Below are 144179 nucleotides of genomic sequence, written 5' to 3'. Positions count from 1 at the left end.
AGCAACAGCACCACCAGATATTTTCTGTCTTTCCCTTGTTTCAAAGGTTCGCTCGTCCTCTGCGATGGACAAGGCGAATATGGCTCGTTGGCACCCATCTGATTCCTTCTCCACCTGTAGAGATACAAGCAAACCCTCTCCCAAAGCAGTTAGCCTATCTGGTCCTTTCCATTCACCACTTTCTGGGTTCTCCACATCACCTGGCGATTATCTAAAGATAGTGGAGCTGCACTGGATCACTGACCTTCCGGTGGGTTATAAAACCCAGCCGGAGCCAGTGGATCTTTGTCAAAATCAAGAAGTTAATAGTATAAAGAGCTAGATTTAGAAGTTCTCTAGGGTTACCTGTGGCTCCCCTTTCTTTTGTTTTGGAGTAATGTCTTAATATTCTGTTTCTCCTTCCATATTGCCTGTCCTGAGGATTAAAAGGTATGCCTGTGTGTAAAATTATACTGTGCACAAAAGTGTGCAAAATGTTTGAAGTATAAGAGGACCATTGTCTGTTTTATTGTTGTGGACACCCATAATGGCAAATGCTTGTATGAGGAATTAGTGACCACTGGCTGTCTCTTTTGCTGCTGGCATTGCAAAAGTGAATCCTAAAAAGGTGTCTACCACAACATGGATGAAAGACAGACGACCAAAAGATTTATAATGGGTCACATCCATTTGCCAGATTTCATTGAGTCTCAAACCACGAGGGTTCTTCCCTTGGAGGCAGTGTAGGAGCGTGGAAAGGAAGGCAAGCTGTACAGGCTTTTTACTATGCTCCTAGCTTCCTCTTTGTTATTCCAAATTGTAAATGTAAAGCTCGAGCAGCCTGATGATATTTAGAATGAGATGCCTGAGCTTCTTGGAACAAGGGTATTGACCAACATAGTTAGAAGGTATCTGCCTTGAATTAATCAAATATGGGATGGAAGTCCACTATGAGAATGGACATGTAATTATAGATCTTACCTGGAGCTCACTCTGTCTGAAGTTTTAAAGAGCTTATATATTAGAGGTTGCAATTTTATTTGGGCTGTGGCAATTTTTGTACCACACCTACTGAATAGGCCGAATCAGATATTATATTTATGTCTCCTGGATAATGTAAGAGCCAGAATGATCGCGAAATTCATTCTTGCTGAGTGGATCTGAAAAGGAGTTCTGAAACCTCTTTATAGTTAGATCATGAGAGACACAGACAAATATTATGTTTGGATGCATCCGTGAAGATTGTTGGTCCTTGAAGAGGAACTTTAGAAACTTTCTTCAAGAGTCCATCGCCAATTATGTAATAGTTAGTTATCTTTAATGGAGACCCATGTAAAATTTGGAGCCATGGCTAATAAAATTTGCCACTTGGGATGGTCTCACAACACATTAATTTGTGTATTGGTATAAAAGGTTATATCTTATCAGGTCTTGTCCCAGATAATTGTACTGCCTGCTTAGTGGCCTTTAATAAAATTCTAGCCGCAAGCACTGGTAGGGTGTGTGTTTGATCTGGTTGTGCCAGGAGGTTCACCACTTATCACACTGTGTCCTTGATGAAGGACTGCTGTGGTGCCTTTGTGGCAAAACTGATATTCCAAGGGTTTTTGAGTGACCTTTTCAACCACATTGATAAAGCCAGTTCAACTTCTCTCAAAGCCTCTTGAGCTTCTTTTGTAAGCTGGCGTGGTGAATTTAAAGCACTGTCTCCCTTAAAATGTCATATAACGGTTGTAACTGATAGGTAGTCAAGCTAACACTGGTCGCATCCATTGGATATCTCCTTTCAATTTCTGAAAATCATTCAATGTGTTTAGCTTTTCTGTTCTTAAGGAGAGTTTTTGAACTGTAAGCACCTTAGGGTATACTTCATATCCTAAATATTTGGAAGCAGCACATTTCTGTAGCCAAAAAAAACAAAAAAACAAAAAAAAAAAAACACGAAGTCATGGGAGCATATGAGGAAAAGTATGAAAGGTACATTGGAGTAACCCCCAGATTTTTTTTCTTACTGTGAAACCTTTCGATTTGGAAACCTGCTGAAGCCTCAAGCCTTCAGAAGCAGGGGGTGACACGATGGTGAAAACTGAGAGGAGAGAATAGAGTCAATGGGATAGGGAAACTGAAACAGACGAAATCCAAAAGACTCCAGGATTAGCCCTGTGCTTCTAATGCACACCTTCCAGAAAGGACAGCTTCAAGTAACTGTGCTTTTATTCTCTTGCCATACTTGCATTACCCAATACTGTACGATAGAGGTGAAGAGACCCACAGGAACAAGTCAGTCCAAATGTGTTCAGCATAGTTACCAAAAGCAGGCAAAGGATATGCAAAGCAAAGAAAATTCCTAGTCAGCATTCCCCCCACTAATTTCCTATTGGCGTCTTCATCTAATCCACAAAATTTTCCTGTTTTCCCATTGGGGTGAAGTGTATTCAAAGAAAGAACATTTCAAGCTTTAACAGTAAATTTTATTATCTTTGTGGAAAGAGTACTAAACATCAAAAATACTTGCCACTGCAAAACACCTGTATCAGTTCATAGCTTTTCTTAAAGTGTTTTCATTTCCTTAGCAGATGCACTAGTAATGAGTGCAAGTTTTATCACATGGCTGCATAAAGGTTTCTGACTGCTTTTCAAAAAATTTACCCAAAAAAGTGAGATATTATATAACTTATATAAATAAGTGAAAAGGCAGGCAAAGCTTCCTTTAAATCCTTAACAGCCAGCTCCCAAGAGCTTGTTTGTTTGTTTTTTGGCAACAGCAGTATGATCCACCGCAAAATTGCATACCCCAAACCCTTTCAGTCTTTTTTTTTTTTTTTAAATCAAGGACCCCATAGCACCGGCAATTCATTTATGAGTTTATGGGTTCATGTGGCAGCACAGGTTCCCTCACCAACCTTTTACTTCTTTAGTCTCCACTATTCTATTCCTTTTGAGACTATCTAAATTATTTTCCTCTCAGCAATCATATTTTTTCCAACCTCTCTTTGTCTAAGTGAAGAGGCAATCCCAAAGCTTTCTGGGTAGGGGTGTAGGGTCCAACACTTTCCTGCCAGTGTCATGAGAATTCAGCCAACCCAAGACTCCAAGCACACCATCAGGAACATTCCCTAAGTGAAATACCCTGGCAAGAGATTAACCAAGGAATAACAGTGGGATCCATTTTTTTTTCTTTTTTCTTTTAAGAGAGTTGAATGTGCAAACCTTTGTCCATGGGTGGTGGTGTGGGTGTCTTTATGCTCACTGAGTTCTTCATTTTGCTAAGAGATCTGGTAGTTGCTGGTGAGCAGTTCTGTGGGGGACTCTGTGGAGGATGTGGATTTAGACCTCTTCAGGCTATTGCCTTTGTTGCTGCTCCCACCCCGCTGCTAGTTAGGGAATATGAGCGTCCATGCATCATCACTGCATTCATCCCATTGGCCATGGAGAAAGATTTCAGGTGACTTTTGATGGTAACAGGCAGCGGAAGCTTGTCAATAAGATGGACTGGGGTACAGGAGACAATTGCACGACAACAGAGGTTTTGAACTCAGTTCCTCCTGACTTCAGGGCTAGTGCCATCTAGCTGCCCCAATCATGTGCAATTCTTGTTCATGTTCTCCTTAAGTCCCATAAGAGGTCCACCCAATGTGCCAAAAGTTCTTGATTTCTAAAGACATTCACAGGATATCAGTGAAGCACTTTGGCAACCTACCTGTCAACCTTTGCCTTCACCCAATTTTATAGAGTCTACATCCCAAAGCATGCTATAATCTGCATAGTAGATATTCATCATCCACTTGGTCTTTCCTCTGTAGATGGTTAGGTCAAATTTCTTTAAACAATTACAGATGTTTTCTAGAAGGTTTCATAATATTCTGTTGTTTGATATAATCAGCATAATGCCATCAATATACAGGAGCATCCAGAGAAATTTACCAGCTACAGGTAATTCTTGAACTTTATCTTTCCCTGCATTATCTCTATCATTGCAGTGTATACTTTCCCCCCTTTTCTTTTATGCCTCAACTGATATTTGTTAGCAGAAAGTCATTAAACAGGGTTATTTCTGTTTTATTTTCTAAGAAATCTTGAACAATTTTGGCATGTGGATGAGAGATGCGAGATGCCTTATTGTAAAAGAATCTATATGGTATTTTTGTTCTAAATCTTTTTTTTTTTTTTTTTACAATTAGTATATAATAAGCATAGCAGAATCTTGTATTCGCTACATCTTTCAGTTCATTGTGAAGTGTTAAAAATGTAGCTCCTTTGTGAATATTGATCTTATTAGAGATGCTCTCAATTCATGTGTAGATGCATCTCATAAAGATTTTTTTTTATTTTTTAGGTGATTTTTAAAATTTATTTTTAGTAACTTTTTATTCACAAAACATGTACATTGGTAATTTTCAACATTGTCCCTTGCACTCACTTCTGTTCCAACTTTTCCCTTTCCTCCCTCCACCCCCTTCCCTAGATGGCAAACATGTTTAAGTATATCGTAGATACAATATATGTGTGCAGAACCGAACAGTTTTCTTGTTACACAAGAAGAATCGGATTCAGAAGGTAAAAATAACCTGGGAAGAAAAACAAAAATGCAAGTAGTCCACATTCATTTCCCAGTGTTCCTTCTCTGGGTGTAGCTGATTCTGTCCATCATTGATCAATTAGAACTGAACTGGATTTTCTCTTTGTCAAAGTTAACCACTTCCGTCAGAATACATCCTCATACAATATCATTGTTGAAGTGTATAATGATCTCCTGGTTCTGCTCATTTCACTCAGCATCAGTTAATGTAAGTCTCTCCAAATCTCTCCAAGCCTCTCAGTATTCATCCTGCTGTTCATTTCTTACAGAACAATAATATTCCATAACATTCATATACCACAATTTACCCAACCATTCTCCAATTGATGGGCATCCATTCATTTTCCATTTTCTAGCCACTACAAACAGGGCTGCCACAAACATTTTGGCACATACAGGTCCCTTTCCCTTCTTTAGTATCTTTTTGGGATATAAGCCCAGTAGCAGCACTGCTGGATCATCTCACAAAGATTTTGAACTGATAGGAGAGTAACCTGCAGCTACTGATGTTCTTTTGGAGCATCTTTTCTTGGGAGGTGATACAGTGGATAGAGCACCAAGTTTAGAGTCAAGAAGATCTGGGTTCAAATTTGACCTTACACACGTCCTAGCTTCAACTCTGGATAAATCATTTAACCTCTGTCTGCTTCAATTTCCTCAATGGGGATAATAATGACAACATCTATTTCACAGGATTGTTGTGAGGATCAAATGAGTTAATAGTTGGAAAGTTACTTAGCATAGTACCTGGCACACAATAGCCACTTAATAAATACTTATTTCTTTTATTAATCCTTAAAGTATTAAATTTAGTCCTTATTTCTAAAGGGCAAAAAATTCTTTACAGATACATAGGGCAACACGACCTATAAGACATATATTCCTTCATGGAGCTGTCGGGATTCCTTTCCCTCCTCAGCTCCTCTATAAGGGACTCATGTCTTTTTAAAAGAAGCTGTGAATAGCTAACTATGTAACATAGGCAATAAATTAAGAATTATGAAGATGGAAGTTAAGACTCCTGTGGTAATCAAATAATACTTACAACAAAGATAATGAGACCCATTTAATGATATCCACATTCATTGTTGTGCTACATGAAAATTAGGCATCTAAGTCTAATTAGATTAAGCAAGAAGTTCCCATCAATTATCACCATTATTATTACTTTTATGTATCTCAATTACAATTCCCGTTTGTTTTATTTTCTCATTATTAGTTCTACCATCAGCTTTGGAGTGTCTAATATTATGTAACATTTAATTATCACTGTCATCATCATTATATCTTGGTGCTTAGACACCCAAAAACAAGTGTCCTGGAGATGAGGGGTCAGAAGGGAAGACAGAAGACTCAGGTCAAGAATGGTGGCAAAGGGAGGGAAAGGGAGAGATCATTAAAAAACAAACAACTGGAAATCCTGGCATCTGCAGAAAATTCAATTGGGAAATGGGTGGAGGACAATTCATTTTAGGCTGGGAGCATTCTGGATAACACCCTACAGAAGAATAAAGGTAGGGAATGTGGTTGGCAGGGAACATTACAGGATCCCTGTGACAGAGAGCAGGACTCCATTAACTTCTCTAGATCTCAGTTTCCTCATCTGTAAAGTGGAAAAAGTTGGAGTAAATTATATTTGAAGTCTCTTTCAATCTAGATACATGTTCTTATCTGAAGGCAGGTTGGAACTGCCATGCTGTCAAACAGAGGAGTAGGATGTATGTGGACAACTAAGTAGGGGACGATGCAAACCTCTGGATGTTTGTTGTCCTGAGACAAAGTCCCACTCAAATTTTGGCTCGGTCTGAATCCCTTGCTGCTCAGTAGGCTTGGGGCAGAAGTACAGAATGAAGAAAGACTGGGTGGGAAAGATTTATCTTCTTGCCCTCCTGTCCTTTCTGACACACCTTTCTTTTTCTTAGACTTCCAAACTGAAGGAGGTTTATTTCCAGAGCCTGCCTTAGGCATAATATGATGTCAAGTACTACAAAAGAACTTCCCTGAACAAGTATTCTTCCTCTCCCTCTTTCAAAAATTTTCATCATCTGATCCATCAAAACCTAAGGAAGAGGTGGGGGAAGGAAACAGAAAGATGGAAAGTTAAAGACAGCGTTCCCTGACTACAATTTTGCTTTGGGCAAATTGGTCTTAGTTTAGTTTATCTCATCTGTAAGGGGACAAATGAAGACCGTGACCAAAAGAACTTCATGTTCTGTTTGCTCAGGCAGATGAATACCTAAGTGAGAACCTTTTACTCCTCCTACTCCCACCCCAGCCCTCCAGTCTGTTGTTATGGTTGAGTGTAGCAGAGGAGGAAGAGAGGGAGGAGAAAGTAGAAGAAAGAGGTCATCACTTCAAATTGTAGGTTTCACCAAAAACAGATAGATTCTAAAGAAATATCTCAGAATTAATCTTCACAAAGAATCAGTAACAATGATGATTATAAAAGAACTATGGCTAAATCAGCATGGTCTGGGGTATATTCCTGATTCTACCACATACTAACTATACAACCCTGGGAAATTCAGTTTGCTCTGCATGTATCAGGAGACTGTTGAACAAAGTCATTACCTATGTTGTTATCATTTTCAAGGAATTTTACATAATTTTGATGTATGCATAGGAGACAGCTTGTTAGAAGGGAGATATTTTATTCTAATCAAATGCTGTTTTATAATTAACAAACAATAACTAATGTAATCTTGTATTCTCTCTTTCAGTCATTTGTGTGATAGTTAAGATGTGGTCCACTATGAGATATTGCACACAAATGGCTGCCTACTTCTTCAATGGAGGTATATTATTCCCCTAAAATTTATATAGATGGGAAAGTACATGGTAGTAAGTCATAGTTATCCATATATTTTGCATCAATAAGATTAAAGATTTCATTTTACTCCTTGAGTATCTTCCTTACCTTCAGATACATTGCAAATCAATTTCCTATCACTCTCACAATTGTGTAACTTCCAGTACAGATCTTCTCTACATAATCTTCCCTAGTTCACATGGTCTAATCCATCTTTACTAGTTAGTGACATTTCTGGCTCCTCTATAAGTACATCTAGACTGTCAAATTGGTAGCTCTACTGAATTAAGAGTGAGTCTTAAAAGTTTTTATAAATATTTTCTCTTTAAAGTAATGTGACACAGGAGATATTGATATGCTGATACACCTTAGTGGATGTCATTTCCATAATGGAAATTTTCCACACTAGTTTGTAATCCCATAAATTAGGAACTAGCATTTTAAGAGCTGACAGAATGTGATAAAATCACAGATCTGGCTGTATGGATTTATGAATTAATGTAAGAATTTATTCACGGGGCACCTAGTTGGTATAGTGGGTAGAGTACCAGCCCTGAAGTCAGGAGGACCTGAGTTCAAATGTGACCTGAGACACTTAACACTTCCTAACTGTGTGACCCTGGGCAAGTTACTTAACCCCAATGCCTCAGCAGGAAAAAAAAAGAATGTGTTCATATATATATAAATACATTTTGTATGTATGGGTGCCTATAGACTGGCATACACACATATGCGTATGTATATGTGTTATGCATTATATATTACCTGTGGACACACATATATGTATATATATCACATATACATGGTATTGCTTGCATCCATCTCTTCTCTTTTCTATTACCACTGATGCCATCAGAATTCCATTACCTCATTACCCCTTCCCTAAACACAATAATAGCTTTCAGCTTCTCTTCTGCCTTTAATATCCCATTCCTAGGGAGTCATTTCCAAATCAATTTTCCAAGTTAGACCATGAAGGTGAGGGAATAATGATCTAAACCAATGCCAAATCAGAAGAAAGAATAAAAATGTATGAAACAATGAGAAGGCCAAAAGCCACCTCAACCAGACAGTACTTGAACTCCTTATCAATTGGATAAATCAAAGAATTAAGAAAAAACAACCAGTGTAAACTCAGTATAAACTCACTTGTAAAATATGAAGAGGATTGTGAAAGATCATGAGGAGTATTGCTTACTAAATAAAAATACAAAAAGCAGTAGAAGCAATTTTGACCAAAAAAAAAAAAAAAACAAAACTTGGAGAGAGGCTTAAGTTAGGTCATCTCAAGGACATTTAAGGGTGAAATTGGGACCTGATAAATCCATGAAGAATGGAAAAGATTTGTCAAAGTTTTTACTAAAAGAAATCTTATTCCCATCAATGACAGTGCAGCTACCATGTTTGGATAATAGTATAGTTCTTGATGTGCTCCATGAAGAAATAGAAGTGACATCAAAGAAAAAAAAATATGAAAAGAGCCACAAGACTAAGTAATAGGAAGTCACTTCTGAAAGCAATATGATTTCGAGCATGTTGAAGGATTGGTTGTCAAGACACTTAAAAAGGTAAAGATTCTGAATAATGGAAAAATCCCAATTTCTATTGTAACTGCAAAAAAAGTGATCAAGAAAGTTTTGATAGTTATTGATCATTATGCTTATTTTCTTATCTCAATACAAATTAATTTAAAAATTCACATACATATTGAGAACATCTTTGATAAAGGAATAAAAAGGAGCATACAGGCTTTCACAAACAATACTGTATATAGGCTTTCACATGCAATACTGTATATAGCAGAGTAAATCTTGACAATCATAATTAAATTAAATGTCTACAAGAATCCACTAAATAAATTAGTTGATGACTCTTTTAAAAATATTTTAAATATTTTTTTTAAAAATACTTTAAAAAAGTATTTGAATTAAAATGTCCCTTTTAAGGCTCTCTTCTGACAAAACATTCACATGTATATGTTACATTCATATAAGATCCTTTGATAGATTTAATAACAGAGATAATTTATGGATGGATCTCTGTTTAGTAGCATCCATTTATGCAGGATATATGGAGAAGAAAATGGTAATCCACTAAAGTGTTTTTGCCAAGAAAAGCCCAGACATAAAGTCCCTAAAATCATATAGAGTCAGACATTAATGAATGACTAAACCTCAACAAAAATGTATAAAACAAGGACAGTGAGGTTTGTCATAGATGTTTGTGGCTACTGTGGAGGATGCCCAACAAGAATTGCAAATGAAAGAGGGATTCCATATATAAAGTGAGGTCTACTAAGTAATCTTACTTACTAATGCTATTTGGATACATCAAGCCTTGGAATGCTGAAGAACATTGCATCCTATACTTTGAAGAACATGAATCCTATACTTAAAAGATTTTAGCTTCACTGTCTGTATGAGAAAAAACAAGCAGTTTAAGAATGCTTATGGTACAAGCTGTGATTTGCAGTTAGGTAAGCAATCCATAGGGTTGTTTTTATCAGGTCTTGGGCAACCATTACAATGGAGAGTGTCTGAGCCCAATATTAAATCAGAATGAAAGAGGAGAATGGATTGTCTTTGGGAAGTTGCATGGTGCTTTTAATGACTCCAGGGTTCTTTCTGAAACAAAAGCCCATCCATTTCACATCAACTTTTTTCCATTTATGCTTTGAGTCTGTGAGGCATGAAATGGCAGTCTCAGAAGTATTAAACATATAGATCACACAAGTGGAAATGAAGGTACACAGTAGGAATGAAGAGACTATAATATGAATGTTTGTTGCAGAAAAATAACATCATATCATAAAGAGAGATTTAAAGATAGAAAAGGAAATGGGTAAATCATAGAACTAGAGCAGGGATAATTAATAGATAGTCTTCATACTCTCTTGGTATCCATGCAGTATGAAGAAGTCCCTAGCACATCAGCTGGCAAAGATCTAAGAGAAGAATTCCTTTCAGAAGACACTATTGGAAGACAAGGACAAGAATTCCACAGGATAAGAAGGCATGGATGGATTGACATCCCCTCCAATGGACAAAATGCCAAAATTGGTAAGGTCCCAGACTTATCACCACCCATTTAGACCATAACTTATTAAGCTTGACTTACTACATTTAGTTATTTATTTTTAAACCTAGAAACTAACAATAAGTATTTATTAAATGCCTATTACGCATTAGGTCAGAATTTCTCTGATATTTTAAATTATGGAATATTTTGGAGGCACATTTTAAGATGACTCATCAATTACATAAACACTGAAAATATTTTCTTGGAGACCAGTCTATGCCAGAAAATCAATTTCCTTTAAAAAAAAAAAAAGATAAATTACAATATTGAATTCAAAAGTAGTGTCAAATTTTGCTATTTACCTAAGCATTTTGCTCTTGTTGTTCAGTCATGCCCAACTCTTCATAACCTAATTTGGGATTTTCTTGGCAAAGAACTAGAGTTGTTTGCCATTTTCCTTTCCAGCTCATTTTCCTGATAAGGAAACTGAAGCAAACAAGATTACAAGACTTTCCAGAGTCACACAACTATTAAGCATCTGAGGCCAGATTTGAACTTATCAAGATAAGTTTTTCTGACTCCAGGTCTGGCATTCTATCCACTGTACCTCTTAATTTCCCTTTTCTAAACATATTTTGTCTTTTTATTGTCCTGGAGAAAACACTCAATACAGAGCAGGATTAGAATAAAATAGTTAGCAAAAGAAAGAAGTTCAGTAAATTTGAGGGGGGGAAACTTAGAATCAGTGTAGAGTGAGCATACAACGAATCAGGAGATGTAGAAAAGTATTTCAGCAGCTAAAAGAGACTCTCACAGAAGGATTTTACCTAGTTTTTGTATCTGCATTCTACTGTAAGCTCTAGCAAAAATGAATGAAAAATATGAAATAATAGTATGAAACAAAATGATAGTGAAGTAATAAAAATAATGAAATATAGTCTTTCAAGATAACTGGATGAAATAAAAATAAACAAATTTGGCATCTTAATCTGTCACCGATCAGTTTTAATGGGATTAGTACATAAAGAAGAAAAACATTTCACGGGTCAGAAGAATAGACCACATGCTGTAACTGTTACATCATGGTACTTTCTCTCCATTTCCCATTGTGCCAGGGTTATCGGTCCCCTGGTGCTTTGATGAAGAAGAAGACGATGTGCATTTTTAATATTATATCTAATCATTTTTCTTCCAGAACATTCTTACATATGAAAATGTCTGCTTTGAGCCTATTTCCATTCTTCCTAGAGTGGGTGGTAGCTTTTTAATTGTTTCTTCACAAATAAATTGGAAAAAAAAATAAAGCAACCATCTGACTTTTTTTCCCCATTGATATTAATATCTAAATCAATCTTGAGAATAAAATCCTAGGTTTAGGACTGGAATGTTCCCTGAGAGGAATCTAGTATACAATCTTTTCACTTTGTAGATAAGGAAATGGGCTCAGAAAGGTTATGATATGCCCAAAGTCACACAAGTAATAAGCATCAGGAGTTTTATTTGAACTCATATCAGCGCTCATATTTGAACTGCTATCAGTGGTCTTGCCATTATAACATATATAAATCTAGAATGCTAAAATATCTAGATTCTAAATGTAATTGAATGTATTTCTCTATATATGTAACAGGGATAAATTGGGTGATCTCATCCAATGGAGACTATTGTTTTTGCCACCAAGGACTCAGTTTCTCATTTAAGTCTGTAAGATACCCAACTCTCCTCGGATTTGGCCTTGTTCCTCTAACCTGTTCCTATACTAGAAGCTCTAAGTTCCCAGAAATTGGCCATCACCACATGGTTACATTTAAAATCTCATAGTCCAAAGTGGGTAATCCTGTTCAAGAGGAATGAACTTCTTATAATCACCACTTGAGTTCTTGAGTCCCTATCAAATATGTTTTCTCCTTACACAATCAGATATCTTAATAATCATGTTATTAGATCTTAAACACTACTAGTTTCATAGCAATAAGGCAAAATAAATATGTTTATAAATGTGTTCTGGCATAGTTGCTTCTGATTCTTTGTGATCCTATTTGGGGTTTTCTTGACAAAAATACTGGAGTGATATGCCATTTCCTTCTTCAGCTCATTTGACAGAAGAGAAAATAGAGGCAAACAGGGCTAAGTGACTTGCCTGGAGTCACACAGCTACTAAGTGTCTGAGGCTGAACTTAAACTCAAGAAGAGGAGACTTCCTGACTCCAAGTTTACAGAACCATTTAACTGTCCATAATATTATAAGCAAATACATTAAAAATCCATCTCTCTCTCTCTCTCTCTCTCTCTCTCTCTCTCTCTCTCTATATATATATATATATATATATATATATATATACTCAGATCATACTCTTCCATCTATACACTTAGTAGCTATGGTTCCCAATAATTCCTATAGTTATAGGCATTTATGAGGAAAACACATGAGAGAGAAGAATCTAAGTGCTTAGAGTAGCTCACAGCTCTGGATTGCTAGACTCAATGTTATTAATCCATTCCAAAATATCTGTACCAAATGAACCTGCTTCCCTGCTCACTGACTCTTGATTTGAGCCCTCTTTTTTACTCAAATATAGCCTTTATAAACTCTTTCAATTAACTATCACTCATTAAAGGGCTTTTAGAAAGTGTTAGCTCTTAGTATGAATAGCAATTCTCTTAAAGCAAGACAGCCAAATCAAATTGTCTATCTTTGGGCAACACAGACTAATCTAGCCAGTTATTAACTCACCAGGGTGCTGTTTGTTGTCCAATAAGAAAAGAGCTCACAGAGCCACAGTTCAAGTTTACTCAGCACACCTCAATAGGTGTATATCACCCTCTGCTGTTTTTTTGTTTTGTTTTGTTTTTAAGCCAGAGATGGCAGCAGAGAACAACAAACTCTGAAAAATTTTACTTTGTTTCAACTCAAGGTGGAGCTAAAAGGCAACAGCTCTTTTGGGATTGGCCGATGAAATTAATTCTTCCTCATTCAATTCATTAATCTTGATTAAATTCCATTCACAGCTTCTCATTCTTCATTCATATCCATCTTCTCCCATAAATTCTCATCAGGTGACCCAACCAATGTAACTGGATTTCTTTTAGTTCACCTGACACCAGTGGAGCATATGGGTTTTCTAAAGGCTATCTGTCACTCTGGATATTTGACTGACATCTTTTTTTCCCCACTCATCACATTTCTTTGATGACCTCTTTTACATTATTTTCTGAGTGCAATCAGTTCTTCATTGTTAATAAATACATTATGACTTATTACCATATTACCATAGCATCTCTTATTGTACTCTGATTTAAATTTTGTTTCTTTAAAGATTAATATATTTCATGTTATATTACATTTCACAGAGACATGGTATCACTGGAAGAATATTTATATCAATATAGCTGTTATTTCTATAGCAACTGAAAGTCTGCAAAGTACTTTCCTTACCTAGTTTTTGTACCTGTATTCTAGTGTCAGCCCTTATTACTTCATTCCTGGATTACTACAATAACCATCTGGTGAGTCTAGTGGGTGTGCCTCAAATTTCTCCTCACTCCAATCTATCCTCCATTCCTAAAGTGATTCAGTCACTAAATTGATTTTCATAAATCACAAATCTAATAGTGTCACATATGCTATTCCCTCTCTCCCCCAATAAACTGCAGTGGCATCTTATTGACTCCAGTATCAAATACAGGGTGCTCTGTTTGGCATTCTGAGACCTTCATAACAGAGACCTCTTCTAATTAATTAGCTTTCTTAAACTTTCCCATATACATGCTTTTGGATCCAGTGCTACTGGCTTCCTGATTGTTACTTGAACAAGGCACTCCATCTTTTATAAGTCCCAAATAAAATTTTATCTTTTACTGGAAGCCTTCTCCAAGTCTTCTTCCTTTTAGTACCTTCTCTCCTATTTATCTTGTATATATCTTGCTTTGTATGTTATTGTTTGCATGTTGTCTCCCCCGTTATACCATAAGCTCCTTAAGGGAAGGGACTATTTTTGCCTCTTTGTGTTCCCAGTGTTTTTACACTATTTGGCTCAAGTAGTAGGTGCAGAATACATGTTTATTGATTAATCAGTTTTATTCTTCTTCACAAAAACCTTGGGATGCTAGTATTCTTATTAACCTCATTTTACAGGTGTAAAGGCCAAGAGGTCAAAGGCCCGAAAAGCTTAAATGATTTTCCCAGGCTCAAGCTCACACTAATAAATTTTTCTTTCTTTCTTTCTTTCTTTCTTTCTTTCTTTCTTTCTTTCTTTCTTTCTTTCTTTCTTTCTTTCTTTCTTTCTTTCTTTCTTTCTTTCTTCCAATAAGTTTCTAAAGCAGAATTATATCTAGGTCCTTCTGATTCTAAATCAAGCACTCTATCCACTGTCATGGGACAGGATAATGATGATGATCAATGTGGTGAAATGGATGAAGAGCTGTCCTTGGATACAGAAAGACTTGGGTTCAGCACTAGTCATTGATGCATATTGGCTGTGTGACTCAAAGTTACTTAACTTCTCAATGCCCTAGGCAATTCTCTAATATAATATATTACAAAAAAAGTTGCTATCCTGAATTAGGAAAAGGATTTTCTCTATCTGAGAGTTCCTTAGTGAAATCATACATCTGATCCCTATTATTGTGATGATGATGATGGAAAATTAATATGTATAATGCCAGTTACCACCATATATATGTATATATGTGTATACATACATGCATTCACACACACATATATCTTGGCAAAGTTCCTGGCACACATTAGCCACTATGCATATTGATTAGTTGGCATCTGTCTTTGCAAATCACTTGACATGTGTTATCTTACTTAAACTTCACATATAACCTTTTGAGGTTGGTACTTCAGGTATAATCATCCCCATTTAAAATAAGGAATTTGAGGCTGAGATGGGCTAAATGAATTTAATTTCTCTTGATCTCCAATTTCACATGTCCAACTAGATATCTCGTAGATAGACATCTCAAACAAACATGTCCAAAGCTGAACTTGTCTTTTCTCCCAAATCTTCCCTTAAAAAAAAGTTTCTTCTCACTCTCAAAGATACTATCATCCTTCCAGTTATCCAGGCTTGCATCCTAGGTGTCACTCTCAATTTCTGACTCTTTCCCCAATATCCAAATAGTTATCAAATCCTGTCATTTCTACCATTGTAACCCTTCTTTTCTCTGACACTGTCACCACCCTGGCATAGGTCTTAATCATTTTACATCTGAATTATCACAACAGGTTGATATTTCTACTTCAAATCTCTTCCATTCCCATCCATCTTCCACATAGCTGCCAACTTGACCTTCATCTTTTAAAATCAACTTCATTTTTATTGATTCACTTTGTTTTTATATCACATACATTTAACGATTACTTCTACTTTGTGATAAAAGGATTTCATCTGAAAGTGCATGCAGTATTTTCCATCTCTAGTATTACCTCTATTTTTTATTCACAAAAATCTATTTCTTTTATTTCTTTCTCTCCTTCTCCCTGCTCCATTTAAAAAATAAATTTCTTGTTATAAATATGCATAGTCAAACAAAACAAGGTTTTCCAATGTCTGTACGGTCTATATATTTGTGTGTATAAAAATAATATGTCATCTTTTTGTAATATATACAATGTTTCATTATCAGTCCTCTGGAATCACAAATTGTCACTATAGTCATCTTAGTTCTTCTACCTTTCAAATTAATACATCAGATAATTTTTCAAATAATGCACTTTTTTGATTAAAAAAACTTTATAATTTGTTTTTATAGTATTATTGTATAAATTGATCTCTTGGTTATGCTCATTTTACCTTTTATTAGTGTACAAAGGCGCTCAAAATTGTACATCTTTATAATATTGATGTTATAATATAGATTGTTCTGGTACTGTGCACTGCACTTTATATTAATTCATAAAAGTCTTTCCAAAATCATTTATTTCCTCATTTCTTAATTATAACATTTTGCAGATGATATGATTGTATACTTAAAGAACAATAAAAATAATTGAAGCAATTAATAATTTTAACAAACTTGCCAGATATAAATACACAAAAAATCACTAGCATTCCAACAAAACTCAGCAAGAAGAGATAGAGAAATTTCATTTAGAATAAGCAAAGAAGCAAAGTCCTTGATAATCTACCTTCTAAGACATATATAAGAATATACAAGTTATAATTACAAATGATTGCTTATAGAAATAAAGAAAAAACTAAATAATTGGGAAAGAATGATTTTCATAGAGTTCCCCAAATCCTCCTTTTGGCTTTTAAAGTCTTCTATAACCTGCCCATCTTCTTACCTTTTCAACCTTTTTGTAACTTATTCTCCTCCAAGTACTTGACAATACAGTTGTTTCTTGACCAAGACTGTAACTTCCCACTTACAGCATTTTCTCATTCCTTCTTCATCTCTACCTCCTGGCCTCCCTGACTTCCATACAGTCTCAGCTAAAATTCTCTCTGGCATCTTCTAAAAAAAGCCTTTATCAATTCATCTCAATGCTAATGTGCTCCCTCTGAAATAATTTCCAATTTATCCTTTGATATTTGAAACTATTTGAAAATAGTTGCTTGTATGGTGAATTCCCATTTGGATTGTGAGCACCTTGAGGATAAAAAGTGGATTTTACTCTTTGTATCCTCAGTTCTAAGTATAGTACCTGGAATATATTAGCTTAATAAATAAATGTTTGTTGATTGACTATATTTGTTTGAATTCTGAAGAATGAAAAGAATGGAGTCAAAAGAAAAAAATGGCAAAAACTGCCTTTAATTTGGGTCACATGTTAATTTATCTCTCTTCTTCCACAGCCCCATCTCCTCCCATTATTTTTTCTTACAGTTTTATGGATTTTCTACCATGCCCTTCCATAATATTTTACAGAGATGCTTATATACTAACCTTGTCTTGCAGTTTGCTGCGGTTGCATATCTTCAGTTAGCAAAAACATTAAGTGTTTGATGACTCATGCATTTTCTAGGCCTTTTTGACATCTTTATTATGGTCATTGCTTGATAGCAGTTAAATTCCCCTGGCAAACAATGATACTATGTGTGATTTCTGTAGTTATATTCATTTCCTGAATCTTTCAGCATCAACAACTTGTTGAATCAGGGCAAGTTGGAGCTGTTTTAATTATAGGCTATATTTTCTCAATTTTAGCACTGATTTTTATCCTTTAGTTAATGGTCAGACAGCTGATTGGAAAATGACTGCCACATAGCAACTAGTCATTTCCTGTCAAGACAATTTAAATTTGGGATTGCATGGTATAGTGCACAGAGGGCTGATTTTGAAATCAGAAAGGATGGAGTTCAAGTACCATTTCTGAACAGTACTGTTTCTGTGACCCAAAAACAAGTTCTCTAACAAATGAGGGTTCTAGACACCTGTCTAAGGCTAGAAATTATTGTCTTTTATTATAGATGGACATTCCTCACCTGGGAATTTCCTATATCAATGCAATCACAGATTTAGGCCCTACCATTTTCCATGTTTGCTCTGTCCACTTCCACCCAGTATTTTCTTTAAGAAAATATTAATGATAAATATATTTAACATCTGTGTGTATCTATAAGATTTTCTCCTCTTTTTTTGATCTTGAGCCATATTTAAAAATAGTTCCTCTGCCCTCCTTTATTACCCCTTTTGCATTACAGTTGCCAAACTTGGAGGATCTTATTGAGTTCTTCTTGAATAAAATTTATCTACCTTCTAATCCTCTGCAATATTTATTGACATACATGCTCCAATTATCTTCATGATGGACTTCTTTTTCTTCTTTTTAAAAAAAAATAAAGGTGCACCTGTTAGTGAATTCTGCAGTTTTATTTGACCAGATGTCTCAAAACATGCTTATTATTGCCTTTGAATTCACAGTAAAAGCAATTCTTCCATCTCATCTCTTTTTCTTATAGAGGATAGAATTTTAGTTGAAACTCAAAAGAAAGTAGGGAAGGTAAAAGATGGAAGTGAGGAGGGAGAGAATTCTACTTTTTAGAGATAGTAAAAATGTCCATAGTTGAAAAACAAAGAATTATATGCAAGGAATAGCAAAAGGGACATTTGTACTAAGTAGATGTTAATATTTAGACATAGTTTTAAAACTGTGTGGTCCTTAGCACTTTCTGTCCACGTTTCTGTACCTTTACAACCATGGCCAAAGAAAGAAAAATGGATTGTAGAGGAATTAAAACAATTTTGAATTTTATTTTGGTTCAAGAGTTGCTATGGCCAAAGAGTTTGTCACTTAGTGGATAACCTATGGATGATATGACTTGTCATTCTTAACTGGAACTTATCATTCTTAATTGGAAATCAGTCTGTCACTAGGATTACTCTGGAAATGCTTTAAGAATCTTTAACATTGCCTTGACAAATATGCAGTAACCAGGATAAATCACTAAAGTAGAATTTTGTGGAAAATATTACTTTTGAAAGTTATAACCCCATATGGCTCAAAAAAAATAAGAATTTAGTTTTTCTAAAACTAAGTATTTCTAATAATTATATTTTGTTATTTTTTTTTAAATTAGATTCCTATTTCTTTCATTTACTTAAGCCATGTTACCAAAAAAAATCAGACTAGAAAATTTCAACTATTGCTACAAGTATAGTATAATTCTTTTTCAAATTATTATTTTGACCAACTACTGCTAGAATATGCTTTTCTTTTTAAAAGTCTTTATTTTTATACAATCATAGGGAAGTTTTCTCAGGAACAATTTGTCTTTCCCATGGTAATGTGCATCTCAGACTCCTTGAGAAGGAATCTTGAAACACATGGAGACACTACAATGCCATATTCAAGGTGCTTTAAGTGATAAGGAATTCACATGCTTTCTTGTAGAAATTGTCTATAAGATGATGGCTTATTCATCTCAATGTTTGAGGGATCCCAGCCAGCAATCAGACGAGCCCTAGCCCTGTCACAATATTAATTAAGCCATAATGAATCTATTAATTGAATCTGTAAGTTTGGCTAATTAGATGTAAGACATTTCTTCAGTTTTAAAGGGTAATAATAAAAAATTTAAGCTGCAACACCAGATCCAGCATTTAGAGATGATGAATGAGACTTGGAAAGTGCACAGTTCCAATATGAATTAGTTAATTGCCTCTGTTAATTTAGGTGGTATACATTAGCAGAAAGGTCAATCCATTTGAGAGTTGATGTGTTTTTCAAATAATAAATTAAAAAATAGCAAATTAAATAGAAATTCAAAGGGAGAAAACATGGCATCCCATTCTTCAATTCAAAGATTAGAATGTATAGATATAGATCTAATGAGTGTTTATACTATAGGTTGACTTGAGGTAAAAAAAATTATCTCCTCTTTCCCTACAGTGGGTAAGAAAGTAGCAGTTCTGAATATACTTTCTCTGACCAAGTTTGAGCCATGGGCACTCCTGGCTATTCTATACTGCCCCCTGTAGTCCTGAGGTTTTGGAGCAGAACACTTTCTAGAAAGCAGATGAATGAATATTCAAGTCCCTGCCTGCAGAAGAATGATTTACTCCTAGAGATGAGCAATAGCTTTAATTGAAAAGAAAACAAAATGGATGGGAACAAAAGGTTCCTTCTCTTCTCTTTGCATTTTGACAACACTAGCATATAAGGGAGAAATGGAGGATTCATTTTTTAAATGCATACTCTAGTTCTAAGTGTGTCACATATCAGGAAGAAGACAAAGTGTTGGATTTAATTCTCCTTTTAAGAAGAGGGAACAGGAAGGGAAGACTGACTGATACTCTTTGTCCTCCTCTCCATCTTTTTTCTTCAGGGTAGGTCTGGATCATGAGGTTCTTACTCTGGACCTATGTTGAGTTCCCCCTACACTACAACTTCACATACAGTGAGTATGCTTACAAAATCTGCTTTAAGAGCTGATTCTATAGAGTATACATCATTTTATTTGATGCTCATGAATCTTTGAACTTTGTGTGTAGGTATTATTACAATCCCTATTTTACAGAAGAGGAAATTGAGCCTTCACAAAAGTTAAATTATTTGGTGAAATTCACATAGTTACTACTGAATTTGGGTTTTTCGGGTTTTGCCTCAAATAAATAGCATATATTCAGTAAGTGCCCACTTTATCACAGGCAGTGTGCAAAACAGACAAAAATGAAGTTATCTTGACTCTCAAGGAACTCATTCTATCAAGAGTAACAAATTTACATGTGAAAGGATATACAAAATATATTTTAAAATATATTAAGCAGCCAGTGGAGATGGAGGGAATCAGGAAAGACTCTGTGTACTCGACCTAAGATTAGATGGAAACTAGATATTCTGAGTCAGGAGTGGATGAGGACTGTTTTCCAGATATGGAGGACATCTTGTGTGAAGGCAGAGAGAGTAGAATGTTGAGTTTGGGGAATGGCCAGTTTGATTAAATATAACAGTAAGAAAGTAAGTTTAGGGAGTTGTAGAGAGCTTTACAATTTTATGTGTGTAGATTGCAGTTTATCTTAGAAGCAAGAGTGAGCAATAAAGAACTCTAAATAAGGGAATGGCCTGGGCAGACTTTCCCATTAGGAATATTAATTAATATAGCAGCCTGTGCTATATATTAATATAGCACCCTGTGAAGAGTGAATTCCAGAGGGATACACCAGAAACAAGGAAACCAATCAGAGCAAACTATAGTAGTATGAGTTGAATGAGATGAGAATATTATTGAAATAAAATAATTTTATTTATTGATGAGAAGGTAATTGAATTAAATATGTATTTTAAAAAATATGTATGTGTTCATCTCTCCATTCCTACAGCCACTGCCCAAGTTCAGGCCTATGTTATCTCTAGGATCAAATGTTTGGCATTTAAGGTTTTTTACAATGATTCTCCTTCCTACTCTTCCAATCATCTCAGACTTTACTCCCTATCACATACTTGATAGTCATTGCTATCTTCTGTTATTCATATAATATACTTCATTTTCTGCCTTAGTCCTTGTCATGTCTATCTCCCAGGCCTGGACAGCTTTGTCTATCAATCTTTACCTTTTGACAACTCTGGCTTAGTTTCAAGACCTTCCTTTTATGCTGTGTACCTTATATGTACCTATTTACCACATCTTTCTCCCTCACTAGGTTTTAAACTCCATCAAGGCAGGGATTATTTTTATGTTTTTGCTTTCTTTGGATCATGAATACTTGACACACAACAAGTTTTTAACTAATTTTTCAAAAAAAATTTAAATTAATTAAAACATTAATAAGTGCTTTTTAAAACATTTAATTCTTCAAAGAGATTGATTGAAGTGTCAGGGACACCTATCTCTCTGAACTTAGCTGCATGAAGAAGTTAACTAAACATTGGAAGTAATTGTAAGCCACAGTTTTCCCTTAAAACTAATTTTAATTATAATTTTACCATTGCCCCAAAGGTTTTTCATTATTTTAAAATGCTAAATATTTAATAATAATACTTGAAGTCAGGAAAACCTGGTTTTTAATCTTATCACTAACATTTAATATCTGTGTGTCTTTGGATAAATCAATTAACTCCTCTGAAACTACTCCAGTTTCTTCATCTGTAAAATTGGGACGAGGATACTTATAAACTTTACCTCATTATAATTATGGTAAGATTCAGATGAGGCAAAATAAAATGCTTTGCAAACTTTCAAGTTTTATATTATACAATATGCCATTGATCATAAGTATTATTAATATAGTATTTTAAGCTATAAAAAGCATCATTTTCACAAAGCTGCAAGCTAATATAAATTATTATTCTCATTTTATAAATGGGGAAATTGGTGCTCAATAAAATTAAGTGACTTGATTGAAATCACACAGTTAAGCAATTGTTGGAGCCAGAATTCAAATCTGGGTCTTCTAATTCTAAGACTTTTTCCATTGTCTTTTTAATTGATGTCTTAAAAAAGTAACTTTTACAAAAGTATATATATTGAGAAGAACAGAAATATGCATATTTTCCCCAATACCCCAGGGAATACTTTCCTTTAAACCACTTATTTTCCTGAGGAGAATGGGCTCCACCTTAAAGCAGTTGACTTCTGAATGAGGCAGAGGCAACAGGATGACTCACTGTCACTCCTTCTTAGCTGTCTTTAAATCATTTCTTTGCTGTATCAAGTTGGTCACTCAGGACTTTGTTTCTTATTAGGATAAGTAGTTCAAAAAATCTGACATGGCATCTGGATCCCAGACCTCTAGCAACTTACTCTCCCAACCTTTTGATGATAACAGAATCTCAGCCTAGTCAGATATTCCTTCACCTAAGAAAAAGAAAGAACACATCCAAAAAGGCAAGAGCAAAGGCTCTATTCTCAGGTCACACATGGGCCCAAGTGGGGAGATCAAGTCCAGAAGCCTCTCACCCTACCCAGAGGCTTACAGCATATTTTTTCTTAATCACTACCAGAGGAAAGAACAAAAATTCTCCATTTCTCACTATCCTTTAATCCCTTCCTTGTTAAAAAGAAGAATAATTAAAATTATAACAAGAAGAAGAAGAAGGAAAAAGAAGAAGGAAGAGGAGGAAAAACTCATAAGACAACCACTTCTGAAAGTATGTACCTCACTCTGCAATTGGAGTCCCCTAGTCCTCTATTAAGAGTTGGGTTGTGTTTATCCTCCCTTTCTGAAATGAAGCTTGTTCATTGCAAGTCTTCTTAGTTCAGCTACATTAGTGTTATCTTAATATGTTATTATGTATTACACCATTATGTTATTGTGTATATTGTTTTTCTGATTCTGATTTTTTTCACCTTTACTTTATGTAGTTCTTTCCATGTTTCTCTGAATTCATCCTGTCCTTTATTACATTAAAGTAATATTTCATGTGATTCAGATACTTCATTTGCTATCAGAAATCAATCAATAAACATTTATTAAGCACCTAATGTGTACCAAGCACTGTGCTAAGTTCTAGGAATACAAAAAGAAGCGCAAAGCAGTCCTTACCCTCAAAGAACTTATAATCTCATGGAGGAAACAACATTCAGATAAGAAGACATTTTAGTTGGGCCTTAAAAGTAACCAGGAAGTCAGTGTTGTGAAAAAAAATTATGTTATATATGAAACGTTTTTGTTTAGCCACTGTCATTCTAGTGGTCTATGACCCATGATGAGCATTGGATCAAAGGGTATGAATAATTTAGTGGCTTTTCTCTCTAATTTTCCTTTCATGACACATACAAAATTTAATCAATAATATTTAAGTTTTTAAAAATTAAAAGTACAAACTTTTCCTATACACAGACAAGAAGGTGTGGTTGGGGGGAGGGATGGTAATATCCCTTTCTTCATATCACTCTCCAAGGCCTACAAAGTTGGAATTTCTATTAATATTTTACTTTTGATGGGACACTGAGCACTTCCTAACAGTCACTTGGAAGTCTCTAAAATATATATCCAGTAGAAATGGGCTTTATAACAAAAACATGTCAGGTTGACTTTTAAAACCATTTCTTAGGGATTCCAGCATATGGAAAATTGATTAAAAAAATATTGTGTTATGTTTTGATTCAAATCGTGATTTTTGAGTCACAACCAATTAGGACTTTCCTCTTTCCTCTCATTGCCATAGGAAATGGTGACCATAGACCATATCAGGATAGAAAGAATGAATTTGTGGGACATTTTTATAGTTAATAAATACCATGATTCCAGCCCTCTTCATTGGTCTCTTCTGGACTTTGGAAGGCTAAGGAATATTAACTGACCTTTTGGATTTCTTATAAAAAGTTTAATATTCACATAAAATTTTAAAAATGCATTTATTTTTATAGCATCTGTTATAATGGGTCTAAAATACTTCATTAAGCATTTATGAATATAAATATATAAAGTTCTTTATAAGCCTTTTATAATGAATTAAATGCCATTTCTCTATAAATATACCTTGCATTAAGCTTTCTTGTTAGATTTTTCAGGAAACATTTCAAATAAAGTGACCCAGCCTCTCCCTATTTGAGATGAATGAGATCATTAGGAAACATTCATATCTGAAATAAGGACTGAGATCATTCAGCACACAACCTAGGGGCTGTAATTTTTTTAAATATTCCAAATAATGAGTCTCTTTCAAATCATTAGGCTTAGAGACATTTAAGGAACTGATTCAATTAACCCAGAGAAGGAAAATGCTATAATGTGTGATTTATTTTTTGCAGATAAATTAAAATGCAAGTATCTATTGGAAAAGGTGGGCTGTCAGCATGGCTAGTAATGGGAACACAAAGGCAATTAGGCAGGGCCACCTGAGACTGAAATAACTTGTGTATACCAGAGCTCAAAGTTTGAGATGGACATTTTGTTATTGCTAAAAAAAAATAAATTAAATTAAAGTTTAAAAAAATATAAAAATGTCATCTAAAAGAAGAATCTTTGTGCTCCATATTTTGTTTGCCTCAGTGATTTCTAAAGCATTTTCCTGTTTTCCTCTGATAGCTGCTTTGGAAACATAGGCCTCTAAGTGTTCCAGGTTCATATCTCAAAGTCAAAAGTTGCACAAAGCTGATATTTTAAAATGATAGTCTTATCTGCTATAATTTAGTTGGGGAAACATAGGACAAGAATTTTCTTTCTCTTATGTCACTATAGAATATAGGATCCATGAGGAAAATAATTTTTCATAAAGAAATATAGTCTAGTTAAATTCACTTAGATAGGGACTTTCATATAAGATTTTTCTAAATAATAAACATTTGTAGTTGAAGAGGACAGAAGAGAGAAACACAGAAGAGAGGCCACATTATTCTTCTGAGGCGAGAACAAAACACTATAAAAGTTAATAGGGTAAGAAATGTAGAACTGAAAGGAATCTTAGAATTTGTGTAACTCAAGCTCCCCATTTTGCTGATAAGAAAACAGAGTCAAGAGAAGCAAAATAATACAAATAGTATGTGGCAGATCTGGAATTCAATCCCAACTGCTCTGACTAAATCCAGGGCTCTTTCCACTAGCATCATGCAATTTTAACATATTGAGAATGTAAAAGGTATGGATGTATGATGGAGTAAATAGAGGAGAAAGAAGAGGAAGAATGTAGGCAAGAGGAGGAAAACAAACAGAAGGTTTAAGATACAAAGCTCGAGGTAGAACAATGCAGTCGGAAAAAAATACTGAGGCAAGGGGCATAGGTTCAAATACTGGCCCCGCAGCTTTACAATTTGGATGATCTTTAGTAAATTTTTTTAGCTCCCCAGGCCCCTTTTTTTTCTCTGTGAAATCAAGGAGGTTGTATAAGATGACCTCTGAGGTCCTTTCAAATTCTAAATCTATGAACTGAGACATTAAATCCTTAAATGTACAGAGAATAAGGAGATGGTAGGAGAAGATGTGGTTATGATTCATTGGTGGCCAAGGAGTGGATTTATTAAGAAGTATTGCTCTGAGTCTGGGAATTAAAAGTCCATATGGAGCAGGGACATCTTAAAGAAGGTAGATGCCCTCATGGGTTGCTGATTAGGGAGTAGGGAGCATGGGGTTTTGAAGAGGAGCAGCTGAGAAAGACATGGTTAATACTTCGGGGTGGGCAGTAATTCTGGACAAGTTTGCAGAAGTGAGAAACTGGAAAATCCAAGATCAGAAAAAAAGGAAGAGGAGAGGAATGTTGGTTAATAAAGTGAAAATATGGACTCAAGATGTAGAATAAGACATATGTGTGTATATATATAAAATATGGATATATATCCATATTTGGAGATATATACACATATATACATATATATGTATGTGTGTATGTATATATATATATATATATATATATATATATATACACACACACACACAGAAAGAGAGAGAAAGAGATGACAAGTATTTATACAGTACCTTCTATGTACAGCTAGGTGTCACAGTGGATAGTCAGGAAGGCCTTTCAAATTTGTCCCATGACACTTACTAGCTGTGTGACCCTGAGCAAAACATTCAACCCTGTCTGTCTCAGTTTCCTCATCTGTCAAATGACTTAGAAAAGGAATTAGCAAACCACTGCAGTATCTTTACCAAGAATACCTCAAATGGGATTATGAAGAGTTTAATAGAATTGAAATCATAAACATGTGCCAGCCAGTATACTAAGCATTTTATAAATATTATCTTGGTGTTATTATAATTCTCATTTTACAAATGAAGAAACAGAGGCACAAAGGCTAAATCACCAGAAGACTTTTTTGAATGTAGTTCCTATAGGAATTTGTTTTGCTTAACTAACTATATATGTATGTATGTATATAATATAACTATATATAAACAGTTTTACTTTTTTCCCCAGTGGAAGTAGAATAAAGATAAAATTAACTGTTAATTAATTGAAATGAAATAAAATAGAATATTCTAGTAAGGAAAAATAGATTTTAGCATTATTTTCATATGTTTTTGAACATTTAAACATAAGTGGTTTGGCCAAAAGCTATTCTCTATTTGCTATTAAAACAAGAGAAAATCAATAAGATTTAATATACAAACCACAAACCAACTGTTGCCTACCTGATCTCTAGAATAAAGCATGTTTCATATTTTTAAGGGAAAACGTTTTTACTTAGTTAGTTGTATATTTTACCCAAATAGTTTTTGGCTTATATTTAAGCTAATAGGTCCTAACCACACCCTCTTCCCTGCTCCATCAGATGACCACTAGGTGTCACGCTAGCAGTCTTAAAATACAAAATCTTAGGGTTGGAAAACATTTCAGAGGCAATTTTTTCCAGCTCATATCTGAATAAAGATTTTTTTCTTTAGCATGTGAGATAAGTGTTCCTTCCCTTATCAATCAGCCCATCCATTTTTGCATAGTTCTAATTAATAGCTTTTCCTTATATCAGGACTAAATATGTACCTCTGCAATTTGCACCCATTATGGCTCTTAGTTGTGCCTCTGGGACAAAACAGAATAATTCTAACACCTCTTCTTCATTCCAGACTCTTAAAACAAATACCTAACATATGTGCTCTTTTACATTTTCTCTTTTCCAAACAAACCATTCCCAATTTCTCCAATTGATCCCCATGTATCCTGATATTGAAGTTCTTCACCATTCTAGTTGTCCTCTGTATATGCTTCAGTCTTTCAAGATCCTTTTCAAAATGTGGCAACAAGAACTTATAATAACACAGTCTACCCATGGTAGAGTACAGTGAAATGATTGCTATTAAAACCCCCAAAATTATGATCCTCTCTTGACATAGACCAAGGTTACACTTTGGTTTTTGTTTTTGTTTGTTTGGTAGAAGGTTAGAGAAAGTTGCTATAACAATGTTGTATAGTCATATAATTTGCTTACATTTGAGTAATGTTATTTAACTCCCTCAACATTTATTAAGTGCTTATAGAATACAAAGCTCTGAATGAAGCACTGGAGAAGATACACAGTTTAAAAAGACCCACTTGTTCTACTTTTTGGAACCTTATATGTTTGGGATAGGGGAAAGAGCCCTGGGAAAAAAGAAAGTCCACATAACCCACACACATAGGGATTTCCAACTACTGGCTCATAACTAAAAAAAGGAGAGAAAAGAAAAACAAAACTAGATTCCTCTAAATTAGAATAAACAAATCATAGATGCATAAGCACTATCATGGAGAAAGTTACAGATAAAATGATAGAATGTTGAAACTTTCACACACACTGAGAATATTGCTGAACATATTCAATTATTTTTCAATTGTTTCTGACCCTTTGTGATCTTATTTGGAGTTTTCTTGGCAAAGATAACGATGTAGTTTGCCATTTCCTTCTTCAGTTCATTTGACAGATGAGGAAACTGAGGCAAATAAGGTTAAGTGATTTGCTCAGGGTCACACAGCTAGTAAATTAGATTGGAATTCAAAAAGAAGAATCAGACTTCATGTCCTGCACTCTATCCACTGGATCACCTAGCTATTCCTTGTGGAATATAGTAAGCCTTAATAAAGATTTGTTGATTTAAGTTAAATGGGGGTATATTAAGTTTTTTGCTTGAATTGATTAGTAATAATAATTAAACATGATCAAAACAATATTAGGAAATACAGGATATAAAATAATATATTAAGATATATAGAATATAAAAGTCATACAGGACATTATCTTGTTTTACAGTTTTACAATCTAAAGGGAAATCTATGAATTCTGACTATAACACAGTACTAGCTATGGACAAATCAGTTAATTTCTCTAAGTTTGTTTCAGAGTATCAGGCCTGGAATCATGAAGAAGGGCCTTAGTGAATTCAAATCTGACCTCAAACACTTACTAGATATGTTACCTTGGGCAAATCATATAGCCTTACTTATCTCAGTTTCTTCATCTGGGAGAAGGAAATAGCAAACCATTCCAGTACCTTTTTCAAGAATGCCCCAAATGGAGTCACAAAGAGTTGACACAACTGAAAAATATGATTGGACAACAAAAATGGGGACAAAAATAACACAGGGGATCTCACAATGTTATGAGTCTCAAATGGGATAGGTTTGAAAAGTGCTTTGCAAATGCTAACACACTATGTGTCAGGTGTTATTACTATGAATTAATCAGAAAATGCAAGGATAGTATAGATATTTTACTTAATAAAATGATCTTTTAGAATGATCTTTCCAGAGTAGTACTTTTTGGAATGTATAGGAAAATGCATTCTTTTCTGAGCAATGAATCAAAAAACATTTATTAAACAATGTGTCAGGTATGATGCTAGGCCTTCAGGATACAGAATGGAAAGAAATTTCTCTTTTTTTTACACTAGACCTCTGATTTCATCATTCTGTGAAGCTCCCAGTGAAGGACATTAGTGAAGATCATAAATTCATAGATTTAGAGCTTACAGAAACTTTTGAGGTCAGATGAAGAAACTGAGGTATTGAGAGGTTTTACCCAAATCACATAGTTTAAGTAAGAAACTGAGGCTAGATTTGCATACAGGACTTTCTCACTCCAAGTCCAATGCCCAAACTACTAAGCTATGTGCTTCTCTCTTTTTTTAAATTTTAGGGAGATTTTTTTTAAATCAAAATTTTTCTTTCCCCTTTTCAAGTGTTAGTACTTTGTAAAGTACTTTAAAAGTATATTGACTAGTCCTTGGCAAGGCTTCATTTTATTATGTTAATATATAACATAACAATTCAATTAATTAATGATTTCATTTTCAATTTATACCAATATACCCTCTCCTTCTAGACTGTGAATTCCTTTGTATAGTCCTCCATTCCTAATGGAATATTCTGCACATAGTAAGTGCTTAATAAATTTTTTTGAATTATTCCATAGTCATTTTTTTCCCAGGAAGGTTTCTACCTTCTTATTATCTCCTTTCCCCCTAAACCAACCAGATTTTGCTTTTTCCACGTAAATAAATCCTCTCTTCACCTACATCTTTACTCATTCACTTAATGTAAAGTAGCTTTTGTGTGCCAGTGGAGTTTTGGCAAACCACTAAGGATTTTCCCATCTCCTTTCAAACTAGTAATATTTCCTTAAACAAGTAAAATAATCTAGACTTTATGACACTGGAATTTTGTATGGGTGAGCTACCAAAAAACTCAAGTTTTCTCTTTCATTTTTAACTCCTTTTCATTAAGGGCCTGGATGGTAATTAGACTTCCATAATTCAGGTTGACATTCAGATGAACAGGTTTGATATAGAAAGGACAAATAACAGGGGCTACCCAATTGTTTTCTAAAACCAATGGAATTGTAATTTCAATTGTTTCTTAAGTGGTATGGGGAATGTGCTTTACCTCCAAAGTGAGAAGCTGAGAGCATAATCCCATAATTCTTGTCAGGCTGAGGTTAGGGGACTTGGTTTAAGGGAGGAAGAAAAAGTGCCTCTCCCCCCTCCATACTTTCTGCTCCACATTTAAAGACTGAGCCCAGGAGAGGCTGTGGTATTCTCTAAATTTGGTGGGGAGAGGAAGGGGAAGATGGCTTTTTTTTTTTTTACAGGCAAACAAAAGGGTAAGGAATGTAAAAAGTAAATAAAAAGAAAGATTAATGGATAGAAAAGGGAATCACAAAGCAAAGAAGCCTGGATGTGGAGCGTGGAGTCATAAATTCATTGGATTTAGGGTCAGTGATACAAATAAAAAACACGAAGAAGGGCTTTTGCGAAGAAAAAAGAAAGAAAGGAAGGAAAGGAAGAAAGAAAGGAAAAGGAAAGAAAGAAAGAAAAGGAAAGGAAAGAAAAAAAGAAAAGCAGGAAATTAAGGAGAAAGATAAGAAAGCCAGAATAGTGGGACTAAGGAACCTTTTCCAGCCTGGTGTGCAAGCCTTGGTCCTCTCTTCAGTGAGTTCTGGGTCCGGCAGAGGGCAGCAGCTTAACAGGAGAAAATGCCCAGAACGCCTGGGTCCCGGGACAGAGCTGGGGGGGGGGGGGGGGGGGGGGGGGGGGGGGGGGGGGGGGGGGGGGGGGGGGGGGGGGGGGGGGGGTGGACAGAGGGCGTGTGCAACTTTTGACAAAGGGAGGAGAAAGTTTTCATCTGGCACTAAAGCTTGCGGGGCTCCGGCTACCTAAAGTAGAGGGCTTCAGCATGTTAGACATTTTGGCGAGGGAAGTTTCTCGAGGGGAAGTGTCCACCCCATCCCTTCCCAACTCAGCTCCAGTGTCGTTTTACTTCTAGTCTAAGATTGGGGTGGCGAGGATTTCTCCTTCTGCCTTCAGTGCCTCTTTGGGAAAGACTGCGGAGTTCCACCACTTAGGCTAGCGTGAATGCTAGTGTGTGTGTGTGTGTGTGTGTGTGTGTGTGTGTGTGTGTGAGTTTATGTGGAACTCCAGGATACTAAAGAAATGGATAATGCCTTTCCCACTTCTTTCCTGAGAGGGAGAAACCAGTTCCACGTCACGTCTAGGCTTCTCTCCGAAGCCGTTAACCCAAGCCCCAGCTGGAGAAGCGCACCCCGAACTGGGGACACGCAGGGAAGTGCTACTAGCCCTGGCAGTTACCTTGGGCATCACGCTCTGGTCTCCTTCCGCACCCTAAGGGAAAGTTGTACCCAGATCCTGGACCGCTGCGAGGAACAAGGGGAGCGCAACCTGCGCTCCCTCCTGCAGGCCCCCAGCGAGAGCCGGGGAAACAGCTTGCGGAGAGAGTTTTTACAAGCTTCATTGGCCAGGGCAAAAACAGTTGGGTCACTTCCCACAGCCCCCCTTGTTCTCTATCCTCCCCCTCCCCCTATTTAGCACTTGGTTGCTAATTCACTTCTCCAAAACTAGCCAACTCCGCTCTCTTAAGTGAAGACTCTCTGCTTATGCACCCCCTAAGGTTTCTTCCCAGGTGCGCCTAGTTCCGAGGTGCTAATTCTGCTTAAAGGATGAGGGGATAAATCTCTCCACTCGGCCCGCCCCCATCCCGCCTCCCTCTCTCCCAAGTACCTAAGATCCTAGGGCTCTTCTCCCCACCCTCCCCATCTTTCTGTCAGGATTGGGGGATGGGAGTCCACGGAGGGGATACTTTGGATCTGGGGAGCAGTAATTGGGAAAAGTGAGGGATGTGGGGGTAGGGGACACGGTGGGGGCAGTGGGGGTGGAGGAGGGGCGGGGTGGACTTGACCAAGCGCGCGTCCGTGACCTGTTGCGTGCTGATTGACTTAAGCCTTTCTCCCTGATCGGAGCTGAGTGGTTTATGTAAATAGAGGATTTTAATTCTATCGTCCTAGGTAGGATGGACCAGCCCCCCTTGCCTCTGCCCTCATGTCCAATAAGAAGAGACCCAGCTTGACACCTGCCTATATACAGAGCGAGAGCTAAATCTTCCACACCGATCCCCGGGACATATATATTATATATATACACATATACACACTTGCCTCTCTCTATATATGAGAGCTAGAGAAAATCCAAGGCAAGGGAAAAGGGGTGTGTGCTAGGAAACCCCAAGATCATGACTTCTAGTAAAATTGAGATGCCTGGAGAAGTGAAGGCAGACCCTACCGCACTGATGGCATCACTGCACCTTTTACCTTCGCCCACACTCAACCTTGAGATCAAATATACCAAGGTAAGTAGACACCACTGTCCTCTTCTGCCCGGGCTCCCTTCTGGAGGAGGGTTTTTTTTTTAATTGATTAATTTGGGGAGGAGGGGAAGCAATGAGCTGAAAGAGCCTAGAGGTTCATTCTTGTCTGACCTCCCCAGATCCTGCGACTGAATTACCAAAGAAACTGCTTTGTGCCACAAGGACTCTTAGCAGATTCGCAGAGATCCTGGGAAGCTCCAAGCTGGTGGATGCAGGATAGCCTCTTTTCTCCCTTTTGCTATTCTAGTGATCCTCATACATTTATTCCTTTTGCTTCTAACTGCTCAGAGAAAGTTTTATGAACAACCTCAACTTTTCAGAGTTAAAGGAAAGGGTCTTCTTTTCCAGCTAAACTTCTTTGCCCCAAGGGGCTTCTTGGTTTTTCACATCTTTAAGTACTCCAAGGGCGCTCCTTTCTGCCAGACTTTTTTACGTTGGACGAAGTCTCACAGCTAATTTTGCCCTTGAATTAACATTGTTGTGGGTGTCTCTTTTTTTCCGGTAGAAAATTTTGAAGACGGAAAATATTGTGCTTATTTAAAGAATTGCAAGAACACTAATAATATAACGTAGCTCTGATACTTGCCAGCATTTCATTTGAATTTTGCAGAAAGTGACTTTTCTCTAAGAACCTTAAAAACTAAGCATTTTAAGTGTATGCTAGCAGGTTCACTTTGGAGTTCAAGTTTTTATAACCAACTTTAACATCTTGGGAGCCAAAATCTAGAAGGTTTTTTCATTCCTAAGATAAAAAAGAATACACTTTCTTCTTTTAACTGTTGTTAATAGAATTTAGTCGTCCTTAGAATTTCTTTCTACCTTTTTTTCTCCATCGAAAATTATTAGCTAAAAATTAAACCATACTTCCTGGGAGGTTTGTAAGTGACACTTAAAAAATAAAATAAAGGGAAGAAATACTATGACAGATTTCTTGTACTTGGTTTAAAAAACAAAAACAAAACTCGTCATCCTGGATTTGTCTATTTTGTTTCATGATTTTCTTCCTCTAAAAAAAAAGTTTCATCCTTTAATTTTTTAAGAAGGCCAACACTGAAAGATGTTTTCTGGCAAACGTTTCATGGTGAAACTCTATTTAGTAGGTAGATCAGTTTTTTTTTTTTCCCTCACTTTACGGTTTATGGTAAATTAAAAAAACTGAATTAAAGTGTTAAATTATAAAAGCTTTCACTTGTATTGAGGTTTAGGAACCAAATGACGATAATTCACATTATAAATGACGAATAGATTTTGTCTACCTGTTAGGGTTTTTAGGGGGATGAGGTGGAGGAGGTGACAAATCAGGGAAGAAAGGTAGAATGAAAAGTTATTAATGGTTACAGCGATTTAACCGTCTTTGCATAACAATCCTGCCAATCTTTTCTCAAATTTTGCAAAGAGGGAACAAAGCAGGGGGCGGGGAGGGGATGGAGAAATTTCCAAACATAAAAGCTTTGGTCCCCAACTTCCTCAATATTGAAATATCATTCTAATTAAAAATAAAAATGAATACCCAACAATTTTCAGTGGTTGTGGACTAGAGAAAAATAATGATGACTTTATAGGTCCACGGGGAAAAAGATTCCTTATCGGCCTATTGGGATTTGGTTTTTCTGTTCTAATTTTGGCCCCGTTTTTTGTACAGCTTCCTCAAAGAGCTAAAGTTAGTGCTGGAGCAGGTATCTGTCTCAGGTTTTAATTTTGAGACTCCTCAGGTTCTCTTGTTCAGTTGGACTCTTACTCCTCCTTCTACCTCCTCCCCTTTCCTCTCTTGCCGGCTGCTGTAGGAAAGACAACTGATTTATAGCTAATTGGAGCCTTTAATGTGAAGTCTTGGCTGTAGACGACTTTTATCTGGTATCCACTTTCCCACTTATTACAAAGAAAAACAATTAGAAATGAAAGAATGGATTGCAACCTGATTCTTTAATTTGTGGGGAGGAGGCACTTCATTTCTTGCCTGAAAAACAACTCCCATAAACACTAATCCAAAGGAAAGCACTTTCCCCCAAACTTGTAAAATCAGATATCTGTGAACATTCCTAAAAGTTTTACTCTTTTGTTTTTTAGCCCGGAACCCTAAACTTGCATATATATTCCAGGCAGTGAGGCAAAGCAAATTTTAAAATCCTGAGCACAAATTACGATAATATTTGTTTTTTCTTCTTTCTTGATAATTTAGGATTGTAGTTCCTTACCCCAGGGTAAAACAAGAAAAAGGGGAAAAAGCCATTCCAGTGATGTCCTGAACTCTAAAATAAATACAATTTGCAAATATTAGTTTCAAAAAATGGTCCAATGTAAAATGGATAATTAGAAAAATGATAACCACCTTAGGAGCTTCTAAAATAAAGATATACATTTAAAGTCTCACAGTTTTAAGGTTCATTAAATAACAAATATAAAACAGGCCTTAGATTTCTATTATCTTTAGGTAGCATGTGATATGAAAGGAAAAAGTCCCTTAAAGAACCATTTTGCCATCTCAAGTGGAGAAATCTCTTGTGAGTGATATTACTTATAATTTTGTTTATCCTTAGGGAACATCATATTTCATTGCATGCAAATAAATGATTAGATAAGGATAGCTGGAAATTTTTTTATGTGTTTAGATTGGTTTTATTTATCAAAAGACATTCATTTTTCTTTCTAAAATAAGATTTTGACATCCTCCCTGTTAAGAGCCTTTTATTTAATTGCTTATCCAGGAGACTTAGCTAAGGCAATTCTGTCAGTTTAGCACTGAACTAAAATTCTCTCTCTCTCTCTCTCTCTCTCTCTCTCTCTCTCTCTCTCTCTCTCTCTGTCTCTCTCTGTCTCTCTTTCTCTATTTATGTTTGTCTGTCTATCTGTCTTTCTTTTTCTCTCATATCTGTCTGTTTACCTACCTGTCATCTAATCTCTATCTCAATAGATGTTTAAATTCCAACTTTGGGATACTTAAGAGAGCCAAGGTTCAATGATTTTGCCCCCAAATCAAACCCATCATTACTTAGGTTGCTGCAGAAAAAACCTCTGAAACTTTTCATTGACCTTAAGGTGAAAACCAAATCCTGAATCAGAGGATGTTGCTGAAAGCTCCATTATCTCCAGTAAGAATGATGTCCAATAGTACTACCTCTTTTTGAGGAGAGTATCTATTCTTACATAATATCTATTATTAGTTGTACAGTGTAGTTACTTAGGGTCTAAGGGTTTGGGTCAATTTCATTTGAGGTGTGTGTGTGTGTGTTGATGATGATGATGATGGTGGTGATTCTAAACAGAAGAGACTTCATTGAAGAGAGGAGCCATTAGAGAAGGAAGAAGGAACCCAGATAAAGTAGTAGTAAGGAACTAGTTTGAAGGGAAACGTCATCTGTTTTCCCACAGGGACATCTCAACAGTTAGGGGATTTTAGTAAACTTTAACTAAAACTTGCTAAATTCAGGATTTAGAATGGGATGGGACCTTAGAAAATTTGTAGTACAATACCTTCATTTTGCAGATGAAAAAATAAGTCAAGCAGAGTAGTTACTTATTTACCCAGCATCACACAGTTGGTATGTGGAAGAGTGGGATTTTGAATCAAGGCCTTCTGAATTCAAATCCATACTATTTTGTACTATATCATGCTTGCTGTCACTAATAATAAAATCCTATATTTAATTGGCTTGATTATAGACTATTGAATGTCTAAGGCAATGTACCCAACCTGAAGTACACATACCCGCTCCTTCAGGAATTACCTGAAGCCTTTCAAGAGTGTGTGAGAATTATTTGGTAAATAATTATATTATCCTGTTGAAGTATTTCAAAACTAGTAATGTTTGATGAAGAAAAGAGATACCCAATAAAAATTTCTTTATAAAATTAATTTCATTTTATTTCTATGTATGTGTATAACTGGTAAATTCTAGAATTTATTTCCTTTCATAATGAATAGGAGGTAATGGAAGGTTTATTGATAATTAAGGAATATGGGGACTAAAAAGAGAGGGAACACATTGCTAAAGCTGTGGGTTATTAATTTCTTTTTTTTGGATCATGGACCTCTGATATTCTGGTGAAGACTATTGATTGCTTTCTCATATAAATGTTGTTATTTTTAAAATTGATAACAGAAAGAAATGCTAAATTTCAGCAAAAGATTAATGAAAGTAACTATCTATATCGTTTTTTTTCCCATCCAAATTCACAGTCCTTCTATAAGCTTTCCATGGATTACATCTGGGGTCTGTGAACACCATATTAAAAGCTGTTATAGGTGAACAAATAGAAATCATTGATTGGTTTTTGCTTAATTTGTGCCACTAAAATAATTTCTTCCAGATTCTAGTAGGGTTTTTTTGGGAAACTTGTCCTTATCCTCCTTATACTTTCTTTTCATTATAGCCGCTGCTGGGCATTAATAGCTTTCCTCATTAGGCTAATGACCTATCTATATATCACTTTTCTCCTGAGAACATATGAATTCAGACACTATTTTTATTGATATGTCATTCAAATTGTTCCAATATGTGTTGGGTTTCTCAAAGTTTAATTTGTTCATGTATTATTTAGATTAATTAGGACTTCCTGAAAAGTCCTAAAAAGCCAAAATTAATGCTACATTTGTGGTTCTCTGGAAACATTATTTGACTTGCCATGAATCCTTCTTAGAGATATTGATGGAACAGTTTAAAGTCTCATAAAATAATTAGTCCTTTAAAAAAATAAGTGCAGGGAATTGAGGAAAGAGTCATTGTTGAATTGTGTGAAATACTTTTATTGTCATTAACCATCATGGGGACCATTGTTCACATGCAGTGGAAACTTTGTTGAATTGCACTGAATTCTAGAATCAGGTTCATGGTATGCCTGACCATGCCATTCCTTGATCAGAAACCCTTAAGTGGCTTCCTAGACCTTGAGAAAAAAAAAGGCAAACTCCTTTGTCTAGCATTTTAAGGCCCTTCACTATATCATATGGTATGTTTACTATGTAATATTATGCTGTTGTACTGACTTGTGTCATATTTCATATATCACATTATATCATATCATATCACATGACATTATATTATATTGCATTGTATTATATTAATCATTTGTTCTTTAGCTATACTTTCACTCTTTCATCTCCATGAATTTTCCATATACCATTCCCTCTGCTCAAATACACTTTCTCCACATCTTATCCCTTAAATTCTGTCTTTTCCTACTATCCCTGGCACAGGTTGTACTTTTCTTCTATGAAGTCTTCCCTCCGTCCCCCAGCTAAAAGTGATCTGCTCCTTTTCAAATGTTCTTATCTCAAAGTCATCATTTTGTCTGGATCTTTCTTTTACCCCTTTGTCACATTCTACCTTGACTCTTATTTTTTTGTATTTGGTGATCAGATCCTTCTTGAGGATTGCTTTTTATCTTGTGATAACACAATGAGCTTTATAAGTATTTTGTTGAACTGAATTGAAAGGGAAAGAGAAAAAAGATAAAAATGGAAGCTTTGGTGGAAGGAAGGAAGAAGGGAAAACTAAGAGCTTGATTTTGGGATTCAAAAGTAACTAAGCAGGACTCTTGTTTGGTCTTTGCTAATAGACATTTGAATTGATCTTTAGGATCTACCACACAGAGTAGCTTCAAGGATCAGATGAGATCCTATAGAAAAGTACTCTGTAAACCTTTAAAGCTTATATAAAATCAATGTACCATTATATGAGAATGTAGCCCCTGGATTTTAACCTGGGACTTTGAAAATGTTTAAGTTACAGGTGGAATTTTCCTGTAGACATTTTACTAGGAATGTTATGATAAAGCGTAATTTCTTTTGTTTCAATTCAACGAATTTCATATTGAGTTATAGTGCTCATTGAACTATGTTAACATGGGGGAGGAAAGGATGCTTTGTCCAGGTCTGGACAAATTTAAAACATTGTACCTGTCTTTAAGGAGTATAAAATCTGATTTAGAGGAATTATAGTTTGAATTGCACTATGGATGAAGAGTGAGGAGACTGATGCTGGGATCCCGAAAAGGCCCAATATACTGAGTAAACTTCCTCATCTGGGTCTTAGTTTCTGCATCAGTAAAATGGGGAGGTTGGGAGAAAATTTGGACCTCAAAATAAAATAAAAATTAATATTATTTTTTTCATATAAAAACTTTATTTTCAAAATGTTAATATATAAATAAATAATCATATATTAAAAACTCAAAAAATGAGGAAGTTGGTCAAATGACTGTAAGGCCTCCTCCATGCCTTGGATCTATGATGCTATCTATGGTCGGTCTCTACATAAAGAAAAACTTTACAAGTTTTGGAAGTCTTCATTTTCCAAGAAAACATCTACTTTGTCACATAATATGAAAAGATTTCCAAACCATTTCATCTGTCTTAGAGCTTAGGCATTGGCATTTATGACTTTCCTTTTAAAAAAATTCTTACTAATATTCCTGTTTTTGATACAACTATGCAGAGACTCCTCTGGCCAAATATGCAGGAATTGTCCATCAGGGTAATTATCTTGAATGATTAATAGAAACATATACTCCATGGGACCTTATATTCATAGAATGAGTATTTTAGTGATAAACGACTCACATAATTTTAGATTTATATGTAAGTTACATATATTTGTGCAATTTTAAGCACTTTTATTTCTGAGTTTTTGTCTGTTTTTGTTCTTGTTTTGTTATTATTACTATATATAATTTTACTCCAGTCTAATTCGGCAAATAGGGCAGAGTTAAGATTTTTTGTCTTATTTACAGGGAATGGGCTCAGGGAAGGGTAGCTGCATTGGTAATTTCATCCTACTGTGGAAACTCCCCTCACCAATCTATAACTCCTTCATCATTCATAACATTAGGAGATTTTCTGGGACAAGTCATGATTTCATGATCATATAGCCAGTATGTGTCAGAGGCACATCCTCCAATCACTAGGTCACTTACACTGTCTCTCTAGGCTGATATTATAATAGCCATGTGATAGATAAGGGAATTGAGATTAAATTACTAGTCCAAGATCCCACAATGAATTAAGGAATCCCATTTGGGGTTTTCTTGGGAAAAATTCAGAAATAGTTTGCCATTTCCTTTTCTAGCTCATTTTCCAAATGAAGAAAGTGAGAGAAACAAGATTAAATACGTTCTCCAGGATTACATAACTAGGAAGTGTTTGAGGTCACATTTGAGCTCAGGTCCTTCTGACTCCAGGAATGATGTTCTATCCAGTGTGCCACCTAGCTGCTTCAATTATCCGGACCAATTATCCAAAGACTAATGGTCACATAATCACAGCTTCAGAAATAGAAGACATTTTGGGAGTTCTTGTTTTAAAACTGAGAAAAAAATGGGGCCCCAAAAGAACAATCTCATTGAGATTTTGTCATATCCAACTCTTTGTGACCCCATTTCTTTTTTTCAAGAAATGAACTAATAAGTGTATTCCCATTAGGTCTTAAAGATGTCCCTTCCTGAGTAGCAACATACTTTACTAAACTTGATGTTTTGACTCAAGATAAATGAATTCTAATTCCCAAATTACATGATTTAGAAAGACTACCTAGCAGGAAGAAATTCTGCTTTGAAAGATAATTGGAAAGTTTCACTATTCCTTTCTTCTTACACCAGCTTGCTTTGCTCTCAATAGCTTTTCTCTGGAGCTGAACATGGAGATTTATTAGTTTTTCTAGGATGTGGTAAAAATGAACATTTGTAATTCAATATTTTCCCTTTTTAATTTTTCAGTTTTTTACAATTTAGGGAATCCTCCTTTTTCCTTGTTAGACATGACTGAAAATGACTCAACAAAATTGCTTCTTAAAATTATTAATCAAATATTGTGTAATCAATCATATTATTCCTTATCACCATGTCAGAAAATAGGTTTGCCTTCTCAATATATGCTAACATTCTAACTCATTACCATTCAATTCAATTCAATAAATATTTATTAATTGCCTACTGTTTTCAAGGCATCAAATGAAATAACAAAGGAACAAATTGTCCCTTTCCTTAAAAAGAGTTTGCAGTCTACTTTTGTTATTCTGACTTGGAAAAACTAGCCTAATTTTTTGTATAGGAATTTTGAAGGTATTAGATTCTGGGTGTGGAAAAACCTCATTTTTCTTCTCTTTTTCCCTGCTCCTTACCCTCCTTCCCACCCCACATCAATGAGGAACACTATGGGGAGATTTTGATCAATTCAGTTGTACAGTTCTTTTCTTCATACCTGAAAGTTACAAGAGAATTCTCTGAATTTTATGTATCCAGTTTCATATATTTAAAACTAAATGGATTCAGAGGTTATTTAATCCAACTTGCTCATTTCACAGATAAAGAAACCGAGGGAAGAAAAGAATGATTTGCTTACTGTCACATGACTTTTAACCCCAGTTTTTTGATTATAAACCTAGGACTCTCTTAACCTTTCACAGGGCAGCTGGGTGGTGTAGCAGATAGGTTGCCAGTCCTGGAGTCAGGAAGACTTATCTTCCTGAGTCCAAATATGGTCTTGCATACTTACTTGCATACTGCAAATATGGTTGCATACTGGTTAAATCATTTAGTCCTGTTTGCCTCAGTTTCCTTCTCTGTAAAATGAATTAGAAAATAAAATGGCAAACAATCCTAGTATAATTTTGATTAGTCTGTGAGCCCTTTCATGACAATAAAAGGCCCTTGTGACTATAATAATCTCTTTATGTGAATTTTCCACATTTTGAATCACTCTTTCTGAATCTGGTACTTCATCAGTGTGATTTTTTTTTTTTTTGTAAGGGAGCGAGAGTCACTGAATATTTTTGAGCAGAGGAATTATATAAACAAATGTATGTCAAAAAAAAGATGATTTTGATGTATGTGTATGCATATATATATTTGGTATAGTAGATAAAGTGCCATGCATAGAATCAGGAAGACTCATCTTCCTTGACTTAAAATCTGGTCTCAGACTGTTATTAGCAGTATGATCTGTACAAGTCATTTTAACCTTAACAGTTTCTTCATCTGTTAAGTGAGCTGGAGAAAAAAATGACAAACTACTCCAATATCTTTGCCAAGAAAACCGCAAGAAGAGTTGGACGTGACTAAAAAACAACTAAACAACAACATGAAGGAAGTACTGGAGAGGGAAGAGTATTACAAATATTTTGAATAGAAAAAGGACTCTGGTGAGAAAGGTCAAACTTCCTACAATTATAGAAAAGTTTCATTTTTAAAACATAATGGGGGGCAGCTGGGTGGTGCAGTGGATAGAGCACCAGCCCTGAAGTCAGGAGAGCCTGAGTTCAAATCTAATCTCAGATACTTAACACTTCCTAGCTGTGTGACCCAGGGCAAGTCACTTAAACCCAGTTGCCTCAGGGCAGGGAATATAATGAGGAACTTTGAAGTTTTGTTGTTATAATATGTATAGCTACTGACTATTGTTATAATCTACACTAGTAGGATATTTCACTAGCACAATAAATATTTACTTAGTTAACCAACATTTGTTAACTTAGTTTCCTCTTAATTTGCTTTAATCCGTTACAAGTACTTCTGGAGTAAAGTGTGTTGATTTGATGTAATAGATCTTGAGGACTTGATGTGGGAAGAATTTTAGAGATCATCTAATCCAAGGTACTCATTTTGCAGATGAGGAAATTGAGGCCCAGAGTATTGCAATGAATTCCCAGCAGATCACTGATGTAGAACAACCAGGATTCAAGCAGTATTTCATTACATATATATATATATATATATATATACACACACACACACACCACTTAGCATTGTGCTGTGAAAATAGTAAACCCTTAATAAATAACTGATTTGAATTGGCTTTGGTCCCCTGACTGTAAACCCAATGTTTCTTCTATAGAGATGCCTGGTACAGGCCATTTAATAGATCTACATGTGAATGTCCACCTGTCACTCCACCTGTAACCTCAGGCACCTTACTTTTTCTTTCCTAAGTTTCTTAGAGAGCTGAAAGGACTCAATCTCTCCATTTTATAGATGAAGAGACTGAAGTCTAGAGAAGTTTACTTTCTTATTTCAGGTTACACAGATAGTTAAGTATGAGAGTTGGGATTCAAACCTAATTCCTCTTATTTCCAAGGCAGAAATCTTCCCTCTGTGTTTTGCTCCCTCCCCTGTAAAATGAGAACAATAATATGTATCCTACATATCCTCAGGGATGTTATGAGGAAAGTTCCACTGAAAACCTTCAAGTAAGTTCCAAGTGAATTATTACAATATTGATCTTGGTTATAATTATTTTAAGGACCGATTTTGCATGTAAGATCATGGGATCAGAGATTTGGACCTGAAAGGGATCTTGGAAGTCATCCCTTTAGCCCCCCCTCATTTTAAAGATAGGAAAAGTCGGAGTGACTTGCCCAGAGTTGAATTAATTAGTTAATGCCTGAGATAGAATTTGAACTCAGGTCTTCTGAATCTAAGACCTAGATTCTAATCATTTGTGATACCACTTTGCTGCCATCTGTCTAATTTCACTTAGAGGCTGAGATCTCTGAAGCCATTGGAAGATGGCACATTTTTTGCACAAACTCTTTTCATTTTCTCCTAGATTTTCTTTTACCTATAGTTCTTTCCAGTATGTAATCAGATTTATATGAGATACGCAGTTTCTAAAAGTAAGAAATAGTCATTATTCTAGACTCACATAGAAAGGGTAAATGCATTCCATCTCCTCTTTTCTGAGCAGGCCACTTATTGAAGCTTAACTATGAAATCTACCATTTTCTTTGTTCCTCTTTGGAAACAGTTGTGTCAGAGAAATGACCAAAGGAAATAAGAATGACCTGAATTTCTTGTCTATATTAGAAATCTATTATCTTTTCAATTACTTCTGGAAGGTGGTGGTAGTATATAAAAATTAGCATTTTCCTGGGAAAAATTCACAATGAACTCTTTTTCTAATGAATCTGTCAGAAGCTGGTTTCCCTAAAAATCTAATCTACTATTTGCCAGATTTTTCACCCTTTGTACCTCCAAAAAGAACATTACTTCATCTCTTTGTCCTTTTATTTCTCAAATGCAAATATTTTCTCTCCTTTCCTCACTTTGTTCAGTCTTGCATCTTCCTCTGTCTTGATTCATCTTTCTTAAGACGAGCTTTCTCTTTGGGTTAGAGGAAAAACTTTACCTGTTTTCACAGAGCAGGCTAAGCCTGGGAATCTTTGTGACCATCAGCTCTTCCAGCTGTTTGCCTAAAATGCTCCTTAGGGAGGCTAAAAGCAATGAACCTGGAATAACCACATTTGACTTCAGGGAGCCCTCTTGAGAATTTAGTAATTACTTAATGGATTGAATTGGCGACATATACTATTCCAGATAACAGCTTGGGTTACATTAAATTAACCTTCACAAATGGGTATTTATTGGTGTACTCTTAAAAGACTACATGTGTTGGCCATAATTGCTCTTCCATGCTTCTCCATGCTGATGGGTATTTGCACTGTCTGAGTGAAAAATTTCTCAGATTAAAGCCTGGGTGGTAGTTTGAGCCATTTAGTGGTATGTGCCATTGTGTGAAGCACATTGAGCATAAATCCTGTCTTGTAAACAGCAGGGAGACCAAGGAGATTTGCCCACATTCTGGTGTCATTACTTGGAATTCCAGCAGAGAAAAAGAGGAGACCATTTGAGAAAGAAGCATAAAATACAAAGAGAGGATGAGTATGAGAATTCTAGAATCTGTCCTATTGATGAAGGATCACTGTTGGGGATAGGTCTTAATGTGTATCCCCACATATATATCCTTTGTGGGTTTATACTGTTTGACCAAAAAAAAAAAAAAAAGTGAGGGAGAAATAAGTATTAAGCTTTTAATAAACAGTTATGGACTTAACTGGTTTGCTTAAGAGATATATGGAGAGCTTATTTGTATACATGTCCTTAACAAGGGATAAATTTTTAAAAATTAGTGGAGGCAGTGGTGGCATTTTGCTTGGCCCTAAATTTTGTAGCTCCTTATTCTACTTTTATAGAAGTCTATTAATTGTATATCCAAATACTTAAAAGTCTTTTCCTTGATTTTGTTAAACATGGCTTTGTTTTCCAGAGGTTTTAAGTTATAATATAATTATAAGAGGGTTAATTGTATTTTTGACTATACTATTTGTAGAGTCTGAACCACCCTTAAAAATAAAAAAAGATTGTAATCTCAAGGATAAAGTATTTTGGAAACAAGTTGTTATTGCCTCCCTCCACCCTCAAGGGGCTGTAAAATGAAGGATCCACCCTATGTTCTATATTAATCTAAATCTTATGACTCCTCTGAGTCTAGGACACTGCTCTGCATACACTAGGTAGGTGCTTAATAGATACTTTTCAAATGAATTACTTTCCTTGACTCAGTTGCCTCTATTTGTCTGCCCCCTCTCCTCCTTATTTCCTCACAAGAATCCCTTCAGAGAAATAAGGACTGGAAGAGCTGGTTCTATCTCCAGCTCTACCAAACTAATTATATGCTCTTGGGACAAATCATTTCTTCTTTGGGTCCCCCCCCTTTTTTTTTTTATCTGTCAAATGAAAAGAGGAGGGATTAGACTAAATAATCTGTGTGATCCTTCTTGCTTTTAAATCCCATGTCTCTCTTATTCTGTTCCAAACAGAAAGCATGATGATTTGGAATCTGAAGGAAGCAGGTAGGGGGAGATCTAGCATATCTTGTTGAATTCTTTCTTTATATCAAATTTCTATATTCAAAAGAACCTTGTTAAAAATGTGTTCTCCAAGTTTCCATAATCAACAAGAAGCTTGCATAAGTACCACAGGCAAACATTCCTGTCTTGTCAGGAAAGTTATCAGTAACATGCAGATCCGATGAAGCCATTCTGTTACTTGAAGCCAATTGGGAACATATGATTTCCAGCTATCTCATAAATTGTAGACAAATACTAGGTATATTTGTTCTTTCCACTGATAACATGTAAGCTTCTTAAGGCAGGAACAGTTTCATTTCTGTCTTTGTGTACCAAGTAGATAGAACAATGCTAAGCACATAGTAGGGCAGTTAGATTTCACAGTGGATAGAGAGCTGAATTTGGGAGTCAAAAAGGCCTGAGTTCAAATCCTACCTCAGAAACTTACTAAGTATGTGTCCCTGGGAAGGAAATTTATCAGTGTCTGCCTCAGTTTTCTCATATGCAAGATGGACATAATAATTGCTGTATTGTTTCAATAGTGTCCTATCCTTTATGACCCCATTTGGAGTTTTCTTGGTAAAATTACTGGAATAGTTTATCATTTCCTTCTCCAGCTCATTTTACAGATGAGGAAACTGAGGCAAATAGGGTTAAGTTACTTGTCCAGGATCACACACAGCTAGCACATATTTGAAGCCAGATTTGAACTCTGAAAGATGAATCTTCCTTACTACAGACCTGGCACTTTCTCCATTCTGCCACCTTGGGATAGTAAATAGCATGTACCTATCAAGATTATTGTGAGGATAAAATAAATTAATATTTGTAAAGCTGTGTAAATGTTATATAATTTCTAGCTGTTGTTATTAATCAATAAATGTTTATTGATGTATTAACAGGGGTTCAATAAATAATTGATTAATAGCACTCAAATGTATAAAACATAATCTTCCATGTATAATGGATGATTAGTTTTTTTTACATTTGCAAAATTACCTGGGAATTTGAGTATAACAATGATCAGATTCCATAATAAAAATAACTCACATTTTTATTGCAAAATATTTTCCATACATTTTCTCATTTGAACTATAATGCCACTCCATAATTTTTCTAAGACTGATTTCATTTTAAAGTAGAATTTGGCCTATTTTGAAAAGATTCAGAACTAATGGAAATGTTTTTTGAAAGTTGGAGATGAATATACAGTGAAGCTGAGAAAATTCCTCTTTAAATTTAAATTTAGTAGAAAGAGTTTGTGGGAAGCCCTAAATTGTTTAAGAAGTTCCTGCCCTATACTAAGTTTATGAATACTTTAATGGGTTAGAGAAACTATAGTGAGTAAACCTTCCAGAAGCTTATGACTGTTCATTTGCTCCAGTCTAATATAGACTTTAGGACTTTGCAGGTCAGCGCCACTGCTATTTGTCTCTGACCTAAGAGATCTGGAGTTCTTCACATCAAAACCACATCTTGCTGAGCAGAGATCAAACGTAGGAAGGTAAGGATTCTACCAGTGATTTATCATGCCAAAGAGGGTGATCAGGCCATATGGGGCCACTGCAAATGAAGTTGACATTCCAGCAGTTTCTCATATAGGCTTCTCGGGTAGTTATAACCAGATTTTTCTCATAGAAGAATTCTAGTAGCAGCTCCAGTTTCATAGCAGGACTGCCTTTAGCAGAAGGTTTATACCAGTAAGATTAAAAGGCGGGGGAAAAAAAAGAATATAACACTTCATTTGACTTAGGACTTGGCAAAATATCTGAAGGTCACCTTTAATACTGTTGATTCTATTTCTAATGCTTCCTTTTCTCCTGTCCATTAGGAAGATGTATCTGTATTGCAGTTTGCTGAATGCCTTAAGATTGGCAAAGCAGAGCCCCTTCCTAAATCTGAAATATTACCACTGAGTAACAAGGCTGAATTCACCAGTCACATATAATTAGGCTCATTATTTCATTAAATTCAGGAGAGCTCGAATTTGAAGGGTTTTATTACAGCAATAATTCCAGTGGGGGGAAATGCCTTCATTTTGCTAGTAAAAATACTAAATGTTTTTATAGCTTCAAAAGTAGATAAATCAACTATCAGCACCCTACTAGGTGCCAAGCACCCTACTAGAGTGCTAAGAATAGGAAGATGGCAATAAAAAAAAACATTTTACTTTTTTGAGTATATTTAAAGAGGATGGACTTAAGTCAAGTGTCTGATATTGCCTGGTCTTTGATTTTCTAGTCTCAACAAAGCAAAACCCAATCTACATACTTTGGTTTTTAGTAATCCCTCATTATTTCCCAGCTTCTTGAGAGCAACACTGACCCTAGATGGTCATCCTTCTCATGGTTCAGTTTGATTACATTTACTGTCACCAAACAAATAAATGTTAAGCACCCTATGGAGAATACATTTGTTATTTTTTTATTTCAAAGGCAAAGTTAGTGACCATCTTGATCAGATGCCATGCACTATGGTACTTCTGACTGATTTGTTCTACATAAAAAAATGAGAAGTGATTCTAAAGTATGTGACATTATTTCCTAATCAGGACATCATTTCCTAATTTAACTCAAAATCTGAGGTCTGTAACTTGCCTCTATGTTTTTGTCAAGATCCTAAAATGATAAGATCTGGAAGGAATCTTTAAAACAATCTCACCCAATTCCATTTTCCAGATGACTAAACAAGCATAGAAAGTTTGAGAGACTTGCCCAGTGTCACACAGATAGTGACAAAGTTTAAAATGCATACTCTGGTGTTCTGACTCCAGATTTTGTTCTCTTTTGTGCATATTAGAACTCCACAAATAAAAAAGAATATTGTGTAAACATAAGGATTCGTCACCAGAGCCTGTGAATTTTGCTTTTAAAAATATTTTGATAATGCTGTTTCAATACAGTTGCTTTTCTTTGTAATTTTATATATTTTATGCATTTAAAAATTTGATGAGAAGAGATCCTTAGACTTCAGCTGATGGCCAAAATGATGACAAAAAATGGTTAAGAATCATTAGTAGTGATTAGAGCTGGGATTTAGTACCATAATCAGTTGTCTTATCTTGGAGTTAGTGTCCCGGTCCAATCAGCTAGTCATTCAAATTCTTGTTAGCTCATTTTTTTTTTTTTTTTTTTTTTTTTGTTGTTGTTGTTGTTGTTGTTGTTGTTGTTGTTGTTGTCTGAAAACTCGGGGATCATTACATAAACTGATAAAAAATTTAAAGTCATTATGTCTAGGAGCCATACTGAATAAATTTAAGCACACTGAGTCAGATGTATTCCAATTCTCCCTAGGAGATACATGATCTGTTTTTAAAATTTTTATTTGTGACAAACACATAGAAGCGATTTTAATTAAAAAGGAATTGATTGCTTAATAGAAACAAAGGCCAGAAAACTTTAAAAATCACTGAAGCTCGGTAGTAAGGAATACAGCTGCTAGTAACTATGCCAAGAAATGCAACAGAAAGATTGGGTACTGTCCCAGCCTTGTTGGTGAAGTAAGCAGGCTACAGGCCCATTGTAAAGAGTCCTCTAATCTCCTAAAGGAATTGCTCAAACCTCCTAATTTGAAATCATACAAACAAAAACATTGAGATAAGCTGGTTGCTTTTTCAAATGGGGACCCCTGTGGTCTAGAAAATAAACACCTCTAGTCTTCCTCTTGCTCCCCCACCCACTACCCTTTCTGAAGCCTCCCCATTTGCAAATGAATAGACCCAAGTCCTAGAAAGACTCAGGACTAATTAAAGCCAGAGAAGATAGGCAAAAGGAACATTTGTTTCAGAGCAGAAGACAAAAAAGAAATCATGTTAGATTCCACTTTCTCAAAAGGCTGACAGGAGGGAGTCAAAGGCTTTCCCTGGATTTTTTTTCTTTCTAAAAGCAGTTGGATTTCCCACATACCATTCTCTCTCTTTCAGAGCATGATGTTCTAATGGGATGTTTGAACAAGCCTTAGTTGCATTTACTTCCGTAGTAAAGTCAGAATTGTTTCCCCAAACTGTGACCTAGAGACCCTAGTAGCCCAGTTCAGATTTTAGGTCACCTTCACTGTCTTCATCAGCTACTCTTACTCCCTTTTAAATATTTTCTCTGTATTCTATCAGTTAGGCAGTCATTGAGCATTTATGGCACTTCTTATATCCAGACATTGTGTGAGCTAAGTGTTGAAGATACAAAAGCAAAAACACACCCCCTAACTTCAGGGAGCTTACTTATATTGTACTGGGGAACACAATATGTAAATAGGTACATACAAGAGGCATAAAATGGTCAAACAATGCATATTCACATCCAAAACGTGATTTGGATCAATCCAAAATGTATTTCTAATTCTTTATATCAGTTCATCATCTTTCTCGTGGTGGGATTTTATAATAGCTTCTTTGTTTCTTTTTCCTATTTATGGGACAGAGGAAGGTGGGCAGGAAAAATTATATATATATATATATATATATATATTGGATTACTAAAAAAAAAAAAATCACTATAAAGAGAGTAGAAGGGAAGACTAGCAACTAAGATTTAGGTGCCCTCCAGACGGTTGGATCTGACTTAAGTATTGACTGAAACCACAGAAATTAAACGATGGAAGTGAGGGAACAAAGGATTCCAGTACAAAGACAGAGGTAGGAGATGGAGTGAGTATAACTGGATCCTAGAGGGAACAAAAGAAAATAGAACTAAAATTAGGATAAGAGCATTTATCTAGTGTCTTTTGTGTGCAAGTTACTCTTAAGTACTGGAGATACAAAAACTAAAATGAAACACTCCCTATCCTCAGGGAAATTATATTCTACTGGGAGGAAACAACACATACACAGGTAAATACATTATATCTATATATCTATAAAAACATATATATGACGGTGTGCATATATAGTTGAAAAAATAAAATTCCACAAGTGACAGCCTCCAGAGGAGCAGTGACAGTATTTGACTTCAAAAGGATTTGAACAGACTATCAATTCTGTGCAAATTGTAAATTTGGCATCTTTGTTATCCAACTATTTCATACTTTTTAAATAAGAAAAGACATAGACAACCCCTATGTCAAATAAGTAATATTTGATATCTGTTTTTTACCCATGAAAAAAGTGCTAATGGTAACTAATGAATAAGAGGCAAGACTAGATCTGAAAATGCCTCCATCCTTTCTTACTTTTCAAATAAAAAGATCTCTAAAATGTCTGAGCCAGCCCCAAGTAAGTCTTTGCCTTAAGAATGACAGGAATAGGGTTGAGCAAATTTAGAAAAGTAGGAAAATAGGAAAAAATGGAACAGTGGGAAAGTAGGTAAACTTTGAGATAGTTCTGAAGTACTGCAGTGTAATGTATTGTATGGAATCCTTGGTTCTCTGCATAAACAATCCATGTTTCCAATTTATCCTAGCTCTCCTGGCCTCTTTAGAGTAGTCTTGATTCAAAAAAAGGCAATCTGGAGTAGTGATACTTCGCTGACTAAATCCAGGAAAACCTGTTTTTTAATTTTACCAAAGGTTGTCTACTCCTGGACAAGTTACTCAATCCCAATGCTTAAAACTAGGCAACAAGTCCCAATGGAAGTGCCAATCTATGTCACAGAGGGAGTTTTCTCATCCTTCTATTCTCTATTCCAGTGAAATCATAGGGCCAATTTCTATTTCTACTGCAAGATTCAAGACCAGATTGTCTATGTCAAGGTCTCTAAGAACCAGAATCAAATTCTTCCCCATCATCTAGTTAATCTTTCTCTGACCCTTACACTACTAGGACTGACCAAATCAGACTGTAGAGAGAGGCCACTGGGTAGAAAATTTATTAATGGTCATTTAATATGGTGCCATTCTGAGAAAACTTGAGCATCAGTGGGTATGCTCTAGATGTGGATGGACCTTTTAACATCTCATTTATTTTTTATTTAAAAACATTTTTTAAATGAAATCTATTTAGAGAAACTACTTTCTAGAAATAAACAAGCAAACAATAAGAAAAACCAGAAAGCTACCCTCTTCTTTATTAAAGAAACACAGAGGGCCTGGAGATACTTATATGAACTAATGTTAGCTGAAATGGGAAGAACCAGGAGATCATTTAACACTGCAACAACAAGATTATTCGATGATCAATTCTGATAGACACTGCTCTTTTCAACCATGAGATGATTCAGGCCAGTTCCAATGATCTTGTTATGAAGAGAGCCATCTACACCCAGAGAGAGTACTGTGGGAACCAAGTATGGATCACAACATAGCATTTTCACTCTTTGTTGTTATTTGTTTGCATTTTATTTTCTTTATAATTTTTTTTGATTTGGGTTTTCTTGTGCAGCAAGATAATTGTATATAAATATATATGCATATATTGGATTTAACATATTTTAACATGTATAACATATATTGGATTACTTGCCATCTAAGGGAGGGGTTAGAGGAAGGGGGGAATTGGAACACAAAGTTTTATAAGAGTTAATGTTAAAAAAATTATCTATGTATATGTTTTGAAAATAAAAAAGCTTTAATTAAAAAAAAGAAATGCAGAAATTTTTAAAATGTTAAAATTGAAATGACCCTACTTCTCTCACAAACACCTCAGATTCAAATTTCAAGGATTTTTTTCCTTCAGAAATTTTGTTAACATGTTTAGATTTCTCGCTGAATTTTTAGATTAAAATCCTGAGGATTTTTGGCTTTTTGAATGTGATATAAGATGCTTAGAGTTCCTTGGACACTTTCCTAACTCTACTTTGAAAGCAGTCCATTTGCAATCTCATAGAGTAAAAGTTTTGCCTTGTTTTTCAATTGTAATAATCCAAGGTGGATGTTCCATACTCTGGAAAGGAATAAGAAATGTATCTTTTCATTTCTCTTCTTTTTCTTTATTATTTTGCACCATTTATTATATTTTATTTATTTATTTGTAATTATTGTTCTATCCATATGACATTGTTGTAGTAATTGTGAATATTGTTTCTTGGCCCTGGTTATTTTACTTTTTATCAGTTCTTGTGAATCTTTTCATGCTTCTCTGTAATCACCACGTTCATCATTTTATTATAGTAAAACAATAGTCTATTATGTTTATACATCACCATTTATTTCATTATTTCTCAATCACTGGGCATTTACTTTGTGTCCAGTTCTTTGCAATTTCTTCCTTCCTTCCTTCCTTTCTTCCTTCCTTCTTTCCTTCCTTCCTTCCTTCCTTCCTTCCTTCCTTCCTTCCTTCCTTCCTTCCTTCCTTTCTTCCTTCCTCTCTTCCTTCCCCTCCTTCCTTTATTTTCCTTTCTTCTATTTTTTTTGGGGGGGTGTCAATGGTTTTCTTAGGTTATAGACCTAGTAGCCTATAAATCTCTGGGTCAAATGATACTTCCATTTCATTTTCACTCAGTAAGTACTTATTAAGTATTTCCTATGTATAAGATACTCTGCTAAGTATTAGGAGTACTCAGAACTGCAGTATTTATGTGCATAGAGGCTTATATAGGAACAACAAAGATTACAAGTTCTTTAAAATCAAATGCTCTTTTTTTATCTAATTAAAAAAAAAATCTTTACCAGTACCCAGCATAGGACTTTATCTATAGGAGGCACTATATAAATATTTGTTGAATTGAATTTCATGCAACATATAGGAGATAGCTTTTGTTATTATTATTTTTTTTTTTACAAAATCCATATTTTCATCAGAATAATTTTAAAATTAATAATATTGGAATAAGAGCATGTAAAGTTCAGTTAGAACCTTAGAATTCATCTAGTTCAATTCCTTCATTTTACAGATGAAAAAATTGAGGTCTCAAAAGGGTAATAAGTGCCTGAGATTTTCCAAGCCTAAATCCAGTTCTCCATGCACTCTACCATGAACTTCAAGTTTCCAAATGAGTAGCAATTTTGTGTTGTATCACCCTCAGGAGTGTCATAAAATCCTTTAGTTTTGTTGTTTCTGTTTGGGATATGAAGGACATTCTCCTTTAGTGGGAAGATCAGCAAAGCCATTTGACGAATCATACATTAGATAGTTTAATTTATTACTAGGCCCATGGCCATCTTCTTTAATAGCTCTGTTCCTTTCTTTGATTTAAAAAGAAATAGTTAATTTTCAACACAATTAAATCATATTGGCTGCTGGCTTTCCATCTGGTCATCTTCTAAGGAATACAAGGCAATTTGGGAGCAAATAACAGGATTTGGCTATTTTGAATATTGTCCACTGTAAGTCTTCATGTAAATCCTTTAAAAGATTTCTCACTTTAAAAATGTGTTTTATTATTGAAATAAAACTTGGCAAATTCATGTGAAAGATTCAGTAAAGATAGAAAATCACCAATACCTGGCCTTTGTTAATAAAAATCTCACATGTTTCTTACTCTTGCCTTACGGAAAGTGATCCAAATATTATCTTCTCATCTCGGAAGGCTTTTGTGAAGTTCAAAACTTGGTTTAATTTGATTGGCTTTCAAAGTAAACCCACTTTGGCCATTCTTCAAAATATCTATCTTAAGCTACTATGTATTAAACTATCCATTTCATATTTCAGCTCTTTCCCTGTGAAGGCCAGATCTTCCTTCATCAAGGCTTGGGAACAATGGGATCATGCAGCTAGAGTGGGAAGGATCTCAGAGGTCATTTGATCCAATAGCAACTTTCATAGAGAAGGAAACTGAGACCCAGAGAGTTTCAAAGATACCGGGCTAGGAAGTAGCCAAAGTGGGAATTGGCAAGCTAACTCTCTCAGTCTCATTAAGTTAGCATATTCATTAGAGCTCTTGAGAACATTACAGAGGAAAGGAAATTAAGTTCCTGAGATAGGAAAGGATATGACATTTCCTGAGCAGGCCCAGGTGCCCAGAATCTGGGACGTTATGAAATATTTACAAAAGGAAATTACGCTGCCAGATTTTTCAGATGCCTCTGTAGAGTGTCCCCAGCAAAGTGCCATTACATGTTTCTTCATTCCTTTAGCTAGGAGAAGATGCTCAGAGCCAAACAGCTGTGGACGCTTCATAAAAAAGACTTTGGCACTTGATGCCCTCATTCTCCCTTCCCTTCTCCTTCCCTTCTCTCTCATCCTAAGACTTTAAAGTCAAAGCAAAATGCAAAAGGGTTTACTTTGATAGAATGAAACTGTAACCAGCTACTAACTCAGCTGTTTAGAAATTACCATCCGTTTCTCCCTTCACCCAGAACCAGTTCTCCTGTGGGAAGCCATTATGATTTGGATAGATTTTAAAATCCTCTTCCTGGACTAGAAATATATTTCTGGTGTCACAAGAGCACAAAACCATTCTTTATTAAGTCCTAGGGAAAATAATTCCCTCTCTAAGGATTGCAAAAGCCTGGCTGCTGTCTGTCTTCTGGCAGAATTCTTGCTTCTGCACCTGGGGAGGTTGCAAAAATGTCCAAGGACCCCATCACTAAGCAATATCACATTAGGAATGTAAATCACCACTGTTTCACTAACACATCATGGTTTCAAGAAAGGAAATGAAAAGTTACATTGTTGTCACCTGCATTGATTGCTCTACAGAAACAAAATGACTGGCCAAATTCCTCTTGCTACATAGTTTGGGACGGGGGAAGGGAGATTGGGGTGGGGAGAGAATGAGAAGTAGATTCAGTGAGCATTAGTCATGTTTTCTGGTGAACCCCCCAAGTCAAAACTATTCTCTTGGTCCAAGTTTAATCTCCCGGGTAAAGAACAGCAAGAATTCTAATTATGGGAAGAGACTGGACTGAAAACTAGGAGGACATGAATTCTAGCCTTGGTTCCCCTACTAACTAGTTATGTAATCAGAGATCAGTCAGTCTCTGGAATATAGTAATCTATAAAGATAGACTACAGATCATCTCTAGGGTCCCTTCCAGCTCTATATCAAACCAAAAACAACTCTTTTTTTATTTAGATCAAGCAAAAAGATATTCATTCAATAATGTGTTTTAAAATACTGCTCTAATAATTTTTGGCTGTTAAATTTGATCTTGGCTTGCAATATGCTGCCACAACAGGAAACTAAAAACAGTTGTTAGAGTTGTGTGTGTGTGTGTGTGTGTGTGTGTGTGCATGCATGCATGTGTGTGTGCATGTGTGTATGGGGGTGGGAGAGGTTGGCCAGCTGTTTCTGGTGATGGCCTGAATATAGATTATAAAATGTTGTGGTTAAAGTTACCACTTTTCCACCTGGTTTTTCTTCACTGAAAAAATTTTACATATTGTGTTAGCTTTTTCTGTGCAATTCTGTAAACATTTTTGAACACCTATTAAGTGAAAGAAACACGAGGGACACAGGCCAAAATGAAAGAGTCCTACATATTCTAAAGGTGCACGTACATTGGTGGGGAAGGAAGGGTGGAATATGAGGTATTCACAGGGTAACCAAATGGATAGTGTTAATCTCAAACCTAGGAAAACATAGGTACAGGTCCCATATTTGATATTTACTACCAGTATGACTTTACACAAATTACTTAAACTTCCAGTGTTTTAGACAATTCTCTAAGATCATAAATTGCAGAGAAGATGCTGACCTGTATTGGTAGAAGATTATTCCCCAGCAGTTTTTCTTGATTTGTTTAAGTAAATATATAGGAAAGAATTGGAAAGTCAACTTCTTTTATGTGGCCCATTGTTCTCCTTGGCACAATAAACTATTGGTTGAATCCTTACTTTCTGATAGCTAGATTTTATATTGGCCAACTTATGAACATATATTCCTCCAGTAAAGCTCTTCAGGGTAGAGAAAACTATTTTATTTTTATCTATGCTTTCCCTGTATGGAGTAATTTCAAATTGGAAGGGGATGCTAACCAGTGTAATCATCAGGAAAGGATTCATTGAGGAGGTAGTACCTGAATTGTTATTTGAAAGGACAGAGATAAGGAAAGAGTACTTTCCAGGAATGTAGGACCATTTATGCAAAGACCCAGAGGAGGGAGATCAAATTTTGCATTTGGGAAATAGTTATCAGGAGAATTTGACTGGAATAGTGAATGCATAAAGGGAAATACTTGTTGCTGTATGTGAAATACTTGGAAAGAGACCAATCACTTTAAAATCCAGAATATATTTTGTGGCGATCAATCATGGCTATGAGAGAACACTCTCTTATGTGAATAAATATGATTGCCACGGCCTCAAAGCATTAGCATTTTGTTGCCATCAGTTGATGGTGTAGTCATTGAGGGTGAGATATAAGAGGAAGTCCTTTAGAACAAATTTTGGTTCTCAGAAGGATGTTCCTCCCAAATAAACTAATTACTTTATGTGGATTCTTCAAAATTACTTAAAGTTACGTGATTGTTTGTGTTCAGGTGAAGGAAATACAGTTTTAATTTCTTCCATCAGTCCACAGATGGCTAAACTGATGTTGGTTGAATTGAGTCAGATTATATCTTCTTAAGCAACTGGGGCAATTGAGTGGTGCAGTGGATGGAGTGCCAGGCTTGGAATAAGGAAGACTTGATTCAAATATGGCTTTAGACACTATGTGATTCTGGGCAAGTCCTTTAAAACCCTCATCATTAAAATGAGCTGGAGAAGGAAATGGCCATCTGTTCTAGTATCTTTGCTCAAAAACCCCCAAATGGAGACAATGAAGAATTAGAAATGTTCAATAACAAAGCATCTTCTTAAACAACTGTTTATGAAATATTTGACCAGGGATGTCTGTTTTTTAGGAGCTTAACATATAAACAGATAATCTGAAAGAAAGTATGATGCTTGTACCATATAATAATGACTACTGTTTACATAATGTTTTAAAGTTTGCAAAAATGTTTTACAAATATAATTGCATTTTATCCTTACAACAACTGTTGGAGGTAGACATTATTAACACCATTTTCATTTTCTTTTTCCTTTTCCTTTTTTTTTTTTTTTTACCATTAGCCAATTTGATTTATTTTTATTAAAGGGGGAAATCCAATTACCAATTTGAAAAATAAAAAGGCAAATTGACAATGGCCAAAGAAGAAATAAGAGATACTGTTAGAAATTATAACATCTAGTTATTTACCAACAAAACTGAAAATAAATCAAATAGATGAAAATTTTCCACCAAAAAAAATTTAAACACCACAATCATAAACTAAAACTAACTGTAGGGAAGGGAAGGAGAGAAAACTTTGCAGGAACAATCTCTGAGGTCCAAGATAGATATAAAATTGTGTCTTCACCATTTTAAAGATGAAAAAACTAAGGCAAACTTGTCCAGGATCCCAAAACTAGTTAGAGTCTGAGTCTGGATTTGAACTCAACTCTTCCTGATTCCATGTCCAATGTTTTCTCCACTCCAATTAGCTGCCATTTATAGGAGACTTAAAAAGTGGCCCAAGAGTAAAAAGGTCCTTTCTATTATTTTGTGCATAATTCCCAACCCAAAAGATTTAAGAATATTTTTGGAAGGAACAGTATTTGGCGTCTTTAGACCAATAAAATAATGCTTAGATCAACGAGAAGAGCTTAAAGGGGCCTTAGGGGCCATACAATAGAACCTATTCATTTTAAAAATGAAGAAACTGAGGCATAGGGAGTTAAAATAATTTCTCCAAATCACATAAGCTAAGCAGCAGAGGCAGAATTTGATCCCAGATCTTCTGAATGCAGGGTCAGTTCTATTTCTGCTAGGATCAATGTTGGTACTATTTTGAAAGAAGCTTATTTGCCTTAACTTTAATCCATTTTAAAAAGGTATTGATTCTCTCAGGGAAGAGAAGGTAAACTTAGTTATTGTTGTAACTATTCAGTTATGTCCAACTCTTGGTGATCCTTTTTGGAGTTCTCTTGGCACAGATCCTGGAGTACTTTGGCATTTCCTTTTCCAGTTCATTTTACAGATGAGAAAACAGAAGCAAAAAGGGTCAGGTGATTTGCTCAAGATCACAAGTTAGTGTCTGAGGTAAGATTTGAACTCAGAAAGATGATTCTTCCTAATTCCAGGCCAGAGGTTTACCTACTAAGCTACCTACCTGTCCTATTAAAAGGATAACATTGTGATACATACATGGGCACCCTTTAGCATTCATCATTGTATAATTGTAGGCTTTTCAAAGTCTTGGGGATCCAAATACCTTCTGTTTCTGATTGCTTTTAAATGTTAACCTCTTATAGGCAGTAAGGAAATAGGGGAAAATAGCTTTACTTTTTCTTCAACAGTTCACATCCCAAACTTATGGAGTAGGCAAGTGGTTTCATGAGGAGCTCTGGTCAAATTTGTATACAGGATTATAAAGTGCTATTATAGCACTTTTCCCTTGCCTGATTATGGACTCATTTCTGATATTTGCTTAAAACTCTCCACCTTCCAAAGCCATTAATATTGTACTCTTTCACAACATTTACATCAACAGATCAACCCCCTCCCCGCCCCCCAGCAATCCAACCAATAGTTATACTGGTCATAGAAGTTTGAACAATTGTCAAACCCATAGCTTAAAGTTTGCATCGTCTCTGCAAAGTGGGGAGAAAAACAATTATTAAATGAAAAGAGATCATTTGAGTACTTGTGTATCCATACTTCAGTGGATCTATGACTTTCATCCATGTGGGATTTGTCTTCCAGGGAAGATCATGTCCTATCTAAACTTCACCTTGTCTATTTCTTGTCAGTATCTCCCCTTGATTCTACCATCAGAGATTTAGAGGTTTTTTTCCTAGGGAGTTCTCCCCCCCCCCATAGTTTTCAATATTCATTTTTGTAAGATGTTGAGATCCAAATTTTTCTCCCTCACTTCCTTCCTCCCCCTGCCCCAAGAGAACAAACAATCCAATATAAGCTATACATGTTATTAGTAATGTTATGTTGTGAAGATTCCATATTAGTTATGTTGTGAAAGAAGAATCAGAACAATAGGGGAAAAACATGAGAAAAAAAACAACAAATTTTTTAAAAGTGAAGATAATATGCTTTGATCTGCATTCAGTCTTCATTTTTCTTTCTCTGGATGTGGATAGGTTGCTCTACATAATGTTGTTGTTACTATGTATAATGTTTTCCTACTTTTATTTCATTCATTGTCACTGTATGTAAGTCTTTCTAAGTTTTTCTGAAATCTACCTGCTCATCATTTCTTATAGAACAATAATATTCCATCCCATTAATATACTACAACTCCTTCAGCCATTCCCCAGTTGATAGGCAATCTCCAATTCTTTGCCACCACAAAAAGAAATGATATAAATATTTTTGTACCTATGGGTCCTTTTCACTTTTTAATGATTTCTTTGGGATACATAGTATTGCTGGATCAAAGGATATACACACTTTTATAGTCCTTTGGACATAGTTCTTCGATCAGTACACAACTTCACCAACAGTGCTTTAGTGTTTCAATTTTCTCCTATCCCCTCCAACATTTAACATTTTCTTTTTCTGTCATATTTTCTGTCAGTAAGATAAGAGTGAGATGGTATCTCAGAGTCCTTAACCATTTTTGTGGTAGTGGCAATCCTATCTCAGAATAATTATTTAAATGCATAAAATAAAATATATATAGGGTTATAAAGACCAATTATGGTGAAATGGCTTCATTGAAATATTTTTTAAAAACCTAACCAAGTTCACTTTTGTGGGTACCAGTGTAGTATTCAGAGTGTTGTTTGCTTATCCATTGTTCCTGCTACCTGACCAGCTCCATATCCTGGCTGATAATTTTTTAACCAATTCCTGCATGTAAATTATCATTGGTGTGTATTATGTACATGTAGCATGTATTATATTATAGTTTAATTATGTTTAACATACATTTCTTCCATTATGCTTTAGGTCATGCATAATTTAGATTTTTTTGTAAAGTATAGAATTTAAAAAGTGGGAAATTTTTGATATTAAGAAAGAGAGAGGGGCACAGGGAGAGAAAATGTATGTATGTGTGTGAGTGTGAGATTGAATGAGTGTGTACAGCTTGGGATTACTGAAAGCACTGTGCCATTTCCAAAATTTAATCTAACCTATTTTTGACTCAATGGAGCAAAATTTAGCCTCAGATTCTCTCTTCCAACAAGGTAGCTTCTATATATATGGTAGAATCATGTAATAATCCTTAGTGTATGCAACTACAGATATATGACAACTGTGACAACTCTTGGTTGTTAATATTAAGCAAAATATGAAAGTGATTGTTTTTCATCTTTTGTCCTTGAAGAGGACCAATGACATCACAAAGGTAATGTTGAGTTGCACAAAGTCGTCAGCCTCACTTTCTCCTCCAGAGACATCAGAATCCAGTGGTAAGTCTATGCTTTCCAAAGGTATTTGCCAAAGTCATGAAGGATGTTTTGAACACATTCAAGTAGAATAGGGTCTTACCTATAGTGAGATCCTGCCAGTGCTGTGTAGCCAGGAATTGACTACATCAACTCTTAGAATATTACAAAGATTCCACAGTGAGATCCATGGCCACTTAAAAAAGATAATCCTAACAATCAATACAGAAAAATGCCAATGGATACAGAATCCCTTTTGGGGAGACTGACTTGCAGTTGGGTAAGTATTCAGCTGAGCCAATTCATCCATATCCACCTAAGACAGATACAGCAGATGGACAGTGAGTTGAGTTCAGTACTGAATGAGAAGAAGAAAGCGGGTTGTATGTCTTTCTAATTAAGGTTTAAAAAAAAAAAATCCATCATTAGATTAGCTGTCCACACTATCTCCACTGCCCAATTTTTTTCCTTTGTGTGACTTCCCACTTTAGTATGGATATGTAGAAACTACTTTTAGCTCAGTTCTTGGAGAAGGGCTTAATTTTTAGAAGCTCCTGAGATTTCATTTGGAGGTCCAGGGTGGAGGGGAGGGGGAGGGGATTTGAGCTTAGATTGATTAGACCGTGACTTCTCTATGACTGAGTATTATCCTCAGAGGTCTACTCCATTGACTTTTCTGGGCCAGGTTAATGGGTACCAGACTTTGGTTAGCGTTCTGCTGCTCTGCACAAGCTGCCTGTCATGTACTTTATAAAATGAGGGTGTGTGGCTTTCTTTCCTTTAGGTTAAGAATCACAGTAATGACTTCAAGAGAGCTGAGATGTTGGATAACTTTGAGAAAATGCTAAATGATTCCTTTTTTATTTTCCCTCATTCTCTTTGTATTATTTAGCTTTCTCCTCTGTTTCTTCCACCCTAATAGTGCTAGTAGATAGCATGCTGATTTTAATACATCCTTTATATAAGACCCCCTCTTTTCAGTCACAAAAGGGTAGGTAGCATGATTCTGTCCTAAAGAAACAACTTCTGGAAAACTCCACTGGTTAATCAGTTACCTTTTATTTAAATATATATATGCTTAATGCTGAATTAAGTTGTAAAAACCAGGGCTGATTTATGGTCTCAGTCTGCCTTAATTAACATTGATTCCAGGGGAATAGTAAATGGGAATGGCCTTCACAATTGAGGTTGAACAATGAACTCTCTGGGTGTTGTCCAATTTGTAACATGATTTACATGGAAGCAAGCCCTTCCTTTCCTGGGGTTATCCCTTTTTTCATCTGGTGTTCAGGACAGGTTATATATAATCCATAGATAGGAACATTTGCTGTCAAATAGTTTTGTTGATTTAGAGCAAGGCCACGCAGTGGTCACTATTAATAAAGGAGGAAAAAAAACCTAATTTGAGGCTTTGCAGGGATTCCAGGTTCTTGTGATGCGTCATCGCTTGTCCAACCTGTGGCATTTTTACGAAGTGGCCATAAAGAAAGTCAGATTAAATGCACAGGATATATACATTTAATCAACAGCCATTGGAGTCTGTAGTGCTGGAGGAGTAATAAAAGCCCCTGTGAATGCAAATTTATTGCCAAAGAATCTGAGCGGTGGTGGAGTGAATGTCTGTTGAGCGGTACTACCTGACACGGGACACCAAAAAACTTTCCAAAGTGAGTTATTTAAAGTGTAAGGTTTGGCTTGTAAAGCTGCCAGCTGCTTGGTTTCAAAAGTTGAAACATTTCCAAAACATTGGATGAGGCACTTTATATGTGCACGAGAGTAAATACTCAGGTTTTACTGCCAATTTAAATGTGCTCAGTTTACAATAATGAGCTTGTATAGGCATTACCTTGTTTATAGAAAGTGGAACAGGAAGAAACGGACATTAACCATTACCAGTAGCAAGTTCCCTTTACCTTCTACCCCAGTGCGATGCCAAGCAATGTTCCTTCAGTTTGGGGATCTGTGGCCCAACCAACATGGGGATGTCCCTGGCTTAAATGTCACTGCAGATGCCAGAAGCCTTTGGTTGGTCTGCTCAAGGACAGAGCAGCAGAAAGACCCAGATTCTGCACAAGCAAAGGAAATGTTGGGACCTATAATGAAGTGGGGAGAGGGGAAAGGGAAGAATCCAAGAGATAATCGGATCTGAGGACACTGGATATTTTGGAGAATGTTTTAGCAAAGTAAGACATTTTGGCAGTGGAACATTTATGGAATAAAATTTTAAAATAGACCTTTTGAATAAGCTATAGATGCAAGCAATAAATTCTGATCCATTTGTCTTACACAACTTTTCTAGGACTTAACTTTGCAAAGGGACTTTCTGTTTAGTTCAGTCAGTTCTGTGCAGGACATTAGCACTGCTGTACTTGTGGAATGCAGATACTAGAGGAGACAAAGATTGGTGCAGTTTCAAGGACACAGGAAGAGGAAGACAGATTTGTATATGTCTAAGAACCAGAACAAGCCTGGGAGAGATGCTCCAGAAAAGATACAAATACATAAAGAGCAGAAACAGAAATGGACATTTGAAGAATAAACAAGACAGATAGGAGTAGGAGCAGAAGCAGACAAATAAACAAGGAAATATAGACAGAGAGAGAGATCCTTTATAAATGATAAAAAAAAAAAAGTGACTAAATACATTGATCTCAAATTCTTGGATTCGCTTTCTCTTAGTTTTTTTTTTTTTTTTTAAGTAACCTGATGAGAAAGGGACAAATAAGGTCACCATTAGCCCTGGACATCTTTAGGTTTTGAAGAGTCCCTTGTGCTTAGCCTTTTTTTTTTTTTTTTTTTTTTTTTTTGTGGTCATTAAGATTGACTATTTGCTATTTGTCAGGGAGGCTTTCTCCCTTTTGTGTTATTTCTTTTGTTTGGATGTAGGAACTGATCACAATCAGATTATATGAAAAATATAACTATAGTACAATTCCTTTTGCTTTCCCATTAAATAATAGTATGAGTTCATACTCATATTTTACATTCTTCTTTGCTGTTCTTACTCTTCATTACCATCCCCATCCCCCACCCCCTGCCTTTTAAAAAAATCTTTCATTCATTTTCTGGTTTGGCAGTGTTTATATCATGTTTGAAAAATGAATGCTTTTTAGTGAGGGGGGGAGGATATTTAACTATTTAATATTGTGTATACGACCAACCAGTTGATTGGATTTTTCACTCTTCAGTCTGTGTGTGTGTGTGCGTGTGTGTGTGCGTGTGTGTAAAATAACCCTAGACTTTTTCTTTTACTTCCTCCTCTTTCTTTTTGTCCCTGCCCTCCAATTTTGGGGAAGTTATTGTCTTAACATTTTTATAGCACTATATATAGCCTTTTTTTTTTTTTCAGGCTCAAATCTTTTTGATGAAGGAAATTCACTTTAATTCATTAAAATTATTCGACATAATTTTCCCTTTCTACAGCATTCTTTATCTTTGTTAATTTATTCTTTTCATACTTTATCCTCAGTGTCCTCCTTTGTCCAAACTTCTTTTTTTCCTTCCTTTCAAATCTGAGATCAATTTGCAATCCATTTTTTATATTCAATTTCTTGCCCTTTTAATTCTATTTCTTTCTTCCTCTAATTTTCCACTTCCACTTTCTATTTTCCTTCCTTTCTCTTTTCCCTCATTATATTTTGAAATTTTCCTAATGTCATGTTTTTATAGGATTTTACTATAATTCTCTGTTCTAAAGTACTAATCTAGTCTTCCCTTAAGACGAATCCTGAGGCAAATATCAAGGTACTAGAGAGTTGGGTGTGGGGCTACAATTCCACTTCAGGCTATGGCTATTTTGTATTTTATGACAAGAACATCTCATGATGAAAGCACTTCTGCCACACTTCCCTGCCTATTCTCTGCTTTCCATTTGTCTGTCATAGCCTTCCATGACTAAGGAAGTTCTTGTGTTTCTATCCTTCTCAGGAAGCATGCTACTCAGTCATCATCCATTCCTTCTTTCCTTCTTAACAGAGGCTCTTTTCTATCTAACCTGGTGTCATGGGGGGAAAAAAAACCCTGTGGAAATACTCATAAACATCTCATGGCCAGAGGACTTGGTTTATGGGCTATTTTATAATTTGCTTATAACAGAATCATGCACCTTTACAATCCTAGGGCAGAGATAGAAAACTTCAAAGGTCATTTGGTCTATTGTTCAGTCTTTAGGCAAGAGGAAACAAATCACCTCAGACAAATCGGAGATGCTATCTTTTTTTTTTCTTTTTTCTTTTTAAAGATTAATGGGGTGGATATGACAAAGTCCCTGTTTAAATTAGGAAGTTTGGTGAATAAATTTTACCAAAGAATATAGAGTTGGCTAATTGCCAATTGCTGATTAAAACACTCCAAGTAACCTGACTATAGGATATTGGCTTTTCCATGAAGGTAACTGATAGAGTACAGGAAATGTCTAACTATTGGCTAAGGGAATCAACCATTTTATCCTTTGGCCTACAAAAGGCTAGTCTTCTCCCAATTATGTTGTATTTTTACACGTTATCTTTCATGCAGATGTTAGCTTTTCACTTCCCCTTCTCAGAATAGATTTCTTCCTTTAGGGCTCAGTTGAGGTTGTTTTATTCTCTGAAATCTTCTCTAACTCTTCTAGAAGAAGGAAATAACTCAGTTTGTCTATAAAATAGTGTTTAAACACATACATACACACACACACACACACACACACACACACACACACACAAAATGTAGGGAGAAAGGTAGGGAGGAGCCAGGTAGAGGATTATTAGAGCCCCTTTCTTGGTTCTTCATTTAACTTAGCAATATTTGAAGCAACAGATAAAAAAAGAAACATTCATCTCTAACATATCCTTGTATACTCCCTGACAACTAGTTTAACTTTTTTCCCTGTGTATTCCTAGTAACTAATACTGCCCACTACAAATAGCAATAACAATAGTTTTGTTGTTCATTTGTTTGTCATGTCCAACTCTTCTTGACCTCACTTGGGGTTTTTCTTGGTAAATATACTAGAGTGGTTTGCCATTTTGCTCATTTTAAAGATGAGGAAATTGAGGCAGATTAAGTGACTTGCCCATGGTCACACAGCTAGTAAGTATCTCAGGACAGAGTTGAACTTAGGGGAATATGAGTCTTCCTGACACTAGGCCAAGCCTTCTATCTAATGTGCTCTATCTAGTCTTACTGTCCTGATAATAATAATAATAATAGCTAACAACTATTTTTTAATAGAACTTCTATGTGCCAGATATTGTGCTAAACCCTTTGTAATTATTGTCTCATTTGATCCTCACAACCTGGGAGGTAGGTCCTAATAATATTTGTTGAGTTGAATTAAAAGTTCATATTTATTTCATTCTTTGTATTATTTTCAACCATCAACAAATTTAGTAGGTTAGTGCTCTGTTTTGTAAAATTCAACAGCTGTATTTTTTTTAACTTCTTTCCTCTAGTTTTTGAGAAAAGCCAAGTTGAGAATTCTCTTTTTCAAGAGTAAGATAGCCTGTTGAAATATGATAGGAAACCAATTTTTTTTTCCGCACAGGATTTGGATACTTTTGAGATTGTTCAGAGAAGCTGAGATGTTTCAAATGTTGTGGAAATATTTGCTCAGCAGCATGCCAAAAAAATTAGATGTCAGTACAGATTTGGTAAATGTTATCTTTAAGGGAGCTAGTCAATGGCACAGCCAAAAATATCAAAATATTTCAGAAAGCTTTAGATTGCCAGTGAATAGAATAAAGATTTGGTCAAATGTTCTTGCTAAAAATCTATGGGGATTCTCCATGATTTAAACTTGTTTGATTTTTAGTCCAGACATTTGATTTGCATGTGTGGAAGAAGTTCCAGTGTGAAAGATTCATTTTCACTGATATCTATGGGGATTATATCTATATCTATATCTATAGATATATATCTATATCTATATATATCTATATATATATCTATATATATCTATATATATCTATATATATCTATATATATATCTATATATATCTATCTATATATCTATATATATCTATATATATCTATATATATATCTATATATATCTATATATATATCTATATATATCTATAGATATAGATATATAGATATATATCTATATCTATAGATATATGGGGATGATATCTATGGGGATTCACTGATATAAAAAGCAGCCATAGGATTGTTCTGTAGTATATAGTTGCCTAGGCTTCAGAGATGGAAAGTGATCCTACATATAACCTATATATGTCAGAGGCAGAATCTGAAAACAGTCTTCTGAAACCTAGAAGTCATTCACAGGCCAAAAATATTGGTCTGGCTTATTGCTGTCTGAAAATCAAGCCTATTCAGAAATCTTTGAAATTTAACCTCTCCAGAGGAAATTGATCCATTTATCACCATTCTTTGGATATGATTCTTCAACGAATTTTAAATATAACTACCAAATCTTTCATTCGATTTGAGTTGTTGTTCAGTCAGTTTCAGTTATGTCCAACTCTTTGTGACCATTTGGGCAAAGACCCCAAAATGGTTTGCTATTTCTTTTTCAGTTCATTTTACAGGTGAGAAACTGGCAAAAGAGTTAAGTGGCTTGTCTACATCTGAGGCTAAATTTGAACTCATGAAGATGACTTTTCCTGCTTCCATTCCCAATGTTCTATCCACAGCAGATTGTATGAAGAGTTTGCCATGGAGACATTAAACAATTTCTTCAGCTGTTCTCTCTTTGCGTCCCTCTCCACTCCCAATTTATTGTTTGCCTCCATTTTATAGATGAAGAAAGTCATATTTGCTTAAAATAAAATAAAAACCAAAGGGTTAAAGCATCCTCAAGTTCCTTCAGCTCATCCTGTAAGATGGCTCTTATTCTCCATTTCCTCGGAAAAGTCACCAAGTAGTCACAGATCCTTATATGGACATAGTTTTCAGTCCCCCTTCTCACCCTGGGGGCTTTTCCTAGATGCTCTTCTGTTTGTCGATGACTTCCTAAAATATGACACCAGAAATAAACACAATACTGGAAATGCTGTATGAACAAAGAAGAATGTGGGGGGGGAGGGGCGTTCCTCTGGTACAAAGATTATTCTGTTGGCATTTGTAAGGTCACTTTGCTTTCCTCTCCGTTACTACACATTCAGGATTTTTGTGCCTTTTCACCTACCTAGCATTAAGATTGCTAGAGCCCGCTCTAATGGGCTGGTGAGAGCTGATTGTTAAATTTTTAGTGTCAGCATTTACACCTCAAAAATCAAGTTACAAATCAATGCTTGATTTATTGTTTTGTTGATTGGCTAGATTTAAGAAAGTGTTAATAATGTAGATTAACAGTATGTGTCTACTTACATTCCCTCCCCCCCCCCCCCCCACACACACATCATATCCTAGCCAGGTTGATAAATATTTACCCCACTCACAACAAATGAACTTGTTTTTATATATTGTATCTCTCAATTTTAGTTTGAGTTCCTTGAGAGCATGAACTGTCTTGCTTTTAAATTTGTATTGCTAGTGTTTAGCACAGCATTTGACACTCAGAAACTATTTAAATACACTGCCCTTTCCCCCTTCCTTTTCTCTGTTCCCTTTCCTCCTTCCTTCCCATGATTTAAACTTGTTTGTTTTTAGGTCTAGACATTTGATTTGCATGTGTGCAAGAAGTTCCAGTGTGGAAGCTTCATTCACTGATATAAAAAGCATCCACAGGATTGTTCTGTAGTATATAGAGTTGCCTGGGCTTCAGATCCTACACATAAGGTCCTACACATTCAGGTCCTACACAGATCACATGTAGTGATTCTACACATAACCTATATATGTCAGAGGCATATTTCTTTATTCTTCTTCCTTCCTTCGTTCTTTCTTTCCTTCCTTCCTTCCTTCCCTCTTTCTTTCCCTACTTCCTTCTCTTTCTTCCCTGTTTTTTTTTCTTTTTTCTTTTTCTTTTTTTTTGGTTGTCATAGTGGAGTTTTTAAAACTCCAGGTAATTTTTAATATAAACTATCCTGTAGCCATACCCTATATTATCCTACCTTCCAGTTAACAAGCTTAGAATTGGTTCCCTTTTGTTCAAGGTCGCTGCAATTAGCATCTGCTAGTAAATCTTCAGAAATTCTCTTCCACTTCCCCAACATAACAACATGCCCTGGATCCCAGATCCCAACTCACCTTTTCTTGGCAGCTGACACCTATAACAGCTGCAGGCTGGCTTTGTGCTCCTTGGTATTGGTCAATAAATAAGAACCTCACCTGTGAGGGTTTTGATTTTGGTGGAAAGAAATCATTTTTCAGTATATAAATTAACTTGCTTGGCTAACTACATTGATCAGATTTACTGAATAATTAATTACTAAAGAACAATATTATTTAATAGACTACTGTATCCCCAAGAATATACACAAAGATTTTTTTAAAAGTCAAATGGGGATGCTTACTATCCAACAATTCGCTCTTCTTTTTAAACTTTTAAAAAAAGTTCATTAGTATTTTATTTTCCAAATACATATAAACATAGTTTTCAACATTCATTTTGTAAGATTTTATGTTCCAGATTTTTCTCCTTCCCTCTCTTACCTCATCCCTCCTCAAAATACCAAGAAATCTAAATTAAATATGTACAATTCTTTTAAGTATATTTTCATATTTGTTATTTTGTACAAGAAAAATCAGATCAGAAAGGAAAAAACCATGAGAAAGAAAACAAACAAAAAAGGTGAAAATACCATGCTTCTAACCACTTTCAGAATTTGCCCTTCTTATACCTCAAGTTGTCTTCCAGAAATCCAGATTTCATTCCCTATCTTCGCTTAAAAAGAAAAAAAAAAGGCAAACAAAAAAAAATTTTTTTTCAGTGAACAAGAATCGACCTTCTCTCCCTCTCAGTTCCCTTGCCCCATTAAAAGAAAAGAAAAACAAAATCCTTTTAACAAATGTGATCCCCCTATGTCTATTCTTCGCTAGGTCAAATATCTTCAGTTCCTTCATTAATGAGCCATCCTCATAAGACATGATCTAAAGTCCCTTTTCCATCTGGGTTGTAATTCTGGTTCAGTTTTCCTTCTCTTTTTTCTCTTTCTCCTCCTCCTTCTTTCTTTCCATCCTTTCAAGTTTCTTTTCTTTTCTTCCTTTTTAAAATTTTTTTTGGTTTATTTTTTCCTAAAAAAATTTTTTTAAAGAATAATCCACTTCTCCCTGATAGGTTAAAGAGGAAATTCCTCCAGAAATTGTTCCTTTTGCTCCTTCGCTGTCTCTAGTAGGGCAAACAATTTACCTTAAAATCTTTGAGGGGACACAAACCTAGCAGTCTCTTCAGGTCACTACTTTTGCCCTCCATAATTGCTGAAACTAAAACCTTCAGCTCTTTCTTTAAAATTTTTTCTTCTAACTCTAACTGCCAAGTGTTTTGACACAAAACTTCAAAGTGAACTTTCTTGCCTTTCTTTCTCACCTGGCACCAGGTGCTTGCTACATATTCATGTATCTTTCATCTGCTATTAGTAGATTCCTGCCATTTTCCTGTTGCAAACAGCTACCCTCAGCTATTAACTTTGGAGTCCTCTAAAGAAATAAGATTAACAACCACATCTCTTCTGTCCTTTCAAAGGCTGCTCAAATATTATCTTTCTGTCTTTCCTTGTCATTTATCTTCTATGAGCTCTCAAGAAGTTTCATAAATATTCTAAAAAATATTTGTCCTTCTAGATTTTTATTAACAATGAATGGCAGAACTCAGAAAGTGGGCGTGTATTTCCAGTCTACAATCCAGCCACTGGGGAACAGTTGTGTGAAGTTCAAGAAGCAGATAAGGTAATGACCTTGCTGAAAGAATACTTCCTGTGAGATAAGTAGTTCCTAAAAAAATAGAGGACAAGCATGTTACCAAGAATAGTATTTGCCACTTTAGAATACACTGTGTATTGATAAGCTAAAATTATTTACTACAATTTGCCTTCTAAATCCTGGCTTTTATCATCCCAAGGACCAGAGCTAGGGAGTCAGAGAGAGGGAGGGAGCTAAGAGAAGATTCCTGTGTAAGGAAAAAGAGGCAATGCTTTAAGTTTATAGAATTAAAGCTTTCTAGAATTAAAAATATGAACCAATATCCACTTATACATTACCGGTTTATAAACACTGGTCTATAACCTCTGGATTGTACCTTTGTTAGCAGTCAATATATTTCTGAGGAAACTAAGATTATTCGTCCTTAATGTAGGCTATTATGTCATAAAAAGGAATTTCAATGCAATTGTCTCTTTCTCTCTGACAGGCTGACATAGACAAAGCTGTGAGAGCTGCACGCCTGGCTTTTTCTCTTGGCTCAGTGTGGAGGCGAATGGATGCTTCAGAGAGAGGTCGTCTCCTGGACAAGCTAGCAGACTTGGTGGAAAGAGACAGGGCAGTTCTTTCAGTAAGGAGCCTAAGAATATCCCACTTAATTTTATATTGAAATACACTAGGGAGATATCTATCCTCACATTTCCTTGAAAGTTTTTCTGTCTTTTCAAAAATCTAATAAGGAACTGGAGCCTTGGACAAAAGGCAATGAACGTTAGGTGATCATGGGGAAAGAAAGGTGCTCTCCTGAGGTAAATGAGATTGCATGAAATTATATGATAAAGGAGAAATCAGATGAGCAATTCTCTTCTCAGTTATAAGGTACCAAATTATAATTTCATATTCTCAAGGAGAATCAAGAGAATTTTACAGGCTTTATAAAGACAACAAAAACATTATAATCAATTCCTTAATAGGTAGTGAATTTCTCATTACTAGAGGTAATCTGATAGAGTTTGGATGGATACTTGCCAAATTTGCTATAGATGAGACTTATGATTTAGGCAGGGATTGGATTACATCACCTCTGATGTCCCTTCCAGCTCTAAGATTCTATAATGGTTTTACTACCTTTGAGTCATGAGAAGGGAGCCATTTTGTTCTGCGATTGACTGCAATGGTCTTGAAGATAGATAGTCAATCATAACTAACTGGGGACTCTTCATAGAGACAGATGAATTTATGAGATCAGTCAATACTTTCCTTTGATACTGACTTTCTTCTGTCATCAAAGGAAAGAAAATTCCTTAATTCCTCATTCTGTTTACTTGACTGTTCATCAGTTTATATCAGTCTTCCAGTGCTTCTCTTTATTCCTCATAGCCATCATTTCTTACAGCACAATGATATTCTAAGATTCTCCAGATATAGTCCAGCCCATCAATTGTCATCAGTTTATATGATACTCCAAATATACTCTGACTAAAGTGAACACATGGCACACACATACACATGTATACACAAACACACAGATGCATATTACTTCTTCCATTTCATTCTCTAAGTCTATTTCCACACAAATTGCTTTCTAGGCATATCTTCCCCACCCTGTATTTATAGATGATTCTTTGAACCCAAGTGCAAATTTTATATTTATTTGTATTAATGTTCATCTAGCTAGCTTCAGCCTATTGATGTAGCTTATCAAGTTTATTTCAGATCCTATTTTGGTAAAGTCAAAGATATAAAATGTAACATGATCTGGAGAAGGAAATGATAAACCACTAAATTATCTTTGCCAAGAAAACCCCCAAAACGGGTCATAAAGAGGCAGACATGATTGAAAATGACTGAACAAAAATAGTGTTGAGAAGATTGTGAGGGTAAATTATCTACTCAGGACCAGAATTTCTATTTGTTTAGGACTATTAGCTTTTCATACCCACATTATTAGCATTGCTCATGCCTCAGTCTTCAAGAACCCCTCTGGGATCTTCCCATTCCATAAAAGTAAAAGATAGATCTTTTATAGATTGGCTAATTGGCATTAGATTAATTACACATGGGATAAGTTTATATCCAAGGTTATACTTGATTACTACAGTTAGATTTTTTTTTTTAGAATTGTAATGTTATTTCCCACCTAACTCATGTCTTTCCTTTTTTCAAATCCCTGAAAAAAGGATTTGAAACCTCACCTATACCATCCTTACTTAGAAGGCCTATTTCTTAGAAAGTATTAGAGGCTTTGGATATAATACAAGAGAGATAGAAAGTCTTTGTTTTTCTGCAAAAGTAGATCTCATAGTCATTGAATTCCAATAGATTATCATTGACTTTTCTGACTTTGAGCCATGGTAAGATCCAAGGCTTTCCTACATTGACACAATGTAGAGTGTCATGCAAGCTTAGCTGTTACACAGTGAATCTGCATGGCATCAGTAGATGCTTCACAAATTCCATGTAATTGCTGGCTCTACACTTAACTATGTGGATCTTAGTTATTAGCATGCTAATTCTTAGAGAATGTTAAACTCATCCCAAGGGCTACATAAAGAAGTACTAATAAGCCAGTAGGATGGGTTCTCCTGATCCTTGTAATTCTTGTGAGCTAACATATGCAGAGCTAAGTAATGCGATATTTAAAATGAATACCATCTTGTCCACATTGTAAATGAATAAATTACTGTGTCAGTAATCACATTTTTCATTCTAATGAGAGAATGTGAAGACAGAGCACATTTTCATTACATCTTGATCAGCACTAAAATAATTTTCTCAATAGTGCATGCTATAAAAATATCTTCCAGAAGAAATTATATGTATGTGCAGATGTTTTATGCTATTTACTACCTGTGTGTCAAGTTGATATGCTTTGCCTATTGTTAAGGTTGGACTTGTTATCCCATCTTTCTTCTCTGAAAACTTCCATTTAAAAAATTCCGTCTTTTGTTGTATGTTTAACTAGCCTGCAGTCATTTACATGGGATAGCCACTTTAATTTGTTTATATGGCTCTTTTTGTTCATCAAACTAAGGATTAGAATTACTAAAAAGACTGTTGGCAATAGGATGGTGCACAGAAGGGAACAAGTCCTTTGGTTGCTAATGTATGTGTTTCCCTAGAGGAGATCTTGTTTATTTGATTTTAATAAATAAATTAACTGGGCACTATAGATAGTTCTGTTCACAGCAGGGGCTTTGGCAATCATAGAAAACATTTTATATTCTCCATAGTTCTATAAAAGTCCTTTGTCCTTCTAAATAGATTCAAATTGTTTATGGAATCCTTGAACTTCATACCACCTACTAATTGTAATCATTAATGAAAAAGAGCCTACTTTAAATAATATTATCATCTTTGCTATTGATCACAGAAATGTGTTGATATATCAGAATAGTGGTGATTAGGTTCATGGGCTTAAAAATTATCACCTTCAAATTCTTGTTATTTCTGGCTTAAAAATAAAAGGGATATGAACATTTTTTCAGGAAAAGGAGAAAACTAATTTATATCAACTTTTTTTGGTGGGAAATTATGGAACTTCATAAATATCATGTCCAACAGAAAGCAAACCAGAAGTTACAAAATTTTTCCTTTAGTGTTCCCTGGAAGTTTGGTTTATCAAATATACAATCTTTGCTGTCAGAGCCATTATTTTAGTGTGTATAATGTATGAATACTGAGTTGAGAAGCCTGATTTTTCTTTCATTTCTTTCCATTCCCCCCCCCCCCCCATAGACCATGGAATCTTTAAATGGTGGCAAACCATTTCTTCAAGCTTTTTATGTGGATTTGCAAGGTGTCATCAAAACTCTTCGGTATTATGCAGGCTGGGCAGATAAGATTCATGGGATGACCATTCCTGTAGGTATGTGGGATTTAAGTATCTTGAAAATAAAAGTGATGTCATTTCTTTGTGATTTTATGATATTTAAAAAACTTTGCATATGCCATGTGCAACCATGCTTCTGTCCCTAAATAAACTGACATTTATAAAAAACATACAAAAACATATCCATTTATTTAATATATACACTTTCAGAAACTTTTAAATGATCTGAACCAGAAACTCATGTTATTCCTTCATTAATAGCATCCAGGTATTCCTTTACCCATTTGTTTATATGTATATACATGTCAGCATGATACAGTGTAGAGAATTGAACTTGAAGATAAGATGATAGGATGATTTGGCTTTAAATGCTTCCCCTATTCTTAGCTGTGTGACCCTGGACAAAACTTTTAATTGCTTTCTACCTCAGTTTCCTCATTTGTAAAATAGGAATAATGATAATCTATAATCTGAACTTCACAGATTTATTGTGAGGTACCAGTGAGGAAGTATATAAAAAATGTTTTCTAAGCTTTAGTGCATTCTCTAAATGGCAGTAATAATTATTAGTACTAGTATAATAGACTTTAGGGTGAGTGACTAGTTAGTAGATAGAGCACCGGGCCTGGAGTCAGGAAAACTTATCTTTATGAGTTCAAATTTGTCCTTAGCTACTTACTAGCTGTGTGACCTTGGGCATTGTCACTTAACCCTTGTTTGCCTCAGTCTCTTATCTGTAAAATGAGCTAGAAAAGAAAGTGGCTTATCGCTCTAATATCTTTACCAAGAAAACCCCAAATGGGGTCACATAGAGTTAAACAGTACTAAACAACAATAACAAAAGCCTTCTTAGTGCAGCACATAGCATATTAGTCTCATCATCTAAAGGTCCTGAGCTCAATTCTCAAAGAAGGCAATATACTTGGATTTTATGGGTAGCACAGTGGATAGAGGATCAGGCCTGAAGTCAGGAAAACCCTAGGTCAAATCCATTTTCACTAGCGGGGTGATCCTGAGCAGGTCACTTAAAATCTATTTGTCTTAGTTTCCTCAACTATTAAAAAAAATGCTGCAGAAGAAAATGGCAAATCATTCCAATATCTTTGCTAAGAAAACCCTAAAAGGAGTCAGTGAAGTGAACGATATGACTTAAAAAACAACAAATTTAAACAAAAACTTTCATAACTGAATCCATCAACTAGCATTTAGTATTTATGTACACTTGCATGTGTGTGTGTGTGTGTGTGTGTGTGTGTGTGTGTGTAGCATGGTATTAAGAGGTAGAAAGAAATATTGCCTTTAGGCAATATGTAATTTAGGGAAGGAGACTAAACAATTAGAGGACAATAGAAACTAACATATTATGTAGCTCATACAGAATATATATAGTTGTTGCTGAGAAACTGAGGGCCTAATCTAAGTATGAAGGAAGATCGGAATGGAAAGGAAGGGATGAATAAATATGACATTTCTACAAATATTTTTGTTTATTTTAGTGAACAGTGGCCTGCTGAATGTTAAATTTCATATGGTAGGCTAGCTTCTATCCTTTATAGGAATAAGACTCCTTCATGAAGCCAGTTCTCCAGTGCATAAAGACTTGGTTTAAGCAATGCCGAGTCCTGTTTCCTGACTTCGTCTCTGAGGATCCTAAAAGGACAGTAGAAATGTGGGGATTCCCTAATGATCTGGAACTCTGATTTTTGTGAAGATATATCTTATGATAGTTCTAGGAGAGGATAGCACAGTGGGGAGATAAGGCTTTTGCATACATATTGAGTTGGCCATTCCTACTTCAGTGTGGGAAGTTTGATATCCTGATTCATGCTGTGATTCTAAACTCTCCAGGCCTTCATAGTGAAGAGATCAAAGGATCTGGTTACTCCAATTCCCAGACTCTTCTGGCACATCAAGTAGTATGCTTTGAGACATCACAGTCTTACCTTTTACAGGTGATTTACATTTTTAAATCTTTGGAACCACAGGGAAAGTTGCCTAAGAGATAGAAAGCTGTAATCTCTATTTTGATTTCTGTCATGGAAAAAACTTCCTCTCCCTCTGTAGGAAACTCAACTAGGGAGACCCTGATTAGATAAGGTTGTGCTGGAAATCTCTGAGAAAGCTTGATCTTTCTGAAACTTTAAAAAGGAGATGCTTTGGAGGAGCTACATCCTTTTCAATACCATCTTTGTTTATAAAAAGAGTTGGTTATTTGACAAGCATTCTTATGAATTTTATCCTTCTGGGTTTTTTGAGACTTTTGTTCCTTTTGTTGAGCATCAGAGTTAGGGCCATATCTTTGGAAAATTCCTTTGCTTAGAGAGGATCATGGCTAATAACTTTTTTTTTTTTTTTTTTTTTTTTTTTTTTTTTTTTTTTTTTTTTTTGCTGCTCCCTCTTTCCCTAATTCTGCAATCTGCGAAGTAAAAATAAGATAATTTTATTTTTAAAAACTCATTTTCCCCCTCTTCTGAAATTCTACCCAAAGGAAATCTAGAGTATTTATGTCCTTTCATAGAGACCATTCTGAAATACAGTGCAAATTTAGTTATTTCTGATTATGTCTTGAAAGGGTTATGGTATCAGTTGAAACAAAAAGGAGTGACAAGTCAGTCACCCCCAAGAGATTAAAACATATGGGACATTCCAGAGAGCTTGGACTATCTAGGATTGTATTCTGGGCTCCATGCATCTTCTTTGTTATTATATTCTGTTAGAATGTAAGCTCCTTAAGGGCAAGGATGTTTCATCTTTGTCTTTATAGCCAGTCTTTAACACAGTGCCTAATACACAGTAGGTCTTATTGTTTGGTTAATTGATCTCCCAGAAGACTGTGCATCTTTGCTAGTCTCTCAGCCTAGACTACCTCAATAAACTTTTCAGAGTCAATATAAGCATTATTGCTTTTCATTTTAAAAAGAATCAGTGATATCATGGAGCTGATGTCTTGACTTATATGTGAATTGGATTTAAGTGAGGCAGAGTTGAAAAGTCATCAGCTTCACTTCTCTTACTCAATTGTTAAAGTCCATCAGCAGGACAAAAGTCAAGACAATTGTCAATGACCTGGAATGTAACGAATGATCTGGATATCCTCAATATGTGTTTCACAGCACCTACTTCTGCATCTTCATGGCCATCGGAACAAATTGTTCTCATTTGTCCATTCCATCGGAGGAAATCTTCATATGCTTAGGGTCGATACCTCTCTAGCTCTCCAACAGGGTTAAGACTTTTTGGGTTAGGTTACCCTCAATCTGGTTTAGCTCATCTGTTGAGATGGTTTATTGGAATGTGACCACTGTGCAAGCTACAGATTTGAGTCACAGGTGAAAGTATCAGGTACATAATTAGACAAGATCCCCAAGTTAAGCTTCTATGAAGCCCAGATATAGGTTGTTTTTTTAAAAAACATTTTTAAATGAAAAAAATAATCAGAATGTAAATTAACAAAACATTTATTTTAAATGTTTACTATCTACCCCACACTGTGTTTGGCACTGAGGATAAAATATAAAAATGAGATAGTCCCTGTTCTCCAGGAACAGGCATTCTACAAGACAAAATAAGATTTATGGATAAGTATGCTAGTCTAGACTAAAAAACAGATCAACAATGATTTAGAGAAGGAAACTAACAAGGGAGAGAATCAGGAAAGACTTTGTAGAGGAGAATTATTGAATCACACCCATAATTCCTCCCACCAATATTCTTTCTCTCACATTGGTACCAAGGAATAGCGATCATATACAAATTAGTTGCTACAGGGGAAAGAACCTTGACTCTTTAATAAGAGTATTGAGTTCAAATCTCACCTCTGATGCTTCCTACCGATCTATTCTTGGGCTGGTCTCTTAATCTCTTTTGACTTCAGTTTCTTCATCTGTCAAATAAGGAGGTTGAACCTGATAGCATCTGAGGTTCCTTCCCCTTCATATTTTAGAGGACTCTCATGATGTCTCATAAAAACTTCCTTGTTCAATATCCTTTGAAAAGGTAGAATCACTGCCAAACTACTGGCAAATACAGGACCTGTCAACAGATGAGTTCTTCTGCCCTATTTTAGAAACAGCAGTACAGGGGAGGTTGTATTAGGGGATATCTAAAAAACAGATAATCCAGAAAGAGCAGGCCCTTTGATTAAATTTGCTGACATACCCTCTGCCTCATCCAATATTTCTGCCCGCATGTGATTCTGCCTTGGTACAGAGACATTGTCCCGGCATGAAGTAGCAGAATGCATCCTCTCTCCCCAAATCAAATGCACACCAACATTTGTGCTAATCCTTTGAAGAGTGTGCTTCATTAGGAATACTTTGGACATACAAACCAAAAAATTTGGTAAATACTTTAGTTTGGATTATTTATGCAAAGCACCATATATAAAAGTAATCAATTAAAAGCAATGACTATCAAGAAACTGTTGTCAATAATGTCAGAGGTAGAAGAATAAGATTTTTGAAATTGGTCAATATACTGTATTTATTTCATATTAAGATGAAATCACTAGAAACTCAGACATTGACAATCTTGTAGGAAAATACAATGATGGGATAATAGGAAATATTTTACTGATAGGGAAATAAAATGACTTGGGAATTAAGGCTTTCTTCCACTAAAGCAATTTCATAGATGTAGTATCACTCAAGCTATTCGATATCCTTAAGACCTAGGAAGGGGTAGAAATAATTATTTTCATTTTACAAGTAGGGAAATAAAGGATCAGTTATGTGATCAAGAGACAGCCATGGCATCCAGGTCAGCAGGCATCCAGTCTACTATTCTTTTCTGTAGAACAGAGTTTCTTTTTTTCCCTTTTTCTTCCTTTCCCCCCTTTCTTTCTTTCTTTCTTTTTTCTTTTCTTTTCTTTTTCTTTTTTTTTGCTGAGGCAATTGGGGTTAAATTTATTGTCCAGGGTCACACAGCCAGGAAGTATTAAGTGTCTGAGGCCAAATTTGAACTCAGGTCCTCCTGACTTTAGAGCTGGTGCTCTATCCACTACACCACCTAGCTGCTCCTTTTCTTCCTTTTGAGAATCAATTTACTATTGTATTAATCATGAGCTTTTTCTTGTCAATAAATGTCTTTTTGAAATTGACTTTATATGAATGCAAAGAAAACTTAATTCTTTTGAGATGAATTGCTAATCTAATGTACTTCTGTTATCTTGATTCTAATACTACTGGGAAGAATGATTGGAACAATGTAATATAAATAATAGTACATTTTAAAATGAAGTCAAGAAGCAGTTTTAAAGGAATCTTTATGAAGAATTAGTGGTCTTCATTTCTATTTGAGTTTGACACTATAATGCTAAGCATTGAGAGGTTCACTGACATGCTCAAGGTCAAACAGCTAGAATATGTCATAGGGGAAATTTGAATTTCTGTCAATTTGATTTTGAGCTCTTCAGGCAGTATACCATGTTGCTGCTAATGTAAGTACATTTGTTGTTATTGTTCAATTGCGTATAACTCTTTGTGATCCAATTTGGGGTTTCCTTAGCAAAGATACTGGAGTGGTTTGCCAGTTCCTATTCCAGCTCATTTTATAGATGAGGAAACTAAAGCAAAAAGAGTTAAGTGACTTGAGCAGGATCACTCAGCTAATTAGCATCTGAAGCCAAATTTGAACTTCAGGCTTGGCATTCTATCCCTTGTGCTCCCTTGCTGCCCCAAGATAAGTACATAAAATAGGTTAAATAACAAAATAATGATAATAAAATAAATAATACTGTTATTTAATAATTTAATTAAATTTAAACTAATAATAAAATAAATAAATAAAAGAAGTTATGTATTATGAGCTGAGTCATTTGAAGAGTACATACAAATTTTTTTTTAAAAAATAAGGAAGATAGTATGGCACAATGAAAAGAGAAATATTATGTACAGAAGTTGGGATACTTCTAGAGAATTATGCTCAGTCCACAATGCCACAATTTAAGAGGGTCATAGATAAATAGCAAGTAAAAAGTCTTAAAAAAACTGAATGAGATTATATGATTGAGATTTCACAACTTTCTCCAAAATTAATTGTGACCCTCTTTTTGCCCCAAATTCACATAAACAATAATGGACATTTACAGAAAAGGTACTTTATGTCAATTATCTCGTTTGATGCTCAAATAATTTTGTGTGTTAACCACTATGACAATCGCCATTTTACATGGAAATGAAGAAACCGAAGGTCAGAGAACTAAAATTTTTTAAGTGACTAAACCACAGTCACACAACTCTAGTAGGTAACAGGAAAAAGACTTGAAGTCTTTTACGACTTCAAATCTGTTTTTCCTTGTATTGCATCATACTGCCTCATGGACTAAATACCAAATTTTCACCAGAACCAGCATAATTTAGAAACAGTTGCCAAAAGAAGATTACACTGGGGCCTTAATCCTTTAGTGGGAAGTACTAAAATAAATGGCCGGTTCTATCCATTTGAGAGTAGGGGCTCTGAGGTTTCTGTGCTCAGAAAGGGTCTTGAAGAGAGGGTTAGATAGAATTTTTTTTGAGTCCTGTGCTTTAGGGAAAATGTCAAAATGTAAAGCTGCTTTCTAGGCAGATCCCACAAACCCCTGGGAAGGTGAAGTGAGAATCCTAGCAAGTATCCTCAAAAGTATTAACACCTTTTTTATGCCAACTTAAAGTTATATTGTTTGTGTTGGCATTTTTAATGTTTGTCATTACAGCTGTAAAGTTTTCACTGCAGTCTGTTTAGTACCAGAAAGCACGAGACCTTCCTGAAGTGGGAGTTGGGAGGGTGGGGCAGGGGATATTTAATAGTTCTTACTTAGCAATCTAGGGTATCTAAGTGGATAGTATTGGAGTGATCAAAACAAAGCCTCCCAAACCAGACAAATGGTTCTTTGCATGCATCGAAGAATTAGACCTTTCCCTTTAATCTTAGAAAGACAGATAACTCATTCCCTATGATGAGCTTACAATGGGATAATAGAAGTAAATATCAATTACTATTTTTTTTTTTGATCAATAAAATATCCTATTTACTATAGTAGTCTTTTTTTTTATTTTTTTTATTTTTAATAGCCTTTTATTTACAGGATATATGCATGGGTAACTTTACAGCATTAACAACTGCCAAACCTCTTGTTCCAATTTTTCACCTCTTACTCCCCCACCCCCTCCCCTAGATGGCAGGATGACCAGTAGATGTTAAATATATTAAAATGTAAATTAGATACACAATAAGTATACATATCAATTACTATTAATTGCCTGATTAGGACAACGTGAGGTTCAGTGGCAATATCAGCTTGTGTGATGTGTTATAAAGTGATTCTGCTGGAAGAAAAAATTCTGATAGGATAATGAACTTTCCTTTTTTGATACTGTCAGAGCATCAGAGGCTGGAAGTTCCTGGGAGACAAGATAGTAGTGTTTTATGTCACATTTACATTTATGTAATATTATATAATAATGATATTGCATATTTGTTAACATCATTTAGTTATTATACTGTAATGATATTAATATGATTTCTGGAATTAATTTCTGGATTAATGTGATTTCTGGAATCTTTTATCTTAATTTTTCCTTTTTCCTAGCTTATGCTGTAATTACCTGACAAATCATCATGAGGATCCTATTTTTGATCCACCTCTTCTTTTAATCTGTGGCTTGGCAAACATTGTCCAAATTTATTTTTAAAATAGTGAGCTTATTCTTAGCTCCTAGGCAGTAGCACAGCAGACAAAGATGGATTTGGCTTCCAGACATAGTTAAAGACAAATACTTAAAGAATGAAAGAATGTTGTGAAACCCAGAGAAAATGGGCTTCTAAAATACTCTGATTTTCCCGTTTCCTCTCATTCATACCTTCTATTCCAGACATTCATTTTCCATATCATTTTCTTTCCTTTTAAAGCAAGTTTTATGGATGTGTTTTGTTTTTTACATTGCAGACATTTACAGATTATTCACTTCTTTAGAGGTTATCTTGTAACTAAGTACAACTGAGTTAAGTAAAATTAATAACATAGTGATAGAGACTTCATCTGAGAGGGTATACATTTCACATCTGTAACAACCCTCTATTCCTCTATTCCTTTTTTAAAAATATAATCTATTTTGTTTCTCTTCCATTGTAACAAAAAGAAATTAAAAACAAATTCCTTGCAACAATTGGTAGAGGGAACTCCCTTTCACTGGCTTATTCCTCCATTCAAATGGGCACCTGTGCTCAGTAACTTGAATTTTTAAATTTGGTGGCGCACTGGGAGATTTGATCACTTCCTCAGATTCACACAATCAGGATATGTCAGAGTTATCCCTGGCATATCCCTGATATGCCTATAAAGTGAATGATCATTACCTAAATTACATTCCATAAATCTAGATTTCTTTTCATCTACCCATTTTATTTAAAGTGAAGAAAACAGACCTTACAAGCTATGTTTAATATCTTGTTAAGGCAAATGGATTAAAATCTGAATAAAATTAGGTTCTAATCAAAATGATGCTGCAGCTTTTATTTTACCAATATTTAACAGCAAGAACATTTAACATCAAACTCAGACCATTTGTTGTTACCAGATCCATTAAGACTACTAATTTGCTTTCCATATATGCTCAGTGTTTCAATTACATCTTATGATATTACTTATCTATTTTTCTGGGTTTCTCCTCAGTTTCCTCTGTGTTTCAGGTGATAGATGAATGAAGGAGAAAGAGAGACACACACAGACACACAAAGAGAGACTATGACAGAGACACACAGAGATGGAGAGACAAAGAGAAACAAAGAGACAGAGGGAGACAGAGATAAAGATAGAGGGAATAAAGATTCAGAGGGGTGAGAGAGAGAGAGAGAGAGAGAGAGAGAGAGAGGAGAGAAAGAGAGCACATACATATTAAGTGCTTACTTTTGCCAGAAACTATGTTAAATTTGAGGAGTATGAATACAAATAAAAGGACTGTCCCTAGTCTCAGGTAGCTTGCATTTTTACAGGAAAAGATGATACATAAGGGGGGGAGCTTGAGGGTGGGTAGAAGAATACGCTTGCAGAAATGTGAAATAGAGATGGCCAGGGAATCTGGACAAGAGAAGGTCAAAGTTGGCCTCTCAAAGTTCAAAATAGTGGGTGGAGAGTAGTTTTCTATTGGGAAGAAGTTAAAGATGTTGAACTGGTTATTTTGATTCCATTGCCATCACCTGGGAATACATAGAAATGTGGACTCTATGGGTTCATTATAGACATTTTGATGAAAAAAAGGGAAAAAAAATCAGATAGTAATCTGACCTGTTATACATCACTTAGTACAAATCTCTCATTTTATAAATTGAGAAGTTGTAATACAAAAAGTTTAATTGATGAGTGTCAGGTCCCATAGAGAGTAGTAGCTATCAGAGACAGGATTTTATTCGAGGTCCCCTGACTCAGGATCTCTTGCTTTTTGCAGGTGGCCATGAATCCTTGATTCATGTTATAATGAGTCATTTTACATGAAACAGATAGTTATTTTCTCCTACAACACAATTGGATATAAACATATCTGCTTTGAAGGAAAACAATATTTAAGGCTTCTTTTTTTTAAGAGTCAGCTTTAAATGGTGTTCATTACAATAAGTTTGGCAATTGTTAATGCTGTAAAGTTACCCATACATATAACCTGTAAATAAAAAGCTATTAAATAAAATTTTTTAAAAATGGTGTTCATTACTAAGAGCTTGGTGAGAGATGACAGCTTTGTTCTGTTCATTTTATCAATGGAAAAACTAAATAGAAGTCACAAGTGTTATTAAAGCACTGTGTTGTATTTCCAATTCTGATGCTTCACCTTTTTTTTTAGCTCTCTGAGCCAAGATTTCATCCTGATTAGTTGGCCAAAACAGATGTTATCTGATTCTCCCTATACTTCTGGTAAATGCAAAGTGAGCTTGCTGAGTTATGGAGCCACATCTATGTGGGCCAGGATTGAATATATAAAAATGAAGCTATTAGGCCTAAAACTATGGCTTTGAACTGAGAGGGAGTACCAAGTAAGATCTTAGAGCAAGAATAACACAGTCTTTTCTACTTCTCTTAAAGTATAATGATTGTTGTCAAATATTGTAAATAAAAGATGGGGAAAAAAACACTAATCATTCCAGACATATGACATTCTAGATATCCTTTGGGTCAAGGAAGAAAAACAGAATGTTCTGTGTTGCATAGTCAGGAGGATTTGGTTTAGACCAGGGGTTCTTAACCTAAAGTCCATGACCTTAAAAAAAAAAAAAAAGATAACTATTTCAATAGTTGTTTTGATTTCCTTTGTAATCATTCATTTATTTTATATATTTAAAAGCATTATTCCAATTATATTTTCCTGATTCTTACTATTCATTTCACATTCTATTTTAAAATGCTCTGATGTGCTCTACAAGTGTTATTATTCCCTTAGCCTCCCAGTGGATTATAAATATCTCAAGAGCAGAAATTTTGTCTTGTTTAAGCTTCTTATCTAAATTTTGTATCTTACCTGTCTCCCCCCAACAATAATGTGTCCATGTTACATGCATTTAACAAATATTCTTAGTCACTTAGCCTCTCAGGTTCCTCTAGCTTGCAAATTTGTGAGAACTTGAATAGCACACAAGTTTCTTTAAGAAGTCTCTGGGTTACCTGCATTCCTAGGAGAAGAAATAACTCCCAACTTACCTTAGTGTCCCAGATAAGTAGTATCTAAATCCATTGCAATTTTAAAATTCAATTATTTGTCAGTCCTAATCCATGGGTTGCCTTTGGTCTCCCTAGCTATAAATGAGTGGTAAAGAACTTCTTATGGTTTGAAAAAAATCAAGATACTTTCTATTGACTAGGAAAAGCTAAAACATTGGGAGCACCATGTCATAGTCTATTGTGGATGGGTATCTTTGCCTGTATGTCAGAAATATGAACAGTATATCCAGGAAAGTTTTAAATGTTTCCAATACTGAGGTATCCCCTGGGAAATCATTCTTCAAGCTAACTCACATTTTGAGAGCTTAGCTTTTGAAATGTTTCTCCAAATTTTCCTTTGCCCTCTTTCAACTCAATAGCATAATTTCTTTCTCCTTGGACTACCTGGTTCCTTTTCAGACCATTTTAAATAACATACACTAACTCCATCCTTCCACTTCTGAGACTAAATGAGATATTTGGTTCTTTGGGGTTTCCTTAGGAATGAGTACTACACATAGATGTGGAGCTACCCCATTTTTAAAATTTTTATGCTAACTAATGTCTTTTATTTTCTGATAATTCTAGAATTGAATATTTGGGATTTCCTAGGAAATCTCAACAATAATTCTAATTTTCTAAGAATTTTGTCTTCTTTCTAAAAATGGCAAAGGGCAGGTCTTTTATTTTTCTTCTTGACTATTTGTAAACAACATTAAGGAAGATTGATTACTTGTTTTTGGACAGGACCCATAATTTTTTTGGTAAAAGACTTCTACTAACAGAGATTGGAATCTTCAGTTTTAGGAATTTGACTGGGACATTGAGAGGTTAAGTAATTAAGTTAAGCCCAGGGTCACAAAGCCAGTATGTGTTAGAGATGAGATTTTAATCCAGGTCTTCTTGGCTTCCAGGCCAGTTTTCTATCCATTATGCCATGGTCATCTTTATACTGCTTGATAATATGAACAAATTTGTTTGATTATTCTTTTCTTTTCCCTGGGAGGCAAATTATCCCTAAGATGTTTGGCCATGTCTAAACCAAACCAAAACAATCAGCCAATTCAATTTTTAAAAACCAACAATCATTTTTGGTTCTGAATTTGTTTGTTTGTTTTGGTAACAGCTTGATTGAACTTTTCAATTTGCTTTGATGTATAAAAGATCCAAAAAGGAATTTTCTCCTCATTATTTCCATTGTTTTTGACCATCATTGCGAATAATAGATGATTAATCTGAATAATTTGGATCAAATAAATTTCCTTTTTCTCAGTAGAAAAATGTTGGAAGATTTTTTGTTTTAAATGGTTTGGATTTTAGGAGGCTACATAATCTGAATAATTATAGCAATTTCTTGTTTTACTTTTGCTCTTTCTTTTTCTTTTTTTTCTTTTCCTCCTTCTCTTCCTTCTTTGTCTTCTCCTTCCCACTTCTCCTCCCTTTTTTCTCCTCCCCCTCCTCCTCTTCCTCCTGCTCATCCTCCTCCTCCTTGTCTTTCTCTTTCTCCTCCTTTTTCTTCCCTCCCTTATCTTTCTCTTCTTCTTCTTTCAATTGAATTAAGTGATTTATCCAGGCTCATGCAGCTAGTATTTGAGGTCATATTTGAACCCAGGTCCTCCTCACTCTAAGGTTAATGCTACATCTGCCTCTGATTTCAAAGACAACAGTACTTCCATTGTATCATATGCTCTTGATCACAATCCTATACAGCCTTCAAAGTGGCCATCTTCTTTTTCTAAGACTCATTGAGTTTATTTTCTTTCCTTGAATTAGGTTATTGGTGGCAATATAAAGAATATGTGTTTATTGTTGCCTTCACTTCTTTCTACTGGCTGGCATTTTAAGTCTATTAGATTATTTGTCATTCAGTCATTTCAGTCATATCTGACAGTGATCTCATTTAGGATTTTCTTGGTCAAGATACTGAGTGGTTTGCTGTTACCTTTTGCAGATCATTTTACAGATGAGCAAATTGAGGCAAAAGGGATTAAATAGTATATTAGAGTCACACAGCTAGTAAGTTTCTGAAGCCAGATTTGAACTCATGAAACCGAGTCTTCCTGAGTCCAAATCTTACACCCTATTTACTGTGACCCCAGACTTTCTTATATTAGATTATTAGATACTCTGTTATTGTGGATTTTGGTCACAGATCTTAAATTGTAAGGTACCTCAAAAATTATCTAGTCTCTACTCCTTATTTTATAGATGAGGAAATTGAGGTACAAAAAAGAGAAGGGATCTGTCCAGAGTCACATAGGTGAGTGGATTTGCATCTGTCAAGGGTTGTTGAATGGCTAGAGAGCTGGGCTTGATAACAGGAAGAGCTAGCCTCAAGTGCTGCCTTGAATACATTGGCTGTGTGATTCTGGATAACTTGTCCTTTTCTTGTAGGCAAGTAGGTGTACCTAAGAGTCTCCTGTACCAGTGAAATCTTAGGTCCAATTTCTATCCACACAGGGAGATATAGGAGAGAGCTAGATTTGAACCCAGATCCTATAACTCCAAACCCAGTATACTTTCCATACTATCTTCCCTGTAGGAACTGGTTTCACATTTAATTATTTTAAATTATATGACACTTCAATTTTACTCCCTTCCCCCCCTCAGTGACTAGTATTTTTTCCCTCTAAAGAATTGTGCTCAATATATTTTTGATTGTTGTAAGATGTGACTACTCATACTACTCATACCCTCCATTTTTGCCTTTACCATTTTCCCTCTGTTTTTATGCTTGGATTCAGTAATCTTGTAACCATTGCTCCTATAAGAACTTTAAGGAATGGCTCAGTGTGAACGTTTCATCTCTCTCCCCATTTTTGCTGCTATCCAGCTTCCCTCCCTCTCCTTCTGCATTGTGGGTTTGATTCTTTAAGTTCAAACTCTCCTGAAGGGTGTCCATGCTCATCTGTTTCAGATGGAGATTATTTCACATTTACAAGACACGAACCCATTGGAGTGTGTGGACAGATCATCCCGGTGAGTGTGTCTCCTCCTCACGCCTCATATTTATTTTCATTTGAACTGAGTTCTCTTTAAAGACACATAAAACATGGACCTCAACAATGTGTGTTTTCCATTACAGGGGGAAAAAAGGGCTGAGATCATGTTGTTGACATATCTTTAACAGCCTCCCTGCAAATGCTTATTTGAACAGGTTAATAGGGTTTCAGTTCTGTTACCAGGAGTTGAGTTCTCAAGTCATGGAATTCTCATGATTAAAATAAGCAAAGTGAGACACAGAGTATTAATAATCTGCCCCTGGTTATGGATGCCCAGGCAGCTTATGGAAAATGAATGCTTTGTAATGTTTGCTTATTTATTTTTTAGAACTCTGACTCACCATCTTTCCAGGCAGATTATATTATTTTATATGGAATTTTAATCCCATTCTTTCCCACTGTTTCTTTTCACAGGAATTTAGCTAGAAGACACTCCACAAGACACAGCAGCACAATTAACGTCATGGACATAATTGAAACCATGCTGGGCTGTTGTGTATCTTTTAAAGGGAAATCAGTGTAGTGCTTCAGTGTTTGGGTTGGCCCATTAAACATTGTCTTTTCTCTCTCTCTCTCTCTCTCTCTCTCTCTCTCTCTCTCTCTCTCTCTCTCTCTCTCTCTCTCCCATACACACCCTTGGCACAGCCTAGGACATCACTGAATAATCTATCTTTTAAAAGTACTGGCTAATAGTTTCTGGCAGTGATTTCAAGGGGAGGCTCAAATGAAATGATTACACTATGGTGTAAGAAGTTTTCCTTTACAAACCATAGGGGAGCAGATTGAAATATTCACTGGTTTGGGGGAAAGGGGAATTGTTTTGATTTTCAAAGTCTCTGGGGAAATTAGAAGTAGAAAATGGCATTAGGGACTAACTAATCTAATTCCTAAATTTTACAGCTAAGGAAATTGAGGCTCCGAAGATAAGTGCCATAGCCAAATATTGCAGTTAATATAGTAGCAACTTCTCTGATGCCATAGCCAGTGTTCTTTTTGTTAACCATATCATCTATCTAGCCAGTCACTAGTCACTGTAAAGAAGCAATTTAGAATGTTAAACTTGGCATAATGAAGACCTGAACTTAAATCCTATCTCTGACAGTAGCCAATAGCAATAATCCTTTTTTATTTAAGGTTACTCCTTATGACTTAATTACTAAGTCCTAGAGGGTTGTATTTAGTGTTGGTGGAGGGAGTTCTCATACTGGACATCTTTCTTTGGATGTAATTGATTATTTGTGGTTAGAGATAACCCTCCCTCTCCCCATACCCCAAGCTTCTAACTGCTGTTAAACTTGCTACCTTTTGGGAAAAAAAACAAAAACAAGGAAGAATTGTTAGAATAAGACTCTTCTGTTTTAAGTTACTTAGACAAATCTTCCTAGACCAGTACACAAAGATATAGAATCTGTCATCTGAACCACAATTTGCTCCTTTTACCCTTTAATCCTCCCCCAAGCTGTAGCTGTCCCTGACAGACCAAGCACTGCTCACCATCCCTCTTTAGCTCAAGTGCTGGGCTCTAAGATTTATATACTGTGGATGGAATTAAAACATCACTGTGGGCTCTCAAGTTTATAAACAACTGTGGGGAAAAGAAATTGAGTGTTTGATGAAGGCAAGACACTTGTATATTTTTGCAAGCTTGCCAGGGCTAGGAAGAAGACTCTGAGCATGGCAGCTGAGAAGCTTCAGACAGTCAGAGGCTAAAGTCTAGGTGACCAAGATTTCTGTTTTCTTTCTTAATGAAATTATCAATGACATCTGATACTACCAGGATATATGCCTGAGCTGATGACAGTATAATCTTAATGGTCTTTTAAAAACAACTTAAACCAATTTCCCCATGAATGCATCTATGTGCTTACTCATGTATTTTAATTTTCAGTCTCCATTTGTATGTAACTGTGGAATAGAACCCAAATTTATAATTAAGTTGAAACATGTAACTTTGATATGCATTTGCTAATATACAGAGTAACTTCTATAATAACTTGTAGGCACAGAGGGAAAAAAAAGATATGGTTTTCAAACAAATGTTGATTCAACTATGATTCTCATCAGGAGCCCTTGGGTCTGGTCCTTACAAACTGGGAGAATTTTCAGTTTTCCCAAGTCAAGTCAGCAATAATTTTATTAAATGCCTTTTACTTTCCAAACACTGTGTTAGGCTCTGAGAATATAGAAAAGCAAAGACACAGTCTCTGCTTTCAGGGAACTCAAAATCTAAAGAGTTTGAAAAAGAAAAGGCACCACCAGTGCCAAAATTCCAAGTACTAAGGAGGAAAAAAGGTACCTTCTGAACCGAAAGCTCACAAAAGCCAACAGCCTGAGGTTTCTCAACAAACAAATCCTACATCATATCATTGCTTTGGAGAATGGGGTTGCTGGTGGTTGGTAAGATTGGTGAATCAATGAATAGACAGAAGGGGAAGAATTTTAAGGTCAGCCCTTCTCCATATTTAAGAGGGGTGATTAAAAACCCAAACACCAGTACTTTGTACTGGACAAGATTTTTGTTGAGAAATCTGAGCAGTCATGATTTGAAAAAAAAGTGGTTTTTCCATCCTGAGATTTTTTTTTTCCTCCTCTCAGTGGAACTTCCCCCTGCTGATGTTTGCCTGGAAAATTGCTCCAGCTCTGTGCTGTGGCAATACAGTAGTTATTAAGCCTGCGGAACAAACGCCTCTCAGCGCTCTCTACATGGGAGCCCTCATCAAGGAGGTAAGAGAAACTGACATTAGAACTGGCCCTGCCAAAGGGCTACTAGAGCCTAGATTGTGTAGTCTGTGATCAACTTCAACAAAGAATGTCTCCTCCAATTGTATTTTGTCAGGCTGGCTTTCCACCAGGAGTCATCAATATCTTGCCAGGATATGGGCCAACAGCAGGGGCAGCAATTGCTTCTCATGTTGGCATAGACAAGATTGCCTTCACAGGGTCTACTGAGGTGAGTACCATGGAAACAATGGTCAAAAAACAGACCTACAAATGGGTACCAGCATGTATGCTTAAGGCCTAGACTAGATTAATTTTAACTTATAAGAAGTTATAAGTTGATCTTTGTAATAAATGTTATCAGTCCCACCTGGAAAATGGGGCTAAATCTAAGAAAGTGGAATTTATTGAGGAAAAAGGTAATCCATTGTATTTTTTTAAATATTACTTTCATATGAGAAGGAAAAACATGGTTATATAGTAGTTTGTATGAAAAAGCTCTTTGGAGGGAAAAATGACCTGGAGAATGTTACTATTAGAAGAAGAAAGGAATCAAGAGCTACTCTCCAAAAGGATAAATGGTTAAGAGTTCTCAAAAAAATTACAAGTCATTAAAGTCACATAAAAATTGTCCCAAATCACTGATAAGAGACATGAAAATTAAAACAACTCTAAAGAGAATTTAGAACCCAAATTTTAAATGAATATTAAAAATCTATAAATGAATGATTGAATTAATGAACAAAAAAAAAGAAAAAAGATCTGAGATTATTAGTGGGCTGTAAGCTCAATTTGAGTCTAAATTGCAGCCAAGAAATTTAAGGCAAAATTGCACTATAATGCAAAGGCCACAGTTTCCAGGATAAGGAAGCAATGTTCTTTTTAAACTTTGCCCCAGTCAGATCAAATCTTGAATATTGTTTTCAGTTCTGGAGACCACAGTTTAAGAAGGGCATTAATAAACTATTAAAAAATCCAAATGAGGGCACTCAGAAGGACTGCAGATTCGTGATATAGTTGACTTCTTGAAGGAAATAAACTGCTAAGTTTAGTCTATAGAGAGGAGACTGGGAGAGGATTGGAGAGAGGAATGGGACATAGCTTTTTTCAAGTCTTTGAAAAGTTGTTAGGAATGAATGAATGAAACTTTTATTAAACACTTACATGTTTAAGGCTCTGGGGATACAAATGTAAAAGTAAAACTCACTACTCTCAAGAAGCTCTAATGGGGACAATAGGCTGGGGTGTTGTGAGATTCAAATGTGATAATGCAGATAAAGTACTTTACAACCTTAAAGTGCTTTACAAATGTCAGTTATTATTTTTGTTAGTGTTATTATTATTATTATATACTCCGGTCTGGTAATGATTTCATTTCCTGAATCTTCTCCTATAAGAGTTGCTCTAATCTAGTTTAACAATTTTCTTCCTGACATACCATGAACATTTCTTTTTCACCAACCAGGACATTATGTCAATGAATAAGGAGCCTCCACTAGGAATATTTGTTGTGTCTGATCCCCTTGACATGACTAAGATTCATAGACCCCCATTGGCCTGTGGGCTCTGTGAGGGGATAGGGGTGGAAATGCATGTACAAAAAAATTTAAAATTAAATTTTCAAATTTTATTTTATTTTTCTTACATGTAAAAATAATTTTTTAACATTTGTTTTTTAAAACCTTGTTTCCACTTCTTACCCTCCTTCCCTCCTCTCCCCACTCCCTGAGAAGACAAACAATTTGACATACATTAAGCACATGTAATCACGCAAAATGTTTCCATGTTAGCCATGTTGCAAAAGAAAATACAAACAAAAAAATACCCACAAGAAAAAAAGTTTTTTTTTTAAAAGTATGCTTTGATCAAAAAAAAAATAAAAATAAAAAATAAAGTATGCTTTGATCAACAATCAGACTCTATCAGCCTATCTATCTTTCTGTCTTTCTCTGGAGGTAATAGCATTTTTCATCATGCATCCTTTGGAATGCATTAAATCATTGTATTGCTGAGAATAACTAAGTAATTCACAACTGGTCATTGTACAATATTGTTGTTACTGTGTACAGTGTTCTCCTGGTTCTCTTCATTTAATTTTGCATCAATTCATCTAAGTCTTATCAGATTTTTCTAAAACCATCCTGCTTGTCGTTTCTTACATGTGCACAAATTTTCAAGCTTAATCTACATTATTAAATTTTCCCTACATCAACAAAATGATGAACCAACTTCCTATTTATAGCAATTGATTTCTGAGATTTATATGTTCACAATGAAGATTTTAAAATATACTCTCAAGAGCCCCTGGCTTTAAGTATGCCCCTGGCCACAACAGATAGGAAAGGTTTCAGCTGCAAGTCAGATGGAAAAGTTTCACGGTCCTTAGTGTACAATATTAAAGTAAATGATAATTCCTTTTGTTAAATGTGATTTCCATTGATTACATAGAAGACTTAGATTTGTTTTGTTTAAGTCTGTAGTACAAAACATGGAACTGTGGGTAAAAATTGTCCCAAAAAACAAACACTGAAGCTCTTTGTAAGGAAAACTAATAGAGGATATATGGTATAATGGATAAAGTCCTGCACTTGAAGTTAGGAAGAGTTTTGAATCCAGTCCCAGTTACTTATGAATTATATCACCCTTGGGAGGACACTTAATATTACTAAGCTTCAGTTTTCTCATCTCTATGTAAAATGAGGGGCCAGAATTAGAAGATTTATCTCTGAATTTATGATCTTATGTGGAAATACAAGTTACTAGGTCTCCAGTCCCCTTTTTAATTTTCTCTCTACCAGACAACTCTAATTCATCAATACCACCTTCACTACTATCTACCAGTCAGCCACTGGTATTTATTTGTTATTATTATTGTTAATTATTAACTTACTATGTTCCAGACTGATGCTAAATGCAGGAGATAGATACAAAGACAAAAATGAAACAGTCCTTTACTCTCAAGAAGCTTACAGTCTAAAAGGAAATTATATTTTGATACCAACATCATCTTTATGATTATCAAATATTTAATGAATGCCCATTGTGTGTAGAGTCATTTATTAGATATCATGGGTAGAAATAGAAATCCTTTCTTTATAGCCAGTATATACAAAGGCCAAAAGAAGAAAGGACTATATACTAGTATATGCTTATGGCCAAATGATGCCACAAGAGTCTGAGGTCATTAGGGGAAAGAGATTAAATGTAAGCTAGACCTTGAATAAAAGTTAGGAATTAGGTGAATTGAAGAGGAGGTAGAGTAGTATGACCTCGCTATTAATATTCATTGTTCTCACTTTGATCCATGGCAGTTTAGATGATAGAATAATCTGGAGACTAATAGAACCCAAGCAAGAAGAAAGGAGTGTCCAATGAGACTATGATCAGTACATGCATCTTAGTCATGTCAAGGGATCAAGCACAACAAGCATTCCTAGTGGAGGCTACTCATTCATGGACATGGTGTCCTGCTTGATGAAAAGATATGCTCATGGTAGGTCAGGAAGAAAATCATTCGACAAGGTTAGAACAACTCTTGTAGGAGAAGAATAGAAGAAGTGAGTGGCAGTGAGAGTGCAGGGGGCTTGGAATGCCAGGCAAAGGAATTTGTGCTTTTTGTAACAGCAACAGAAGTTCATATTATTGTGTTTGATGTTTTATAAAATACTTTTCTCACTGTAACCGTGTGAGGTAGAAAGATTTGTTATGTTGACCTCAAAGGGCAGAATTAGGAGCCATGTGTTGAAGCAGCAGAAAGTCAAAACAGTTTCTAAAAGTGGAAGGAGATGCCTCAGGACATAGGAGATCTGCAAGTAATGGTTGGAAAAACATATCTTGGGTGTATTGTAGTGGAAACTCTTTTGGGGCACTAAGTGACCATTGAGATTACTTAAAACTCTGACTTTCTGCGATCTGAATCTGTAATTTGTTATTCTTTACTTCTCCTATTTTATACATCAACAAATATTTACTAAGTGCCTACATATGCTAGGCACAATGTCCAATAAAGTAAGGACCTTACATTCTCATGTGAAGATGTGTACCAAAATATAGAGATAGATACAAATAGATATAGAGATAGAATTAATATAAACAGAATATACAAAAAGTAGTTAAAAACTAATTTGGGAAGGAGGAAACTTAATAGTTGTTGGGGGACCAGGTAGAAGGTCATGCAAAAGTGGTGCTTGAGTTTCAGCTTGGAGGAAGAAAGGGACTCCATGTAGGAAAGATGGAGAGGGAGGTTACTCTAGACATGGAAGATGGTCAGTGCAAGGGCACCGAAGTGGGAGTTGGGATGTCATGTGAGAAACAGAAAGAAGACCATTTTCACTAGATCACAGACTATAGGAGGAGAGAAGAAAACTAAGACTCAAAGAAGTGGTGATGTATTTGCTTGTAATTGTCAAAGAGATGACTCCCATATCTTTTAGGTGAAAAATCACTTTCTTCCAATCACACTTGAAAATAGTGATTCACCAAATATATTTAATGAACAGTTATTTATGAAAAACTTATGCTTTAAGGAGATTAATGGCCAAGAGAGAGAGAGAGAGAGAGAGAGAGAGAAGAGAGAGACAGAGAGAGACAGAGACAGAAAGACAGAGGGAGAGAGTTCAAGATATGAGGAGGAACCTGTTTATAGGCACAGAAATAGAACAGATAGGGTTGTATATGAGGCAACTAGTAAGTATGGCTAATTGTAGAGTGTGTGGAGGAGAGTTATTTGTAAGAAGATTAGATAGGTAGGAAGAACTTTAAATGCCAAACAGAGGAATTTAAATTTGAGCCTACATATGGAACCAAATGAGTTGACTGTGTGGGGTGGGGAGTGGCTGTGAGTAGCATAGTCACAGCTGTGCTTTAGGAAGAGAAGGGGGAATAAGCAGTTATACAGTACCCACTATGGGTCAGGCATTGTGCTAAACACTTTATCTCATTTGATTCTCACAACAAACCTGGGAGGTAAGTGCAGTTATAATCCCCAATTTTACAGTCAAAGAAACTGAGACAGACAGACTTGCCCAGGGTTATATGTTAACTTATATAGCTAAGTGACTGAGATTTAATTTGAACGCAGCTCTTCCTGTCTCCAGGCCCAGCACACTATACAACCTCAAATGATTCTGGCAGTTGTGTAAGGATGAACTAGAGTGGGAAGACATTAGAAGCAGGAAAACTAATTAGGAAGATATTACAGTTGTCTAGATAAGAGGTAATGAGGGGCTAAACTAGGACTGTGTGAATGAAGATGAGGTGACCCATATGAGACATACCGTGGAGAAAAAAAATAATAAAAGTACCTATCAACTGATTGGATATGTGCAAAAGGAGTGAGCTAGAATTGTGATGGTTGTTGTGATTTTTATTTGCCCTTTGTTTTTAAAGAGGAACAAGACATTAGGAAGGTGAGGCCATGACATGCAGGTGAGTTGGATTGAAGTGAGGGAGGGCTGGGCAAAGTTACCTGTCTCACTTTCTCCTTCAGAGCCATCTGGGTCCAGTGGCCAGACATAGATCACATCACCTGGAGGTGGCCCTGGATGCAGTTGGGTATGGAAATATAAAGGAAGAGATGGATGTAAAAGACATTTAATGGAAGAATTAGAAAGACTTAGTGGCTAACTTGGTGAAGGGGATTGGGTGGAAGGTCATCAATCACTCCAAAATTTTGAGCCTGGGAGACTGAAAGAATGATAGTATCATTGACAGGCATAGAAAAGTATTGATGGATATTTGGATTTAGGGAAAAAGATGATGAGTTTGGTTTTGTTTGGAGGTTTTTGAGTAGGAAGTTTCAGATTTGTAATTGCTGTGTAACAAGGGCTAGAGTTGTAGATTTGAGAATCATTTGAAGGGAAGAGAGAATTGAAACTATGAGAAGAAGGAAGTTTGTAGTGGTGGAAAACTGGAACTGAGGTCTGAGCCTTTTTACAGCCATATTTAAAGGAGGGAAGGGGAAGGGAATCCAACAGAGAATAAATGGCTAGAGTAGTAGAGGAGAATCAGTCCAGTGTTAATTTACAAAAGTGATAAGAGGGTATTCTCTATATAGAGAAGTTACTCTATTTAAAGAAGCATAGAGAGTTTCAAGGAGGGGATGATTAATAGTGTCAAATGCCAAATGCTTCAGAGAAGGATTAATTACTTTTTTCTAGTCTTTTAAGCATAATTGTTTTCCTTAGCATTTTCAATATTTTTTTTACACCTCACTTAAGTCCCTAAGTAACTTTCTTTGAGATAAGTATGAAAGGATTAAATGTTAGTAATATAGCTTAAGGAATGTAGCATATATGACTAAAATACCACTGATAGCTAGCTAGTTCTAGATGTGTTTATAAACATTGAATTTTATGTCAGAAGAACTGGATTCAGAATCCTGGATCTGCTATCTACTATCTGTGTAATGATGTGTAAATTGTATTATATCTCTCAACCTGTTTCCTCATGTATAGGAGGAGATAAGAAAACTAAGACTCAAAGGAGTAGTGATGTCTTTGCTTGTAATTGTCAAGGGATGACTCCCATAGCCAAGCTCTTATGTCTTCCAGAGCATCTTATCAAGCTCTAAGAAGAGGTTACATGGGTCTAAGATTTATAAATTTGAAAATGTTTATTCATAGGATCATAGATTAGAGACTCCTTAATCTTTCTCGATGAGGATATTGAGACACAAAGAGATAAAGTGACCGAAGGTTACATAATTGGCAAGTGGCAAAATGGATTGAATCCAGGCCCTCTTTCAAAATCTAGCACTCTTTCCACTCCATCATAGCACTTCATAGTTTGTGATCATCATAAGGAAAAAATAATAGTCCCAGAAATTGATTCTTTCTATTTTATAGTCACATTTAGGAGAAATGAGGCCAGTCTCCATTTTCCATCTTTAATGTTACACATCTGCTTTGAAGGAATTGACAGTGGTAGTCTTAATAAAAGATGGGGAAAATGGTAATAATGATCCCAGCTTGTACTTGGCTATTTACTATTTTCAAATAATCAATGAATGCCATTATTATTCAGTTTTATGAATTTTTTTCATAGTTAATGTTGAAATTCAGAAAGTTTAACCAAACTTTTATTTGAATGTGAAATAAAGAGGTTCTTTGGTACAGTGAAAAGAGCACTGGATTTAGAGAAAAGGAAGGATATAGGTCTAAATTTTACCTCTCCTGCTTATTATCTATATGACTTTAGACAACTCATTTAACTGCTCTCAGCCTCAGTTTCCTTATCTTTAAAATGAGGAGTCAGGAGTAGACAACCTCTGAGAGTCTTTCTAGCTTTAGACCCTATGGCATGAGCCAAAGTGTTAGGTTTCACAATTATCTTTCCTAGCCAAATAAATAGAGTATTTTGGGGGGAAAGAGGGAGTAGGAATTCCAGACAGTTTTACTTTAAATAGACATTTATACTCCAGAGCTGTAGATTTTATACCAACTCAAGGTCTATCTTTAAAGGCCTCTGTAATAGGAAGTGAAAAAACCCTACAGAGATGAAAAAGCTAGCTCCAAAAATTTAAACCAAGAGCAGATGGACCATTTTAATTCAGTGTTAGTGTAAGCTGTTCCATACTGTTTTTGATTTCCTATTACACTGAATGCTTGTTAGAACGAGTCAACACTGTAAAAACACGCAGGAGTTTTAACAGTGACTGGTGGAACACATAATTTCAACCTTGCAGTAAAAGTGTTTAGTATTTGAAGAACATAAACATGTCCCCAAACAACAGGGAAATAACTTGGTTTTGCTCTATGGTTATTTCCCATGTCACCTTTCCTCTCACACAGACCAGATTTCCCTCAACTTTATCCAGACCAAGTTAATTTCCTTCCCATTCAACTTTGCCAGTGATTTGTCATATGGAGATCTAATTCCTGAGTAGAACAAATTAATCATAAAATCTGATTAGAAGAAAGTTCAAGTTAAAGAAGTTTTAGAGCCTTTGACCTTAGGAGCCATTGGTTCAATTTGAGTTAATCTTTTTCCATCTTTGATTTCACAGTCTCCAGAATGAAAAACAAAACCCACAATACATCAAATGCCACACCTTTAGAAAAAAGAGTCCCTTAAGTTCACGTAGAAGAATAGTGACCCAACAAATATTTTGTCTTTTCTTCAAAGTGAAAATGTTTGCTAGAGTCCTCTTCCCTTTTTATCCTTTCCTTTCTAAAAACCAAACCACCACCACCAAAACCCTGTAAACAAGGCAAATCTAACCTCAAGTAATCAGGAACTAAAATAAAATGTACCATAAGCTCAGACACATTAATGGCATGTAAATCACCTTCCTAGTATCTGCTGTGTGTGTGTGTGTGTGTGCGTGCATGCATCTTGCTGGCCCACTTTAGGTTGGTTTGGGGAGAAAGTGTCTATTTGCAAATCAGATGCCAACTGCAAACTAGTTCCTGCTGCCTCCTGTCAATTTTCTATTGGGTCTGTTTGTTTTTTAAAAATATTTTGGAAAGATTTTCAACTTCTAGTAAAAGTTTTGTATATCAATGTTTGTTATTTTGTTTATCTTTCTACCAGAAAGTTGGGGAAGACTTTGGGCTGAGTGTTTGCTTTGCTAAAACAGATTTAATTGTTTTACTTTGGGGGATAGATGAGGGAGAAAGGGTAACAGTGTTGGGTGGTATAGATTGGGAGCTCATCTTTCAGTTGCTGCTGCCTCAGAATTGTCTTGATAAGCATTGATGTGCAAAACTGATTTGGATTTGGAAATCTTTCCAAAATATGTATGAAAATAAACACATTCAAGACAAAGTTGAGAGGAGACTGCAGGAACTAGTTCACAATTGGAATTTTATTTGCACATGGACACTTTCTCCCAAAATAAGCCCAAGGTTGTTTTTCATTGCTGAATTATGGTTTAGGGGGAAGTGTCTTTGCAGGCAAACACAAACAACTTTTATACAAAATTAGTATTGTATGAATAAATAAACATCCCAGAATTTCCAGTAACTCATCCAATGATAAAGCCATCATATGTAAACTTGCAAACTTGAGCTCCAGCTCATATTTTTGTAAACTGATAAGTAATCTACCTTGAATGCCAAGTGAGCTATAGTAATGGTCCAACAACAGTATTTGTACACAGGCACCTAAAAGGAAAAAAAAATTCAAAATGTTTGTGTGAGCAATCAACTTTCCTCAGATCCTCTACCATCTTAACTCTCTATACAGTGAAGAAAAGCTAAAATATCAAAGTTTTATTAAGTATTTGAAAATCTTTCTAGAAGTTTATAGAACTGAAGAAATAGCACAATACAGTGGTTTCATAAAAATGCCTACCTAGAGCAAAAAGATAAAGTTCCCATTCGGGCCAGGTCATTGTGTCTAATATTTTTCCCTCTTCAAATAGATTGTAACTTAGAAACAGTATAATTGTAAAGCAGTAAATTGACCACATACCTAGAAACTTTATTCTGACATCATTTTCCAATCTGTTTGTGATTAATTACATTTTCCTCTTATTCCTACTCCTTGAAGTGTGTTCTCCTTGAAAATCCAGATCAATCACCCCTTGGTTAGTTTTCTGTTGTTAACCCTGACTCACTAGACATCCCCATCAATGAACTCCTCCCTTTTCCTGTAGGGTTTCCCAGTTATAGACTTGGTGGTACAGCATAATAGATTTAGAACTGAAAGGGATATTAGATGCTTTCTAGTTCATCTCCCTCATCTTACAGGTGAGGAAACTGAGTCTGAGAGAGATTAAGTTGCTTGTTCAGGACCACAGGTGTTCATAGGTGTTTGAAGCAGAATTTGAAATCTGGTATTCCTGATTCCAAGCCCAGAACTCTGATACACCTTTCCTATCTTTTTGAAATATCTCCAAAATATACTTCAAGATCCAATTTACCTGGTCCCACTCCATATGAATGTAATATTTCAATGTTGGGACAAGACGGCTCATTCAAGGTCTCCTCTCAGGATCATTTGAATGATTTGTATTCTTGCAGTAAGGTGTTCAGAGAGTTATTTGATTACTTCTTATAATCAGAATGAAAGTCTTCATTAAATATGTGAATCTTTTATGTCCTCTTCATTGGAGATGTCAAATCAAAGGTTAGAAGACTCTTTGTATGAAACACAATTGGGATATTTGTTCAGGTGAAGGTCAGGATAGATTAGGGTTAGATTCCTGAAATCCTTTCCAACATTGGGATTTTGTGATTCTGTGAACAAGCATTTTCCTGCTTAGGATAGCTTCTTTATATATAATCAAACTCCTTTACTCTCAGTGAATTTTAATTTTCTTGGTTTTCTGTTTAATAGAGATGAATAAGAACTTCTCTATCAAAATGTTTCCAAATTTTTGTTTCTCCCTTTCTATGTAGCTTCTTTCCACTCCTTTTTCTAACCTTTTAAGTCCTTTTAATTCTTTCCCCATATCTGGGCCTGTAGACAATCTTTTGTTTCATTCATTTGAATGTCCTAAAAACTAATTAGTTCAACATGTCTACAGTTGAATTTTATCTTCTCCATCCTCCTTTCCTCATGGCTCCTCCGCCTTGTACATTGTTTTTCTCTCCATGATATTTCTATCTACCCATTCACTCATTTTAAAAATTTAAATGTTATCCTTGATTTCTCACTCTCATTTACCTTCCATACCTTATCAGTAAACAAGCCCTAATAATTCTACTACCACAATATCCTTTGAAACTTTTCTATTCTCACTAATCTCATCTGTGAATAGTCTTCAATTACTAGTTATTTAAACTTCTGTAATACTTGCCTAACTTGTGCTCCTTATTCCTCATTTTTCACTCCTGTACCCTTTCTTTACACTGATGCCAAATTATCTTTTTCACAGATTTAGTTGTAGCACGTTACTCAAAACATTTCAGTAGATTCCTACTGCCTATCATCAACTAAATTGGGAGCTTCTTTTGCCTTTTTTCACACACTCAACATTTAGCATGGCACTGGGCATACAGTGGATGCTTAATAAAAGTTTGTTGATTCTTTTTGCTGAGGCAATTGGATTTAAGTGACTTTCCCAGGTCACACAGCCAGGAAGAGTTAAATGTCTGAGACCAGATTTGAACTTAGATCCTTCTGACTTCAGGACTGGTGCTCTATCCACTGCGCCACTTAGATGCTGTATTGATTCATTTTAAAAATTAGTTATCAGATAAAGTACAAACTCCTTGGCTTATTATTTAAACCCACCATATCCCAAGTTTAGTTTAATATTCAACCATTCCCATTCTGATGCTTTAAGCTCCAGCCAAAGTGGACCATTTGACATCACTGGCACATATCCAGAACACTCCCATCCCTTCATTCATTTGCTCTCACTTTACTGTAGCTGGAGTGTCTTTTCACAATCTTTCTTCTCTCCTACCTCTATTTTTTGAAGTTGTGTTTGTCCTGCAAGGCCTAGCTCAAATGCCACCTTCTCTGAGAAGCTTTTCTCACGCTTCTGGTCAGAAATGCTTTTCTTTCTTCTCACTTGAGATAACATTCTGTCCCACTTATATTTATTTTATTATTTTCTCTTCTGCATCGTTGTGACTACAATTCTTACATATTGTTACATGTCCCGTGTGTGTAGTAATAATAATGATGATGAAGATAACTTTGATTTAGCACTTACTATGTTCGAGGTACTATGTTAATTGCTTTATAATTATCTTATTTGATACTCATAAGGACCCTGGGAAGTAGGTGCTATTATTTTACTGCCATTTTACAGATGAAGAAACTGAGATAATAGAGATTAAGTGATGTTAAGTGAAGATCCACACAGCTAGAAAGTGTCTGAAGCTAAATTTAAACTAAGATTTTTCTGACTCTTGACACTTTATCCACTGTGCCACTTAGTTTGTCTTGAAGGCAAAGACTTATCTTAGTTATATTTTTATTCTCCCATTACCTAGCACAGTGCTTTAAACATGAAAGATATTTAACAAATGTTTGATAGACGAATGATTGACCCCTTTCCTTGTTCTTTCTCCAAATCTCTCCTCCTTTCTTTTCATTTCACTTGTTTACTACATTAATTTTTTTTTACTTTTTTTAAGCAAATTATATTGTTTTAAATTTGATTGGTTATTTACAGGGTAGATTTCATATAAATCAAAACTATTTAAATTACCTATCAAGAGAATGCAATTAAACATTTTTTCCTTCAGTAGAGATTATGCAACAAGATACATAAGGTATAATGTACCAAATAGAAATGTACTAAGTACCTTCTATGTGTCAGATGCTGTCCTTTTAGAATATTTTCATCAAAAATATTATTTAGTTTCTATAGTCCCTACCTTTTTTACATTAATCTCTAGCTTTTCCCCCTTTAACTATATCTATTCTCCTCCCAGTAATCTTTTGTTCATTGACCTTCTTAAAAATGTGAGAGAGCAATATAGGTTTTATCTCTATAAACAAACTTACCCTCAGAGAAGTTTGCTACTTCTCTCCATAGACTGTTATTGTGAAGCCTTTGAACTAGAGACAGAAATACAGAACTTTACTATTGGTACTAAGCATCTGTTTGATAGATAAATTTAAACATAAATTTATGTCAAACACTGGGATGAATACTGACAATCCAAATAAAAGCAAGCAAGAAGGATGTTTTCTTTCCTCAACGAGTTTACCTTCTAATAAGGGGAGACAACATGGAAGGCAGTATGGTATGGAAAGTGGACAGGAAGGGATGTGGAGACCTAGTTCTGGGCAAAACAAAGTCAAAAGTCACCTGGAAGAGTCTGGAATTCTAGGTAAAAGTGAGTACTAAATCTTATTAGCAAGATCATAGCTAGCTGAAACTATTCTTTAGTGAATGGGTAGTTGCTCCAGGAAAGAAAAATTGGACCTCACACTTCTGGAAAATGAGAAATAAAGTATAGGAATAATGATTACTTTGGAAAAGAAATATGGAAGCATTCCCTTGAGGGCAGAAGTACACTGCTGTGTCTACAGTATCACATTCTAGTATGAATTATTACTCATTACTTGCTGGTGACAGTTTTGAAAAAAATCAATATATTATTTTTCTTTTTTTTCCTACTTAGAAGTCCAAACATTGGACTCTTAATATTACATAGAAACATGTATGAATTTATCTTTTAAAGTGAACAAAATATCTTCCTCTAAATTGAAGTGAGCTTATCTAACAGTTCAGTAGCTGAAACTCTTTCCACTTAGCTTTCAAAAACTATAGTCAATAGGCAGGGATGGACAAAAATATTTTGCAGTTCTTTGTTATGTGTATTGCAGATTGCACTACCATCAAAAAAAGAGCTTTATATTTTCTCAGAAAGGGCATTGATGATAGAAGTATAAAGTTGTGCTTGGAGATATACAAAGGTATTTGAGGTTTCTGTGGGGTACTAGAAAGAACCACTTGTTCTAGAGCCACAAGATATGATCTAAACCTAGCTCTCTCTCATTTCATAGCTGTTACCTCTCTTCTTCAACATTAAGAGGGAATAAAATTACTTACTATGCTTATTTTATGTGAGAAACAAATTTGATGATATATAGATACTTTATAAACCACAAAATGCTATGTTAATGTCAGTATTAGTTTTATTAAGAAATAAGAGAAGGTGAGAAAACCAGGTAGAAGAAACGAGAGGAAATAGGGAAGCATCTGCTTTTGCCACAAGAACAGAGATTTAGTTTCCTGTCCACAACAAGGCATCTTGCAGTTCTCACTTTTATATCACAGCAATTGAAAGTCATGTGAGTGTCCCTTGTTTTCTTTTCCCATTCATAAATTTTTTTAGAGGATAGAGTTTCATTTTAAAATGAAAAGATTCAGAATATTTAAAAACATGTAGTACCAAAAGAGACCAATGAGAGTTCCAGGGATTAAGATTACAAATTCACAAAATTAAGAGCAGTTTAATCCATACCTGAAAAAGGATCCCTTTTATATATAACATCATTGCCAATTCATCAGCCTCTTTAATAGATGACTTCTACTGAAGGAGAACTCCCTGGATTATCTCATTCTATTCTTGGTTAAATCTAATTGTTCGGACAGGTTTCTTTATGTCAAGTAGAAATTTACCCATGTTTTGCCTTTTCCCATAACAGCTTTCCTAATAATAGCTTTTAAAATATTTAAAATCATCTTGCTTCCACTATATCTTTGCTTTAGGGTAAACATCTCTTAATTTCTTCAATCAATTTTTTAGGCTTTGCTCTCCACTTCTGTTACTATATGGTTTAATTTAATCTGGTTATGGTTGTACTTGAGAGTGCTGGATGCTACATTCTGTTTTTGATACTTCTGACCTGCCGTAGTGAAGCTCAACTCAAATAGAAACAGATCCTGTAGGCAGCATGCTGACTTAGAAAACCACAAATTAACATTATCTATGTGGTATTATATTTTTATTGATTTCCCAATTAAATTTTAATCTGATTCTAGCTATAACTATGAGTTATGCTATCCAAAAATGCCTGCAGCTTGAGTTTGCCTCCTTTGAAGAGAATAGTGAGAAGTTAAGTAATTTGCCCAGAGTGACATGGATAGTGTATGTCAGAGTTAGAACTCAGATCTGGATTTTCTGGATTCTGAGGCCAGCTCTCTATCCATTACAACATACTATACTGATGTCAGCTCTTTTCACCAAAAACAAAACAAAAGCCAACTTTTTTTTTTTTTTTTTTTTTTGCACTGAGGGGAATATAAAAACAACCTGATTTTCAGAAATCCTCAGGCCTAATTAAAAAACCTAAACTAAATTCCTAAATAAATTCCTAAAAGGCTCAAGTTGATCTTTTACACATGGGTTAAGCCTTCAGCATCACAAAGAAGAAACTTTATTTTAAAAAATCAAAATGAAAGAAAAGCTGAGGCATTTATGAACTCAAATTGTAAACAAGACCAAAATATTTAGAAATATTTATTTAGAAATATATTCTGAAGAAATTATCAGAGTCTGAAAAGATGTAGAATAGATTCTCTTAAAGTACTCTATCCTGCTCTCAAAGTGCTTACAATTCAAGTTCCTCTTCACCTTGAAATTTTTTATTCCATGGGATAGTGTTTAAAACATCTGAAATGTGATTATATAAGAGATCCTTAATGAGTATACTTACAAATCTGATACCTCCAATAGGCAAGAATTCTTCAGAATTTCTTCTTAGTGTATTGTAGTGAGGAAACAACTGAGATTTGAATCATTGCCATTGCCAATTGCTAGTTGTGGGATTACGGACAAGTCATTTCACTTTTCCATTCTCATGAGCCAAAACAGGGATCATATTATTTAGTATCATCACTTAAGTTTATGTGAAGTTAGACTTTGAAATAATGGGTTTTGGGTAATTGCTTTCCTTTCCAATATAATCCAAATAGCATTGATTATGCAGCTCTGGCACATACATAGTGGCTCTTGTGATTTTGGCTGGACAAGTTGACTTAATTAACCTCTCTCTCTGTACTCCAAGCAAATCTCTATGACTATTCTTTGCCAAGAAGGAAAATCCTCATTCCTGTGATTCCCTTTACTACTGAAATCACAAGTCTAGTTCCTCTTCTATTAGAAATGTGAGCTCTCTGAGGGCAGAGACCATGTTTTTGCTTTCTTTGCATCCTCTGCCCTTAGAAGAGTGTTTGCAAATAGTTAGCACTTAATAAATGCTTGTTGTTGTTATTATCCAGTTTCTACCTCTTCAGCTAGGTTCTACAGGAGCTATTGTGACAAAAATGAAAGCCAGTTCCTGCCTTCAAGGAACTTCCATTTAATTCACATTCAAATTTGACTATTTGTTTTGAAAGCAGATTTAATTGGAATTAAATCATTAAAGTCATCACTCAGGAAGTATATTTTGAATCTGGATGGGTAGCAAGTTGCAGTAGAAAGGGTTTGAAGTTAGAAGACTTAGAGTCACATGTCTGACCTGAATTTATCACTGTGATAATAGGCAAGTGGTTTTAACTTCTCTGAGTCTTCATTTTCTCAACTGAAAAATGAGAAGATTGGACTAGTTAGTCTGTGAGATCCCATATCTATGTACCATATCTATGATCCAACGTTTCCTGTAATAGGCCAAGAAGATGACTTTGTGTAGGACAATTTTAGAAGTGTTGATTTGTATAGGAAGCACCTGAATTTTAATGTATATGTTTTTATTCATAAAAGTTTTTCCTTAATGGTGATTCCCCCCTTCCCCCTTGTCCCCTATGAAACAATTATCTTTGTTTATTGATAAAAAAAAGTTCTTGGCATTGAAATGGCTTATTTAGGAATTAGGACAAGTCTTTGGCTAAATGTTTTTGATGTTGGATTCCAAATTCATTGTTTTCCTCCATCTAAAATGTATAAATTCACTTGATGCCCCACCTATTTCAAGGCTTCTGTGGTTTGCCCCAGATTTGTATAGCCACTGGTAGTAGAGAATAAGATATCCAGGAGCAAAAATTTGCATGTAGAAGATGAGCAGAAGAGCTAACTATTCCTTATCCATGTCATGAAGGAGACAATGAATATGGATCAGAGAAAGGGGCCATAATTTCCCTCAAGTTTTACATTTATAAAACATGTTGACCATTTTCCACATCTGCCTTTTATAGAGTTGCAGCCAACCTGTGAAGAATTTATTATCCTTTGCTCTTTCAGAAGACCAATGGTTCTACCATATTTGTTGTTTGCTCATTTCAATCATGTTTGATTCTTTGTGACTCCATTTGGCTTTTTGGTGTTTTGTTTTGGGTTTTTTTGGCAAAGATAGTGGAGTGGTTTGCCATTTCCTTCTCAGCTCATTTTACAAATAATTTAACCAAGGCAAACAAGATTAAGTAAATTGCTTAGTGTCAGATCACACAATTAGTAAGTGTCTGAGGCTGGATTTGAATTCAAGTCTTTTTGACTCTCTACCTAGTACTCTATCCATTACACCATTTACCTATCCTTTACTATTTGTGTGTATGTTTTTGTTTGTTTATTTGTTTGTGGAAGTCTTCCAAAATAAATTTGCCCTTTAGATTCTAAATTTTGTGCAGCTCCAATCAATGGCTGAAATGAAAAGATAATTTTTTTATATCACATCTAGTATCTGGAATGCTCACCAAAATGAAGCATTATTTGTGATGGCTGGTTTCCATCTTAAAGCCCTAGCCCCATTAAAAAAAAAAGTAAGCAGAATCACTCTGATTAAAGATAGGATTCATTTCCCTCTTTATGCAGTTAAATGTGCAAGCAATGAAAATAAATATTTTATACATGGTTATGAAAGGCCTGCTGTAAACACAAAGTCAATAAACAACTTCAAGGAGGCAGCCTGCATTTTGCTTGGTGGAGTGTTTTCTTTATTCAGTTAGATTAACAAACCATGATCTCATCATTGGTCAACAAGATAGTAGAGAGACCATCAAAGCACACTACAGGAGAGTCCAGATTGATTCATGCCAAACAAATGTTTGTGCCTAACAGCTGTATTACCACTGATTCTAATTTACTCAGCCGGGGTTCTCCTTTCATTTTCTAAGTGAGATGAATGTCACATTGCATGATATAGACCGCTTGTCTATTGCCTGAGTAATGATTTGTGTGGGCCGTACAGTATGTTTAGCTTCTTCTCCTTATAGACAAGGGGAAATTTCAGGCTTATAGATGTCTTCATGTTCCTTTTTACTGGAAAGTGTATTTAATTCCAGAATGTTATGTTAGATATGTCTTCTCAGTTTATTTGTGAATCCCATAGAATTTGAGAGTGAAATAGCCACTTTGGTGTTGGCAAAGTTTTAGGAGGCAAGGACTTTGAATTATGAGATTACTTTTCTTCCTCTGTTTTTATATTCATATTCAAAAAAATTTACATACTGATTTATCAATTTTATGCTAAGTATGGAAAGGCATTTAAATGTGTAAAAACAGGGTTCTTTGATCTTTGGGTTAGATCTTTCTGTTGTTATGCTAGATTGGAAAAGATTCCACAAGCTCTCCTTAGCAATCAGACTCAGGATTCACTGGCTGTATGCTACCAAGAGTGGGTCCCCTACTAGATACTCACATTTGTGGGAGTTTAGTGTTTTTTTTTTTGGTTTGAGTGATTTTACTTGTTTCTGGTATGAGGAAACTGGAATCTTGAACTTGGGTCTAGAATAGGAAAAAGGAATATCAACCAATAAATGTTTATTAAATACCTACCTTCTCTCAATTCCTATTCTCTTAGAATTTAATTTGTTGTTGCTCATCTTGTGATTCTTTGTGACCCTATTTGGGGTTTTCTTAGTAGGATACTGATTTGCTATTTCCTTCTCATTTTTATAGATGATAAAACTGAAGTAAACAGGGTTACGTGACTTGTCTATTGTCACACGGTTAACAAGTATCTGAGACTAGATTTGAATTAATAGAGATGAGTCTCCCTCATTCCAAGACCAGTACACTATCCACTGAAGCACCGAGAACAGCATCCTGCAACTTAGGTGTGATTAAGCATGTAAGGAAGGATTCTGAATAGCCATATCATTGATCCCAAAAGTCTTTAGATAATGCATTGTAGAGAAAAATAGAGCAATACCTATAGGCTAGTGGCTTAGTATCTAGGAGAAAGTCTAAAAAAAAAGGAGCCAAAATAAATAAACGCTTTTTAAAATATAACACATAAGGAATAGTTAAAACAGTCAGAGTTATTCAGGCTAAGGGAAAAAAGAGAAAGTTGAAAGACAATTTAATAACTGTTGTCCAGAGAGTTATTTTTAAGGAGACTATTGATTAGTTGTTTTCTGTCTCCATAGAAAAGAGAACCTGGAGGAAAGGGCTGGAAAATATAGAGAACATCCCAATGATAATAATATGAGGATATTGAGGGAAATCATAGAATCTTCAAACCTATAAAACTATAATTGAAGATAAGGCTTTTTTAGTGTAAAGATGGTGCAGGCTAACCTTGCCTGCATCCCAGAGTCTAATCTAAATATTCTCTTCAGATAGAGTAATTAATGATTCTTTGAGAAATTCAGTACATCTCAAGCTCTCTTATGCAACCAATTCATCTTAATGTCTATAGTTATCCCAAAACAGGTTTGAGATTTCAGTTACCCCTAAAACTGATATTCACTCATTTTTCCTTGTCTTATTTTCACCATATCCTAGTGGGAAAATGAATGAGCCATATTGACTTGTCAATAGCTTATTCCTGATCATTTCAATATGACAAGAACCATCCATTATGAAGATTCTTGACATCTCATCTCTAGCCACAGTCAAAACCAAGAAACACAAAAAATGAAAAGTAAGGAGGGAAGCAAAGAGAGAAGAGTGTGGGGAGGGGAGAATTAATCAGTCTCTTTTTGTGTAAGTCTCAGAAATGAAGATATGTTGCAATACATAGGCCAACCAGTGAATCTGTTCCTCTATATTTCAGCCAGTATAGTTTCTCCCATTTGGATCCCCATTGGCAATTTCTTTTTCTCTAAGAAAGCTGAATAGTTCTGAAAAAGAACATTCTCCCAACCTGGGCAATTAGCTAATTAATAAAAGAGAATATTGCAATCCGTTTTAGGAATGCTGTTCTGTGAGCAGATGCTTTGAATAAAAGAGTCATGAAAAGCTTTTCTGAGTCTTTATTGTTCAACATAACAAATTATTTTCTTTGAGAAGGCCCAAATTACATCTCTCTAGATTTCTCTATTACACTATACAGGGTAATGCTACATGAGGGCTTATCCAGGGATACTCCTGATATCAATCTTGCCGCCTATTCAAAACAAGGATGGGAGTCAGAGTCAGCCAGTGCCAAGATTCCTGCTGAGAATCAGCCCAGTTCCATTATGTGTGGGGGTGCCCCCAGCTCATCTCCCCCATCTGCTAGGGGTGTACAGATACTGCCGAGAGACTCTGCAGGGAGTGCAAAGTAAAGAGGCCACATGATAGGAACGCTATCACTTATTCCTTCATAATGAGCTCTGTGTGGGGACTGAGGGAGACTAAAAAAGGTCAGTTTCTTTCACAATCCATTGCAGCTGTGGGGCCATTGCCAGAGGCCACTTTGCTCTGCAAGAGTAAGGAGAATACTAGCATTTGGACAGAGATAGCTCCACACTGGGTAAAAGCCTTATTCCCTCGGGCTGAGGATCTTGCAGGGATCAAATTGAGGAAGGAATCAGGTATTCTCCTTGATGAATTTTCTAGAATCTTCGAGAATAATTTCTTTGACAGTCAGAATGTACCTTCAACTATCTTCATTTACTTAAATAATATAATCATTATCCCCTTTCACCCATGAATTTATATGAAACCTACCTTGACACTCTATTTTTTTTTTTTTTTAATAATACATCTCTTAGGGCAGCTCGGTGGCACAGTGGAAAGTGTATCAAGCCTGAAGTCACTAAGACTCATACTTTCTAAATTCAGATTTGACCCTAGACACTGTATAACCCCAGGCAAGGCACTTAATCCTGTTTTCTTTCAGTTCCCTCATTTGTAAAATGAGCTGGAAAAGGAAATGGCAAAGTACTCCAGTATCTTTGCCAAGAAAACCCCAAATGGGATCCTGGAGAGTAGGATTCGACAAATATGAGTGAATACATCTCTTGGAGTGATGTCTTCAATAAATTTAACTACTTGCTGTGTTATCAGTATTGTTTTTATTTACCTGCAAACACTTCTTTTCTCAAGGTTCTGCACAAAGTTAGTTATCTATCTAATAGGCATTAGATAAATAGTAAATGCCCTGAATCCAGTGGAGCTGAAGGGTGAATGCTCATTCTATTGCTAAATTTGTTGAATCAACCCATTTACTTTATCTATGTCATTTATGATTTTGTAGTCTTAGGCTCTGTGTAGCTTTAGTCTTTTAAAACCAAAGAGTCCTAATATTTTTTTTTTATCCCTTCTTTATAAAACAACTTTTACAGTTTAGTTACCTTTCGCTGGCCCACCTTAAGTTCTCTTCATTTATTTCTGTATCTCTATGTGTGTGTGTGTGTGTGTGTGTATACATACATACATATATATATATATATACACATATATATATATAGAGAGAGAGAAATATACACTAAGATATACATATATACACACACATACTTGTACACATACATACATAGGTGTAGCTTCTAAAAATTTCACATTCTATAGTTTTTAGAAGACCATGATTCTCTATAATGGTAAATATAAAATTTTTCTTTGTTGATGCTCAGCATCTGATAGTCTTTTTGGCAGTAGCATTTCCTTCTGTGGTCTTTTTGTGCTATCTCCTGTGATACCCAAAGTCCTTTCCTGAACCTAATTGTGAGTTCAGAAATTTAGTTAATTAGTTCAGAAGTTTAGTTAACACCTTTATTCCTTTTGAGATGGGAAGAAAAAGTGTCTGTTCATGGGAGGGAGCTAATATTATTCTCCAAGGAAGATGGATGGCATCTCTCCCTGAGATCATATGGTTTTGAACTGGAAAATAAGACAGTCTGTTCATTTGTCCTCATTGGAAGTCATCTAGCCCTTAAAAAAAAAAGTCAAACAAACAACTCATTAAGTGATCTTGTTGTTTATTCCTTCATTTTATCCCCATTGGCTTAACCAAAGTAAAAATCCTTCTACTTAGAAGAATTTGTTTAGATATATCACTGTTTATTTCTTCATTTATAAAAGCAATTAAAGAAGACCTATCCTAAAAATGATGATAGACTTATGCAATTTTAACACTTCTCCATCTAGGAAAATATCCATTTATCTTTGCCCAATGTGGTCTTGTCCATCTCTAACCATAAGGAAGTTTTCAGTCCCATAATGTCAGGGAATAACCCATACAGGAAGAGAACTAGAAAATTAGGTTCTCATCTGCCTGATGATTCTTCCTGTTCTTCACTTAAGACCCTTTGTCACTCAGCCTAGATTCACTGGTTGTCCCTGGCAGAGCTCTGTCCCTTTTCTTCTCTGCCTCCTAAATTCCTTTAAGTCTCAGCTAAAGTCCCATCTTCTATTAGAAAGATCCTTTTCAGTCCTCTTTAACTCCTGGTATTCTCTCTGAGATTACCTCTAGTTTGTTTTCTGTGTATCATATTGGCATATAGTTATTGGCAAGATGATGAGCCCTTTGAGAGCAAGAACTTCTTTTTTGTCTTTCCCTATATTCTCAGCATTTAGAAGTGCCTGACAAATAGTAGGTATATAGTAAATGTAAATCAACTGACTGATAAAACAAGGTTATAATTTAACTTACAGGGTTCTAGGTTTGGACCTAGAAGGACTTTAGATGTTATCCAGCCCACTTCCCTCATTTTATAGATTAAAATGAAAAAGTGTGTGATTTGCCTGAGGTTACCTAGGTAACAAATGGCAAAGACAGGATTCAAACCTCTGTCCCCTGACTTTAAATCTAGCACTATTTCCATGTCACTGGGCTGCCTCCCACTTTGTTTCTCTCTTGCTTTTACCTTAGAGCATATTTTTGACACCAGGATTATCAAAGATCCTGCTTATTGTCTAGATAGGTTCCTCACTTTGGTGTTTTAAAAGAATCTCATTAGTTTTGAAGTCCTTTGCAAAGCACTACTCAATTTGCTTTTTGGCAATTTAAAAAACTATTTGTTGCTTTACATCTAATCTGGCGTGCATTTTTTTCTTTTCTCTTCTCCATTAGGTTGTTTTTCCATTTGTTTTGAAAGATGACTTTTCCCTTGAAAGAATCATAAGCTTTAGGGTTTCCATTAAGCCCCTTTGAACATTTCTTTCCTCCCTCCTGGCATGACAGGTGACAAAAAACTCTAGGGTCAGTTGAGTCTTGGAGTATTATTCACCTTCCTCCCTTACTCCCAGAAGAAAAAAAATTTTGGAAGATGTTATATTTTCCCAAGAAAGTCTTGACTTTCAGATCTAGAAACTTGGAACTCCATATCTAAGCTCATGGTACCTTATCTTTTTATCTGGTATTAAGAAGCAATGGACAAACCTGGGGCTTGACCTGATCCTGAGTCCTAGTCCAAATGGGACATTAAGGCCAGTCAGACCATTTCTTCCAACTACTCAATTATGTACTTGAACCTTAAATTATTCCTGGAACTAGACAAGTCTACAAAATGTCATCCAGACTAGGAATGACCTGAATTGGTCAAGGCTTCCCAGAGCAACTTCAGACTATAATGATCTGCCCCATCCATAATACTCTTTTAGATTGGGGATAGAATTTGCCTTACAAAGCTACACACATGAACTGTTATTTTTAAAAATATATTTTTAGTCTACACTTGTTAATCATTAATAGACTAACTTTTAAATAAATATTTTTACAGAATTTTATATTTTAAACCAATAACGCCAAAATATTTATTATTTGTTCAGTCATTGGGCATACTCCTTTTTTTTTTAAGACTATAATAACTAGGAATATTTTTGTGCTGATAGGTCTTCTTTTCTCCTCCCCTTCTCCCCTTTAATATCATCCTTAAGTTACATTTATGGTAGTAGGATCACTGAGTTCTAGGATATAAATAGATGTAAGCCTGTTTTTATATTTCCATACAGCTTTTTAAAAACAATTGCATTATTCACCTAGAAATTTACCCCCATACTATTTACTAAAAAGTCAGCTTCCAAGGAAAGTCTGGCAGAACACTAAGCCAGGAAAAATTTTTCTTTGGTATTGCTCTCCATTCTCTGATTAACAGGAGCTGAGCAAGCTTTTTGCATAGCTATTACAGTCACAAATAAGGCCTGGTCTACATTCCTAATACCTAAAATAAATCAGTTTATAATGGAACTCAAACAGTGACCTAAATGAATGCCAGGCAGAAACTGAAAGAGAAATTTAAAATTAACATAATCAACAGTAAATATTTCTTAAATATCTACTATATACAATGCACTATTCTAGACTCTTTTTCCCCTCTATCATCTGGTTTTCTTAAGACTTAAGACAAAATATAGTAATAAAAATATTATATATTATGTAATATATTATATATTAGGAAATAAATATGTATTTTTAAAATAACAAAATAAAATTTTATTTTTACATGCCAGAAGTTATAGCTTACTTAGAAGGCTTATTTTATTTTTTTTCTCATTCATTCTCATAAAGCAGCTGAGTACTATAGTGGCTAGAGCTCTGGGCCTGGAAGAGGGAAGAACTGAACTCAAATATTACCTCAGACACTTATTGCCTATATGATCTAGGACAAATCACTTAACCTCTGCCTGCTTCAGTTTCCCATTGTAAAATGAAGGAAAAAATAGCAACCACCTATCAGGGCTATTATCCTGTGAGGATCGATTGAGGCAATATCTGTAAAGTACTTAGCACAATTCCTGACTCATTTTTTAAATTGTTGAGCTGTTTCAGTTATTTTGGATTCTCTGTAACCCCCTTTTGGGTTGTCTTGGCCAAAATATTGAAATGATTTGCTATTTTTCTATTTCAGCTCATTTTACAGATGAGGAAAACTGAGGCAAATAGTTAAATGACTTAAATAGTTAAATGACTGAGAACAGATTTGAACTCCTGGTACATTGTAGATGTTTTATAAATTCTTCTCCTTGCCTCATCCAATCAGTTAACAAGTCTTGTCTATTCTACCTTTTAAAACATCCTCCCAACTATCCTCCCCTTTTTTTTTATTCAAGTCACAATCACTCAAATTCAGGCCTTCATTACTTCTCCCACAGTTTCCTGGTTGGTGTCTCTGTATCTAGCCTGTCTCCAATCCATTTTCCAAACAGCTGCCAAAATGATATTTCTTAAATGCAGATTTGACCTCATCACTTCCTAGGGACTCAATAAGGTTTAATGTCTCCCTCTTGGCTCTCTTATGAAATACAAATGCCTCTGTTTGGGATTTAAAGCCCTTCAAATTTTGGCTCCAACTTATCTTTCTAGTCCAATTTCATGACTGCTTCTCAAGCATTCAACAGTCTAATTTGCTTGCAAAATAAAGTGTATGAAGTGGAATACTGTAAACTAAGGTTGTAATGACAAGTTGGAGCCATACTACAGAAGGAAGGCCTTAATTTGACAAACTGAGCTTTATTTTTTTTTTAGAAACAGTAGAAAGCTTCTGAATGTTTTTGTGCATTGTTATAACAAGATTAGACATTGCCTTGGCAAGATTATTTTTGAAGTATATTTGATAGACATATAAAAGAGGGGAGAGATTGAAAACAGAGAACAGTTAGGAGATTGCTATAAAAGTCCAAATAGGAAGAAAGGAAGGAGTGTAGAGAAAGAGACAGATGTGAAAGATATTTTAGAAATATCTTAGACTCAAAAGCTAATTGGATCTGGCAAGTGAAAGAAATCAAAGATTCAAAGACAAATGAAATTCTAACTAAAGATTTTAAGCCTTGGTGACTGGAAGGAGTATGTAGCCTGGGGTTTCTAACTCAAATAGAAATGAATGCCTTCAAGGCAACAAATTGACTTAGGAAAAACTATAAATTAACATCTATATTATATTTACTTTTACCAATTTGGTCATCAGTTTCCTTTTATAATATAATAATTAGATATAATATAATTATAATGATAATTCCTTTCTTATAATAATGAAAGGTTTCATCTCAGTGGTTTTGAAAGTTTCTCCTAGTTTTAAATCTTTGATATTATGTATGCTGGGAAGAAAGGCAGATTATCGGGGCTGGGGGGATTGGAGTATGAATGAGTTCACTATCGAATAATGTTGAGTTTGATATTATTACAAGATTTTCAGGTGTAGGTAATAACAACAACTAGTATTTACATAGTGTTATAAGGTTTGTAAAATGCTTTACAAATATGATGTCATCTTATCTTCACAACATTCCTGGGATGTAGGTGCTATTATTATCCCCAATTCACAGGTGAGGGAACTGAGGCAGATATAAAAGAAGTGACTTGCCCAGAATTATACAGTTAGTAAATACCTAAATCAGGATTTGAATTTATGTCTTCTTGACTCCTAGTCCATCACTGTATACATTGTACCACCTAGCTTCCTTTTTTCGTCTGTATAAAACCATTTGACATCATGCTCCTGATCATTTTTCAGTCACTTTGAAGTGAGGCATTGGTTTGTAATGAATAAAAAGATTCTTACTTAGTATGTGCTAACCATTGTGCTAAGTGTTGGAAATACAATAGATCAGGGCTTAAAATTTTTCCACTTGCAACCTCTTTTTTTCCAAGAAATTTTTACATGACCCTAGGTATATAGACATATAAAATAGGTATACAAATCAAACATTTACTGATAATAACTCACAAAGAACTTTATTTTAAAACAGTTCTATGGTATACATATACTTTTATCATTTGTTAAAGATGAAAGAAAATTTGCATACCAATGAGATGAATGTGCTCGTTTATTTTTACATAAAGTATTAAATCTTGGTGGGATATTTGATACCTTTTACTGTTGTCTTCTTCATGATTCCCACATTCAGTTATATCCTGACCCACAATTTAAGAAGCCTTGTTAAGATAAGCAAAATAGTTCCTGCCTTACTACTTATTTTGTGCACTGTTTAAGTTCAAGTATTCCTTGCACTTATGTTCTAATAGGGGAAAGTGGCAGCTAGGAAAGCCAGGGAAGTGTATTATAAAATAACAAGGATAGTTTTAGTTGATGATCCCTTTCTAGAAGCAATGATTTAAATTCCCCAGAACCATAAGTAGAAGGGGTAGGCTAAGGGTGGGGCAGGGTAGGTGGTTGTCTTTGATCCAGCCAAACGGGGATCTTCTTTTTGTTCCTCACGCATCACATTCCATGTTCAGTCTACGCCCCTGCCCTGGCCATCCATCAGTCCTGGCATCCTCTCCTGCCATATCTCCATCTTATGGAGCCCTTCTGTCTCTTTAACACCAGTAGGATCAGGAGTGACAACAAGCATTTTTGAGACATTTTAAATTCAAATATTTCATGAACCTTTTCTGCATCTTTGTTATCAAATAATTCCCAGCATTCTAAAGACTTTTCAAATAATGGAAGGAAAAAATCAAGCAGCTCTACCCAAAAGGAGCATATGTGTCAAAAGATGTTCTTGCATACAGCTTATGTTCCATATTCTGATCTCCCAAGCTATTAGTGCTCTCCCTCCCAGACTTTCTTGTGTTAACTACTTTGTATGTATTTGTATTTTTTCTTTTTAATAATGTTTTATTGATATTTTCTATTTCTTAAATCATCATAGTTATGGCAAATACTTTCCCCTCTTTCCTTCCCAGAGTTTTTCCATATGATAAATAGTATTTTTTACAGAGGGGAAAGATAAGGGATATTGATCTCAAAGAATCTGAACATCTTTGCAATATATAATATCTGTGAACCTCCCACCTCCATGAAGGGGTAGATTTCGTATGTCTTCATTTTGAGTCCTGGTTGAGCTTTATAATTTTGCTACATTTGCATTTGATTTTGTTGATGTATAGTTGTTCTTTCCATTCACACTACTCTGTGTGTGTGTTTGTGTGCCCGTGCACAAACACATATATTTGGACTTGCTTTCTTCACTCTATAGTTCATATAGATTTTTCCAAATATATTAGTATTTATTTACTTTATATTTTTGCTATATGTGTGTGTATATATATATAGCATCATATGTAGCCATATATGTATATACATATATGTGTATATTTATTCACTTTATATTTTTGCTGTATGTGTATATATAACAAAAATCTAAAGTGGATAAATACAAATATATTTTTATTTTGTAACTAAACAAATACATACATATACATATATACATATGCAATGCATACATATATATGTGTGTAGGTATATATATGTGTATGCACACTCACACATAGCTGCATTTTTCTCCCCACTAGAATGAAAGCTCCATGTGAATAGAAATATGCTTTGCTTTTCACTTGAATCCCCATCAACTATCCCAGTGACAAGCATACAGTAGGTGCCTAATAATTCTTGTTGATTGATTGATTGAATGATGGCAAGATAGCATCTGGGGTGAAGGACTGGACAGGATGTGAAGTGCAGTCAAGTTCCTTGAAGGCCAAAGAAAGGTGCTTGAGAATAGACTTGGCTGTTCTAGCTGAACCATAAAATCACTTTGCAGTTCTGACCTTCTCAGCACACAGAGAGAGCCTGGGACTGAAGCTTCTCAGAAGGACCAGCACTCACAGCTGATAGGGCTATCGCTGACTCCCTCTCCCAGCTGGCATGGAATCGAGCCCTTGATGTCTCCTAATTGGCCTTTGGTGTCTTTCCTCCTTTTAGTGAGTGTCATAGCCTTCATGCAGCATAATCTCTTACCAGATTATTCTGCAGCTGCAAAACAGAAGGTCTAGATTTCCCCTTCTCCCCCATTTATGCATATCCTCTTTTCTCTTGGCACACATGCCCATTTAAATCTTCCTTGTCCGGAGGCCCCTCCTGGGCAACAGTATTGACTTTTAAAAGAGTTTTGCAGCGAGAGAGAAGAGATAAGGGGAATGCTGTTTAGGGGAGGAAAAATCTGACTAGTGAACTAGAGTGTCCCCATTAATCTCTGATGTCCAGAGGTGAGAATTTTCTGTCATTAACCCATTAGACCTTTACTTATAACTATCCTGAAATTTATTCCAATTACCCCCAGTCTCTTTCTTTCAAAGCACAAGGATACCCTCTCCCTTTCTTATTCCAGGATTATTATCTTATGGTTTTCCCTCTTCTCCTTTCATATAACCAGCCCATATAACAAATTGTATTTTTTTTTTCAAATAGTTCCATGGTACAATTGCCTAGAGTCAGGAAGACTCACCTTCCTGAATCTAAATCTGGCCTAGAATACTTATTAGCTGGGTGTTGATCAAGTCACTTAACCATGTTTGCCTTGTTTCCTCCTCTGTAAAATGAGCTGGAGAAGGAAATGGCAAACCACTTCAGTATCTTTGACAGAAAATCCCAAATGGTTTGGGATTAATGAATCAGCACGTTTATTTTAGAAAAGGCGAAAAATCAGTGCAATTGATAACAATACTGAAAAAATCAAGTATTTTTCAAATACTTGAAAAAAGTGTTCAATGACTAGCACTTGTGGACCTCCTGTCTTCATGAAGATGTCCCATTTGCCACTTCCTCCATGACATCTTTCCTGATTTCATTTAGCTGAAAGTGATTGCTTCTTCCTCAAAATTTTCATAGTGTTGTGCTTACATCTTTCCTTTGCATTCAAAAAATAAACAACCCAAGAATTTGTTGAAGAGATAAAGTGTTTCAAGGGCTGGGAGTTTGAAGGGAACAGGAAACGGCCTCTGGAATCAGAGAACCTATTTTCAAATCCTTCCTCTGATGATCATTACCAATGTAATTTAAGCAAGTCACAACCTCTTTGGGTCTATAATTTCCTGATCTGTAAAATGAACTGCTTGTATTAAATATCTCAAGTCCTTTCTAACCTTAGAAGTGGTATATTGACTGATAGTGAATTGTGCAATTTGATTGGTACTTGTAGGCAAATAGTTCTGACATTTTCTATCATTGCTACCCTGAGAAAGTCACTTAAGTCCTGATTGCCACAGTTTCCTCATCTGTAAAATGAAGATAATTATAGCACCTACAAATTGTTATGAGGATCAAATGAGATAATGATTGTAAAGCCCTTAGCACAGTGCTTTATACATAATAAAATGCCAGTTGTTATCATTGTCATCATTAATATTATTATTCTGATACAAAAATTTTTCATAGTCCTTTGTGCTTTTCTCAAGTATTTTGAGAAAATATATGTATTTTCCCTACCAACCTTTAAGTTTTAAGGTTCTTGAAGGCAGGGTCCCTACCACAGCTATTTTTATATACTCGTTAATTGCTGCCTTGCATATTTAAATATTTTTAATCTGAACCTAATGATTTCATCAGTATAAGAAACTTCTGTGGTAGAAACTCTCTCTACCAAATTAGTTCAATTGCTTCTCTGTAAGGTAATCTTAAGGAAATGCCCGGCGGCACTGAGTAGTTAAATGACTTGTAGATAGTCACCCAACTGTTATGTTTCAGGGGTAGGACTTGAAATCAGATCTTCCGAATTCAAGGCCAAACCTATTTTCACTAAAGGATATTATCTCTCACCTTGAATATTGTTGTTGTTCAGTCATATTTAATGCTTTATGACCCTATTTGGGGTTTTCTTGGCAGAGATACTAGAGTGGTTTCTCATTTCCTTCTCCAGTTCATTTTACAGATGAAGAAACTGAAGCAAACTGGGTTAGGTGACTTTTCTAGGATCATACAGCTAGAAAGTATCTGAGACCAAATTTGAACCCATAGAAGATGAATCTTTCTGACTTCCTACCTGGCACTGTCTCTATTGTACATTTAACTTAACTGAGTTTTTTCTCTTTTACAGCTATCATTCTTAAAAAGCTTAATAATTCCTCAGACTCAAAACCAGCCTTAATAAACACATTTAATGAAAGCTGTGATGTAATTTAGTGTTTATAAGTTTCTGAGATCATATTGTGAGGCAAAGGGCTTTTCCTTGTCCTTCCTTAAGTAGTTTTATTTTTCTGATTATTTGGAAATTATGCAATGAGAGGTACTCCAGAAGGATCTGGAAATTTTCACTCCTAAGAATTATTAATTTCTGACTTTTTGAAAGTGAAAAATGGGAAGCAAAAACTGATAATCTCTAGCTTCTTAGAACTGAGAGAACTTGCAGAAGCTAAGTTGCCAATTAAGGATATCAGCAAGAATAACAACTGAGACAGACTGCTTTTCAAACCTTCTCCCCCAACCCTTTCTTAGTATTTTACTTTTAGAAGGATTTCTGACATAAGCATTATATCTTAAGATATCACATAAAAAGACTTACTTGAAGACTTCAGGGACCACTTTTCATTTTCTGAATAATATTCTGGTCCATAAGTTACATCAGTAAGGTAATCTTGGCACAGAGGAAGAAATAAAATACGTACACATATCATACATATGTATACTGTGAACAGCACAATACTTTTACCTTTTGGTCTGATTTTTCTTGCATAATAAGACAAATATATTTCCATATTTGGCGTGCATATTTTTAACCTATATCAAATTGCTTGTTTTCTTGGGGAGGAGGAAGAAAAAATTTAGAAAACAAAATCTTATAAAAATGAATGTGGAAACTATCTTTACATGTATTTGGAAAAATAAAATACTATTGAGAAAGAAGACTTTCATAGTCCATGATTATCTTTTACCTTTATGATTACACGTCTTGCTCGTGCTGAAGTGCACTTAAAACTCTGAAAGTCATCCTAAAGAAAACTGCATTTACTGAAAAGATTCTTTTGCCTTTTCAGAGAGCATTGGACCAGAGATGGGGCACACCATCCCTTCTTAGCCTCTTATGATACTTTGGAATTTTACCACACACACCTGTTGGCACCTTATTATACATAGTATTGTTTTCTTTTTCAATTATTTCATATTTCTAAATCTTGTTTCCTTAATAAGACTGAAAGCACCTTTTGTCTTTTCATAGCATTTAGCACAGTTCTAGGTACTTAATGGGTGTTCAGTTTGGATTGTATTTATATACATTTTATAGATACTTCACCTCTCCCCTAATAGAATATTTTGCTTTCTGCCTTGTAGACAGAAACTGTCACTTTTTTGCCTTTGTATCCCTAGAGCCCAGGACAATGCCTGCATTCTAGTGACTCTTCTTATACTTTTGTTGATAGATTTATTGATTTAGCTATATTCAAAATAATTATTATTTGACAGCTTTACTTGGATCAAGAGTAATAGAAATTCTGAGCCTTAATGGCATACAGTGTGGACAAGCCAACATGGTTCTCTAGCATCATATTTTTTTCTTCTTTACCTCTTTAAGATGTGCTGTCATTTGTTTGCCTTTTAATTTCAGTACTACTACTACTTCTTTTTCTTTCTCTTCTTTTTCTCTTCCTTCTTTACCTTCTCTTCTTTCTCTTCTTCCTTCCCTCCCTTCTAACCCCACACTACTATTTTGGAAGCTTTCTTGTATCAGTTCTAGACATGTAAATACTTGTTGACTCATTGATATAAAACTGTAATTTATAAGACAATACACTGTATGATAGATTGCATACCTGATATGTTACAGCTTTTTTTCCTCTGCCCTTGTCTAGTACCTTACACAGCATCATAGGATTTAGATCTGAAAAGGAGATTATTTCCAAACTCCTCATTTTATATATAATGAAGCTAAAGTCATAGAAACTAAGCAAGTACTTCAAGTTTACATAAGTAACAACAATTGCTATTTATAGAGTGTCAAATTTATAAAACATTTTACATGTATTATTTTACTTAAGATAGCAAATAGCAAAGTAAGCAGCAGAACCCAAATCCTCTGGATGAAAAGCCAGAGATCTTTCCCTTCAGACACTATCAATTTATCCTTTACATACATTGTTTGCATGTTGTCTCCCACTATTAGACGGGCAGCTCCTTGAGAGCAGGAACTTCTTTTTGCCTTTCTCTGAATCCCCAGTTTTAGCACAATGCTCATCACACACTAGATGCTTAATAAATGCTAATTGTCATACTGCCTCAATTTGCTTTAGTACCTTTATACCATTTCTCACTGTTGCCCTGTCCATTGGTCTCCCTTTTCCTGAAGTATCCCTCACCAACCATTCCTTGATGTTTTCATTCTTTCTTAATTCTCCCATCTTCTGCTTCCCAGTATCTTAAATGCTCCATTTCTCTAGTCTTTTGGTCACCAACCTAACCAAGCACAGCACTTATTTGTTCTATATGAAAATTATGACACGCTTTCAACCAACTCTCTTTCAAATCCAATTCTGGTTACTTGGGTCAGATTCTGGATAAGTAATATAGGACTATAATTTAATATTAAAAGTAGCCCCATAGCTGTCTGGAATACTGTTAAGGAGTCCTACATGGAGTAAGGAACTATATTGACCACTTTCCAGTTCTAAAATTATATTAAAGGAACCACATCATAATACTTAGCCTTAAAAAATAGTATTGTGGATGTCTTTTATTTTTATGTTCAGTCATTTCAAATCATACTTCCTTTCCCTCTCTCCTCCCAACCAGTAGCCATTCCTTGTAATGATCAGTCAATAAGCAATTATTAATTGCTTATTATATGCCAGATACCCTGCCAAAGATTGAGGATTAAAAAAAAAGCCAAAACCAGTTCTTGCTCTCATGAGGCTTATGGTCAAATGAGAGAGACAACATGCAAATAACAATGAAGAAGAAGATATCTTTTTATCGATATGATATATTGGAGATAATTTCAGAGGAAAGACATTAGCATTAAAAAAAGATTGAGAAAAGTGGGATTTTAACTTGGAGAAGAAGAAAGCCAGAGAAGCCAGGAGAACAAAGTGAAGAGGAAGAGCATTCCATGCTTGGAGGATAGCAAGTAAATATTCTTGAAGTAAATGTCTAATGAGAGTGCCATCAAGGAGAGGATCAAAAAACTTTCTTGAAGACTTTATGTCTATTTATGTAACATTACACAATTCCCCTGTCCTCAATCCTCAAGGAGAGGAGAAGTTTATTTTTTCATTTCTTTTCTGGGTCTAGGATTGCCCTTTTTAATTTCACACCAAAAATATAAGCTATATGAAATATAGCTCCTTACTCTATATATAGTTTATTCATTAGTTTATTGTAATACCTGATTTTTTTTAAAAGAACACTTGAATAATATGTTTTATATTCATCCATAATTGTACATGTAGTTGCTTTTTGATATAAAAAGTAGAGAACAGTTTGGCTTTCTTTAAAGGCCAAAATCTGAATACCAAGGCCATGATCCAAGTTTAGAAATCTCACTGTGCTAATTTGGGCCTTGATGTGCCTGCCAGTTACTTGGAGAAAAGATCACTCAGTGCTGAAGGTACTAGATTAGACTCCCCTCCCCTCTTCTCTTTTTCCTATTCATTCTAGCTATGATAGTAAAACAACTCTTCAATATATTTCCGCAGATCTTAAAGCACATTTTTCATTGAAACGTTTAGTATCTTGTCCATTGTCATCTTCTGGGCAAGGACCTGTGAGTTTTCTCTGTGTTATTCTACCAATAAATCTTCAATACACAGTTATTTACTGTGACAACCTATGGCTGTCCATAGCAGGCTGTAGCTGCTAATTCTCAATGATAGTGCATGTAAAACCTTTCTCTGTTTCCTTTTCTTTTAGGTTGGAAAACTGATCCAAGAAGCAGCTGGAAGGAGTAATTTGAAGAGAGTTACTCTGGAGCTTGGAGGGAAGAGTCCCAATATTATTTTTGCAGACGCTGATTGTAAGTCATCTGCAGATCTTAAACATTTCCCAGGACATTTTCACATAGGCTCTCTCCTCCCTTCTCCTTTCCTCTTCTTTCCTCTCTTCTCTTTTATTCCCCTCCCCTCTCCTCTCCTCTCTTTCTTCCCTTCTTCTCTCCTCTTCTCCTCACCTTTCCCTTCCCTTTTGCCTATCTTTCTATCTTCAACAAGGAGTGCATATTTTTAATGAGGGAGTCACGTCATGTGCATGTAAGATATACATACAACATGTATATATTATAGATGAGAGAAAATCTCCAGGGTTAGGCACTGTCAGTTTAGGAAGAGAACAAGTGAGAACATTAGAATAGTTTCTTGCAGAAGGTGGGATTTGAACTGAAATTTGAATGAAGCCAAGAGGCTCTAAAACTATGATTCTGTTGGAGATAGATTTTTGAAGGTCAGCCAGTCAATCAGTAAACAGATACTGAGCATCTACTATGTACCACTCACTGTGTGAAGTGCTGAGGATATAAAAAGAGGCAAATAATATTTTGTCCTCAAGGGACTCCCCATCTAAAGAGGAATAAAAAAGGATAAAATGAAGGGCATATTTTCTTTCCTCTTTCTATTAAAAATATAAAAGCTACTCCCTGATGTCACCAGTACACCAGAGGCAGAAGGACCATTTAGGAAGCCAGACAAGTGGTGTTGAGGACAATACAATATGATTTGAGGGAAAAGAACAGATTTAAGTAGAAAAATGTAATTGTGGCCTATGCTTGAGGCATTCTCCACAACTCACTGTCATAGTAACTCTGAACAATGATCAAGAGAATCCCTTTGCCTCTGAATTGTATGACATTTAAACCATCCTACATCACTGAGGGCCGACTTCATTTTCTAAGCTTTTCCAGGAAAGGAGCCTCCCTGTTTCATCTTTGTGTATATACCATGTATTCTAACCTGTATCAGATTAAGAATCCCTTGATAGAATCCTCAACAAATTGTCATTCAGTTTTCCCATGATAGTGATGAGATGTTTCATTACTCCCAAGGAGGCCCATTCTACTTTTAGACAATGCTAATTGTGGGAAAAATTTTTTCATTTATTTCAAAGTCAAAATCTGCCTTTTTTTCAACTTCTAATTGTTCCTAGTTCTATCCAATAGAAAACCTTTTTTCACGTGGTAGCCTAATTTTTTTTATCAGTTTTACCAGTGAACTGTTGATTTTATTATTGATATGGTCATAGGATCATAAATTTAAAGCTAGAAGCTGGGGTATGCTAGAGATCATTCAAATAGGCTTGTGAGAATCAATTGTTATATTTTCAGTGTGAATATTAACACCCTAGAAATTTGTCTAAAAATAGACAAATACTACAAATTGCAAATGGATTTATTATAAGGTTCATTTAGACTTAAGAAAGTGATGGAGAAAATGTTCATGAAGATTGTATTTAAAAGTGTTGCACATGCATTTCCCCCCACTAGAGAAATAGTTGTTATACATTTACCAGCATGCCATTGGCTGGAAGGGACCTTGAAGGCCATCACTTCCAGCCTTCCCATTTCTCAGATGATGAAACAGACTCAGTAAGATTAATTGACTTTCCCAGGTTCATATGACTAATAAATGTCTAAGGGCAGTATTTAAACCAGTTTTTCTGATGTTAACTTCAGCCCTCTCCATTAAAATGGGCTGTCTCTTTTAATCAGTTTAAGACACATATAAGCACTTAGCATATCTTTGCCTACTTCATTTCATCAGAAAATCCAGTTGTTCAATCTACCAGTTTATCCTTTAACTAACTAAAAGTTCACCTTCTGTTTTAATTATTCCATCTATCAAAGAAATATCGTCCATTTAATAGAAATTTTGATAACATTATTCCTTTAGCAGTGAAGACCTAAGGAAGAAAAAGAATAAAGTAAATGGCATATTTTCCTTCCTCTTCCTGTTAAAAAAAATAAAAGCTACTCCCTGATGTCACTGGGGCACCAAAGAGCAATTCCATCAACATCTCACCTCAATTGCCTTTCCTACCCATTTTTATTATGTATAGTATTGAATCAGGTGCTTTGAGGATAAGACACAGGTGTTGACTTCCCTAGTGAAATGGGTGAGAGCAACAATAAAAAAATGGTGGCTTTCATCTTGCAGTGGACTATGCTGTGGAGCAAGCCCATCAGGGTGTGTTCTTCAACCAAGGTCAGTGCTGTACAGCGGGATCCCGCATTTTTGTGGAAGAATCCATCTATGAGGAGTTTGTTCGAAGAAGTGTGGAACGTGCCAAGAGGCGAATAGTTGGGAGTCCTTTTGACCCGACCACTGAACAAGGCCCTCAGGTAAGAAGTTTTTCATTTCTTTATTTAGGTACCTCCACAGAGCCTTTGTAGAGTCTAAGTGTGGGGTGGGGTGGGCACAGGTTTTTTTCTTTCTTCTTCCCTCGCTAGGAACATACAAAGAATTTTGTTTGTTTTTGTGCGTATGACTAGACATTCAGCCATGAAGGGATCTTTCCCTTTCAAATTAGCTTTTGCATAATCTTTCATTTCTAGCAATTTCTTCAACACTGTTTTTTGCTTCTGAAAAAACTAAGAGCACCTATTCCTTTTATTTGTCTCCTTCAACCATTTAGGTGAGAGTTAGGACCTGCTTAAGAGCACTGAGGACTTGTTAAGAATTGAAGTATTACTTAGTCCTACAAGAGCAATTGGGCCAGTGTCTAGCAAAGAAGAATGAGTTATTAGGTGTTCAAAATTCTCGATCTTTGGGGATAATTCTTAGCAGATTTATACTGGGTTGGGAGAATTCATTCTATCCCATGTAGGAATAAAGTGGTTCTCTAAGCATATAGTTCACTCCAGCCTAAATATTGTCTGATTGCTGAGGTTCTTTCTGTATAGCCCTACACAAAGTAAATGTTAAATCAGTCTTGGTTGGTATGTGTTGGTCGGTATTCAGGTCTCCTGTAATACAAAGAATGATGATAACATTTCATACCAAGGGATAAGTTTAGGGACTGAACTTTAGATTCTGCTGATAAGGAAAATACTTTCTACCATTAAAAGTCAATACATTCTTTTCAACTTATAGAGAGTTGTCCAGAGTCCAGCCAGTATCAGAGTTGAGACTCAAACCTGGGTCTTCCATTGAGCTCTTCAACATTCCTATCTGATATCTCCTATCTAAAATGGTACCTTCAAAGGATGGAGAGATAAAGGTAGAGAAAAAAGAAATGTCCCTTTTAGGGAATATAGTCACATATTTTGACCGTGAACTCTCTCATGCTGCTTTGGTAAGTTTTGCCCAATGGAGATTTGGTTTTATAGAAGACCAAGAAGTATTATGAGAACATATAAGCCAGTTTTCCCATGAAAACTTCTAATGAGAACTGATGTCTCTTTAGGTTTGGATAGATATAATTTACCTATATTATGCCTTTCCTGCCAAAAAGAAATGACGATTCAGGCATTTATCAGGGCAATTCAAACAAAAACAAAGAAGAAAAATATGTGGAAAGAAACTCAAGTGAAAGAAGGCTTTTATCTGAACTGTTAAGAGAAATGATCTGTCATCTTATAAGAACCAGCTTCAAACTGACTATGCTGATTAGTGACTAGCCTTTAAAACTGAACATTTCATACTTTCCCCTTTAGGTATCATAGAAACTTAAAGAAAACATGCCCTCTCCAAGGTGTATATTTACTTTTCAGTAAAAACTTACAATTCAAAAGAGTACTATCCCCCAAAAGCCCTCTTCATAAATACAAAACAAGCACACCTTAATGACTACAACAACAATAATAGCACATAATTAAAAAGCACTTTTGAATTTACAACGCATTTTATAAGTCTTTGGCTACTTTAATGAGCAGTGTGCTTTCCATATGATTAATTTAATTTTGATTTCTTATTCTTCATGTAAATACCCTGAGTGAATTAGCCACCTTTCAGTCCAACAATATTCCTTCTATTTAGAGACATGTCTATGATTATAAGGGATGCTTCTGATGGCTATCATTTACAAGACCATATAATCCCTCAGTCCCTAGAAATAAAGCCAGAAACTTTAAAAAATAGAAATGAAAGAGCTTTCCATAGGAAGCCTTTCTGGATCCTCTAGCCTCTAATAGTATTTCACACTTTCTCCTAAAAACAAAACAAAACAAAAACAACCTTTGTATTTATTTTGATTATACTTATTTTGCTTATATTACAGCTCTTAACTCTGCTTCCTCAGAAAGGTCCTAGTTTTAGGCCAAAATGGACCAAGTTCCCTTTCTGGGAGGACTTGAGCCCTAAATAAGGGGGTGTTAGGCTTTTTTCTCTATTATTATGCTTCTACCTGAGAATTAAGTGTGAACTCTTAAATAAAACATGTTTAACTTGTGAAGGGTCTCCCAAAAAGGGATAAACAAGGTCTTTTCTAGAGAATTTATTCAATGTACCAGGTAGTAAATATCAGGTAAAAGGCAGCTTTTTATTTTTCCCAGTTTCATTCCTTCCAGAAAAAGAAATATTGAAAACATAGGATTTATGAGAACTCATTAACATATATTAAAATATAAATGATAACCCCAGACACATAACATACATGCACATGAATACATGCATTTATACACATATAGATATATATGCACATATATGCCTGTATGTATATTGATGCACATATATGTGTATATATACATGCATCTATATCTTTATATATACATGCACACATATTTCCTCAATAGAATATAAGCTATTTGAGAGTAAGAACTGATTCATTTCTGTCTTTGTATCTCTAGAATCCAGCATCATATTTAGCACACAGAAGATGCTTAATACATGTCAATTAATTGATACCACATTAATTTATTCATTCCCATCTTCACAGCAGACTTTCTTGCTTATGTTGACAAGGTAATTTTTTTTTCTAGATCGACAAGAAACAGTACAACAAGATCCTTGAGCTCATCCAGAGTGGTGTGGCTGAGGGGGCCAAGCTGGAATGTGGTGGCAAAGGATTAGGCCGAAAGGGCTTTTTCATTGAGCCTACCGTGTTTTCCAATGTTACCGATGATATGCGGATTGCCAAGGAAGAGGTACCAAATATCCCAATTAAAAGAGTCACAGATTTCCCTCAGATTAATTCTAGAGTTATTTAGCAGAAAGTCTGAGAAATTGTATTTCCTGGATTTATTTTTTAAATAATTTAGGCAATGCAAATACAAATGTTCTGCCTTTCAAATACAAATAGTTTAGAAACCAAAGAAAATGAATTAGCTAGCTGTGAGATGGGTAGACAAGATAGAATCTCATGGAGCAAACCAAATTATTATGGTATTAGTTATCCATGATAATCTTCATATAGTAGTTAATAATTCATATTTACATAAACACTTTAAGGTTTAACTACTTACATCCTACAACAACCCTGTCTAATTTAAAATGCAAATGTCATGATACCATTTTCAGAATATCAGAGATAAATATAATGTTTTAATATTACAAAATGCTTTGCATATGCTATCTCATTTGTGCCTAAATACAGTTATTATTTCCCCCATATTACAGAAGAGGAAACAGATTTATAGAGGTTGTATGTCCATAGTTACAGAGATTGCAAGTGTAGATGTAATATATTTTTAACTCTAAGACTATCATTCATTCTCATTTGTATACCAGTCTGTCCTGACATTGCACTGAAAGCTTAATTTTTCAGCCCATAGGTCAGAAACCAAGCTATCGTTTAAAAAAAAAAAAGTTAAAAGGTCCTTCTCTGTGTAAGGAGGGGATGCAAAGAATGCATATTCTTGGTCAGAAATGTATCAACTACTTCTTCATTTTGGCCTTCTGCTCCTATTTCAGATATGTAACAGAGGTTTCACAGTTTGAGAATCCTAGAATTTTAGAGCTGGAGATGTCTTTAGTATAATATGAGAATATGTCTTCTATGTGCATGAAGAACACAAACATATATACACAGAAACACACTTGTGCATGTGTTAAGGCATACATAATCTCCAGTGCTCAAGAGAAACAAACTGAACATTATACAAACTTCGATCAATCTCTTTATTGAATTTTATTCTTGGGAAATTTAGAACATTTTGTGATATAGTGCTTGCGAAAATAAGCAATTTTATTAAGAGAATCAAGAAGGAGAATTGATTATCTCCTTATATTATTAAATTAAGCATATATATGTATATGCATACATAAAAACACACATACATACATATGAATATGTATTATCAGTAATGGAGGGTGTTATAGGCAAAATAGTGGCAAAGTAAAAAATCACTTTCAAGACTTAATGCAAAGCATTTCATTCTTGTTGCAGATTTTTGGACCAGTTCAGGAAATCCTGAGGTTTAAGACTGTGGACGAGGTTATAGAGCGAGCCAACAATTCTGACCTTGGACTTGTTGCTGCTGTTTTTACAAATGATATTAACAAAGCACTCACAGTGTCATCTGCAATGCAGGCTGGGACCGTTTGGTGAGTCTTTCCCTTTTCTTTTTTTATTATCGCTTAAAATCATTGCTTTTAATGAGCAGATTTGGCACTAACTACCAGTGTAAGTACCCTCATCATGCTGACACTCCTCAGATAGGATAGAATGGAAGAAAGGCAATCCAGCCTCCATCTGAAAAACTCTATTTCCTACTTCTGTTCTTTTTTATATGGGTGATTCTTCTGTGTTAGTGATCTATTCCCTTACTCAAAAATCTTTAGTACTCCCTGTTGCTTCTAGGATAAAACAACATTCTTGGCTTGACCTTTCAATCCTTCCATAATCTGGTTCTCGCCCACATTTCCAATCTTATTTCATACTGCTATCCTTTCATGAACTTTCCATTTCAGTCAAAATTCCCTTCTCCTACCAGTACCCCGTGTTTGCAATTTCATCTAATAACTCAAGTACAAAGTCTTCCTTTATTCCCCTAGTTATTTGTATTCTTCTCCTTGAAATTACTTTTTATATACTTATTTATGTACAGTTTGTATACTCTTAGAATATAAACTCCCCAAGGACAGTGATTTTTAAACTTTTGTCTTTTTATCTCCGGTGTTGTTCATTCCTGTCCAATTCTTTGTGAGCCCATTTGGGATTTTCTTGGCAAAGATACTGGAAAGATTTGCCTTTTCCTTCTCCAATTCATTTTACAGATAAGGAAACTGAAGTGACTTGCCCAGGGTCACTTAGGCAGTAAGTGTCTGTGGTCCATGCCTGCCATTCTGTCCAATGGGCCATCTAACTGCCCCTGTTTTTATCCCTAGTACTAAGTACCTAATAGGCATTTAGCAAGTGATTGCTAAATTAAATTAGATTAAATTGGATTAAATCAGAAATCTAATTAAACAAGATATCATTTTTCTTTGTTTATTAAAACTGTAATTTCTTTTGATAGGAATAACTAGTCCATTGACTTTTTCCTCCTATTAAATAGATTCCATTGACCAATGATTTCCTACCTTTTTTTTTTCATTCAGGATCAATTGTTACAACGCCTTAAATGCCCAGAGTCCCTTTGGGGGATTCAAGATGTCTGGAAATGGGCGGGAAATGTAAGTATTTTGCTATTCATTTTCAAAATTTACAAGACAGGGGTTTTGTAATTATCAATACCAAGAAAGTCTCAACTATTTATATAATAATTTAATTATTATTCTAATGGTCATTTTCATGGTCTGTTGTTGTTCAGTCAGTCAGCTCTTCATAACACCCTGGTCATGGGGTTTTCTTGGCAAAGATAATTCTTCTCAGTCCATTAAGAGAAACAAAGGTTAAGTGACTTGGCCAGTCACAGAGCTAATAAGTGTTTGAGGTTGGATTTGAATTGAGGTGTTCCTGAATTCAAGTCTATTTACTGAGCCACCTAATTGCCTCCTTTACTATCTACAATGAACATTTATTGAATGAGCATGAGGCATATAATACCTAAGACCCAGAGCAAATATTCCTTTATTCCGAAAAAAAGGAAGCCATTCATGTCCATTTGTTCTGCTCAGATCAGAGAGTTAGAAAATGTCTTAAGTGGAATTTGAAGCCAGGTCATTCTACCTCCAAGTCCAGCACTCTTATCTGCTCAACCATGTTGCCTCCAGAAATATAAATCATAGAGGAGGCAAAATCTGTATCATTAGAAAGAGTTACTTATTAGAAACATACTATCTTGACTGATAAAATCAAGTCTGATAAATAAGTATATCTTTAACTGTATCTATACAGATATCTCTCTATGGATATGGATATTAGATAACATGACATTTATTTAGGATATTAGATAACATGACATTTCAGTAGTGTCCAATTCTTCAAAACCCCATTGGGGTTTTTCTTGGCAAAGAAATTGGAGTGATTTGCCATCTTCTTCCTCAGCTCATTGTACAGATGAAGAAATGGAGGCAAACAGATCTAAGTGGCTTACTCAGGGTCACATAGAGAGTCCGAAGAAAGATTTGAACTTAGGTTTCCTAAACTCCAGGCCTGGTATTCTAGGTTGTTTTATCCAGACCCACCTAGTCACTTCACTATCCCACTCTACATCTAGATTTCCCAAGAGTGACTAACCTAGTTACATCATTAAGTGACTGAGGGAAGAACCAAACTTAGCTTCCTCCTGATTCCAACACCAGCATTCAATATGTCCACTATCATATCAGTGATTCTCAGTATAGTCCAAAGACTAGTAAGCATCCCTGAGATGCTTTCAGGTGAAGCTAATTGACCCAGGAATAAAAGTTCTAAATGCCTAAAATAAAATATGTAGGATTAGAAATGAAACCAATTATATTAAATATAGTTATCAAAATACTTAAAAAACAAAAACAAATTCACAAGATTCCAGGTAGCCTTCTTATGAGGTCATAGCATCCAGGGATTGTTATTGTATCACATCTTATGGTTGAGACCAGTTGATTCAGTAACATAAATAAATAAATAAACCAGTTGGCTCAGTTTTTTGGTACCATGTCAACAAAACAACTGGTTAATTGACTAAAATTTTTGTTTTGACATCATGTAGAAACAATTCAAGACTATGTTTACACAAGCCAAATGGAAGGGAAGGTTGAGGCAATTATCCAGATAATTCAACTTTTAAAAAATTCAAAACCTTCTTCTTAGAGGGAAGTTAGCAGGAATTTTTTCACTGTTCAGCTAAGTGTGTTACATATTTTGTAACCCTGCTCCACAGTGCAAAAATTAGTCTGGTTCTACCCAAAGTGGGTAGGAAATAGACCCAAGAAAGTTTCACATATGGCCATCTCTCTTACATCCAGCTCCCAGCTCCAGAATTGAGCCTATTGCTTTATTTCTAGGAAAGAACTACTATTCTGTTTCCAGCAATTGCCATACACCCATTGCCATAATACAACTCCATCTGGTTCTAAGGTGGAAAATAGTAATGAACTATAGGATTTAGTGCTGGAAAGGACCTTAGAAGTCATCCATACTAACCCCATTATTTGTCCAAAGAGGAAACAGCTACAGAGAAGTGAAATGGATTGTCCAAGGTCACCCAGGCAGTGAACAGAAATGCTGGAATTCAAACCCAGTCCCTTTGATGCCAAATCCAATGTGTTTTCTGCCACCCCTGGTCTTTTTCTTTTGCTAAAAGAACTGTTTTACTCCGACACAGTATTGGGGGCAAAAAATAACAAAAACAATAAAAACAATGAATTCTCTAACCCATAATAAACCTATTTATTGAGAATTGCCCTTTATTGGTTTCTGACAATTTGAACCCCAGATTTGGGGATCTAAATTAGACATAGTTTCCTACAGAATTGTCAGCCTAGTGAACTATTCCCTGGTACTTAACTCTCAACCTTTCTTTTCTTTTGTAAACATAGTCTTGGATGCATATTGGAAAAGAAAAATATTGCAAAATTTTTGCCATAGATTAAGAAGGAAACATAGAATGAATTTGGTTTTGGGAGGAGCCTTATAAGTCTAGAAATAAGGCTCATTTATCCATACTTAAGGATTCCTCTGTGCTTCTTATCATTTAATTTTAAAATGTAATTAAAATACATATTTTATTTTATTTTGTTATGTATTTCCCAAACACATTTCAGTCTGTTCAGGCCACATGGACTATTCCAAATTCTGTATTTTTTCAGATGAGGAAATTAAGGCCCAATGGGATAGAGTAACTTGAGGAAAGTCACATATATTAGAATCAGGCTTCAACACAAGATCTTGTAATTCTAACTCTGGTGCTTTTTTTTTTTTTTTTTTTTTTTTTTTTTTTTAAGACCTACTGCCATGCTGGAAGTATACCATGATATTTTAAAAACTAATGAGGCACAGTTTGAAAATGAGATACCTTATGAAAGTTTTTTTAGTGAAAATTAAAATAAAGTGGCAAATACACACAAAAGGGAATTGGACTTTTACTTCAGCTGTAGTTATGAAAATGGCTTTGTCTGGCGTAATCCTGAATTGGCTTCTGAAGAGCAGTTAAACCATAGCTCATCAAAAATCTGTGGGGTTGTACCTACCTAAATCTCTTGTTAATATCAATATTAACTCATCACTTGGGTTCTAAGTATATTTTTGCCCTTTGAGTAATCATGATGGTCTCCCTATAAAGACTTTCCTTGTGAGGAGGTCACTAGCCATGTAGCTGCCTTCTTATGGTGATGGACTCCTGCTAGACTCGTATTGTCACAGAACTTAACCAGACAATGAATTTGTCTTAAGAAAACTTCCTTTAAGAAAGCTTTGGCTCCTGCCTGTAGTTACTCCTACTAAAGAGCCTGGAACTAAGTGATTGCCTGATATTTGGAGTTTTGAGTTGTAGTAAGGCTAAAGTTGAAACATTAAGTTTGGTACCAAGATGGTGAGTGCACAGGATTTGAGACTCACCAGCCTAACTAAGGAGGGCCAATTTAATTCAGGTTGGAAAAACAGAGCATATTAAAGCTTCTTGCTGATTAGTATCAGGATTGGCTACTGCATTTCTGGGTGAGATAAAGTTAGGAGAAAGAGAGATGGACAGAGAAAGAATACACAGAGAAACAGAAACAAAAAAGAGAAAATATGTATGTGGGGCTTTTAAAATTGGTTAATCTGATTAATGGCCTCAGCCTTCCACTTCTTTTAGCATATGTAGTCACAGAATAATGCAAAATTTCTTAACATTTTTTGGTGTGTTCTGGAATCCTTTGGCAGCCTGTGGACTCCTCAAAATTATATTTCTAATTGCATAAAATAAGATATATAGAGTTACAAAGAAAATCATTTATATATGACATATGATAATAATTTTTTTTAAGATCCCAGAATCCAGGTTAAGAAACCCTAGATTGTAGTAGAATAGTGCTTGATTTAGAATCAAGAGAATGTGTTTGAATATTGACTCTATTACAATGACTTAGGCAAGCAACTTAATGTTTTCTCTTCTGTGAAATATTACTTCTACCTCTTTTATTGGGGGTAGCCAGATGGCATACTGGATAGAGCACTAAGCCTGATGTCAGGAAGACCTGAGTTCAAATCTGGCCATAGTCACTTGCTGATTGTGTAACCCTGGGCAAGATATATAATCTCTTGTTTGCCTTAATTTCCTCATCTGCAAAATAAGGATAATAAAATATTTTATTTCTTACTTCAACAACTCTTTATTATAAGGACAGTATTTTGTAAACTTTAAAACATTATATAAATGTGAGTTTTTATATTATTGCACTGATATCAAAGCCCCAAACATGTAAGTCCATTGGTTATTTTGAACTTCCCTTTTCCCGCCCTATCTTCTGTGAGTCAATGAATTTACTCTTCTAAAGTCTTCCTCCAAAGGTCTTATTCATATTGTGAAGATGATTCTGTTATGCATACAGTACAAGTGCTGTGGCTTTTTATGATTAGTTTCAGTTGCAGGAATTATAGGTATGAACTACCACTTCTGGCCAAAATTTTGTTCTTAAAAGAAAGTTGGAATTCCTTGAGAGAAATTCATTGTTTGGTTGAATTCTGTGGCAATATAAATCTAGTAGAAATCCATTTCTCCTCATCTGAAAGACTTAGATATTTACTGGTCTGTTAACACACTCTGTAGTTTATAGTCAAAGATCTGCCCAGCTAAACTCAGAGCTAAACTCTCATTACCAAAAAGCTGTATATAAAAAGATGATTTTTTTTCTCCCCCCAAACTCTAGAAAACCATATGTTGAGATTTGGGGAAATTGGAGAAAGCATCCCTCCCAGTGAAGTCACAGATTCTTGAAATATTAAAATATTGAAATGGATTGGAAGATACAGAGCTTAGAATGAAATGAGGAAACCACCTAATAAATTCATCCAAATAATCATAGAGTGCTAGAATCATAAGGGACCTTAAAGAATCTCTATTTCAATTCTTACATTTTAAAGAAAATGAAACTGATAACCAGAAAATCTTAGTAATTTGAGTAAGGTCACAAATTTAAAGAGCCACATTTCATCCCAGGCTCCTGATTTCTAACCCAATGTTCTTTCCATTGCACTCAAGGTTTTTTAATTTCAAAAAGATCAAATAAGATCAAACTATGCAATGTGTTTTCGGCTTTACGAAACTTAAAACATTACATAAATTCTGGCTATCTAGCTAAAATAATAATATGCTATTATAATTGTTATTAGCTTATTTTTGGTTCAGGGACACAACTTTTTTTTGTGACAGATCCCTTTCAGTTAGGTGAAGACTTGGTATGGTGATTTTAAATACATAAAATAAGAAGAAAAGCAATTATATTGAAATATGGTCACCTATACATACATGCATATATATATTTTTTAAAGATCATAGACTCTAAGTGAAGAACCCCTGATTCAGATACACTATGTGATTTCCCCTTATATCTAGATACTTGGGCAGTGGTTATTTTAATGTTAGAGGTTAGTCCATTCCCCTTTCTCTAAACAAGACTATCTAAACCATGCCAGAGATAACAGCCCTAGGAGCTCTGAAGAAGGACAGTGTTTGTTCTCTGAGGTGAATGTTTTTGTTTGCTTTGGGTTTGCTTTGATACAGTTCACATGGGACGGGAATGTAATGGTCAAACTCAAAACCAAATTTCTAGCAAGACAAAGGACCTTATGAATTTCCTTTATGCTTGATGGAGATTGGATTAGGACATTGACAGGGAAAGGAGAGTGCAGGGCAGGGATATGCCCCAAGTGCGTGCAAAAGTCCGGAAATAAAAAGGGAGTGACCTAGCTCTAAACCGGCACATGATGTCCATGATGGTGAGGCATATTCATAATGGCCTGAGGGCAGGAAAAAGTGCAAAGGGAGCCAGAGCTGAGCTCGTAATAATCTGGGCAGGACTAATGAGTGAGCGGTTTAAATGAATAAATCTGCCCTAAATTTTCACTGTCCACTTCTAGGACAATAGACAGTGACTTGGATAAGCAATGCCATTCTAACTCAAGTCTCTTCCAGCTGCTTTCTTCAGAACAATTCATGGATTCCTAAAATATCAGTCAATTAAGAAGCTTTTATCAAGGACCTATTATGCCAAGGACTAGAGAGAGAGAGAGACAAAACAGGAAACTAATCCCACTTTCAAGGAAGTTGAAGAAACTTTAGAAATCATACCATTCAAGGCTCTTGCTTTCCATTGACTAAACAGAGACCCAAATAGTTGTCCATGGTCTAATATCCCAAAGAGGTTCATTCAACTCATTTATCTTCATTCCAAAAAATCCAGAGCTTTAGACACTTGAGTTTGGATGGATAATGGATTTCACTAGAGAGAATATAGGTAGCATGATTGCTCACTCAAGATAAACTGCCCCACTTTAGTCAGGATTTGAATGCATGAATGGATGAATGAATGAGTGAAACAAAACAACACTGAAGTATTTTCTAAGTGCAAAGCACTGGATATCATGAATAGAAAAGCAAGAGATTGCCTGCTATCAGAGAGATCACATTCTAATGCTATAACACAGTTGGTATTAGCTACCAATTAGGAAAAAGGTGACACCTGCAAGTCACTGTTTGCCTCAGTTTCCTTATCAGTAAAATGGGCTGGAGAAGGAAATGGCAAACCAATCCAGTATCTCTTCTAAGAAAACCCCATGAGGGGTCATGAAGAATTGGATATAACTGAATAACAACTAAACTGACTCATGCTAGGTACTGGGAATACAAATAATGAAACAATCTTTATTCACAAATATAGATAGTTACATAGATAGACAGATAAATAAATAGGTGTCTTTAGGGATACAACTACAAAGCAGATAGTATCATTTCCATTGGTAAAACCATATCTGTTTATTATGTTGAATCATTTAAAAAAGCCAAGGACTTTGGTGTTGAGAATCTTCAGGACTTCAGTAGCTATAGTTGCTGAGGAGAAAGGGGCTCTGTCATAGAGAAGGGAGTAAGAATGAGCCTTTTAAAGAATATAGAACTTAGGATTTAGGGGAGGTAGGACTCTTAGAGTCCAATCCCCTTATTTTATAATTGAGACAGAGAGTGGTGAAGTTACTTGCTCAGGGTCTTATAGCAAGTAAATAATTATCTGAGGTGATATTTGAACTCAGTCTTCCAATTTCAAGTCTAGTGCTCTAAACATTAGGCCATGCTTACCTAAAATAATGGGGAAAGAGAGAGGGGGAAAATAGTATGAAGCAAGTTAGGCAAAAAATAAGCAAGAAAAAGAGAGAGACAGCAACTAGCCTTGATGACACACCAAAATATTTTCATCTACTGATTACGACATGTTTCTTCAGGATATTCATAAGAGTACTTAGTTCTTGGAAGTGAAGGCCTTAAGAGTAAATATTCTCATAAAGAACTCCTAAGAAGGGCGTGTTTTCCTTTCTGGGAAGTTTGTCATCTGTACCCCTTCCAAAATGATCATCACATGGAGCTGATTCTCTGGGAAAGCTTACCTGATCCTCCAAACTACTAATGTCCCTCCTGTCAAAGTACCTTATATTTAGCTACTTTGTTTATATTTGTATCTATTAATTTTATAATTATGTTATACATATATGAGAATATTTGCATATACACATAGTTATATTTATAAATTTATGCAGATATTAAATAAAATGAATGAAATAATCCCTATTATGGGGGAAATAAGAAGTATAAATATAGATATATATCTACCTGTATTTGTGAATAAGGATTATTTCATTCTTTGCATATATGTATTCCCAGTATCTATCATGAGTCAGTTTAATTGTTACTTAGTCATGTCCAACTCTTCATGACCCCACGTACAGTTTCTTTAGAAGAGATACTGGATTGTCCAGCCCATTTTACTGATAAGGAAACTGAGGCAAATAGGGTTTAAGTGACTTGTCCTGTGTCATATAACTAGTAAGTGTCTGACACAATGAAGATGAGTCTTCTTGACTCCAGGCCCAGCATTCGTTCCACTGCACCATCCAGTTGGTACATAGTAGGAACTTAATAAATACTTCTTGATTAATATTAGAGATCCAAATGAACTGGACAGCAGAGAGAAGGAAAAGAAAACTCAGATGCACTCAGGAAGAGAGCTGCAATGTTTGTCTCTTAACTTCTTTCATTTTACTCTTCCTTGACTCCCTAAGACCTCTGTGAAGCTGATAACTTTTTATTATTGTTCATTTGTTGTCATGTCTTACTCTGAGACTCCAAAGAAAGTAGCATTCCACCCCTTCTATCCTCCATTATCTTCCAAAGTTTGTCCAAGCTCATGTTTGTTGTTTCCATAATAATCTCTATCCATCTCCTCCTCTGCTGTTCCCTTCTCCTTTTCCCTTCTATTTTTCCCAACATAGGATCTTTTCCAATGAGTCCTGTATTCTCATTATGTGACCAAAATATTTAAGCTTCAGTTTTAGTATTTGTCCTTTCACTGAGTAGTCTGAGTGAATGAATGAATTAAAGTCTACTGCCCAATAAACTGAACTTTGGGATAACTTGGGTCCCAGGTTTGTTCTCTCCCAATCTGTCTTTTGGTTTTCGCCCCTATTCCTTTAAAACAAGTAAAATCCTGCTTATATACCTCATTGTGATATGGAAGTTACTTTTGGATCTTTGAACCACAAGCTCTGGTTGGTCATACCAAGCTGAAGAGACTTCAGCCAAGTCACTCATCTAAGAACCAAGACATTAACAGGACAGAAAGACTCCTCCTCAAGAGAGCCATTTATAGACTTTTTTTTTTTTTCCAGTTTATTTGATCCCACCAACTAACAAAAAGCTGTATAGTTTTCATCTTCCTCAATGGTAGTAGCATGTATACTGATGAAGTAAGATCTCTCCAAGCATCACATTGATCAAACAATTAATAAGTATTTCTTAAGTGTTTATTATGTGCCAAGAAAAGAAACAGTTAACTGCTTCTGTTTTGTCAATCTTGGCTGGGAACCTTATCTTTTTAAAAAATTTTTTTTTGGTCAAAAGCACTTTTATACAATAGTTGATAGAAGTAGATAAAAATATCTTGGGGTACAGAACAAGAGAATATAATAAGAGGAGCAGCATTTTAGGTGGGGAAAAGACATTACTATCCACAAAGAAGCATTGGTTCGAACACTGAATTGATATCTGGAAGTCTAGCATGGACCACTATGACTTTCAGCTAATCATGTCATTTTCCTGGGTCTTAGTTTCCAGTTCTCAGGATAGGAGTTCTGTCCATCATTATTTCAGTGAAGAGCTAAAATAATGAATCTGTAAATTTGTTTTGTTTTGTTTTTAAATTAGGGACAGAAATACAATAAACTAAAGACCCATGAAAATCAATGAAATCTTAGCTTTGGAGTTGCCTTTGGGCAGAAATTTTAACATGTTTTGTGTCATGAGTCCCTTTGGGAGTCTAATGAATCTTACAGGATACTATTTTTTTTTAATTCATAATGGAAGGAAATGCTAAATTCTAGTTAGAGGCTATGAAAATAAAGATGTCATTTTTCTTCTTATCCAAATTCAAAAACCCCCTAAAATTCTATGGATTTAGGATTACGATTAGGATTAGGATTACAATCCTCCTTTGCAGATAGTCAGACATGCTAGAATGGATGGACCATCAGTATCTATCTGACCTTTCTTTTCTTTTCTCTTTCCTAGGGGAGAATGCGGTTTGCGAGAGTACTCGGAAATCAAGACAGTGACAATAAAGATTCCCCAAAAGAACTCCTAATAAGGGCAAAGAAGAAGGGGGGGCAACCAGCCTGTGTCAGGCCCCCTCAGTGTTCTCTATGGGGCCCAGCACTCAGGAATACAAAGTGTTACACAGTCTTTATTTAAGAATTTAAATGATAACCTATATGCCAGGCAATTTATTGCATATATAGCAAACCAACTGTGCCAGGTTGACTGGCACTCTGTGAGAAACCACTTTAGTATTACCAAATAATGAGGGGAAACAGAACAAGGGTTAAAACCTGAGGCCATTGAACATATTCAGCTTTTCTTCCTCATACCTGGGGTCAAGTTGGGGAGCTGTTTAATTTGATGTCCAAAGGGCTTTCTTCTTGAGAAATTGTGACCTTTTTCATTTCCTTCATTCTTTTTCTTCTCTTCTCCCCTCCCACTCCCCAACTACCTTCCCCTCCCCCAAGAAGAGCTCCTAAGCTGAGCTCATTTGGGGCAGATGTTTGGGCCGGGAACAATTTTCCAAGGTTTTGCAGCCAAATTACCGTTTCATGTTATCCATTTCTTCAAAGCGAAACATGAAATGGTTTTAGTTAGAGCCAGACCAGACTAAAAATGCCAAGAGCTGGTACACTGCAGATGTATTAAGAAGCCAGAAATCATGATATTCCTGACTTTCCCTGCTTTTCTTCCTAACCATCATGCAATAGGAGATAGAAATCAGGGCGATGCCAACCGGGTGGGCAGTATGAGTAGTTCAAAAGCTTCTGAACTTCTGGTGTTCTTTTTTGTTTTGCTGTTGTTGAATTTGTTTTGCTTTTTTGTGTTTCTTTTTTAGACAGGAGAGAAGAGGGACAGCATTTTCCATAGTTGTTTAAGAAAAACATCTTTCTTTCTTGCCAGACCAAAAAATAATAATAATGGCAAGATTTGGGGATACCAAAAAAGATGATATCAAATACTTAGAAATAATTCACTTCCTACTTTGTGTCAATGGTTTTTAAAAATGAACACTCTATACATTTGGAGTCTATGGGCTCCTCAGGTCCTGTGGCCATGCAACCTGTTGTCCTTGAGTGTAACAAATGGGACTTTGGTCCACTGAGGCCTGCCATGAATTGGATTCATTGGAAGCAGTCAAACTTGGCAAGTTTTATGACCAAGTTCTAAAGTTTCCCTTCTGAACATAATACATGCCCTAATGCTGATACCATTCCCCATGGGTTTGTGCCCTGACATTCTCCCCATGACTTTGCTTTCCAGTAAGGCTGGGCCTACGGGTAGGAAGCATCAAAAAGGCCTTGTTCCTGTGTCCTCCAAAATCCCCCTCCTGCCTCCCAACGGAACAGCAGGTTCTATGTGGAAGGTCGTTGCCTTCCCCCCTCCCACATACCTTCTTTTCCCCTTCTTCATTACCAGCTGCAACATCCATTCCCATCTCACGTCTTAATGAAGAACAACATTTATTTAAAAGTGCCAAGCCTAGTCTAGAGTATGTGGAATAATGGGCAGAGTATATATAGCCTTCTATGTAACAGTTTTCTGCTTCCTAACCATACCAGTCTTCTATTTATAACTATCGTCTCTTTGTGGATGTTTTCAAGCCATCTGTATTTGCTGTACTTTGCAGATGACAGTACATTCACAAATCCTGGTCCCAAGACAAAACACCCTATTTCTGAGTTCTTCAACTGAATGTCATGCTCTCCTACTACTGTAGTGTATGTCTGAGCAAAAACGTCCACTAACCGACTTGTTGTCTTTGAACTGCGATAGAGAATGTGAAAAGGGAGATTTATTTCTTTTAATTTACTTAAAAAGAAAACTTCTGTGCTAGCAATAAAGCATTTATATTGTGTACTCCTCGGGATCATTTGGCTGTGTTTGTGTGCCTGTGTTGTTCCGAGTCGGTTTGGGTCATTGCTTGGTTTCTTAGCTCAGCAGCTGTCTTTGCAATCACCATTACCTAAGTTTGGGAATATATTGTTTTTTACAAAAATGTATGAGCATTGCCAAGATCCTTTCTTTTTTGACCTCATTCAAATTATACATATGTATGTGTGTGTATATATACACATATGTGTTTATATGTCTGTACAGTACACAACTATTGTATGTATATGTATATTGTGTATATATATATAGTGTGTGTTTTATTTGGACAATACATACATCTATTACACATGTGTATATGTACAATATGTGCACAGAACACCACTATTATACATATGTGTATTATATATACACATAGATATGTTCTATTGGGACATATACTCTACACATCCATGTGCAAATGTACACTGTGTATAGCACACAAGTATATGTATGTGTATATATCATATACCACAATATACATGTATTGCATATGTGTATACATGTATGTTTTATTTGTACAACACACCTGTATTGTACAGATATGTATATCTGTACAGTACACACCGATTATATGTATATGTGTATGTACCTGAGTGTATGTATCTTGGTGCATTTGTATATATGCACTTGTGTGTTTATGTGCATATGTATATATATATATACTTTTGTGTGTGTACCTTTTTATGTTGGTGTATATATATATGTCTATGGGTACTCTTGTGTGTTTACATGTATATGTTCTTGTGTGCATGGTTATATGTGGCAAACCAATATAACACTGTGTGACATACTTCCTATGAAGTTTTCTATCAAAACTCATCCTTAGATCAAAAGAACTATAAATGGGAATAAAATTATCAGTGGGTCCGGCTCTGGCACTGCCAAGTTCCTTTAAACATTGGGCTAAGCAGAGAGAGCATAGTTGTACTTATGAGGTCTTGATTTTTAAAAAAAATGTACCAAAGTGAATGGAGAAAACGGCCAGAGATGTGTGTAA

General features: G+C 35.4%; 1 protein-coding gene across 1 annotated transcript; it reads left to right on the top strand.

Annotated features, from left to right (window-relative positions):
- The first annotated feature begins 31936 nt into the window (after positions 1 to 31936).
- ALDH1A2 (aldehyde dehydrogenase 1 family member A2) lies at positions 31937 to 143180 on the top strand. Its single transcript, XM_003755713.3, has 13 exons — positions 31937 to 32328; positions 69809 to 69913; positions 70374 to 70514; positions 73622 to 73751; positions 87296 to 87357; positions 89976 to 90104; positions 90217 to 90330; positions 124150 to 124252; positions 126381 to 126565; positions 129143 to 129307; positions 130549 to 130706; positions 131703 to 131777; positions 141281 to 143180. Exons 1-13 carry the CDS (start codon positions 32212 to 32214, stop codon positions 141351 to 141353), a joined length of 1557 nt encoding a protein of 518 aa, XP_003755761.1. The 5' UTR covers positions 31937 to 32211; the 3' UTR covers positions 141354 to 143180.
- Positions 143181 to 144179: the final 999 nt, after the last annotated feature.

Source organism: Sarcophilus harrisii, chromosome 2 (assembly GCF_902635505.1).
Source record: "Sarcophilus harrisii chromosome 2, mSarHar1.11, whole genome shotgun sequence".
Lineage (NCBI taxonomy): Eukaryota > Metazoa > Chordata > Mammalia > Dasyuromorphia > Dasyuridae > Sarcophilus > Sarcophilus harrisii.
The sequence above is the reverse complement of the archived record's forward strand: the minus strand, read 5'-3'. Positions and strand labels throughout refer to the sequence as shown.

Excerpts from the sequence above, each read along its gene's own strand:
- ALDH1A2 (XM_003755713.3), top strand. The coding sequence starts at position 32,212 with ATGACTTCTAGTAAAATTGAGATGCCTGGAGAAGTGAAGGCAGACCCT. Across the intron at positions 73,752-87,295 it reads TGGGATGACCATTCCTGTAG|ATGGAGATTATTTCACATTT; the intron begins GTATGTGGGATT and ends CATCTGTTTCAG. Across the intron at positions 90,105-90,216 it reads TGGGAGCCCTCATCAAGGAG|GCTGGCTTTCCACCAGGAGT; the intron begins GTAAGAGAAACT and ends GTATTTTGTCAG.